The sequence below is a fragment of the Sitodiplosis mosellana genome, unplaced genomic scaffold (genome assembly GCF_009176505.1).
Source record: "Sitodiplosis mosellana isolate CC-2019 unplaced genomic scaffold, AAFC_SMos_1.0 Smas_scaffold_1, whole genome shotgun sequence".
NCBI classification, from domain to species: domain Eukaryota; kingdom Metazoa; phylum Arthropoda; class Insecta; order Diptera; family Cecidomyiidae; genus Sitodiplosis; species Sitodiplosis mosellana.
In genome coordinates, this window is record NW_022595244.1 from 9,125,422 (window position 1) to 9,265,495 (window position 140,074).

The 140,074-nt window shown below is 37.5% G+C and overlaps 17 protein-coding genes across 56 annotated transcripts; 11 read left to right on the plus strand and 6 right to left on the minus strand.

Moving 5' to 3' along the window:
• The first annotated feature begins 1,675 nt into the window (after positions 1-1,675).
• Positions 1,676-28,365, plus strand: LOC129574154 (uncharacterized). 2 transcript variants are annotated; one of them, XM_055455661.1, is made up of 5 exons: positions 5,872-5,906; positions 8,261-8,392; positions 24,829-25,134; positions 25,416-25,605; positions 26,945-28,365. In XM_055455661.1, the coding sequence occupies exons 1-5, from the start codon at positions 5,887-5,889 to the stop codon at positions 27,467-27,469; spliced, it is 1,173 nt and encodes a 390-aa protein (XP_055311636.1). In that variant the 5' UTR covers positions 5,872-5,886; the 3' UTR covers positions 27,470-28,365. The 2 variants fall into 2 exon arrangements, with proteins under 2 accessions (XP_055311645.1, XP_055311636.1); XM_055455670.1 differs by lacking the exons at positions 5,872-5,906; positions 8,261-8,392 and adding an exon at positions 1,676-1,721.
• An 855-nt stretch (positions 28,366-29,220) lies between these two features.
• Positions 29,221-30,936, plus strand: LOC129574164 (dynactin subunit 2-like). Its single transcript, XM_055455683.1, has 3 exons — positions 29,221-29,384; positions 29,502-30,429; positions 30,500-30,936. Exons 1-3 carry the CDS (start codon positions 29,349-29,351, stop codon positions 30,679-30,681), a joined length of 1,146 nt encoding a protein of 381 aa, XP_055311658.1. The 5' UTR covers positions 29,221-29,348; the 3' UTR covers positions 30,682-30,936.
• LOC129574083 (zinc finger protein 436-like) lies at positions 30,776-33,701 on the minus strand. Its single transcript, XM_055455484.1, has 4 exons — positions 33,229-33,701; positions 32,181-33,146; positions 31,581-32,112; positions 30,776-31,477 (listed from the first exon to the last, which is right to left on the minus strand). The coding sequence occupies exons 1-4, from the start codon at positions 33,486-33,488 to the stop codon at positions 31,037-31,039; spliced, it is 2,199 nt and encodes a 732-aa protein (XP_055311459.1). The 5' UTR covers positions 33,489-33,701; the 3' UTR covers positions 30,776-31,036.
• Positions 33,702-34,214: 513 nt separating this feature from the next.
• On the plus strand, positions 34,215-37,990 carry LOC129574090 (zinc finger protein 449). Its single transcript, XM_055455498.1, has 5 exons — positions 34,215-35,413; positions 35,481-36,745; positions 36,826-37,010; positions 37,072-37,151; positions 37,364-37,990. The coding sequence occupies exons 1-5, from the start codon at positions 35,105-35,107 to the stop codon at positions 37,655-37,657; spliced, it is 2,133 nt and encodes a 710-aa protein (XP_055311473.1). The 5' UTR covers positions 34,215-35,104; the 3' UTR covers positions 37,658-37,990.
• On the minus strand, positions 37,733-41,741 carry LOC129574168 (uncharacterized). Of its 2 annotated transcripts, none has more exons than XM_055455698.1 (3): positions 41,098-41,741; positions 39,388-40,184; positions 37,733-39,280 (listed from the first exon to the last, which is right to left on the minus strand). In XM_055455698.1, exons 1-3 carry the CDS (start codon positions 41,134-41,136, stop codon positions 38,977-38,979), a joined length of 1,140 nt encoding a protein of 379 aa, XP_055311673.1. In that variant the 5' UTR covers positions 41,137-41,741; the 3' UTR covers positions 37,733-38,976. The 2 variants fall into 2 exon arrangements, with proteins under 2 accessions (XP_055311673.1, XP_055311684.1); XM_055455709.1 differs by lacking the exon at positions 41,098-41,741 and adding an exon at positions 40,352-40,794.
• A 117-nt stretch (positions 41,742-41,858) lies between these two features.
• Positions 41,859-43,214, plus strand: LOC129574169 (transcription initiation factor TFIID subunit 8-like). The gene is made up of 4 exons (XM_055455726.1): positions 41,859-42,095; positions 42,170-42,182; positions 42,283-42,717; positions 42,815-43,214. Exons 1-4 carry the CDS (start codon positions 41,859-41,861, stop codon positions 43,138-43,140), a joined length of 1,011 nt encoding a protein of 336 aa, XP_055311701.1. The 3' UTR covers positions 43,141-43,214.
• Positions 43,215-43,221: 7 nt separating this feature from the next.
• Positions 43,222-48,059, plus strand: LOC129574188 (structural maintenance of chromosomes protein 5). The gene is made up of 6 exons (XM_055455785.1): positions 43,222-43,613; positions 43,814-45,253; positions 45,337-45,807; positions 46,030-46,544; positions 46,629-47,203; positions 47,285-48,059. The coding sequence occupies exons 1-5, from the start codon at positions 43,440-43,442 to the stop codon at positions 47,200-47,202; spliced, it is 3,174 nt and encodes a 1,057-aa protein (XP_055311760.1). The 5' UTR covers positions 43,222-43,439; the 3' UTR covers position 47,203; positions 47,285-48,059.
• Positions 48,060-48,206: 147 nt separating this feature from the next.
• On the minus strand, positions 48,207-63,179 carry LOC129574196 (homeobox protein unc-42). The gene is made up of 7 exons (XM_055455799.1): positions 63,166-63,179; positions 58,493-59,228; positions 55,067-55,245; positions 54,614-54,721; positions 49,262-49,438; positions 49,066-49,171; positions 48,207-48,771 (listed from the first exon to the last, which is right to left on the minus strand). The coding sequence occupies exons 2-7, from the start codon at positions 58,887-58,889 to the stop codon at positions 48,665-48,667; spliced, it is 1,074 nt and encodes a 357-aa protein (XP_055311774.1). The 5' UTR covers positions 58,890-59,228; positions 63,166-63,179; the 3' UTR covers positions 48,207-48,664.
• A 7,358-nt stretch (positions 63,180-70,537) lies between these two features.
• On the minus strand, positions 70,538-72,082 carry LOC129574201 (uncharacterized). The gene is made up of 3 exons (XM_055455812.1): positions 71,713-72,082; positions 71,461-71,581; positions 70,538-70,929 (listed from the first exon to the last, which is right to left on the minus strand). The coding sequence occupies exons 1-3, from the start codon at positions 72,016-72,018 to the stop codon at positions 70,643-70,645; spliced, it is 714 nt and encodes a 237-aa protein (XP_055311787.1). The 5' UTR covers positions 72,019-72,082; the 3' UTR covers positions 70,538-70,642.
• A 1,347-nt stretch (positions 72,083-73,429) lies between these two features.
• Positions 73,430-77,002, plus strand: LOC129574210 (multiple coagulation factor deficiency protein 2 homolog). 6 transcript variants are annotated; one of them, XM_055455871.1, is made up of 6 exons: positions 73,690-73,757; positions 73,825-73,953; positions 74,032-74,311; positions 75,843-76,126; positions 76,215-76,561; positions 76,642-77,002. In XM_055455871.1, the coding sequence occupies exons 4-6, from the start codon at positions 75,930-75,932 to the stop codon at positions 76,764-76,766; spliced, it is 669 nt and encodes a 222-aa protein (XP_055311846.1). In that variant the 5' UTR covers positions 73,690-73,757; positions 73,825-73,953; positions 74,032-74,311; positions 75,843-75,929; the 3' UTR covers positions 76,767-77,002. The 6 variants fall into 6 exon arrangements, with proteins under 6 accessions (XP_055311815.1, XP_055311837.1, XP_055311826.1 ...); XM_055455862.1 differs by having other exon boundaries at positions 73,670-73,953; positions 74,032-74,138; XM_055455840.1 differs by lacking the exons at positions 73,690-73,757; positions 73,825-73,953; positions 74,032-74,311 and adding an exon at positions 73,430-73,650.
• Positions 77,003-81,178, minus strand: LOC129574207 (myb-binding protein 1A). The gene is made up of 3 exons (XM_055455824.1): positions 80,769-81,178; positions 80,481-80,675; positions 77,003-80,412 (listed from the first exon to the last, which is right to left on the minus strand). The coding sequence occupies exons 1-3, from the start codon at positions 80,955-80,957 to the stop codon at positions 77,101-77,103; spliced, it is 3,696 nt and encodes a 1,231-aa protein (XP_055311799.1). The 5' UTR covers positions 80,958-81,178; the 3' UTR covers positions 77,003-77,100.
• A 90-nt stretch (positions 81,179-81,268) lies between these two features.
• On the plus strand, positions 81,269-86,688 carry LOC129574242 (eukaryotic translation initiation factor 4H-like). 2 transcript variants are annotated; one of them, XM_055455985.1, is made up of 6 exons: positions 81,269-82,439; positions 83,676-83,963; positions 84,066-84,340; positions 84,526-84,637; positions 84,767-84,855; positions 84,939-86,688. In XM_055455985.1, the coding sequence occupies exons 1-6, from the start codon at positions 82,405-82,407 to the stop codon at positions 85,094-85,096; spliced, it is 957 nt and encodes a 318-aa protein (XP_055311960.1). In that variant the 5' UTR covers positions 81,269-82,404; the 3' UTR covers positions 85,097-86,688. The 2 variants fall into 2 exon arrangements, with proteins under 2 accessions (XP_055311960.1, XP_055311971.1); XM_055455996.1 differs by having other exon boundaries at positions 81,506-82,439; positions 84,066-84,223.
• A 1,120-nt stretch (positions 86,689-87,808) lies between these two features.
• On the plus strand, positions 87,809-96,385 carry LOC129574228 (uncharacterized). Of its 6 annotated transcripts, none has more exons than XM_055455943.1 (11): positions 87,809-88,156; positions 88,235-88,383; positions 90,132-91,679; positions 91,777-91,875; positions 91,973-92,623; positions 92,701-92,847; positions 92,949-93,439; positions 93,533-93,716; positions 93,809-94,099; positions 94,222-96,109; positions 96,183-96,385. In XM_055455943.1, exons 2-11 carry the CDS (start codon positions 88,362-88,364, stop codon positions 96,184-96,186), a joined length of 5,325 nt encoding a protein of 1,774 aa, XP_055311918.1. In that variant the 5' UTR covers positions 87,809-88,156; positions 88,235-88,361; the 3' UTR covers positions 96,187-96,385. The 6 variants fall into 6 exon arrangements, with proteins under 6 accessions (XP_055311918.1, XP_055311898.1, XP_055311929.1 ...); XM_055455954.1 differs by having other exon boundaries at positions 87,823-88,156; positions 88,337-88,383; XM_055455923.1 differs by having other exon boundaries at positions 87,820-88,156; positions 94,222-96,385.
• Positions 96,386-96,498: 113 nt separating this feature from the next.
• Positions 96,499-101,553, plus strand: LOC129574241 (zinc finger protein 37-like). Its single transcript, XM_055455970.1, has 5 exons — positions 96,499-97,071; positions 97,367-97,653; positions 97,986-98,117; positions 98,201-98,724; positions 98,846-101,553. Exons 3-5 carry the CDS (start codon positions 97,990-97,992, stop codon positions 101,263-101,265), a joined length of 3,072 nt encoding a protein of 1,023 aa, XP_055311945.1. The 5' UTR covers positions 96,499-97,071; positions 97,367-97,653; positions 97,986-97,989; the 3' UTR covers positions 101,266-101,553.
• Positions 101,554-102,621: 1,068 nt separating this feature from the next.
• On the plus strand, positions 102,622-118,525 carry LOC129574245 (uncharacterized). Of its 25 annotated transcripts, XM_055456068.1 has the most exons (10): positions 106,146-106,382; positions 106,508-106,591; positions 106,709-107,164; positions 107,254-107,443; positions 107,568-110,809; positions 110,924-111,075; positions 111,148-113,797; positions 113,913-115,915; positions 116,609-116,883; positions 116,961-118,525. In XM_055456068.1, exons 4-10 carry the CDS (start codon positions 107,280-107,282, stop codon positions 118,216-118,218), a joined length of 9,744 nt encoding a protein of 3,247 aa, XP_055312043.1. In that variant the 5' UTR covers positions 106,146-106,382; positions 106,508-106,591; positions 106,709-107,164; positions 107,254-107,279; the 3' UTR covers positions 118,219-118,525. The 25 variants fall into 25 exon arrangements, with proteins under 25 accessions (XP_055312034.1, XP_055312193.1, XP_055311997.1 ...); XM_055456059.1 differs by lacking the exons at positions 106,146-106,382; positions 106,508-106,591; positions 106,709-107,164 and adding an exon at positions 102,622-102,804; XM_055456022.1 differs by lacking the exons at positions 106,508-106,591; positions 106,709-107,164 and having other exon boundaries at positions 102,682-106,314.
• Positions 118,526-127,173: 8,648 nt separating this feature from the next.
• LOC129566330 (uncharacterized) lies at positions 127,174-129,066 on the plus strand. The gene is made up of 3 exons (XM_055442171.1): positions 127,174-127,559; positions 128,030-128,153; positions 128,295-129,066. Exons 1-3 carry the CDS (start codon positions 127,448-127,450, stop codon positions 128,440-128,442), a joined length of 384 nt encoding a protein of 127 aa, XP_055298146.1. The 5' UTR covers positions 127,174-127,447; the 3' UTR covers positions 128,443-129,066.
• Positions 129,067-134,923: 5,857 nt separating this feature from the next.
• On the minus strand, positions 134,924-139,733 carry LOC129566321 (probable cytochrome P450 28a5). Of its 3 annotated transcripts, XM_055442148.1 has the most exons (10): positions 139,406-139,480; positions 138,185-138,415; positions 137,514-137,710; positions 136,888-137,044; positions 136,662-136,800; positions 136,467-136,574; positions 136,255-136,359; positions 135,642-136,158; positions 135,284-135,547; positions 134,924-135,214 (listed from the first exon to the last, which is right to left on the minus strand). In XM_055442148.1, exons 3-10 carry the CDS (start codon positions 137,581-137,583, stop codon positions 135,036-135,038), a joined length of 1,539 nt encoding a protein of 512 aa, XP_055298123.1. In that variant the 5' UTR covers positions 137,584-137,710; positions 138,185-138,415; positions 139,406-139,480; the 3' UTR covers positions 134,924-135,035. The 3 variants fall into 3 exon arrangements, with proteins under 3 accessions (XP_055298123.1, XP_055298112.1, XP_055298134.1); XM_055442137.1 differs by lacking the exons at positions 137,514-137,710; positions 138,185-138,415 and having other exon boundaries at positions 139,406-139,733; XM_055442159.1 differs by lacking the exons at positions 137,514-137,710; positions 138,185-138,415 and having other exon boundaries at positions 135,280-135,547; positions 139,406-139,733.
• Positions 139,734-140,074: the final 341 nt, after the last annotated feature.

Here is a 140,074-nt window from a genome sequence, read left to right on the forward strand (position 1 = left end):
CAACGGCATAGAATTTCCGATATTGCCAAATAGTTCCTCGATTGCTATATACATATGCATAACCACAGGCATAAAATCCATTATTCGTCTCATATTACACACATCATTTGCGACACTATCTGGCAGCTTACAGCCACCGGCATTATTTATACAACGCACAATTTACGAGACAGTGTTGGGCCGGTGGCAAATTACACATTGATTGATATCCGCGTAAAATAAAGCGTTATATGAATCGAAATGGGCAATGCCGGAGAGATGCATCACTCAGATGCAATGGGATGGAAATCCAAACTATGTAGCTATTTGTTGGGGATAATGTTAATTAATGACAATGCTAAAAACACTTATCATTCACGTTATGATGAATGGGCGCATGTACACTTTCGTTCAAGGCACGGACGATGCAGCGGCCGACCAGTGAATGTTGTTATCGAAATTTGTAAGCCAAAATAAGCGAAATAACAACAAAAATGTATGAATAATACTGAAGAAAAAAAAAACAATGGGAAAAAGTATGCAAGTTCCGTGCATTGTAAACCACTTTCAGTCCGCAATATTTGTGCTAGCTCAACCATTTCAACCGATAAAAGAATATATCGATTGTTGCAGTCAGTCACACATTTATTTTCTCTTGCTTGCCCATCGGGTGCACTTCACGGACCAACCAACAAATCGCAACCGCACGTGAAACAATGCTTATTAGCTGGTCAGTCGGTGATCGCCAGCGCCAAAACCAATATGTACGCTTCGATGTTCAATATCTCTGTTCTCGGTGAATTCGTGACGGTTTCATTAGTTTGGGCTACAAAGAGTACACAATGTTGTGTATGTTCGCTCTTTTAGTCCGTACACAAACCGAAATTTTTTTCCAGCTGAATTCCAAAATGTGGTATTATGATGATAAAAGGGAGTGAGAGAGAGAGAGAGAGAGAGAGAGAGAAACGGAGAGAACAGAGCATGATTGCTTGCATCAAATGCTGGCTGGCGAGTATATGAGCAAACGAAAGTCCATGGGAGAAAGATACAAAAATGAATAAAAATAAAAAGAAAGAAGAGAGAAGCGAAAAAAATGAAAGAATAATAAAAATAAACACACAACGAACATACAGCAAAGCCATCACAGAATGGTCGACCGCTGCGGTTGAGACGAACACGATGACGGCACGAACGGTGTACTGAGATTACTGTTGTTGTCGCTCTTGGTCGGCTCTTCTGTTACATCGCTGTGCTGGAGCTGCTGCTGCTGCTGTTGCTGCTGATGAATGGCTATAATATAGCAACTCAATCGTGCCACAGCTCAGTTGATTCTTTTACATCGAGGCAAGTAGATGCGCTTCTTGACGCAATTCTTACTCAACAATTTTCTACGTGATCTTCGTTTGGAGTAACGTTTTTTTCTCGACTTACGTTCATTCGAAATCGTTTTTTTTTATTGAGGTTTGAAATTACAAATTTGAGTTTTTTTTCCAACTTGCGGTTTTTGTGCTTCAAAGTCAAAGTGAATTCAGTGGAAATATTAGTGAATTTTTCAAATATTCTTCTTTTTCACTTCGGAATTTTTATAGTTAGAATATTCTTAAGTTTTCGTTTGAAAAAAGAAACAGATAAAATTTACCCCGGGATTGTGGAATCCAATAAAAAAGCGTCCTCTTTTTTTAACTTAAAGCCTTTGTCATCAACTCCAAGATGAGAAAAATAATGGAAATTAAGTTCTTAAGGTAAGTCAATTTTAAGTGTTTTTTTTTTCCCTCACAACAAGTTTTCACTTCCAGACTTGTTTCTTTCAATTTATCATCCATTTTTTTTGTTCTCCTTTCATTCCCCAAAATCAAATTCACTTTTCGCTGTCGACACCTTTATTTAAAATTAATGGTCCGAAAATTGGCTGCAAAAAAAGTTGGTTTATCTAAGGTTGAATGTGCATTAAACGGCATGTATAATGGTTTTTTATGTTCGAACATTGTCTCGGTTCTAGTCACAATTTTCGCGTCATTTATAAATTATTGATTTCCATTTTTATGTGTGTTTTTTGTGTTCAGTGTGAGTGAGAACACGGCGAAATCTCTCACCAGAAAACACCCGTTTCATATTGTTCTGGTCTTCCATTCTTCCGTTTACGTACATTTTATTCACATTGTAATTTTGATATGATTATTATGACGTTATTACGATGGCCGTGCTCGCCATTCACGTCTATTCTCTAGCAGCAAACTTCAGTTTCACATTATTTATCCATAAATACGGGAACACCGCGTGCTTTGTACCCATCGGTTCGGTCTGTGAAAATGAAGCAGAAAAAAAACCACGTAATGTTCTTCTTTTATCTCTTTCTCTCTGCCTAAATCGTGTCCGTCCGTCTATCGAAGTTCATGGTTCGCGTACATTTCAACGTGAACATAACTCACACCAACAACAACCAACCAACCAACCTGGCCAATAAACCGTGTGCCGTATACCGAATGCGAATTTGCAAACATGCACTTGAAAAAAAGTGCTATGAACTTGAATTTATGCGAACCTACATACTCCCGGCTGCACAAGCATCCATGTACAAGAGGGAAAAAAACCACCGTCATTCACTCCATCGATTGACTGACTATACGCGTCCGAAAACGAAAATTTGGCAATCGCGATGTGCACATAGTAAAGCACATACATGCAGAAGAAAAACACTTCATTCTGCGCATCGTTGTGCATTTCTGAGTCCGAATCATACACACTGCACGCCGATATGAAGCGAACATAAAAAAACTGACCCGGAATATGAGCGCAGCGAAAAAATGTGAAGCAGTCGAAACATTTACGATTAAATGGCAGAGCAATGTGCCCCGTTTCATCTGCTTGCCGATACATTTTTTCGGGGCATATTTGTTTGTTTGATAAAATTTCGCATCGGTCGACGATGGTGACTGCTTTTTATCTCTTGCTGAGTGTGTTATTTCAATCATGGTTCTTATTATTGCTGCTGGTGCTGTCGTCATTTTTGTGTCGTTGTGCGTTTTTTGTGGATTTTTTTTCGAAACCCATGCATATGCTGCACGTTAATGTACAACGAATAAGTTTGAATTGTGTTTATGCAAAATACCGACAAAAAATCATCGATCGCCTCTTCGCGTTCATTATTATTTCTCTCTCTCTCTCTCTTCCTCTCTCTCTCTCTCTCTTCCTCTCTCTCTCTCTCTCTCTTTCTCTCGTTCTCTTTTATGAACTAGTTTGAATGAAATTCATACATTCACCAAAGAGTTCAAAAATATTCCAAAATAAACGTGATTTAAGCCAACCAACAACAGCACCAACAAAGAAACATAGCTCAATATAAAGTTTCCATAACAGCCGGCAGATCGAAACATTAAAACGGTATTTTTCTTCCGATGATGAGAATCACACAAAGCCAAAATGAGATAGATAACGAACGAACGCATCGCGCTTCACAGCCCATACATACATGTTTCGCCAAAAAGACGGGAGAAGTTCAATACCAAGGCATTGTATCATTATTTGGTCTGGTGTCGCATATATAACACAATCAAGAAATTAACTAACGAACGGAAGAAAATAAGAGGAGAAAATATTCTCGCTGCTGAACTCGCTCTAGTGAACCGGTCGAATTTACTGTTCTTTTTCTTGGTGTTTTGGTTATTTTTCGGTTGTTTGTGTGTTGCAATAATTGACGACGATTTGGAGAGTTCAACGTGATAAAATTACGATATATTCAAACTGCCATTTGACACTTTCCTTCTATTCATATGCAAATCCAAAGCTAAAATCCCTTTAATTTGCTAACAATTAAAATATTTCGATGTTCGACATACACAAAGCAAAATTACAAATGAGATACCAAGCAAAAACTCGTCCAACGTTTAATCGCTATCATTAATAAAAAAATTCATCGCAAGAGTATTAGGCACGCAACCGACGTGATGTGTACGCTATGGCTGTTGTTCCAGCTAAAACAGATCGACCGTTTAATGGGCAGAAAAAGAAAGAAAAACCTGATAACATATCATTTATACCGTGATTCAGCATGACGAATTGTTAATAATAGAATGCTCACTTGTTCAATACACGCCATTTAATTCAATTCCATGTGGATAGCAAGTACTTGGACCGAAACAAACAAACAAAAAACCACGTACATGGAATACCATTCTTCAATGTTTGATGTGTGCTTTTTCCCCTTCTTCTCTGTAATGACAGCAATGTTTAGCAAAAAAAAAAAATTTACATGAAAACGAGAATGGAGTGTTATAACCAGGCGAAACTAATTATATGGTTTGTGTTTGGCAAACACTGTTTACTGGCCAATCATTCATTAGCCGTGCTTTGTACGCCTAGAGTCTGTAAAAATCACTAGTTTTTTGACCATTTAACATCAAATTATAAGTCGACACCTAACGATTTGGTCTAATAGTGTGTGTTGCTGCGCTCTGGTGCAGTGTGCTTCACGTTCAGTGTGTTCTGTCTTCAGTTCGAGTGGCCGTTGGGCTTTTTCAACAAATCGTTCTAACATCGGCGTTAGATTACGTCGGTAAATCAACACATATTGAAACAGAAAAAAAACCACATGCATTTCCGTTGCGCCAGCAGCAAAGCATACGCCATTGGTTCAACGGGCCTAAAATCGAATTTGATTTCTATTGTTTTTATGTTTTATCGCTGATTTGTGGATATGCTGGATTATGCGCCATTGGCAATTTATTAATTGGCATAAAATCTCCATTAGAATTCATTGTTCACAATCGACATCGATTGGTATGGTCCGTATGGTCCATATGATTCGTACAATTCGATTCTATTTGCTTCAATAAATCCAATAGCAAACAATTGATGCACAAGAAACGCAACACATTTTCATTTCGTTTTGAATGCCATAAAATCACTTTTATAGCGAATAAATTCTAATCATGCACCGAGATGCTCTGCATAACGCAAACAGTAAAAGCGATTGTTGCTAATAGGATCGGAATTATGATGGTGTTTTTTTTGTTGTTGTTCATGCAATGCATTTGATTGGCTATAGTGAGACGCACGCTGGATGATCAATTGTGTATGTAGTATATCGTGTGGGTAATTCAAGGTCGTCGAAATGCTCTTCTCGGATACGCCAGCTAGCCAGCCATCCCGCACAAACAACAATCGCAACGGAGATCTATGTTCATCAAACCAAACAATATTTAATAGCGATCGTAGTCTCGAACGAATCAAATATTATACAATGTGCTAAGAATCGGATTGCATGCAATATATCAGAGGAAGGATTGGATGGATGTTTTCTCTCTCAAACGCTTCGTTCGATGGCGCATTCCTAAATTGATTATTATCCAAGCGCAAAATATGTTGAGCCTAAATCGGTTCGAAAGTCGTTTATTTTATTCGTTTTCGTTAGCGATGACTATCAATAAAAATCGTTTTCACATTTGAATGTGAATCTTCTCTTACATTCGTTGTGCGTCGTTTTTTCTTCCTCTCTTCATAAACATGATACAATAAAACGCATTTTACATTGAAAACTGGCAAATGCTAACGCATAAAAATCGCCCGGACCTCACTAACGAATGCCATGTTACATAATCGCATGGATTAAGTCCGAGTGAAAGAAGTGAGTGAGAGAGAGAGAGAGAGAGAGAGAGAAAAATGCTCGTCGTGTGTAGAATCTGCACATCGAATGTAATTTTTCTCGTGTTCCACTCTCACAAAATCACAGACACACACACAAACTCAATTTTATTTTTATTTTCCCTTCTCAATCGGTGTTTTGGAATGAGCAACAGCAGCAAAGCTTACATAGATCCAATCCAAACGAGGCATCAATTGCATTGAATACGCCGTTGCAACAACACTCATTTGGTTGGTCGAGCATTTTTTTCCTCGATAAATCAGCATATGGAACGAATCGCGTCAAGGTACGAACCACGACATTTCATGTGCACGACGCGTCCAAATCGTGTGTGTGTGTCTATGTCTGTTTGCCAATGTGCCGATTCAATTTAGCGTTCGCCGTATTTTAATCATTATAGAATAAATTTTTTCCTTTTCGGCCGGCGATTCATCGAAATCGAAATGGCTGTTGGCTCAATTTCGAAAATTAATACCTTGGGATTTTGATCAGCGCATCGCTTTTGGTGTTTGTGCAAAGATGAGAGACGTGAATGCGAACAACATAGAAAAAAAAATGCCAACATTTTCCAATTCCAACGACGAGACACATACATACACACTATCGATCGATGAAAATCACGAGATGTGCTGTTTGTTTGTTTGTTTATTGCTTTGAATATATCTCTTTTTTTCCGTTGTTTAAAAGCCAATAAGATTTGATTACATTGTGAAACTATCATAGCTCGCCTATTATCTATGTTGTCTGTTTTGATGTATTCTTCATTTCGTTTTAACAATCCGGCGAAGACGGCATTCAATATCGAACGCTCGTTGGCTCGTAATCAAAAACAACGAAATAATCAATAGAATTGAATAAATCTATGCATCGCATTTTCCTCTTCATTTTTTCTATCATCATTATTTTCCGTAGCTAGGACTATTTGGCGCGCTTTGGTACAGAAGAAGAAGATGAAAAAATTGTGTATGCAATGTTGTTAGTGTCGCCGATATCGTGCGACTTATTTTCTATATGTGCGTCAGTCACACGGCAACAACGATTGCCAACGTCTGATTTCGATGGCCAACCAGCTGCATGTATTGCACAAGTATTCACACGTCAGTCATCATTTCGATAGAATTCAACTCATATTTATTGCCAAGTTTTTCCACTCTTCATCATAAAGCATAATAGTCAATCTAAGTTTTATGTCGCCTTCATCGTGATGCATATAGATCCGCGAGGGGAAGTTGGTTTCCCACTCAACTTGTTACAGTGAATGGGATAGCTCTCAATCAGTAGAACGTTTTTTGATACCTATAAAGATTGCGTGAAACATGGTTATTATTTCCAATTATCGACAACACAACCGTACTACAATCAACACAAGAACGATCGTAAAATAAAGGTGTTTTTAATAGGTTCTTCGTTTAATTTCAAGTCGACTTTAACCTTTCCGCAAAATCATTTTGTGTCCATATGCTTGCCAATGAACACATTTAAAAAAACAATTAATATTGTCACAGTGAAAGAAATGGAACTCTTGACCCACTTAACAACAAAACATACACACTCTTGCATGGCTCTTTGCCGATGCGCAAAGTTCATAAAAAAACAATTTTACGCATTCCAATCTCAAAGCGTTTGAAATACACCAAAGCATAAAACTGAATTCCCATAAATCATGTGCGGTTTTTATTCGCGGATACTTATTTTGTGTGCGAGTGAGTGAGTGTCTGCATAGAATGTGTCCGAGTCAATCGAGTGTAGTTGATGCGAGGAGGCGATGCGATAAAAGAACAAACAAACAAAAGTTCCATGTACACAATGAGAAAGAAATGTAATCGCAAGACCATTGCGTAAACCACAGTCCGTAAAATAGATTTCGGCTTGATGTGAAAACGGATTGGGTGCAATTTGAGCGTGCAACAGAAAAAAATAACCAAAGCCAACAGGCAGGCAGGCAGGCGTTAAACATATAGATAAAATTAGTTGGAAGAACAGCGTTACAGCCGCTTCGGAATAGAAAAAAAAACACGATAAGATACATAATATAAATAATGAAAAGAACACTCAGTCCCTCACACACTCACCCGGCCACTCATTCACTCACACAACGTAAATATCTAATACACGCTTTTAGCTTCTGAACCCGGAAGATGCACGAGTGAGCTGTGTGCCATTTATACGCATCTGAACATTAAACTAGCAGAACCAAAGTGCCATTTAAATTCTTTAAACACGTCTCCAGCTGGCTGGACAACCATTTTTCATCGTGGTAACTTTTCGTGGTTAGGCATATCGAACGCACATGCGCATTTCAATCGTCCGATCGAGATCGACCGAACGATTCATCTTCACATAGTGCACAAACACACACACGAACGCAGCAATGCCCATAATAATGCTGGCTATATCTTGGTTATCTGGAATAATGTCGAATAAAGCTGCGCTTTCGGGCACACACACATAAATATTTATGAATTACATGCTGGGCATTTATTGACTCGACCAATTCATGACTTATGCGAATCTTCTTCCATATTCCTATTTCGGTGTTTGCGCGCATTCAAAACCAACCGATTTACACATCAAATCGATGCAAATACGCGCGTGCGCGTTTCGCGTTCACACAAAGTGTACAATGAAATTTTTACACAGCAAGCATGGCGGCACATCGTTTGAAAAATGGCCACAGTTTTCATATTCGAATTTAGACATTTGTAAAATTGGATTTCAAGCTTCGCACTTAGCATCGTTGAAATACGCACTTGGACGCATCGTATTTTACAGGTAAATGAAATAAATTATGTCAAAATAAATGGAACATGGCAGCACACCATGCCGTCGGAAGCATTAATCAAATATGCAAAAAAGGTGATGATTCTTGCTTGAATACCAGTTTTCACCAAAGTATTCGGTTTTCGCATCAATGTTTTTCAAACTCTGCTGAACACTCGTTTTATTAGGTTTTCTTATGAACTCATGTTCTGGCTTTCGAATGAATTGAGTTAAAATTTCCATAATTAACAGATTAATTGCCAATTTTCCTCGATACAATATGGCCAACCATGTTATACGTGAGAACATAAAAACTATCATGTTTATCGATTTTTAAATGAGTGCTTGTTGTTACCAATCCAATGTAAAAGGTGGTTCAACATGGAAAATCGGCCATTTCATTTGATTAGATAGATTGAGTTGATAGCATTTCGTTGACTATGAACTAGTAAAAAAAACGTTAGCGCCTTACTCGTTTCTACTCAGACCACGTTCAAACATGGAATTTCATTACACATCTTCGACTCGATCGAAACAAGCTTAGAAGTGTCAGTTGGGTCATTCGCTTGCATTAAATCGATAAATATATACATCTTGAGCGATTTTCCATAAAATTGTACATTCGAGCCAATCGAATTAGGATTTAAATTGCAGTGTTATATAAAGTCTTATGCAATAGATGAAGTGTATTCACTTTTTGGTCGAGGTTAATTGAGGTGTACATTTGAAATGGTTTATTTGAAATTAATGTTTCGATTATGGAATAATATAAAAAACGATACAATTGCTCATAAAATTGATGTGAACTTCCAAAGTCATCGCATCGATGCCATAACATTTGAAGGACATCGTAGTTCATTGAATTCGTTGACCATTTTTTTAATCGATTCTCCGAAAAGAAGACCATTTAGAAGATTTGTCTGATAATCCGGTGTTTTTTTTCTCATTTCTGTAAAAGAATTGTCTCGACGTAACGAAATGAGATGAAATAAAATTTTAAAAATTGATGTTTCGCGACTTGCACGCGCTCGTGCGCTAATGTTATTCAATTGCGGCCATTCGACTGCGTCCGCCGTTCACAAAACCAATCCCGTAATTATTGTTTTATAATAATTTATTGAAGCCATTAATGTTCGGCTAACGTGTGGCTGACGTTCGTTCGGCCCAGTGGCACGATAAATTTTCGCGATACACATCTATCCACCGGGCAATGGTGAAGCGTCTGCGCCGATGGTGCATTGCATTTATCGCAATAAATTGCAAATAAAATGAATGATTGGTTTATAAATTATGCTTTAAAAGTGATTCCGTGTTTGAAAGTTGGACAACAAGCCGATCTTTGGCTCTTCTTTTTTCTAGATCGATTCAGAACCGGCAAGTGCAAAAGAGACGAGTTTGTGGTCTCGAAAAAATGGAGAAAAAAAACATAGACAGAGGTGCATATAGCATAAATCGATTAATGTTTGAAGAAGCCTAAGACCTAAAAAATGAGCGAACGGCTCGCGAATGGTGAAGTAAAACGATATTGCTAATTAAATTGCAAACAAAATCACGGCACGCCATTCGAATACTTGTTTTGACAAGAGCACACCGCGCACGGTGCACCGATTGCAAAATTTCACCGATATAGCGCGATTGGTGAGGCGTCGCAGAGCGAATGTCAAATTGGCAATCACAAAGTGGTTGGTTTTCATGGAAATCGTCTATTTTTTTCGTGTGAAAACGGAGAAAGCGGTTTTCAATTTCGTGGAATCTAATTTCCTGTGTGATTGAAATCGTAGAAATTGTAATTTTTCTTCCAATTTGAAATTGCCATTTGTTGAATTGATTTCGAAATGCTTGGAAATCGGACCGAGAGACATGCTCTAGTTCCTCTAGATTGTCGGATGACGTGAAATGCTTGGTGCTCTTTTGCTCATCACCCAAAAGGTGCATAAAATGTAGGATTTAGACTCCTTATGCCTTTCGGTCGATGAAACGGGTATTCGTTGGCTTGAGATGAGCCAGTGATAGTGTTGCGTTCCATCGTTGTTGTTGATTCGGTTTTTTTCCCTCGATTTTCTCATTTTAAATGAATTAATTTGTTTTTATTTGAATAGAATGTGCACGCAGAGTATCACGCGCACCCGCGATACATACACAATTTCGTGTGCACTTTCGTACGTTACGATACCAAACCGTTCTAATTATTCAGCTAACATGAGCCGTCATCAGTGCAGAGCAGAACTTTGTGCACGCATCGCGATTGAATGATGAGTTCTTGATGTGCTTTTGAGCCATTTCTTGCAACCCGTTTCAACGGATTGAATCATTTCGCTAACCGCGCAATAATCGCGAGTACGTCATTTGTTTAATCATGATTTTAATGCCGTGGCTGATGCTGCTGCTGCTGCTTCTTTATCCATCCATAAGATTTTATTTAAATTGCTTACTGGTTTTGCTTAATTGATTACCGACTGCACAAAGGTGCAAAGTAATTAATTTTACATTCAAACATATTAATTACACTTATGCTTCTGGTTCTGATGTGAATTCATCTTGAGGCTGAAAGCCTTTTCTATTATATGCCATTTTTTGCTGCTTTCGTGTTTGTTGATTCAGTGTGTGTGTGTTTTTTTAATCCATCCATTTCATTGAAACAGATCGTGTTCCATGGAATGAAGCGTGCAAAGATGCAGCAACAAAAAAACCATTGAACGCAACAAAAAAACTGTGCACACAATTTGTTTGTTTTTCACGTGTTGTGAACAAGCGAGGAAAATGATTTAATTCATGTCGACTATTTTTTTGCGTCTCTATCGTTCTGCTATTTCTTTTTGTTGCACTTGTTGTATGCAAATCAGGTGAAACGAAGCACAGCGGCCGAATTCTCCGGTAAAATACACTATGTACCCATTCATTATGCGATTTTTTTCTTCTCTTCATTCGCTTAATCTTTTGCATATGATTATGATCGCAAATATTCATAATGCGACGCAGTTAGAAGGCTGTGTGCTGACTTTGAATGCACGTGGCAATCGGTAGTTGGTTCGCGAAAGGAGAAAGTACATTTGATCGGCTCGTGCAAAAGCATTCTTACGCAGTTTTCTTTCAGTTATTATTTCAGAACGTTCATTCGCTCATTCACTCGCATTGCATCGCCATAAATTTCATTTTCAAGGCGGACACACATTGCAAAACTGTAGCATTTTGTTCAAGAAACTCCATGTGAAATGGATACTTAAACAGAAGTTGAGATGAAAAAAAATGACACTGAGTTGATTTTAAAGACAATAACTGCAGTATCAGCAGAAGTGGCAACTGCAACAGTGGCAGTAGCAAAAAAATAAGAAAGCTCATTAGCTCATTAAATCCAAAATTCATGTGCAATGCATTTGTGAGACTTTCATTCCGCTGACCGGTCATTAATTGTTTTTACCTTGTAAACTCTTTTGTGTTGCTGCTGCTACCATCCATTTTTTTTTCTCTTTCCCCCTCTCGCCATTGCAACTCGCGGCATCAAGTTGGAAATTTTGCTTTCTTCCTAGTTACGAGTTTGGTATTTGGTTTGGTGCGTGTACGGTATGTGAAATAAGAATGCCGCAAGCAATCAACATAAATACAATAATCTCATAATAAAATATTTTAATAATTATGTTGTTGCGATATACGTACATTCTTGGCGCTGTGTGTATCAATAGCGCGGATCACCCGTTCCACGATTTAATTATTATGGTTTGGCCAAAGCGTTTTTTTTCTTCTCTACATCATAAACGCATATATATCGAGCAAAAGAAAATAAAGCGGTTTTTTGTTCAAATTGCCTGATATGAAGAGAAAATCTTGGATCGCATCATTGAAATTGTTTTCTAATAAATTGAAGGAATAAACTAATGCTTTTCAAGTCCGAAAAAATTCCCTTTATATGAATGGATGTTTAATGTCTCTATTAATGCATACCAATTTATCGTTTTTGATGTTCACAAATCAAACCGTCAAATGATTGATCGCTGCAAGTGTATTATTAGGTTATGAATGAATGATTGAGTCAGTATGTGGACTCCACATTGTGGAGTCAATCAGAGTCGATATTTATCACCCATGTGAGATTGAATGAATGACTGTATTGGAAAGCAAATCAGTTAATTATCATGGCTTAATCGATTGTGGCCGTTAATTGATATCATTACGAGGCGATAGACAACAGCATCAACCTCTTGTCTTGGCTCTTCGTTCATCTGATAATTGATTTTGAAATGTGAGAGAATTAGCCGTCGCGACAGCACATTCTCTGAATACCCGTTCGTCCCAATTCGAAAGGAAAAGTTCATTCTTTTTCATCGCTTTTGTTTATGATGGAAAACAAAGCAAAAAAATAACTCTCAAACACATAGAAATCGAAATCGTATTGATTTTCGTGGAAACGAAGTTTTTAACAATAAATGAGAAAATTAAGATTAAATAGATTTATTTGTTTTCTTTCTTCCATTCATTCAAAGCGAAAGAACCGTTAATGAAATAGAATTAATGAAAACATTGAATTTATTGACTGATTTTGAAAAATACTCCAATCCGTTAGTTCGGAACAATGCGATTAAGATCACTATGGATTGTTTGTTGAAAGTATTTTTCTTTATTCTGAGAATTCTTTGGATAAGAATCGACCGAGAATCAATTAGAAAAGAATAAATTTGCATGTGAAATGATTGGCAACCGTGCAAATACCATTTTTTCTGATCGGAAACCGTCAAATGAATTGAAAGAAGACACAACACCAAATAAATCGCAACATTCCATTCGGGAACGTGTCCATCAATTGACAGCCGATCGATTCGATTCGATTCGATCAGCAGGTTTTTCTCTGCATACACGATATGTTCTGGATCAGTCGGAAACCAACTCATGGAAATAACGTGCACAAGAAATCAGCCACAAGAAAATAGTTAGCTGTCACCGCAAACACAAACCTTTAACACCTTCTTGCTCTATATACATCTCTCTCTCTCTCCCTCTTCCGCTCCCGCTACGCATTGCACCGGGCCGGGGCCGGTCTGGATGACAGTGGATTTTTATTTTAGAAAGATCAGTTACATGACGGTTGACAACGTTGTTGCGGTGATTGAGAGTGTCAAACGTGCGCACTCAAGCATATTAATGTTTCAATGCGAATGCATTCATCTGTAATGCGACTGAATCTAGCGGAGAGTTCATACACGTATTGGCAATGACATGTGTGTATGTGTATAGCAACATGCATGGGAGAGAGATGAGAATTTCAATATATAGGACAAACGACAATGCACGACACAGCAACTGTAGATTACATTTCCATTATTATTGTTCCGATTGCATTTCTTTCACTTTGCCTCCGTCTCCCTCTCTGCTTCTCTTCTCTCTCTCTCTCTCTCTCTCTCTGGCCTGCACTCCGATGTGCATAAGAAGTGATGGCAATCAAGCACCGGGTAAATGGAAACACGCCTAATGTGAGTTTCTGGTTGAATTAAGATGTGCACGCATCATGGATACTATCGTACGTGAAACGGTTGGGAATGCGACTGCTTTTGTCTATTGTCACGTTCCAGTGGTACCTTATGCCATTTCACCGATATGCGCGCACAACAACAAAACATCTACCTCAATTGTCCCGGGTGATCATAACAACAAGTACGCAACTTAATCCATAGCAAATAAATTCGTTTGTGTGCGCTTTTCGAAATGCTGGCGGAATTGAGACCAAGACATTCAACAGAAATTCTCGAATGGAACAACAATCTACGGAATGTTTGTGATTATGCGTACGCACCCAACGCGGGGCGCACAAATTGAATTGCCTTTAAAGACGATTCGTACCAAACTTTGCATTGTTTTCGATAAATCTGTGTCAGTTGGAGTTTCCCAAATCGTATTTTTTTTCTTCTTCTTCTGTACATTCATTGTGTCTTCATTGGTGTATCGAATTTTTTCTTGTTTTTCAATGTGGAAAAAGCTTTCAAAAATATCTTACCCACTTTAAACAACTCCAACTCTGAATTCCAATCGAACCAAACTGAACAAAAAAAAAACAAACGCGCACAACAACAACATGCTACAAAAATGTAACCGACTTGCGAGTGTGCGCACAGTTTTGATGGCAAATCGTTTGCATTCTTGGTATTTTTTTTCTTCCTTCTCGCATTTCTCTCTCTCTCTCACTCGCTGTCTATTTAATTCTTTCTCTAAAACTATGTGCCCATATTCAATGATGCAGCGCCACACTAATTCATACATCATTCAATGTGTTCTTTTTTTTTCATAGCGTTTCGATTGAATGAGAAACAAATGCCAAAGCATATAGAGAAAACTCCATTAGTGTGTGGTTTACTGTGTTTTTCCTGCAATTTTGTAATAAATAAATCACTTTTCGTCTAAATTTTAATATTTATTTAATTTATTTTTTTTCCTCCGATACAATTGTACTGCACTCAAAATGCATTCTCATTAGAAAATTAGCAACCGCAATTGTTTTCTTCTGCGTTTTTCACGCCGTTCACATAAATATTGTACGAGGTAAAAGCGAACGAGATGGTGCGCGCAACATGGATGTGAAACACAGAGATAAGTGTGTGTGTTTTTTTTTGTAATTTATTTGTTGAATTGACGTCGCACGTAAACTAGATCAAATTTGTTTGGATTGGTACGAACATTCTCGTTGCGTTCGAAGTTCCACAAAATAAAATATTCAGTGTAACGAAAGAAAAAAAATGCAGACATGCATATCAATATGCATACATCTCGTTCGTAAATTTTACCGATGGCAGATAGTGTTCTGGTGTACGATGATGCTAACGCAATATCACGATGAAGATGATGATAAATGGGAGAGAATGAAGGGAGAGAAAGAGAGATGATCAGTGCGAGCGCGCGTGATACTGTGTGATAGCCACAATCAAAACCTGTGCAAGTTGTGTGTGCACAGACATTTCACCAGTATATATAAATTGGAATATATCCAACCGCAGCGCGTCAATGAAAATAATACCCATTGGAAATGGTGGTGTACTCGAGTGATGGAGCCAGAAAGGGACAAGCACACACAATGAATGATTTTGCATGCAAGAATTTGAAATTCAAACGCGTTGTGCAACGCATGAGCTACTCAGCCTCAACAGCATCATCGAACTCAGTCAGTCAGTCAGCCAGCCAGCCAGCTAGCTAGCCACAATCTTGGATTGCATTTGGAAAATCAAAGAAATAAATAATTAGCAATGTGTCATGTTTGGTGAACGTGTGCACTGAACGAGTCCAATAAATTGCACCTAATATGCGATCTTTATCATCCATTTAGAATGTAAACCAAATACACACACACAAAATTGTATCAAGAGAAAGAGTGTGCTTTTCTATGGTCTATGGCAAAAACCACGGATGGACATAAAATCGCACGAAGAAGAAAACAAAATGATTGAATTCAATTGAATTGTGAAAATTCGAATGAATGCAATTCGTCTCGATTTCTTGCGGCTAATCATTTAGAGTATAATATGCAAACGCAATAGCACTACGTGGATTGAGAAAAAGAAACGCGTTGAATGATAGGGAGCGAGAGCGAGCGAGCGAGAGAGAATGGAATGAAGAAAAACGAATTCATATTATTATTTTCACCGCCTTGAGGCGTTAGACATTGACATTGGACACACAGGCACATTGATTCTCTCATTTGTGTTAGCGATTCTGCTTATTATATCGTTTACCCATCCGTTTGATCGATCGAATTAAATGTCGATTCGAACAAAATATTGGAATGATGCATCGGTTTGCGGTTGTGGGCACTTTTTTTTTCTCTCTCATCTTCATTGCGTGCAAACACGCAATATATTTTCCCGTTTTGATTCATGCACTGTGTGTATGTGTGTGTGTGTGTGTGTGTGTCAGTTGGATCGTAGTGCATTCATTTCACATTCACAACATTAAGCTAATTCTAAAGAAATTCTAATTCCACATGAAAATTGGCTATAAAATCGATGCACATGCCAATTAAGCCATTAGGCTGCAAGGTAATAATAAGTGATCTCACTTTTCAAATGTCCGATAAATGTCTGCCCATCCAGTAAATCTATTGATCGAACTGACGTTCAATTTCAATTGGTTCACCGGAGATCAATCAACCCTTGCGTGTGTGCGTTCCATGCAATCAATCGAACATAACAACAACAAAATTCCAAAAACAAAAATAAAAACGTTTCGGCTCAAAAATGCGCAAGTTTAAAAATAGTATAAAATATGTGTGATGCATGTTCCATGATGATCATCATCGGCCACGAAAAAAAAGGTGCAGAAATGAACACACACTCTAAAAATATTCTCCATCGGATGCGATAACTTCCAATTTGAGTCACTAGAATCAATTTTTTAAATAAGACACATTTTCTACTGAACTGCAAACCTGTATATAACAGCGGCTTGCGCGCGGTGCGCATAGAATAAATAAGCATAGTAATGTTGTAAATGTAAACTGTAAACAAGGTAAGCAACTGGACATGATCAACGAAAAAAAAAACAATAGCCAGTCCACCTCTTAATGTCATTATATGGTAATAAAACCATGTACGATAATAACGTAACGTGATGATGATACCTGCTGCCATTTCACATTGTTGGGCTGCTGTCCACATAAAATACTGATTCTGTTTTTCTCTCTCGCGTGGTCATTTTCAGTTTGTACCTGGCCTGTCGTTTTTTTTTTCTTCTTCTTAAATTCTACCTTTTTCTCTTTATTTCTGTTGGTTTTTTTCCCCTCCTTTCGTTTCGATTTATATAATTTTGATTTGTTGGGTCTCATTCTGCGGAAAATGATTCGCACACAATACGACGAATCGGTGTCATGATGTAAGTGTTCATATCCATTTTCGTTGTGATTGCACCGCTTTTAATGTGACTTGGCGATATTTTGAAGTGACAATATTCTTCATTTAACAGATAACGTCACACAGCCACCATTTTCATATGTAGATATAATAGAGTCGTAGAGTCGCGCGCGATGCATCGATCGAAGACGACGACGATGATGATCGATGATACATTCAATGTAGCAGCAGTCGCGTTCTCATCTCGTATGGAGTGCTGAATGTATCAAGTGTGCGTACCATTGTCTTTGCGGATTTGAGCTGTTAATTTTCCTCTTCGGTCAATGATGTGGTTGGGATTTTTTTTTGCTCCCTGCTTTGGCCGTATGACAACCAGCCGTTTTTTGTTCTTATTCAATAAATTGTAATCGCTGCATTTTTGTAACTTCTAATCAAGTAAAAATGCCAACTTTTTTTTGTTACTCACACATACTAGTACACACGGTATGCTGACAAGAATAATGAACGATTCGTAGTGCAGTACGCCTTAAATGGCCTTTGAGCTGAGGTTTTATTATCACATACGCACATTTTGTTACCTAACTTGAATAAACACATTGGCGTTCTGGACACACGGTTTTTTTCCCACCTGGCTGCCATCATTCACACAAATATAGTGCGAGACTGCGACGTTTGCATTTCAATTGTTTCTTGAGTTTGTGGCTGTTTTTTTTCTCTCTTCCTGTCATTCTATGGCACTTTTTACACCGAGTCAGATTGATGGGCAATTTAGTTGCTTGTTCGGATGGATGGCCATGCTATGTCGCACGCATTTTTACACACATATCTACAATTGAGCGCGCGAATTCGTTAGAATTTGACCCATTTCTTCAGCACCTATTGAAAATCTTCTGGAAGTGGTTTATTTGCGCTGGTTTTTATCGATATTCTTATCGATTCGTTTTTATCGCTTTTGTTTCAATTTAATGATAAGAATCGGTTCATTAGAAACAAAAAACTGGATTTAATATAATTCATCACTTGAACGTGACGAAGTGTGCTACTGGTTCAGCACAGGAAAACTCTTTGGTCAGCGCGTGAGTTTTTTTTCCCTTCTTCTTACAGTTCAGCAACAAAGTTGTAAGCAACACGTTCAATTTGATCAAATACCATCGCAAAAATGCCCATATTTCAAATGCTGTCGTAAAAAAAGCTATCACCCAGCATGTTTTCGATGAACCTGTACAAACAACGTCAACAGACGTTACCGTCAAGTGGCTGGGTAATGATCGCGAACCAAGCATTGGAGGAAGAAAAAAATGGAGACTGACTTACGGCTTAATCAAATTACTAAATACGCAATGTCTTGGATGGTTGTCATATTCTAAAATGTTGGTTTCTCCGTTTCAAACGGTTTCTGCTACGACTCGAATATATCATATGATAAAGTGATAGCACACGCGAACATGCGAACGAATCTACGAAGAAATTAACGGTTTATTTTGCACGTTGCCGATGATGAGAGAGAAGCAGAGGTATCGTGGCAATGGCATATGAAGTGAATGGTCGTATCATGACGTGTGTATGCGTGTGCATATTTATGTGTGCGAAAGAGATAAACACGCCAATATCTTTTCATTTTATGCGAAATGCAAAAAACAAACGACACAAACACAGGCAAGTCAATGAATCATTTGGGAAAACAGAAATTTTTTATTATCTGAAATTGGTTGCCAGTTGATGATCTCATGGCCGATGAATTACGATAATGCCGGATATATATTCACCCACAAACTGTGATATCGAATACACTGCGTGCAAGCACAACCGATCCGTTTCAAATATAATATAATACACACAAATCAAAATCCAATAATTTTATCTGCATGACGCCTTTTCCGGTTTACAAACTGCTTTTCAACACAATTGAGGAGGAAAAAGTCGAAGAATGAGCTAATGCACACCGACCGCCGTCGTCGTCGCCGCCGAAACATCTTTTCTTTTTCGAAATGCAGTCCATTCGCAAATAATTGAAATCAATTTTAATGGTGAACGAAGTTGAGTGGATAACGGCGGAACGAAAGGAAATATATATATATCGAGTGATAAAAACGTGTTTTTTGTGACTTTAAACCGGCAATTGCCCGCCATGAGATTTCATTCTAAATGATCCCAAATTGAATGTTCCGTGTTGATTATAACGATGTTCGGCCATCGAACAAAGGAAGATTCTAATGGTGGGAGCGGTATTTGCTGAAAATAAATAACGATCATATAGTTTGGATTTTCCTCGTCCGGCCTGGTTGGGATCATTAAATTTAATATGAAAATTACATTTGCCATCGAAAATGATATTTCGTTCCGATTTCAATCCAGTTCAGCCCAACTGATCTGTTGCTACGTAATAAAACTGCAATTATGCTAATCACTTAAATGGACGATTAAGAGCAACAACAACAAATACTCGGCAACATGTCTTTTTTTTCAATTTCGTATTTTAATAATGAGCCTTTGAATGATGGGCCTTTTTAGAGGCGAAACAAAATTGTTCACAACAAGCGTGAGCGTATGCCAGAGAATAACATGTAATCATCTTCAAATTGATTGCTGCTTTTCGGCTGGGTCTATGTATTTTGGATCCATTGATCTTGAGGGAGCGAACGAAAAAAAAGAACGAAATAAAAATAATTATTAGTGTTTGGACTGTCAATCATTTGACGGTGTTTTAATTTTTATGTATCCACTCGATCGAGTGTGGTGCTGATCTTTGAGAAGATGTGCTTTGCCGTACGCAACAATTAACATCTTGGGAAAAAGTTAAACAATTTCGTATTCATTATGCCGGAGAGAGCATTCTGAGTGATGAAACCGAGAAGACCACCAAAACACAATGTTACCGTGGTTATCGGCGACGTTCATTCACATGCACACACAACAAAGCAACATCGCTTTTGAATTCAGCTGGATCACAACAGCATAATAGAAGTGAAAATTGGTACGAAACCGCTAAAAGTGTTTCAGTTTTGTGTGAGTGTGTGTGTGTGTGTGTGTGTGTTTTGAATCGCACAGGCGATCATTATAGGTGTATTCAATATGAACTTTTCCTTTTGTCAAACGGTAAACGTTGTATTCGCGCTGGTGTGGTTAATTGTTTTATATTTATTTACGCTTCACGTAGAAATGTTTGTGTTTTGCAACTTATTTGGTGGTGAAATGCCGTTATTGCTCTTGTGATTGAGCTGTATAATTTGGGAATATTGAAAATGCACACTCATTTAGAGCATCGTGCTCTCTTCCTCTCTAGCCCTTTTCTCTTCTCTCTCTCTCTCTCTCGCTCTCTTGATGTTTGTTCGACTCCTAGAACAATCTGATGCTTCAAGAGACGGATGAAGATTCGCGCTGCCATAAACAGTTTACCAATATGCAAAAATGAGTGAGACGCGTTGCCAATTAGACGTAACATAAAGACGGTATACGTCAATCTATTGTCAATAGTGAAGCAGGGCGAAAAAGCATTGATGGGTGCGTGGTTCATGTAAATGAAGAAGCTCGTATGTGAAATGCTGTAACGAATTGTTTTGTTGAAAAGAAGCCATGTTCGCATTTTACGTCGTTTTATTCTCATATGTAACGAATTCGAAATGTTATGCTAACAACTATGATCGACCACGCAACAATCCTATCATTTTCATCAATAAAATGGTATATTTTCTTCGTCATTTCATTCAAACACCGTTTACTTCATTGAATTCCGTGGCTGCACACTTCCACAAGACGAGCTCGATGAGAAAAAGAGATGAACTGTTGACGACCATCTCGAAGAACTTTCTTGTGAAATTATACGTGAAAAGCGAAAGAATCCGAGTACAAGTAAACTCTCGATGAAGCGAAAACAATGGCACATTTGATGTGGTAAACGAAATTATGTGAATTTTCTTGTAGAAAATCTCAGAAAATGCTAAAAAAAAACAACGCGAACAACACTGGATCTACTGAAGCGCGCACATTGAACAAGAACTGTGTGTATTTTTGTATATGTGAATACGATTGAGCGTGGCTGATGGGCGAATGGTGAAAGAAGAAGAATCGCTGCCTAAACTCATTAGCATAACAAATTGTATGCGATTGGCGACCTTGTAACTAGCGCGAGCGGATTGTATTCGATACGATACCATTGAATTTAGCCGAGCGAGCGAGTAGCGACATAGAGACAGAGAAGCCGAGTTCTGATGAGATGATGTGCCTATGTGTTACCTAATGTCTGTTCAATATCGCGTACCTCCTGCCATCAATTGTGGCAGTTTAGTTGAGATATTGTTACCGATCATGGCAAATTGATCGTTTCACGTTGTTTTTTGTCTTAATTTTTCCGTTTGGTGTTTTGTATTTTTTTTTATGTTTATTTATGCCGGTTGCGCGGCAGTCTCCACATTGCGCTTCATTGTGTATGCATGCGGCGTGTGCAGTGTGCACAATGCATTCGCTTTCATGTATATTGAATGCGACTGGCGGCAAAATCACTGCGATTGTTTTTATTGCACAAGGCAGTGAGTGGCTGGTTTTGCTATTTCAATTTCATGATCACATCATGGGCTCGTCCGTTTGCTTCATTTGGGCAGGCAGGCAAAGTCTCTTTTCCGTTGCATGCAGTGGCTGGATGCGTTGTCTCATTTCTTTTTAATATTCTTAAATTCAATTCCTTCGTTTTTTCTGCATTGCGTGCTTGCCAACTCCTATTTAAGCAGATTTCATGCTCTTTTATCGTCGTTCATCCATTATGTATGCAATGGAACTAGACACACTCGGCTTTAAATCGGTGAATAGACTCTTCTAAACGTAAACTGGCGCTACGCGATTTGTCAGCTCACCATTTCTTTTGTTGCTCCTCTGGCTCTTCGTTCGCATAAAAAAAATAGATAAACTTAAGCCTCACAATGTTACTGGAAACATGTTATTCAAATAATGCGAAACTGCGCCGAGCGTTTTCAAATGACTTTTAGTGCTAAAGACAGTTTTAGTAATTTTCATTCATTTTCAATTCAATGTCGTGGCATTTGATTTGAATTCCGTTCATTTTAACAACCGTTTTCAATGTATGCTTAATTTCCATATCATTTGCAGTGGGTGGCTCACGCCACGGTACTTTCCAAACAGATGTAGATAAAAATGTCCAAGTTTAGAATTCCATTTACAATTCATTTAGTGTGCAGCTTATCGAAAAAACACCTAATTGGGCTTTCACTTCGTTTTTGGGCCTTCATTTTGAGAGTTGTGATCAAGTAACAAATTCAATTGAAATCGTTAGCTAATCCAATGTAAATCTTCTGTTGCTACAGAACACAAAATCGGATTTCATTTAATGAAAGTGTGATTTTATGGGTTCAAACTCCAAAAACATCGATTTTCTACCATATGAAGATATTACAAAAATATCGGCTGAATTTGCATTTACATGGATCGAAGAAGAAAAAAGAATTGTGTACTAGTAAATCGTGTTGTCAAAAATGTAAATTACATTTGATTATGATTTTATGGTTAAATCCGATTTTATGATGGTATGCTACTCGTCGTCGACATAAGACACGAAATGGAAATGATCAATGATTACCAAATGCGCATCGCCCATAATATATCCATCCTCCTTTTCATTGTAAAACGTCTGAACATTGCATAAATGCGGCTGAATTTATTTCAAGCTTATTAAAACCTCGGCTCACAAGTTTTGCCAGCAAAGTGAGGCATGGTAATAAAAATTCATTTTATACCTTTAAACGGTGCAGATGAGTCGAGTTGAAGCGCGTCGATGGGTTCGTTCTTCCACGAGAATCGCAGCTTTTGAGGATAAGTGTAACTCATAATTCATGTTTTTTTTCAACATAAGAAAATGAAAAAAACACAACAAAAAACTGCGTCACAAAATGTCGTTGCGCTAATGAAGAGACAAGTAAAGCTATGAAAAAAAAATTTGTCCACAGAAATCCAAACACTGGAAGCGAACGCATTAATTAAACATTGTCCGACTACTGCTGCACACTATACGGAATACATGCATTTGTATGTTTGTTTGTCGTGATCGAGAGATCAGAGACAAGGCGCAACAGTGCATACTCATTATAAAGTGCAGAAAAAACGAACCAATCCTCGACAGAAATGGATCACGTTCATATTTCATGTGTTTTGCATAAAACACATCCATACGCGGCGCGCTATCCGGCAAAGTGGCTGTCAGCAGCGGATGACCATTTTCTATCAAGAGCTATGAAAGCAAAACACAACCGACAATACACTTGGTTCATGTCTTAAATCAGAATTATGTAAAATGCTCTAAGAAATGAAGGCAAAAAAAAGAGAGAGAGAAAAACTCCAACTGAAAAAACAACGCACAGAACAAATCGAAATAAAACTTGAGAAATGAGTGCGCGAATACGTGCATAAATCAAATGATGGAAAGAAGAAAAAAAAGGGTCGGCAGAGAGACGAGCGAGAGCGCAAATAAGGCGCGTCGCTACGATATGTAAATATGTTTAAACGTTTTTCGGTGGAAAGACGTATTAATTCATTCGTGAGTCGTACTTTTCATCGTCTTCTTTCAAGTTAAAGTCACATTATATGATTCGATTGTTATTGTTCCTGATGCTCAGCTTCATTTATAACACTGGTAGTTACTCTCGAACTGATCACCATTTAGACGAAATTATGGCTTTTAAATGGAAATCACTCTATAACAAACAACCCATACGTAATGACGTTACTTGAATCGGCCGTGTTAAATGCGTACACAGAAGAAAAATAACATACACAACGAGAGTGATCTAAAGGCAACACAGAATGAGCAGATCAGAACAAATTATCTGTCAGTGAAAATTATATTTCAGGTTGATTGTTGTGTGCGTGTGTGCGTATGTGTGTGTGTGTGTGTGTGTGCCTATATCTCTGTGTATTAATTGCATTTTATGTGCGGATTTATGACAAGAATCAAGCCGACAACAGTCCATCAACACAAGAATGCGTACACACACCAAAAAATATTAATTTCTTTTCATTTATGTTATTTACTGTTTTCGCCATTTTCATTTTTTGTGTCTCCCTCTCTCTCTCTCTCTCGCTCGCTCGCTTGTTCGTTGTTTTTCTCTTTCGGTCAGTCGTCATGAAAATAAATTGAATTTTAAAGACTTTGGAAACAGTTCTCGCTTATTCTTTTGCCTCATTCGACGATGATGCTTACGAACAATAAATTGAAAACGTCTCGTAATTCAAGTGATATGGGAATTTCGTATGGTTTTTTTTTCTTCACATCTCCAGGTGAAATATAAACCAAACCATAAATCCACGAATAACGGCTTTTGTTCAAATTGATGAAATTACCAAAGCGACAATTTTGCTCTGAGCGGAATTTATGCGACCAAACGAGCGCATAATTCTTTTCTGAACGCAGTCCGAAGAGAAGAAAATGTCATTTGTACAAATGATACAGCCATAAATCGATCTGATGACCAAATTTTTTCTTCGCTTTCCACATTTTACCCCAACATTTTTTTTCTTTAACCTTTCCTCTTTCACATCAGTCTTTTTTTTCTTCTCATTTTCGAAACATTGAATTATTTGAACAAATTAAATAAATTAATTTCCATTCATTTTCAATTTCAGTTCAGTCATTTTAATGTGCACGCTAACTATAGCGACCGCACCACCACCCCCCGGCTCATCAACACCTATATCGCGATCATCAGCAACGCCGCGCAAATTCCGTGATTCGAAAATCTCACGAATACAACCATATGTACATAGTGAAACTCTAACGGCACCGGCTGTCGATACCTATAACAATTTCCACAGCGAAAAAGACTCGGCCATCAAGTATTATCATGCAAATAAATTTCTCGAAAAAAATCATGGACATAAAAAGTTTGGAGTCGACAAAAAGAAAGTCTCGTCCAACCACGAACTGTTCAAGTGAGTATTTCTTTCTTTTATTGACGAATTTGGTTCTTGATGGTGTGCATAAATTTGCCAAATTGATAAAATCAATTGACGCAAGAGAATAGAAAAATGCTGGTGTTTTATTTTGCACATTTAATGTCGATCTTTGTGTCTTAACTTTGGTCAGATTCAATATAAATGTGAAACCAAACGAAGTAAATGGTAAAATCACGATTTCTAAAAGTCTTAATCGATTTTCTTCTCTCTTTGTTTCTCTCATTTCTTTCTGCATTCTTTTGGTTATGTTGACGAAGGTCGTTGGGATTAGCAAAAATCAAGACACCGCCAGGTCATCATCGTAAACGTCTTGCCGTCGAATCATCGCGACACCATTCAAGACCGGATGACTCACATATGTTTATCATAAAATTGCCGCCGAATCCATACTACTACAACCAGAATACCGCGCAAAGCCAGAATGGTATCGAAGACAAAAATCAAAAGGTAAGACCATCCGACCGAAATGCAATTTATGGTACAGGTTTTTGAGTGTGTTTACCGAAATTAGTTTTAAAAATACATCCAATGAATCAGATTGCTGATGCGCATTTGGTCGAAAGGAATTTCCGCAATTTAACCGAACGGTTACAAACCATTTCGAACGAGTCCAAAATAAGAAATAAAATTCCGAACTCGAGCTAAAATAAGAATTTCCTTATCGGATCAAAGCACTTTTTGTTTCCATTGCGATGCAATGAGAACACAGAGAGGAGAAAAATTTACAGAGGAACGTTAAAAGACCGCTAAATATTTTTATGAATTTATTATGCATGATACGTTGATATGCGAGATGCTGTGTTGTTATTAAGAATGCATAATTAGCGTCCTTATTGTGGCGTGTGTCTTCTTCTTCTTCTTCTTCATACTCCGTATCTCAATGAGTGTATCAAAATGTACACTTTTTCACTTTCAAACATAATTTTTACTGATACCCATCGTTTGTTCATACATTTTAATGTGTTTAATGCGCTTTCGCATAGCTGCTGAAAGATTCAAGTCTTTATTCATGACTGTTGCTGAGTTCTTAACGTAATTTTCGTGTCATTTGTTGTTCATATACGAATACCTCCTAATGGAAATAAGTGCTCAGCATTATTCTTCGTCGCCGTGTGCGCTCTTTTTTTATTTCAGTCGAAGCTCTTGTATCGGTTTTAATTGCGTCAAGTATTTTAATTGTAAAGGAGAAGAGAAAAAAAAACACAATACATACGAAAGGCACAAAAAAGTGCCACAAACATACAAGTGGTTTTTTGTTGTTGCATTAATTCATTTGAAGGAGCTTTGTAGAAGTCCGCTTCGATTAGATTCCATTATGTGTATGTGTTTGTAATTGTGTGTGTGCACGAGAGAGTGCTCGATTGATCAAACGCTTTATGTTGTTTTCAACAAACGCAATCGATTAGGGAATAATTTAGATAATTTACTAAGCAGATTTCTCATTCTTGTTTTTTTCTCTCTTTTTTTTCCTCTTTTTTTCATTTTCATCTCTTCTACACATCCTGGTTTTTTGCAATGTTTCTGCCTCGTATTTGAAATCCCATCACAAAATCGTCAACAACCTGTCGACTGTTGCTGTCGTGATTTTTTTCCTCTCTTTGGTCGCATCATGGTGCCATCACTGTGTTTTTTCATCTCTCATCTGCCCGTGTGCCGTCGTGTTGTGGATGCAATTTCAAATGTCATGTTTCAAACGACACGCAAAAATGTGTGCTGTTGCGCTTTCGTCCATCGTTTCTTCCCTCTGGATAAAAATGTGTACGGTTCGGTTTTGAAACTCACACAGATCTCTTCGATGGGCTTCAAATCAAACGGCAAGCCGGGTCGCATTTACCATTGGAATTTGCCAGTATTGAAAAAAATGCTCACCAAAGGCGAAAGTACCGGCCGTAAATCATCGAACCTAAGACATTCGGATGATGTGAACGATTTGATTGATATAAAAAATATACCAACATGGTCGAATCCATGGGATGACAACAATGAAACACTTGACAAAGCCTTCTCCGGTAAACAACATCGTGGCGTCAACAATGCCGACATCAACGGGTCGAACACGGTGCACATAAATGGCATCGACGATGACTTGAATTTGAAGCTGTTGAAGAAAAAATCACCAACATACTATGCACCGTCGAAGCAAAAAAAGAAAGCCACCGTGCACAGTGACAGTGTGGCCGTCGCAAAATCATCATCATCAGCAGCATCATCTGCCAGCAGCAAATACTTCCCCGGCAACGGAAAACCCAAAAGTTTTTACGTGATCAAGAAAAACGACCATAAACCATACTATCAGAAATTAATCCCATAAATTTCGAATCGATTTTTCTTTTCTTTTTCAACTCGTTTTCTCACCTTTCTACAAAACGCAATAATTAATAAGACAAATGTATGTTCTTTCTTTTCGATTTTGAAATTCAACAGCAAGTTCTCGAACATTGAACCGAATTTCCCATTCAAATCATATAGGTTTTAACCAAATTGTATACAGAGAATCCGTCTCAGAAAAAGAAAACAAAAATATCTTGATCATTCACTTAATTTATTGCATATCATTGTCTCATTGTTTTTACATGTACTACTCAATGCTCATGATAGAGATGAAATACGTATGGAGTCAATTAATGTTTTTTTTTTCGTCTCTCGCTCTTGAATACTTATTTTGCTCTAGTGAAGCGAAACTACATTTAAAACACAAGCAATTACTGTTAAGTTAAGTTTATTGTCAACAACATCAAGAAGAAGAAAAAAAAAACAAAAATTTTTTGTATAAGAAATTTATTAGATCAATTAGGAACTACAAATTAACAAAAAAAAAACAGTCGGCCTATTATCGGTTAAGTGATGTCATTAATTTTAAGAAATTTTTCGTTTCAATTCAAATAATAACAATTGTGACAAATAATAACAACAACAACAATTAATTTATGCATACGATTTTTTTTTATTGCTATTGCATTTCATTTTCTTTTCCCTCGCTGCGAAACAGACTTTCAGATACAAGGTTGTTATATTTTTTACTATATCATAACGAAAGATGGTAGCACTGGAGAAAAACGGCGAATGTGATGTGAAAATAAAGGGCAACAAAATACAACTTATTTATCGCAATCAAATATATTTGATATTGATGCGAGTAAAAAGCAAATGAACAATTCATTGAAATAAAGCTGTCGAGAAATCTCTTTTTTTGATACGATATTAAAATTGGTGGTTTTTATTTTCGATCTTAATTTTTGATATAGCGAAAAATTGATGATACGTTGCAGAGAGAAAGATCATCAACAAACACTAACCAACAAATTAAAATCTTTATCGCTGCCATGGTAATGTATCTGAGAAAGGAATGAAAAACGGGCAAGTCTATTAACTTATTACTTTCAGAAGATATATGGACGCATAAATGAATTTTAGTAACTGTAAAAATCTGTTTGAAATTGGCCAAAAACACATGTTTGGAGCAACAAAAAAAAGTTGGTGTGCAACACCATGCAACATAATACAGTCCATAAAAAAATTGAAGACTCGTTTGTGAAAATATCCATTAACACACTTTATAGTGTGCATATAAATTTTGTGGTTGCAAACCAACGCCACGGTGAGTCGGTAAGTATCAAAGGTGATTTGGAATGGTATGGTGTGTTATGATTTCGATTTGGAATGAAATAGACATTGAATATTGAATATTGTATCCCTTGGTTTTGGCACGTTTAAACATAGTCAGATAGTACTGTATTAATTTTTGCTGCCAAATTTCGTGTGCATTATTATTTTTAAGAAAATTATTTGGATCAAATTTCAATACAATGGCTTTTTGCAAGTGGTATAGACGCTGTCTTATGGATTAGAGCACCTAGGTTAATATTGAAACAAAATATTTATACCATCAATCGCAACAGAACTTCCAATCCGTTCGAATTTTTCATAGAAAATCAAAAATAGTTTCGCAGCGCAGCAAGAATACTCGCCGTTGTATGAATGTAAAATACACCGTTCGTACTTTGGCTAAAGTATTGCCGCTTACTTAGAGTTGTCTGCGTTAAAAAGTATCTGTCAAGTGCTGAATAGAGGCGAATGAGTAATTGTAATGACATATAGTAGGTTGATTTTGTTTTGTTGGACGGAAAAAGACCACTTTCACAATCTAAAAACTAAAGTTCCCAAGAGATTTTATAGAAAAAATCAACAAAATGGTTGATCCAAAATTCGAAGATCTGCCCGGAATCGTAAGTGTGACCAAATGTCGTTGCCGTGACTTCACATTATTTCCTATCTGAAACAAAATATTTGTTTGGTGACCAACGCCTAGGTAAAATGTCTAACAATTCGCATTCATGTTTCAGGCACACGACGAGCCCGATGTGTATGAAACTCCCGACGTACCTGAAGTAGAGTCGCCGGATTTCTACGAGGAGCCCGAAACCGAACACATTGAACGTTTACACATTTCTCCAAAGGATGCGTACAACAAATTCAAAGGCAAGTATCTAACCGGCTACGTGGACTTTTCGGATCGTATAAGTCGTCGTTTACGCACTGGTTATGATGCACGTTCTGGAATCTATGAATACGGTACGGACGATGAGGAAAAAGAGACACCGGTTCAAAAGTGTCGTCGTCTTCAGCTGGAAATGGACGAACTGATGCAGGAATTGGATGGCTTAAACACGGATAAAACCACATCGAAGGAGGATAAACAATGCTACGAAGCAATTGGCAATGTTGTGAACAATGCCAAAAAAGTTTTGACTGGTTTACGATTAGAGCAAGTGTTAGGATCTGAAGCGACCACAGCCACTGCAGACGCTGAAATGAAGAAGCTATTGACTCAAATTGATGAATACAAGAAAAGCAGCTCATCCGTTCAAGTGCCAGTAAAATCAGCCACCGAATTGGTGGCATCGTCACGAATCGCTGAGCTTGAGAATAAATTGCACGGCATTGAATCGGTGATTGGTGCACAGCCGGAGAAATTGACACGATTGTCATTGGCATTACATTCCAATAATTTACTGGATGCTGTTCAAAAAGTGTCCACCATCGCAGCTCTGCTACAACCGACTCAATTGGATGTGATCGAAACTCGAATTGAGAATTTAGCCAACAAAATGGACGCAATTGTAGCCACATCGAACAGCATCAGCAAAGATGCATCAGTTGATCAAAAAACTATTGAACTGTACGAAATAGCTAAGCGAGCCGAACCAATCGCACAATTGCTACCAAATATGCTGCAACGTATGCAAGCCCTTGAAAATCTTCATAACTATGGTAAGACGCGCAAATTTTTCAGCATTTTCAATGGATTTCGATTAATGAATTGCGTTTCTTCTCTTTTCAGCGACCAATTTCAGCAAAATCATTGCTGAGCTCGAAGCACAGCAGCAAACTCTATTGACTAGTCTAGCGGGCAATAAAAAACTCTTGCAAAACGTACAAGAAGCATTCGCTGTGAATTTGGAGAACGTTAAGAAGGAAGTGGCTAAACTTGAATCACGTTTGAATACGCTCAAATCGAAATAATCTGGAATTTTGTCAGCTAAAATCGGTTTTAAAAACGTATCGATATATTCAAAACTAACACAAATTGAAAGAGAATTAATGAAAGCCTGTAACATTTTTGTACACTTCATTCAAAATATACGCTTTATTTATCCTTTGCTTTTTGAAAATATTCTGAGTTAAAATTTCTTTTTAGTATTAAAATTGTTACGATTCCCTATATATTTAATCCACGCCTGAATAAAAATAAAGCAAATGAATGAGATTAAAAAAGAAGTAGAATTTCGTTACAATTAATGTTGGGAATTAGATAAAATGATTGCTTAGCTTATACCAAACGATATAACTTAAGAATTTAAAAGAAAGAAAAACCGCGCTAATAACCATACATTTCATCATAATTGTCTTCCACATAATCGTTTTCCGTTTTAATGAAATGACTCTGAAACTGTTGTGGATCGTCAGTTTCTAATTGACCGTTGGCGAATGGGTCGTCGGGCATTGGAACGTCTTCTTGTGATTCGCCACTGCTCGGCATCATTTCATCGTCTTTATCCATTGGATCCAGTGCTGGCGGTATAAACATACAATGTCGCGAATGGTACAGTTTCTCTTTGAACGTGTCAAATCGCTCTCCGCACAAAAACTTGCACTTGTACGGCTTGATACCTTGGTGGTGTACCTTGAAGTGGGCGACCATATGATCGGAACGGTTGAACTTTTTGAGACATATTTCACACTCGTAGTTTTGTGAATTCGTATGAATGGCCATGTGCCTTCGTTTGTGCTCTGCTCGGGTGAAACGATTGCCACACACCTGAAAATGTAGAGAATTTGCATTAGACATTGTTTGGGAATTATTATCATGGCAAGTGGAAATTTCTTCCAATAAACTAAACAAAAATCGAAAAGCCACTTACCTCGCAGATATGCGGTTTTTCACCAGTGTGCTGAACGGCGTGTCTTTCAAGGTGCCTGAGACTCGGGAAGGTAGCGTCACAATTGGTACATGAGAATTTTTTAACGAATAAATTGCCATCTTCACGTTTAATTGTGACCGTTGGCAGTGATGGGGCAGGTGGAGTTTTTAGAATTGGCATTGGTTTGCTGGTACTGGAGACAATCGAGAACATTTCTTTGCTAACGCCCTGGATATTGGACAAAAGTAAATTGCCCATAAAATTGAAACATTGCTCGTAGAAATCGCCATTCTCGCGATTCATATTCTCATTCTTCAGCTTAATTGCAAACAGTTTGAATCGATGGAGTAGCTGTTGTCGCAACGTTCCAGTTAAGTCATCGCGTTTGAATGTATGGGAAGACGATGCGGATGGTGTGTTTTGTTCGATTTTCACAGTTTTTTGTGGAGTCGTAGATCGAATATCTCTTTTGTGTGCTTCTTGCAATTGATTCATCTTGTCCGATTGTCTTTTGTGAGTGAATAAATGATGTCTGAAACCAAAAAATGGGAAGAAAATTAGTATGCAACAATACAAAATCAGCTACAACAAGATCCTCACCGTAGATGTTCGCGCCGGGCAAATGAACGAGAGCACCTCAAACATTTGTATGGCTTTTGATTGAGATGAATGACTTTGTGACGAACGAGATGATATTTCTGTGCGAGGGTTTTACCACAAATATTGCATGTGAGTGTTTCAATCTCTTCTTTTGTTAATTTCGGTCGTTCGACTCTCTGGCGAATGCCGCCCATTTTTTTCAGATCCTTATCCGCTTCACTTTGTTTCATGCGTACATATTCAGCGGCATTGACGACGCACTTCGTCTGATCAATTTGAAGGAGACTCTCTTCAGGTTGCGGTTCATCTTGGAACAGATCGATGTTGTCGAGTAAATCGTCTGTGTTGTTGCTGGTATCAATGTCTTCGAAATAATGTTCTGGAATCGATGCCACATTGATAATCGCCAATGGATCCATGTGCTCGGGTTCGGTTTTGATTTGTAAATCATCTTTTACCTCGCCGTTGTCTTCTTCATTCGATGGTGACGATGGTTTGCCGATGCGACACGTTTTTTCATGTTTGGTTCGATTGTCGGCTCGTGTAAAACGTTTCATACAATACTTGCACTGGAACATTTTTACACCTGAGTGCACGGTTTGATGGCGGATGAGATGGTCGAATCGCGAAAATTCCATGTCACACGTGGTGCATTTGAACGTCTTACGCGATATACTGATCGGTTCGTGTTGTGTATGCATTCGCATATGACCGGCTAATGCACTGGCTTTGTCGAATTCCTTCATGCAAATTGTGCATCGAAAGTATTTGTTTTCCAAATGCAACACCATGTGATTCATGCGCTCTTCGTCGGTACGAAAACCCTTGCTACAAATCGAACAGGTAATGTGTGACTGCTTATGTTCTCGGGCAATGTGCTGATTTCTCTGCTCTGAACGTGCAAATGTTTGACCACACCATTGACAATCGTAGGGACGTTCGCCCGTGTGCAGGCGATAATGGCGCCTTAAATGAAAAAACACACACAAAAACATGTTGAAACTATTTGTGAAACCAAAATTCAATACAATTTCCATTGTGTTATTACCTTAAATGAGCCTTCCGTTTGAACTCTTTCTCACACACGTCACATTTATACGACCGTATACCATTTCTTACTATGGTGTCCGGTCCATTTTGACCATTTATTTCGTCAAAATCATCGTTTCCATCGTCGAAATCGTTTCCATCGGATAATGCAATTTCAGGCACAAGCAGCGAACTTAATGGACTAAGCGCTGTATCATCGTCGTCTATTTCACAATCACCATTTAGGCTAACACCATCTGGATCTGTTTCACTTGCCATCGTTTTATTTCTTCTTCTCTATATTTTTACAATGTACAAAATTAATTTTTAATATGCAACGAGTGATTTAACTGAATTGTCGTCCCGTTTTGTGTGGCACATTGGAAAAAAAAAACTTTTCATTCCGGAGTTGTAGCTGCTTATTCCCTAGCTAATTGTTTTATGTAGAAACTATATCTTTTTTCCCTTGTTTGACAACAAAATGTCAAACATCTATTGGTGTTTACGACTTACGGGCGAGACAAACGTCATCAAATGCACTATTTCGCCGCTCCATCAGAATGTTTGTGAGACGTTTTCCTAGTGGATCTTCGCCACAACTCTTTTACAATGCTTGTATCTTGGAGACAGTATGAGTTTTTTTTTATTTAATTGACCAAAAATAAAACGATTGAGAATGTCGATGAAAAAATGCAAGTTTGTTCGAGATTATGTTATTTTCCAATACTACACAATACAAAAACGAATTCAAATGGAGACGCCACATTTGGTTTTTTTTTCGCCTGCTTTTCAAATACATAGAATCTTCTACATTTTTGTAACTCCCCTTAACTGTTATAAGGGTCGAACCAAATTAATCAACTCAGTCGAACTCTGGAGTACATGCTTCAGCTGAAAAATTGACCAGAACTTTCTAATGTCATGACGTCTCATTTGAAAGTAACTCATAAAATGAATAACGCTCTATTTTATTAGGCGTTTCTCTGCATTTCTTTTCCGTTTTTCAAAACATCTGCTTCAAATTTACTTGTTCGACAGACGAACTTCGATTGTTCATAGCCCAAATGTTATCCCTTTTTTCAATATCATAACAGCAGAAGAAATAGAAAGGTATCAATTCATTGATTTTTTATTTAGTTTGATCTTGCTTTCAAATACAGCAAGTATTTTTGGATATATATAAAAAGTCCGTATTCAATTTTCAGTCTCTCTAACATCGAACATCAACTTAATACTTCATACGTTGCAACATATCAAAAATGAAGTCCAAAGATCAAAATGAAAATCCGATAAAATAAATTAGCTAGATCAGAACAGAAACTCATTGAAAATTCTGAAAAAATCATATGCAATGTCACATCGTTTTGAATTCCATTGTTCAAACATATGAGTGCGAGTAAGTGATATTATTGCTGAATAAACAAATGACAGCCGTCGCTGAGTCGGCCAATATTGGCAAGTGGAGAATGTCAACAGTTGTAGAATTGTTGGGCGTTACAATTTGAAGCGCTTGAATATTATGTTTCAATATTTTATTCCAAATAAAACAAACTTAACATCGAAGAAATTGGCATATTTTCACGATTATTGCTGAAACATTCACTGCATTTCAAAACTCAATTCATTTTCTGACCTTCTATTAAGTATGAAAATCCTCTCCACTTTCACACATTCAACCGTTCCACTCACACTGAAACTATTGCAAATGGAGACCCTGAAATGACATTTCGCCTTGTTTTCACATACAAGTTTTTTTTCTCATCAAAGTTCATCAAAAACAACGCATCACGAAATCGCCTTAAAAATCCATAAAACATATTGAAAATCCATTGTTTTCTGTGAAATAAAGTGGAAAAAATTCGTAATTTCATGAAATTCCATCCATTGACGTTAAGATGAAGGGTAACAAGAGACAGCGCGAAAAAGAATTGGACAAAACAAAAACAAAGCCACCGCACTCCATTAGTGCGTCAGTCCCGACGAAGGTGCTAAATGTTGCGAAGAAATCGCAAGTGATTCAAAAAAAACCCGACAAATTAAAAGTGCTGCAAAGCAAATTGGTGTCGGTACGAAATGAGAACGGCGTAAAATCGCTGACCGTTGCAAAAGTGAGTACGCCAGCAAGTGTCAGCAAAACACACGACACACGGTCGGTGAAGAGTATTTCGACGGCGCCAAAGCCCATATCTCAAGTGGAGTTGAAGGTAAGTGTGAAAAGCCCGAATAAATCGTTAAAATTCCACTCATTTGAAATTGCCGAAATTTTCGCAGCAAAATGTTAAGCCACGAATGAATGTGGTCAGCAAACCAGAGGCAAAATCAAAAGAAGCAACGGCAAAGACACCGGAAACGAAAGATATCATTTGCAAACATTGTAATTTACATTTTTCAACGGTGACTTGGCTGAAGAAACACATTGCAAGCAATCATGCGGGCACATCGAGTGTATCAAAACCACAATCAGATCAAAAATCCAAAATTCTGAACTACAAAAAGCAATTGGAAGTCATTCAGCAAACGTTGGATAAAAAGAGTACGACGGAAAAAAGTAAGAAAAGGGTTGCCGCCAAGCAAGCATCACCAACCAAACAAAAGCTACGCGAACAATTGAAGGCTCAGTTAACGGCACAACAAAAACTGTTGCAAGTGCAACAGGAAATTTTCGAAAAGACAAGCAAAGCGCAACAAGATATTTTCGAGTTGATTGCCAAACTGGGCGATGACAGTGATGTAGAAGAGGGTGTTGAACATGGAGCCGAATTCGTGAAGATTGAAGAAAAACATGCTCAAGAGCCCGAAGTATACTATGATAATCCAGAGGGTGAGTTGATTGTGGCCGAAAATGTTGAAGAATATGCTTACATGCCGGAAAACTATGAGATCGATGAGCAGCAGATAGTAACAGATGACGGCGCCTATGTTATGCTAAATGATCAAAATATCGTGTCAGAATCGGCAGAAAATCAAGCGGTTATGGTGATCGTTCAGTCTGGTGACGATGAAGAGGAGTACGAATTGCTGGATGTGGTCGAAGAACAACTGTACGAAACCACAAACCCACTGGAACACATTGATAATGGCATTGATTTTGAAGTTGTTGGCAAAGACAGTAACAGCGTTCACTGTCGCATTGTTGCGAATGAGGAGGCCACAGAAGAGATCGAGTACGTGGATGTACAGGTTGACAAAGTTCCTGTCAAGCTTGAAGTTGGCAAACTCCAGCAAATTGCCCAAAAACGCTTCAACAAACAATTAGACAAAATAAAAATCGAAGAAAGTCCAGAAAATGATCCAGACTCCAAACTGTTGAATACCACTATCAATAAATCGGAAAAGATGACCAACGAATACATTCAAAAAATTGTACAAAATGCAGTTCCAACGGAAGACAACAAGTTTCAATGTCCCCTCTGTCCTGAAATGGTTTCAAATAGATACAGTCTGGGTCCGCACATTCTTCGCTTACACTCGAAGCAAAAGAGCAAAATCTGTCAGTACTGCGATCGCTCGTTCACATGCACAGGCGATTTGACAAGGTATGATTTACATTTCGCTTGAATCATTTTCATTTTTCAAAGGCAACACTGACTTTTTCACTTTTTTTCTATTCAAACAGACATGTTCGAATCCACACCGGCGAAAAACCGTTTAAATGCTCATATCCTAACTGCACTTACGCATTCCGAGCATCAGGAGATCTGCACAAACATATGAGACGACACAATTCAGCCACAGTTAATATTCGACAACACGTTTGCACGGAGTGTGATCGAGCGTTCGAAAGAAACTACGATCTGAAGAGTAAGTAGTCGTTGTGAATCTCTAGGATGGGCCCATGAATAATGCCGTTTTTTATTTGTAGGACACGAACTGACTCATAAAAAGCACGAAGCCGGTGTTGGTTTCGATTGTGAATTCTGTACAAAGCGTTTTGTTCGCAAGGTAAACTTTTATTTTTTTAACCGTTCTTGGATTTTGTTCCATTTTTTCATCAAATAATTTTTTTTGAAATTCATTCAAAAAATAATAATAATAAAATAATAATAATAAAATGGAAATTCTGAAAATTGTCATCAAAACCATTCAGAAAAGTTTAATTTTTCTCATCAAACCTCTTCCATTTAATTGTCATAATCTTTCATTTCTTTCCACAGGACCAGCACAAGGCTCACGTATATCGTCACTTAGGTATCAAGCAGTACAAATGTCCGGATTGCGACCGTCACTTTGGCGATTTCTCCAATTGCCGCAAACATATTGCACAATGTCAGGCGGGTGATGTGAAGCCATTCGGTGTGGACGATAATGAGCCGCAGTACATTTGTGAGATTTGCAACAAGCGTTTCCGTAGCAAAGTGGGAATGAAGCAGCACGTCATCAAGTGTGCCAAAATCACGGAATTGCAAAAAAAGTTGCAAGAGACATTCAAGCAAATGGAAGAAGAATAACAAGAGATCGAACTAATAATCAAAGTGAAATGAGTCCAAGCTAAAAATAGGAACACCTCAAAAACAACACACATATTTAGATGAATTTTTACTTAAAATTTTCTTTATTGAAAGTTTCACGAAAGGAAAATGCGATGAAAACAAGATCCGGAACACGCAAATTACAATTGTTTTTTTCTATCTCTTGTTTTACACACAAATTCGTTAACACAAATTTAGCGCAAACAAAAAAATTCAGATATAACTGAAACACGTAACATTTGTTGATTTTATTCTCATTGATAATAATGATAATAATAATAATAATGCAATCCTAGTAATCGATTTTGCAAATGGATTTTGTTTTTTATTTTTTATATAGTTTTTCGCATGTTAGACCTAAGCTTACAGAGTACGTCTTTCAAAATTGATTTGCTATTTACATCATTTCCATAAAATTGGTTCGTACAATTTCAGTCAAAAAAATTCCATGCAACAGACTTCGCTCGGGTTTCTGTCGATGTCAAGAAAATTAAAAAAAAAACAATCACCTTTCTAACTAAATACATCGCATAGCATGTATCGAGGTTTTTTTTCTTCATTCATCTATTTCATTCTCTTTCTCTTTCTCTTCTTCTCATCAGATTTCCTACTACATCATGCATTTAAATCTAGATTCTGTTCCCATCGCTGCTGCACTCAATCGTGTTACAAACAGTGTGTGTGCGAGCGTGTGTTTGAAAAACGATGTTTGCCCTAACAATTAAATCTATTTCGGCTAAATTAGCTGCACAGCAATTTATTCTACCATATTTTCGATCTAATGCTCATGATTCTATGCTCTAGGAATACAAATTCAAATGAAAGAAGAAGAAAAAAAATCCTAATTGTGTTTTCGGAACAAATGGGTCCGAGATAAAAGGAAAGTAATTGAAAAAAATAATGTACACACCCTTCAGGAGAAAACGCTACGCGGATAAGGATATGGATCGATGAAATGTGATATTCATTTCAGTGTGTTTTTGTTTGTTCTTTTTTTTTCTACTCATGATTTTATGATGATACATTAGAGTATGGTTATGGTTATAAAATATAGTGTAGCCAATTTTAAACTGAATCGAAACTGTTGTTCAGTTTTCCCTGTTTGACGAATTTCGCAAATGGTAAAGGATAGATTTGAAAAAAGTCTTTATAAAAAAAACTGAATCCTAATTAGCATCTGTCACCTCAAAACAATTTCTCCGTGTCTTGTTTTTTTCTGAAGGTGGCCTATCACTTGATTATATATATCCAATGTTATGCATATAAATATATGTATTCTGTCAAAAGTATGAGAGAGTTTATTGTTCCATTAGAATATCGGTAGTTTGTTCGACGTTGTTAACAAAATTATCGGCTCCGGTGCAAATGAACGGATTGTGCGGCAACAGTGTTGGCATCATTACATCCGATTGGTAGTAATAGCAATCATCGTATGATTTCTTTCGCTTCAGTAATGCACTACGTAGTTCACGTGAACAACTATTGCCGGCGGACTGTGAACGCTGAACCTGCAATATTGGCTCATACTCGTAGAGTTGTGTGGTGAAAAACTTATCTAATTCTATATTTGGATGCAATCGTTTTATCAATTGATAAGCGGTCCTGTGAACAAAAACAACGATAAATGAAAAAAAAATAAGTTTGTTGAACCGATAAAAAAAGAGTCGAGTATACTATAAACACAGTCATGTGATACGCAATAAACTTACATGAAATTTTTGTTGTATTTGTACATGAGAAAACCAATGACAATTGTAATGCATTTTTGATTTTCGCCAATGCAGTCGATGACAAGTACGGCACCATTATTCTTCAGTGCATTCTCAATGAATACGACGGCCTTGTAGCAATTCGGTAGAATGTTGGCAGTGAAATATGCGGATTCGCCAAAGTTTAATTCCAATGTCTCGAAATCACTGTGACCGAAGAGGTTTTCGTTGCTGGCGTACAGTTTCATCGGCGATTCATCGTCAACGGGCATTTCGTGGTGCTGATGATGGCTGTACGACATAGACGTGGAACAAGTCGTTGCAGTTGATTTTGATGAGCGGACCGAAGATGATCGATCCATCATTGAACTACTACGGTTATGGCTGCAGCCGGCCTCACTGCCATTGCTGCTACTTCTGCTACTCGGAACACATGATACTGGGCTCGATGATTGTTGGCTCGTCTGCCGTATGGTTATTGATGCAATCACCGATGTTTCCGCACATTTTATCACATTTTCGTGGTGGTCATTTTTACCAGCATTGTTTGCATTGTGTTGTGCACTCGTTACGCTATTTTGCATGATATGCTTGTCGATATAAATGACGTGTGTGAAACCGTAAATTTTCAAATCGTCCGCTGAACACAAATCTTTCACCGATGTCAAATAAATGCCCGGGAAAATTTTCTCATAATCCATGGTGCAATTGACATTGGTGGTGCTACTGTTTTTGCTAACTGGATCGAAGTTCGGTTTTATCGGGGTCGATGAATTGTACACGGTTTTCGGCATTGTCTATCGAAGAAGAAAGAGAAATGAGTTATGCACACGAAGTGAGGCAAAAAATATGAATGAGCAAAGCAAAATAGTCAAAACAAAAAAAAAAACAAATCAGCTGAGTGGATTGAATGAGGTGTTAAAAAGTGTGAATTTCAAATCGTTGCCAAAAAGAACATACGCACTTCTTTTATTTTTCGCTGCGTATGTAAAACAAGTATTGGACAAAAAATACGACCAATAAAAATTCACAGTGACGAAACCGCTGTGTCTAACGATAAAAATTAATTATTATTTTTCTTGGGTTCACATTTTTTTCTTCTTGTTCTCGCTTTATGACCGTTCACGACACTTTTTAAGCTTCGATGTTGTATTTATTTCTTCGTCATTTCTGTTTCTGTTTGGAGTGTTTACTATATTTGTTTTTTTCCTCTTTGTTTTGCGTTGATTTAGTACAATAAGACAACTTTCTAAAATACAGCGCGTATACATGCACACAGAGACACATGCGATCGTCGTTTCACATATGTAGATATTCGCTCCGTTGCGATTGATTATTACTAGCGAAACAGTCGCAAGAAGAAGAATATACGGATGAGTGAAAAATAAATAGAATACACACAACAAACGGTACGAGATGCATGCTTGGGCACGCAATAACAACAGCCGAGAACCAGAAGAAAGATGCAAGAAGAAGAAGAAGTAGAGAAAAAAACGCTCACAAATTGGCGCAAAGAACATACATAACCTCATAAGGTTGTTTGTGACAACGAACAGACGCGAAGCATCCATAGAATAACAACAACAATAACACTCATGTGCAACGAGAGTGAAAAAAAAACGCTGTAAAATTTGTCAGATTTGTTTTTTTTTCTGTTTTGCACTCCTCTTGGCAACACGCGAATATTTTTCTGTCTCTTTTAATACTTACAGAGCCGAAATATTTGGATTTGTGGTGATCGGTTAACATTATTTATTATGGGCGAAAAGCATAAAAATACAGTAGACAGGGGACTGAATAATTTAGCGCGGACACTACAACTTCAGCTTTGTGCATTTGTGCAAGAAAAAATCACTATGTTCCACTTCTTGAATTATCGCACGATTATTCGAATCGTTTTGCACACAAATTCAACACTATTCACACGGAATTTCGACTGGTTCTTATGGTGGTCGCGTATGAAAAATTTTCTCATCACAATATGATTACCGTTCGAAACTACTACTTGAATTACTTGATAATTATTATTTACTTGATGCTACAAAAAAAAAAAATTTGCAGCAACACACATTAGCACACGGTTTTTCTTTCTCTGGCCGTTGTGTGTGACTTGTTATCGTCGCGAGGTGCGATGCGTGTGTGTTTGTGTCCTCACGCAGCAACGCTGTATGGGTTTACCATTTGTTCTATTCCGTCTCTCTTTCTCGTCTATTGGCTTCGGAGCTGTGGCTTGGCAAAACGAATAAGAACGATAGAGGATGTTCGAATGGTTTTGATGGTGTGCGCTTATACGTTGTTTGTAGCGAAATAAATGCGCTGACGCAGTTTGCAATGAAGAGGGAAAAAATGCCTCCTGGCTACGTGATGAATTACGCAACGGCAAAGTGAATGCGTAGCATTGCAGTAGCCGTGAAAACGCATCGACCGTCATAGATGGCGTTCGGTGCGTTAGCTTATTGACATTTACTTTCATGTCACTTTGTCTTTCGTGTGTTTTTGTGTTTATTCCGGACGATTTGGTTTTTTTTTTGTTCATCACAAGGTTTTATTTAAAAATTGGCACGACGGATTCCTTAGGCAAAATGGAAAAACAGGAGCAGTTGCTGCCGGATCCGAGGCGAAGTATTCTTCAGATGGCTGTTGCCGGAATTTTAGATGAACTTGGTTTCGGAAAAGCCGACAAAGAATGTGTTGAAACATTGACAGAGGTATAAATTCATACACTATTCACACCTAAATTTTAGATTTTTTTGTAATTTTTTCTGCTTTTTCCTTCTCTTAGATGCTCCAAAGCTGTAAGTTGTCTTGAAAAAAATGTGCAAACTGATGAAAAAATTGAAAAATTATTGAAAAAAGCCTTAAGTCATTGCATTTACATTCCTTATTTCCAAACAGTAATCATAGAAATAGCGCACACATCAAAGAATTATGCCGAGCTATCAGGACGAACGCAGCCTTTTCTCGGAGATATTGTTGTGGCGTTAACCAATCTCGGTATTCCACTGCACGGAGTCACCGATTTTGTAAAGCGAAAAATTCACAAAATTCCATCACCCCAAACAATTACCATGCAAAAGCAATTGAGTCTGTTGCAAGCTGGAAAGTCTGTTCCACTTCCATCGCACATTCCCAACCATTTCCCACCGTTGCCAGATCCTCATGCGTATGTTAGAACGCCAACACACAAACAACCGGTGACTGAATACGAGGCCATTCGTGAAAAGGCCGCTTCGCAAAAGCGTGACATTGAAAAGGCACTCACACGATTTCTGGCCAAGACCAGCGATACAGATTGCTTGTTTGCCTCGGAGGACAATCAAATGTTTCCACGTGAGTTAAATTGGTTGGAAAAAAAAGAGAAAGTTTCGACTTCAGCATTTTAGAATGACAAGATTTTGAATATGAATCGTTCTTTTCTCCATTGCAGTGATTGCATGTAAACCATCATTTCCACCGTACTTGGCCGCGCTAAATCCAACCGATCAGGTGTTTGACTTTGAAGAATTGGAATATCACTATTTGGTGGCGAATCGAACGGAGGACATGATCGCCAAAGATGATGACGACGACGACGAAGACGGTGAAGGAAAGGAAAAAGACGAGAAAAACATTTCGATTGATGAACATCAGAGTTCGCCCATTGATTCGATTAGCACATCACCGCAGCTCAAAAGCCCGATCATAGACAATCCGTACCTGAAAGCGGCCAAACCACCGAAAAAATCCGACGTTAGCATTAGCCTTAATTTTTAATTTATAAACATAAATAATAACAATCCACACTTACTCGATACACAAAATACATAACGCACATGCATTGAAAACATTGGAAACGCTGCGTTTTATTTGATTTCGCCTGTTGAATTGCAAATAGTTCTAGGTTCGGCCAACAGATGTGGCTTTCGCGCTCAAATCAATGTCAAAGTCTAAATTGTGTTTGTTAGTTTACATACGAAACGCTCCAGATGAAAACGTTTGATTGAGCATTGTGGTGTAATTGGTTGTATTTGCTTAAAATAAATTCGAATAAAGTGAAACAAACGTCTTGAAACATGGAGATCGATTCGTCAGATGATGAGCGGTCGGTAAAAGATCAACCGATGGATTCGGACGATGAATTGACACAAACAAAGAATTTGATTGCCGGTAAAATCGTCAAAATTCATTTGAAGAATTTTCTCACACACACTGAAGCTACCGTCCATCCCAGCGAACAACTGAATCTGGTGAGTCTTTTTTTCTGTGTAAACAAATAATTTGCTATCGCTGCAATCTGAATAGATTCAATGCGTCGATATCTGATGAAAAGTTGCCAGCGATGACAGTTTTTGTTGTTTACTTTGTTTGCTTTGTTTTTTTTTCATTCTGCGCTAAATGTTTGACACAATGATGTATTCAATTAATTCTAAATTAATTGCTGAATCAGGTGATTGGTCCAAATGGAACGGGAAAATCATCGATTGTCGCATCCATTATCATCGGAATGGGTGGCAGTACAAAAATTCTGTCAGAACGCAATAAACTTGCCGACTATGTCAAAAATGGCAAAGACCAAGCAAAAATTACCGTTACCGTGTACAAAGATGAACGACGCAATTTGCGGCACTTTACACGTGAATTCAATCGAAAGAACAAGAGCACCTACTACATTGATCAGCTCAAAGTCACCGAAAAGCAGTACAACGAGGAGATAAGTGCACTGAATGTGCAAGTGGGTAATTTGTGTCAATTTTTGCCCCAAGAGCGTGTTCAAGATTTTGCCAAGCAAAATCCACAAGAACTGTTTGCCAGCACACAAAAGTCCGTGTGCGATGAGGACATGATTAGCACATTCGATCAGTTGAAAGAGTTGCGATTCAATCAACTCAATGGCAACAAACAAAATCAGAAAACAGCCGATCTGTTGAAAGAGAATGAGCGTCGTGTTGAATTGCTGCAACCAACGGTGGACAATATACGGCGACAAGATGAGCTGGTGCGCCGGAAAAGCGTAATCGAAAAGAAGCTGGCTTGGATGGATTTCCAGGAATCGTACGTAAAATGCAAAGAGGTCAACAAAGATTTGGATTTGGCGCAGAAAAATTTGGATGAAGAATTGAAGAAGCGGAATGACCTGCAGAAACATGCGGAGGGAAAGATTAAGGAGCGGCAAAAGTATGAAAAGTCACTAGCCAGTGAAGCTGCTAAGAGACGGAAACATGTAGATGAACTGAACCGCATTGCTGGCGAACAAGAAAAATTGGAAAATGAATTGCGTAACGCAAAATGTGACCTTGATGCCTGCATTCAGAATGCCGCAGAGCGAGAGTACAAAATCAATGAAAGTGAAGTTGTCCTCAACACATACAAACAAGAATGCGACAATTATTTGCAAACGATTGGCTCAGTCGAACATGTCAAGGAACAAATAACTGAAATTGATAAAAAAATACAGCTGACACGTGACCGAATCCGCACTCTGACCGAATCCCGTGTAAAAATGAACTTCCAAATCGAAAATGTGGTCAAACCAAACATGATTTTGGTTGACAAGAGAATCAATGCTCTGAATTCGGTGGCCGATGCCAAACTAAACTACTTGCAAAACAATTTTGCAGATGCATACTCTGCTGTTATATGGTTGCGCGAGAATCAGAGCATGTTCCGGGGAAAAATCTACGAACCGATGATTATGGAGATTAATGTACGGAGTAATGAATACTGCAAGTACATAGAAAATTGTGTAAGAGTCCAAGACCTCATCGCTTTCACCTGCGAGGAAACGGAAGACATGAATAAATTCCTGAAAATATGCCGTGTCGATAATAAGCTGCATGTCAATGCTGTTCATTCGCCGCCAGGGGATACATTGAGATTCAAGCCACGGGTGAGTTGTGAATTTTTCTTTGGTCTTAAATGTCAGTTCTAATTTTTTGAAAAACTACACACATTTTCCTCTTCTCCAAAAAGGTGCCAATCACCGACTTGCGCAAGATTGGCGGTGAAATCTACCTGATCGATTGTTTCGATGCCCCGGTGCCGATTCAAAACTTTTTGTGCCAATCATATAACTTCCAAAATGTTCTGATTGGTAACGACAATCTTGAACGAAAGGCTGATTTGTTGCCGCCAACAATAATGCTATTCTTTACATCGACACATCGAATCGCGACCAAAATATCAAAGTACACATCACAACGATCGCTCATGTCGACCGTATTGACATCGAAAAATATGTTGAATGTGCGCGTAAGTCAGAGCGAGCTGCTAGATTTGCAGAATCAGAAGGCCAAATTGACGCGGGAGCGTGACGCGTTGTTCAACAAACGCAACGAAATCGAAGCAAACATAAATATGTTGGAAGAGCAGTGCAAAACGGGTTTCCAAGAGAAAGGTGAACAACAAAAGCGCATCTTTGAACTACAGCAACTGGAAAAGAAGGTATGACAAATAATGATTTATCCGAGGCGACATTGCGTTGAGTGTGTATTTTATGTGCTTTATTGATGTGCTTTCGTTAATGGTTTGGTTACAATTGTTACTTGTTAACGACTGTGAGTGTGATCGACTGCTATCGAGTTGATCGCGCTCACTGAATCAGCATTTATTAGTACATAAGCATTCATACATGAATAGCTAATACATACTGCTTACTCCACATAGGTGAAAATGCAGGAAAATAAACTGCGACGCCTGGCCAATGAACCGATCGATGTGGATGGTCAGAAGGAGCATTTCAGCAAACGGTCTAAAGAAATTGTGAAAAAAATGCTGAAATTCGATGAAAATTCCATCACTGTCTACGAACAAATGATAAATATCGAACTGAATGAAGTGAAAGCACGCGCCCGTTTGGTCATTTTCAAAAATGGTACCGCCAATTTCGATGCACAACTCATGGAGTGTAACGACATAGTTGACCGCATCCAAAGGTCGTGCGATCGAATCGGTACCATTCTCGATAAGTTGAAGCAAGAGACAAAGGACAAACAAGTGATTGCACTGCAAATGACGGAAAATCGAAGGCCATCGGATGGTGATCGATTCCCATACAAAAAGGATTTCGATGAATTGTCCGAAGATCGAAAAGAATTGGCCGACGAAATGGAAGATCTTGAACAACAAATCAACTGCCGCTCGACCAACGACCAAGCCGTTCTTGACGATTATAATGAACGGTAATTTTAACTTTAGAATTCAATTCCGCGTCATTTTTCTTAGGTTTTTTCTATTTCAATTTAATTTCCGAACTTTCATTGCAGAATCAAGACCATCGAAGCGCTGAAAAAGGATCTGAAAAAGAACAACAAGTCATCGAATGATTTGGAGCGTGACATCAACACGTTGCACAATAAATGGTTCGGAAAAATATCGGGCATTGTGAAATCCATCAACACCAATTTCAGCGAGTTCATGCATTCCATGAACTGTGCGGGCGAAGTTGAATTGATTTTCCCCAGCGAACGAGACTACGAACAGTATGGTATTGAAATTCGGGTAAAATATCGGAACAATGAGAAATTGCGAGCATTGGATCGGTTTGTACAATCGGGTGGCGAACGAGCCGTTGCAATCGCTGTGTACAGTTTGTCATTGCAACATTTGTCACAAGTGCCTTTCCGCTGTGTGGACGAAATCAATCAAGGTATGGACCCTAATAACGAGCGTCGTGTCTTCGAAATGCTGGTCAATCATGTGGCTCAGCCAGGACAATCGCAATTTTTCTACGTTACACCAAAACTTCAAACCACGTTGCCATACAATGAATACGTTACCTGCATCACTGTTTACAACGGCCCATACACCAATCACAACGACTTTTTCGAAAATAATTAAGGTACGCTTGCCGTTTTGATTGTCATTTTCGAAATTGATTCTCTTACGATTCAATAATGCCGCTAACCAATTCTTTTTACAGATGCAGCCATATCCAATCCAATCCAGATCCAGCCCATTCTTTAGTTGAGCAATTACCTAGTGCGAATGGACATCAGTGAAGTTAATAGTTTACGTGTCATTTTTTTCTGTTTATTTAGTTTTTATTGATTCGTTTTCATAATTCTCAATTAGATTTTCATTGTTTTTCCATTTGTCATCAAGTATTTACAAAACACACAAAAAATATTTGATTATTGGTTTGCTAAATTAGTGTGATTCAATGCGATTTGAGTAGACTGATGATTTAAATCAAACAAACATGTTTTTTGTTAATGTAAAACACATCGTTCATCCATTAATATTGTTTGTCACAATCCAAACTGATGAATACGTCACAATTCAGCGCATTGCAGTCGAAGCTGTTGAAATATTTCCCAAATCATCATGAATCATCAGATTATTTAAAACATTCTAACGGAATCGATTTCCTATATACTTATAAGTAATTATTCGATTATTTCATACATTTATTGCTATCCTTAATATTTTATTTATCAGTAAAAGTAGGTTATAAAGTTTTGTTTACTTTTTCTCTCTTGTTACAAAATGGGCCAAAGTTGAACAAATAAAGAAAAAAAACACGGAATCAACCGAAAAAAATACTCGTAGAAATGATGCGAGAGAAAATAAAATTCTTCTGCTTCTATAGCATTGTGATCAGGTTTATAAAGAACGAATACAATAGATAGAAACATTTTGTGTCCAAATCGAATATTTAAGTAATAAAAATCTATTTTTGTTACACGAAACCAAAAGCATCTTGTCCTTTTTTTTTCAAATGAAAAATATACTTTGTCTTCTTTTTGCAGCATTCTAACTTTTGTTACTAGTTCCATTTGTTAAGATTGGCAAAAAAAAAACAATACAAATCCATACGCTTATTATATTTTGTTCAAATCCATTCTCTTAAGTAATATTTACACTAAAACTAACAAATCATTTGGAATGGTTTTGTAAATACTGTGACACAACGATCTCTCTTTTATTTATTTCTCTTTCTTTCTGGTGATATTCCGTTTAAAATTCAAAATTAACTCGAAAATCTTATTTATGGGTTAAATGGTTGTTTGGTGATAAAATTGCTAAATTCAATTTCGTCGTTCTTTTGACCATTTTTTTTCCTTTTTATCAATAATTTACTTCAGTTGCAGAATCAAAGATTCGCCGTCTTTTACTTATCTCTGTCTCTGTCTATCTCTGTTTTCTTCGTTTCCACTTTAGATGAATGAATCTAATCGGATGGATGTTTCTGGTCAAATGTTGCATATTCGGTGTTTTAATGCCGGTGTTGAGTATCTCGATGTTAGTATAGCAAAGTATCGTTTTCGTCGATACTTTTACTATCATCATTCGCTATTAATTATGTTTGGTATTGAAGCATCGGCGCAGATAAATTTGGATGATGCGATGAGTTCATTCGCAATGCCGACAAACTCTTGTTGTACCACTCGTCTTCGGCTGACATTCCTACGTTGGATAGTAAAGTAAAAATAAAAGGCGTTAAAGAATGATTTTCTAATCAAGCAATTGCTTAAACGTCTTTGCACCATCTCGCACATGTGTCCGAAACATTTCAAGAAATTACATAGCTAAATCAACGCCTTAACGGAAATTCAAAATTAAAACAATTTTCAATGCTATATCTTTAAACTTTAAATTATGAGACGCGTCCAAGGAATACAATTTAATATATCCAATTGGCTTGATTTTGGATTGAAACCATCTTAAAATATAATTGCACAAGCTAAGAATTGAACTTACCCATGGAGTCTTGTCGAACACCGACCGAACTCATATTTGACGTGTGACCCATTGAAAATGGCTGTGTCATGCCCGGATACGATGTTGCACCCATTTGAAATAGGTCCTGCAATGAACGTTAAATTGTTTTTTTAAGAAATTGTTCTGTATCTTCTGGTGGAAATCTAAGATTGTGTTTGTATCGTATGGCACTCACTTGTGGATATCGATTAATTGAGTTCGGGTGTGGATATGGCTGATAGCCTCTCGAAACGCTGTATCCTTGTATGTTTCGCATCATTCCATTGCATGACGGTATGACGGACGGTGCCAACGCTTTCTGCAATTGCTTTTCCTGCTTTCGATATTTGGCACGGCGATTTTGAAACCAAACCTTGAATTTAAACAAAAACAACAAGGAGAGAGAGAGGGAGAGAGAGAGAGAGAGAGAGAGAAAGCAACCGATTAAAAGAGCGCAAGTGAAAATGCATTAAACGATTATCAAGTAAAATTAAATTTCAGCGTCAATGTTTCTTTTTTTTTGTTTCATTCAAAAGTTCATTCGAATGAAATGAGTGCTCAGTTCCGGTGTGAATGTGTTTTCATCTCGCCTTTTTATTTTGTTCGCTTCACATTCGTCGCGTATTCACATTTTTAAAGATAAATGCGTACGAAAATAATATTATGCTGTCGCTGTTTCAATTAGATTATAAGAATAACTTCTTGCAATGACATGGGAAGAGAAAAAAAAACAGCCAAAGCAGAGGAAACACATGCACATTCAAAGTGAATAGCATTCAAATGACGCGCTCTCTGCGTTCAAACATTTGCACGTTTTAAAAGATCAGATGAACAAAAAAGTAAATGAAAGATACGCGCGCGATACATGAGATATTTGAGAAATGGTGCGAAACGTTGTAGATGGAATATACAGTGAGAAGGGGGAGGGATTGGCAATGCCGATGTTATTATTTCATTGACGTTGCACTCGCTAAACATGCTCGATTCTTGTGTGTATGCGCGTTTCTCTCTCTCTCTCTTCTCCCTTCAAAGAGATGAACAAGATGTGTACACCATGCTTGAAATAAAAAAAAAGAGAACTTATTGGCACAAGCGTCTATATGGTTGTCCTTTGAAACATGTTACGAGGGTAAATTTCGAATCGAAAAACCAAATATGGCGAATGGCAAGACAAGAAAGATGTGTGCAGAGTTAAAGAAGGAAATTATTTTGGGTAAAATGTGACGACGATGACGATGATGGTGGTGGTTGTGTAGTGGTGGTGGTGGTGGCAGCGCGTGGTGGCATCATCGTTGTTGTTTTTCATGCGCTTGAGTTCGCTCTCTCATTCGATCTCCAGTTCGCTGATGGCAAATGTGGAACACATCATAAAGTAAGTCTCGGAGACTAACGTCTACCATGCTATCAAATGGATACGTAATTTGATTACTCCACCCTCGTGCACAGAAAATTCATCATCCATATATGTGTGTGTGTGAGAGTGACTTTGTATGTGTATGAGAGTGTCTGTGTGCGAGCGAGCGAGTATTAAGGCGAATCTATCTATGTGTGTGCATTTCTGTTGTATCGCAGTTGCTTAGGGTTTTTCTGCTCGTTCTTTTTTTCCTTTACTCTCGACACACAAATTCTCATTTCGAGTTGAATCGTTTCGCTTCTTTTTTATATTTCTCTCTCATCTCGATGCCCTCACAACTTTTCACGAAATATCATGGTGAAATGAGCATTTTCGATGTTGCCATTGCTTTGCTTTTTGTTTGTGTGTCGTATTTTTTTTCGGCTTCGTCGTTGTCAGGCTTTTTCATCGTTCCCGCTTTCACTTCGCTTGCTCACTCATCCGCCGAGCATCATTTGAAAAATGTCTTCTTTTTCTCAAGATTTTCCCTTCGCCAAAACGTAACTTTATTTTGTCTTTGTTGTTAGCATTTCTTTTTCTTCTTCCTCTCTATCTCTGTCGCTCCATTGCTGAAAAATACTCACTCATCCTCCCTCTTCTTCCGTTGGAGTGTACGTTTTTGTTTTTCCTCTATTATTATTTTGTTTTAGACTCGACTTCATTCGACAATACTCAAGCGCTGAAATATTAGCACAAGAACCAACGAGTAGAGAATATTTTCGGAACGAAGATGCTCGTGCAAGTACGAAGACGCTTTTGAAAGTCATGTGCGTGTTTTCCTGCTTGAAAATTATTTTCTTCTTCGTCGATATTTTTTCTCTGTTCTTTGCCAGCATACAAGGGATTCGAATGCTTTAGAAATGGAATCGAATGTGATGTCGCTGATGGCGATGGTAATAAAAAGACAGAGAAAGGGCGAGAACAACACTTCAACGCCCAAGCGTTAGATAGAATCATTGTTCACATTCCACCAAGCATAGATAAATTAAGCAAATAAATCCAAGCAGAAAGAAAATGCGCGCACGCAACAAAAAAATGACGCGTATGAAACGAACAAAGTGGTTAAAATGTTGACATCATATTGGTATTAACTCAGTCGGGGCAAAAACATTATGGAGTTTATGCCATTAATGGATATGGCAATGGAGGGTGGAAAGAAAAAATGATCGAAAAAATGATCCATCTTCTTGGGAAATTACCGTTAATAGCACATGCACACATTCATTCACTCACTCACTCTCACACACAAACACCAGCGTCATGGTGGAAAAAAAGATGAAAAAGAATATCAACGCGTTCGAAACACTTTCTTCACTTTCTTTCCACTCGCTCAACGTTTTTATATCAATTTTTTGCTGTTACTTCAGCTGCTGCTTCTTCTTTTTTTCCATTTCACTTCGTGTTGCCGTATGATCTTTTCTGAAGCGAGCGAAGATACACAAGTAATTTCACTTGGTGTCTTTTCTTCTGCTTTTTGAACTCGAAATTTGTGTTGTGTATGTTTTTTTCGTTGATTCTCCGTCAATTTAATCCATTTGCAGAGAGAGACGATTTTCACGACAAAGTGGAAAAGTCTAAAGTATGTTGCTGTTCGAAATTCGTCCATTTATTTTCTCTCTCTCTCCCTCGCTCAAAAAACAGCGAGTTCTTGGTATGTTAAAAAGACAATATTGCGTTGATAATAACTCAGCAAAAATATAGAGAAAATAACATCCATTTGCTGAATATATACGAATCATGCATGGGCTTTGGGTGTGAGGCATATAAAGAGAGCCATCGCCCCAAATTCGCCGGGGAACGAATAAATAGTCAGCATTTGAAATTGACGCCATTGCGATTTATTTCGACAGCAACCCATAAAAATCAAGCAAACTAAAAATCCCATCCGAACTTTGCATTTTTCTTCATATCGCTGTTGTGTTTCGACATCATTAATCCCACATCGAGGCACGAGTAAAATGGCAAGCAAATGAAACGGGACAACAAAACTGGTTCAATCAACAACGAAAAGAACAAAAAAGTATTCATTTTGACAAGAAAATGGGGAACAACCGTCTTTTCATATTAACGATGAGTCTCATAAAATCGATGGTATGCCAAATATGCGCTTCGTTTGATTGAATATCAAAACCATCACAGAAGCGTCGACAGAAACGGTTTTGTTTCTCGGGAAAAAGAAACCACACACACAATCATTTATTCTCTCTTGGCGAACGCTGAACCCTCGTTCTCAAACAAAACTTTCTTTCCATATTTTTTCTCTCGCTCCTTTCTTCTTGCCATTGAATAAGACGATTTCGAATGGGATTTTAAAAGAGGGGCTTTCTGCATAAATGCCGGCATATCACATTTGTTGTATGTACATCAGAATGAAAATGGAACGAAAACGAGGAGAGAGTGAGTGAGAGCGGGAGAGAAAAAACAATGCGATGACGCTGATGATAATCGGGATAGCATTAACAAATATGATGAGCGAAAATAAATGGAATACGTACGAGATGAGAACGACGGAGGGTGGAACTTTGTGAGTTGCTACCCAACTTTTTCGGGATAAGTCGACTTTTGCGAACTTCTCACTGCCGTGTCGACACACAAGGGATAGAAAATTGGCACGAGCTCACTTTGTTTTAAGTATCATATTTGATGCGAGAAAAATGGGAAAAATATTCTTCAGGAACGAATCTGATCCAAAATTGCGAACCCGAAAAATTGCCTTGCAATTTTTCACCAAATATAGTTCATGCTGTCTTAATTGTGGCTTTGATTTATTCTCACATCTCTTTCTTGTCTCCGTTTTTGTATCGTCTAAACGAGATTCAAAGCAATAAAATGCATTTCAGCCCAGTAATTCAATCACTAATTCAATTTCGGCGAAACAAAATTCAATTATCAATATTTTCGAAGTGCACAAACACATCCCAACCCCGCTCGCACAGAAAAAAAGAACTGGATGAAGCACAAACAGACACACCAAACATACGTATACGTTGAATGAAGCATTGGCCGGAAAATTCAATAAAATATTCACGAAGACCAATAAGAAGCAAGACATACACGCACAAAAAATCGGTTTTGGAACAGGACAAAATCGATAATCACAACAGCACATCGAAAGATTGACGGCAGCAAAAAGAGAAAAAAAAACCGTCCAATAAATTGATATGAAGCAAAGATAACATTTTATGAAATGGAATTATTTCGTCTGCGTTTGGTAAAGTCACAACGAGAAATGGAAAGACACATTGGGTGAGAGTGAATTTTTTGGCCGATTTACGCTGGAAATGAGCTTTGGACGCGTTAGACCACGCTGACGCGTTATTAACGCCAATGATTTTGCTCATTGCAAAACACAAATTGTATGAGATCCATGGGGAAATCACCATTTTTTCTCTCATCATATGTAATAATGTAATCAATCTGGTCAAGGTGAACCATTTCCTTGGAAACCTTCATTTCTAGCTCACTCAATCAAATCACATTCAATCATATGAACCGAATGTATTAAAACAGCTACAACCATTTTTATGTTCCATGAAATAACGATTTTCGAAATTGTTTGCTATTTTGATCGGCCATTCACTCCTTTGATTTATGTTTCGAAAATATTTGCGTCCTAAAGCGCAAACAGCAGGATTCGTCGAAATGTGCATTTTTTGTGATGCGCCCCGCTGTCAATTCCAATAAATGTGGACAACTGTCGAATTTGTCGATACGTTCAACTTCAGTGTTAACAGTTGAATGAGTTTCAATTAGAAAACGACATGAATATTTTGAGCAGGTTCCTGTTGAAAACGTCACTGAATCGTAGATGCGAAACTGACTGATTTAGCGACAAAAAAAAACTCATAAAAAAACCTGCATCGAAATGGAAACGATCACATGTTGTTTTTACCGATTAAATCTCGTATATTTCTCTCTCTGCAAATCTATTTGTACTCGAGAGAGTCCGTGTTGTAATTATCCTTTCAGTAATTTTAATAAATAATTCATTTAGTGGCTTTGCAAATTAGACCTATTGACATAAATTTACGATGCTTGTCATTCATTGAAAAACACGGCACCGACACACTTGTGCGACAACCCAGGGCTTTTGATCACCCATGTGAAAAGCGAGCTAGATTGAACAAAAAAACCGTGTTGATGAAGTATACTCACTTGTATTCGAGCCTCGTTCAGTTTGGTGGTTCGGGCCAGCTCTTCCCTGCAGTAGATATCTGGATAATGCGATTTGGCAAAAGCGGATTCCAGTTCAGCCAATTGCTCCTATTTTCGATGATTCCAAAAATTAAATTGGTGCGTTATTGAGGTGAATGGAAGCAAGATAGGGAGAAAATAGTTTAAATTTATTTTTAAATGTGAAAAAAAGAACAAGTTTGTGCTAAAAACTTTCGGATAATCTGAATAATTGAATTAATCACGATAAAATCCTAGCATATAAATGATTTTAATGTCAAAAATATACTTTTTTCATATTCTAAACATCAACTCTTCAAAATATCAACTGAATAGTTATCTAATTTTCATATGAATGGACAATTACGGTAGATTTGCATAAGCGTAGGCCAAAATGTTAAATGGGAAATTGAATAAAATGGTCAAATGTTGTACCTGAGTGAATGTAGTACGATGTCTTCGTCTGGCTGGCGTTGGACAAGATGCTGTGGTCGGCGTGTGTCCAGCATGTTGAGGTAACGATGAGATTCCACTTCCTGGCGACGAAACACCGCCAGACAACGATGACAAACCGGAATTGGGCTCAGGTTTTAATTTCTTGAATGCACCTTCAGCTGCAAACAAATTTTCAACATGAATTTCATCATTTTTAGCAACACACACTATGCTTACTACGCGAAACACAAACACATGAAGCGACAAACATTATATTAGAATTGATTAACGAACTATTGATAACAAACTTAATTTCCCGTTTGTCATTATGGCCTGTGGCCATTGGTGGAATTCGTTTGCTGGTGAAAATTTGATTCAATTAACGTTTTAATGGAATTTGTCATGTTTTGAAAAGTGCAAATAATTTTTACCGAAAATGTAAATTGAATTGCACCGAGAGAGGTGGAGGTAAAGAGAGAGAGAGAGAGAGAGAGAGAGAGAGAGAGAGAGAGAGAGAGAGCGAGCGAGAAAAAAAACTCATTGTCACAACCAAAATTATTAATATTTGTGCGGTGGTGGATGTTGTGACCTATACTGGGAAGCGGTTTTACAAAGCCACCATTTACTTTGTTTTATGTTTTAATTTCATGCGATGACGATTTTTCGTGTGCATACTATCTGCAAAGTTAGCTTGCTGGCAGCAAGTTTCTGCAGCCGCTCATTATTTTACTCAATTGCAGAGTTTTATTTCGACTTTAATATATTTTTTTTCGTAAATTGAATCTGATCAAAGAAATTTCATTTATAACAAATTGAATTTGATCCTAAAAGCCTTTATCCTTCTCAGTTTGAATCCAACTTCTATAGCATATGTTCAGAGAGCTAAAATGAATTGATAACTGATCAAAAGGCAAATGATTTTTTTTTGTCTCGTGTGATTCACTATTTTCCTCCCGTATGCAATTCACAAAAAAAGCAATGACGCATACTTAAATTGAATTTCTTTGATGATGCTGATAACAACAACATGCCGCAGACTTTACCTAAATTTTTATGTATATAATTCAATTTGACTGAGCCCGAAAACTCATTTGAGCCATGCGTTTAAAAACATTAAAAAAGTTTTTCATAAATTTTGAAACTATAATTGATATGGCGCTGAATGAAGAATGAAAAATGAAGCATGTTCGATGGGCTCGATGGTTTCCCTTTTTTCCGTAAATTCAATCATATTTTGTGTATACCCATCCCATATGTACAGTGTTTCGGTACACATAAGCGTCGCACAAAAAGTGCAGAAAATATTTTGTGTTGTATATTCAATAAACGTAGCCCATCAAAGGGTTTTTAAGTGAGGCAAGCAGCACACATACACAAATGCGGGGGAAAAAAACTGCGACAAAATGTGCACACAGAATGGAGAATGACGTCAATTTGTGGTTTGGATGCGAAAACTATTTTTTTTTATTCGCTCTCTCTCTCTCTCTCTCTCTCTCTCTCCGAAATACTTCAATTTGATAGTGGTTTTGTCATTCTGCTGTTGTGTTCGTAACAAGCACGTATGCATTTATATCAAAGTATTCACAAAATGAAAAGCGCTCTTTGTGAATCAACAAAGAGAAAAAAAGCGGAGACGAACGACCAGAAAAAAAAATTTGCCAACAAAAATTGTCTTTGTACTTGGAGCAAAACCGCGTGCTTCAAAAGTGTATCTAGAATGAAGATGCATCGTTTTACGGTTTTGTGGTTTCGTCAATATTCATACACATTGTCGTCAAAAAATGATAGTCGTTCAGTAATTAGATAACAGATTAATTCATTTAGAGAAACGGTGAAAGGTTAATAGAAATGGATACCAAATGCATAATTCATTTTGGCTTAATGATCGTTTTGCATTTTACCAAGCGTCGACCTGTTTAATTTTTCAATTTTTGCTTTCTAATTGTTGGAAAACAGCGTCGTTTTTTACTAAGTCGCACAAAAGGCATTTTGAATCAAATGAAATTTTCCGTAGCCAGTTGTATTGGCACCGAATATTGTTCGTGTCTGACAGTTTATGTGGCAGTCGCGCGTTGTCTCGTTGATCTTAGGTGTTGACACACGTCAACTTATCCATTTGGTCGCTTATCGTGGATTTTGCATCACATTTTAATATTTAAAATTCGGTGTCCACAGCGAATACCAACCCCAAAATTATGCACATGAAATAGACGCTCATTGGGCGTCAGGGTTTACCTGGCGCATTTGCGACGACATCATTTGCATTCACAAGCATTGTAATGTGGTCGATGTCAGAGGGTTTCCAAAATATATGTTTAATTTATGCAAAATAAAATCTGCAGAGGCCACGGAAAATCAGACGTCATGCTCATGATATATATTGTGTTGAACTCCTTGCACTTCAAGTCACTGGAACCAGTACCTCATTTTGATGCCAGTAATTTCGGTTTAATTATTTATGCAAATCACGTTCAAATGACCACCAAAATTATTATATTAATTATGAGGGTGGCGAATGAAAAGTAAGGCCATGATCGCTGTATCAAAACATCAAATGCCGTCGGTGAAAAATTTAACGGCTTTTTACGATTTGGAGGACACACGAACTTCACTTTGTGAAGGCATTTTCAGTTGGAAAATGCAATTATGTCCGATGAATGGCATGGATTATAGAGCAAATGACCATTTGGGCCAATTCTAATGCTGAAATTGTCAACGATAAAAAGGATTTTCTCTGGACATCTGGTACATTCAAGCCTTTTACTCTAATTTTGGAGATTTAAAACATTTTATTTTTTTGAGCAAATGCAATTGGCCGGACGCTGTGCGATTTATTAACTAATTTCGTCGTTCAATTGACCATCGACAAGCAATTACTTGAGCTTGATTTTTATTGACTGTCAAAAGATCAAAACAATGTCCTTAATCGGTAGATAATCTGTAGCGCGTGCACACGCTCGATCATCGCAATGAGTTATATGTACAAGCCACAACCACTCCCAAATAATAAACGAGATAATCCCATTGTTGGTTGTCTACTTTAATGCTTCCATTCTGCTGTTGGCACCATCAATGATGAATCGACAATGAGAAGTGTCAAAAAAAGAGAACTGTTTCCATTGATTGAAAGGGCTTTATGCACAATTGAAAACTCGAGTGGAAATAATACAAAGAATGGTGATAAACATCTGCCGACGGTGTGGTTCTATGTTGAAACATATGTGTGCGCACTGCTGTTAACATTCAATGGTGTCTTGTTACAATGACTTCATGCTGCTCGAATTTCACTGATTTGTCGAATGTATTTTAACAACTTGTTCAATTTTTGTTTTCTGACTTTAGCGATAATAATCGACATCAATTGAGATTTGCATTCAGGATAGCAGAAAAAAATATGGGATATTTGAGTGTATGTTTATGACTTACCTGTGATGGAGTGATCGTGTCGTGACGGTGGTGTATGGGCCGGTGTATGATGATGTGATGATGCATCGCCCAGACCCGATGCCGATAGGCCACCGTATAAAGCACTGAAATCTTCCGGAGTGCTGTTGCACTTTCGGCTCTGATGCGTGCCAACCGAATTTTTACTATTGTCTAAATTATTAATTGAAGCGGCCGACCGAAGATCGTGCGATAATCCTAAAAGGCGATTTTCATGCGATGTGATGCCCATTAGACGATTATCTTGTAATGATGACATAAATTTCGAATCTTGATGTCCACTATGCTGTAAATTACCGTGTGCCAGTGCATGGTCTTCGAGTAGACCCTGTTGCAGCCCTAATAGGCCACCCACCAAATTTGGCCGTAGCTCATCCATGAGTTTTGTTTGCGATGCACTTGCTGCGCTGAAATTCAATTGACGACTAAAAATGGCCGGAAAAATGTTAAACTGTTGCTGTTGCTGCTGCTGCTGTGATGTGCCGTCGGTTAATGGGCTCAACGAATTGTTGCAGTTAATATTTTGGCCAGAGGTTGATGTTGGATTGGTATTCGAGCCAGTTCCACAACTACCACCGGCCACGCAATTTGTTTTAAAATCCAATTTGCCGTTGCAAGCAAACGATTGTGCTTGATTGTCCGCTAAACCTAATGGCCTGTCAAGCGACGCAAAAAAATCCGCTGGCAAGTACAGTTTGAAGCTTTATGCGAGTAGACGCTGGAAAATTTGACGATTATCAGATGATACAAGTGTTCCACACTTTACAACGAATTAATCAGTTATGGATTTTAACTTTAGTCTGGCTGTCGAATTAATAATGATTTTGTTGTGAACGCGAGAGAGAAGGAACGAAAAGGACAAACGAGGTTAAAGTCGAGAAAAAAAAGTATGACTTATACTTTAACTAAGTTCCGTTATATTTATATCAACACTTTTTTGCACAAAGGTCAATTTACGCATCAATTCAATTTATTAAAATATCACGTTTTTCCACCAGAAAATGTCTGCGTGACGATAGATAAGTGTTTTACGAACGATGCACGAGTTATTGTGTACACACAGTCACAATGCAAGATCTATCGAGTGTTGAACTGGGTTCGTTTGGTAATTTATTCAAATTTATTAAATTAAATCACATCACATTCAATAAAAGTGGAAAATTCGTTTTGTACCACTCTTTCCCTCCCGTTTGCTCTACATTCGCACAATTTCGGCTGCTTACATTCGACAGCGTCGGCACTTTTCTTATAAATATTTTCTTTTACTTGGTTCGGAATTGTTTTGCTATTTTAACTTTTTATCTTCTTTTCTTTCGAATCCGGTTTATTGGGTCACACTGTTATTTGGTTGGCTTCGGTTTAGCTTATTAATCTCAAACACTTTTTCACTATTTCTTGTCCCGGTATCGATTCACACAGTCTTGCACACAGTCTGACTGCCTCCTAATTGGATAATAATCAGTTTATTTAGTTTGGGTAGCGTAATCGGAGTATCCACACAATTTGCATAATTCACAATTTAAACGAAGCAACCGACCGACGCGTCATCATCTGACTCATCGTTGTCATCAACATGCAAAATTTTCGGTGAAAATTTCATAAACGTGAGAATATTCAATTAAAACTATCCATGTGCTGATGGAAAAAAAAAGTACGATTTTGTCAAACTTTTCGATCACAATCGATCGACTAGCGATGAAATGGAAATTGAATTGTCAAAAATTATTAACAATACGCCGGAGACAGTAATGCACACTAGTCACCGTATCAACCGTTCGAATATGAATATTCGATTCGTTGCGAATTTTAAATCAAGTCAAACACACAAAGTACACACTTTTGTTGTAGAAAATGGGAAAGATACGTTTTTTTATTGTTGTCGTCGTCGTCGTTGTCGTCGCCACCAAAAGAGTCCTTTTTATCTGAATTTGTCACTGGGTGTCTAGATTTCAGTTCTCGTCGTCAAAGTGTGTGCTGTTCATTCAACTGAGTTGACTCTATTAAAATGCTCTGAATTTCAAACGAGTTGCATCCTTATGTTTGCGTTTGGGTCGCACCGACGCTTTCATTCGCTGATTTACCAACAGATTGCACACCGATCCTGATGCTAAAACGATATCAACTGTTGTACTGCTCTAACCCTCGTTCAATTCATATCTCGCATTTTTCTATTCATTCCATCCAATTGGCGGAATATATTCGGTCGGAATTGCTTTCGATCAAAATGTGATACACATCCATTTCTAGTGTTGTCATGCGCATTGTGTCTGCACAAACGCCACCGCTCAAATGTATTTGTTTGATTCCCTTTCTTTGCTTTCGTCCCCTTTTCGCGTGTGTATGTGTACGTATGAACACACCACCGAAATACGGATACGAAGCCAAGCCCACTTTTTCACTCGTACAATCATTCTCGATGATTGTACATTGTTTATGTTTCTATAGCAACCAATCATAGTCGGATTAAAGCTATCTTTTTGAACTTCTTCATTTTTCGCAGAACAGAGATCCCTGAGTGCAAAAGATAGACGAACGATGGAACAAACAAATGCATCGAATTCGATCGACCGAAGTTAAGATAAAATAGGGGATTTTTTTCGTCATCATCGTTGTTGCTGCTGCTTTGCTCAGTGACAACGGAATGATGGTTCAATGTCGATGACTGTACGGTGTACAAATGATTGATGACCATTTCTGCAGCGAACCAATCACATTGAACGCTGATAAAATGTCCGCACGAGTCTCCATCTAACAGCCTTGTTGCTTCAATTAAGTGAACGGGTCTGTATTTTTTTGCAATCGACTTTTTAATTTGGTGCATTTAGCTGCATGGATCTAATACGGCTTCTCAATTTCACATTTGTGTTGTTGGCTGCATTTTTTTTGGCTCATGTTGAAATTGGCAAATCTATGCGTCGATGAGAGCACGGAGCACAGGGAAAGCACTACAAACATGTTTGATGATTAGTTTTACCTTCAGTTTCAAACTTGAATGCTTATTTCCATGTCTTTTGCCGAAAATAGCAGGGAAAAAGAGTCTCGCTATTTTTTTTCAAGCCAAACTAACTTCTTTGCAAAAAAAAAAGTAGACGGCGAAAAAAAGTTGAATCGTTTGTTACAGAATGAAAAACAACTTTTTTTCCAGTGTGGATTTTCAAATGAACCACAACCTTCACTGTCCGTGTTATCCTTCATATGGTTGCCCGTTTTTCGCGACTAGCTCCATTTTTTATGCCGACTGGCTCGGAAGAGCCACGCATCATCCATGGGCAGCACAGTTGTGAATGGTGAACGAATATGTGTATGCATAAATTATTCAAAATAAATGCAGCCACCCAACCAGCCCTCAACATATTGATGAATTACACTCAAGAGAGAAAAGACAATGACGACGGTTCACAACAAAAAAAAACGGTTCGAGCGCCAATTCGTGAATGCAAAATAGTTTCGTTTTTGTGTTGGTCATTTAATCATGTTCATACAAATCGGAAAACAATTCATCATACCATGCCATTTCTCGTTTTTCTGTTCTGGACATTGTGGCAGGCGTTTTTCAAATGCCGAGAACGTGTGTGTCAAACAGGATCGGACGTGTCTGAAAAATAATTCTTCCTGGAAAGTGATCAAACTTTATTGACAGCCGTTTTTTTTCTCTCTCTCCCTCTCCATTTCCCGCTCTCTCAATCTTGGTCCAGGCAATGAAATATATTTTTAATCGAAATTCCGTTTGAAACGTTCAATATTTACATGTTCCGGGCTCTGATGGAAATATATTCACATTTGTTTGTAATCGAATTGTCTTACATCCGACACAAATGCAAATGATATTCATCATATTTTTTTGTCGGTCAAACTATTTAGGTTGCATTTTTAAAAAAATCGCACACAAAAGTACTTCCAATTGCAATTTCCTTACTGCACATGTGACCGTGCATTGTAAAAAACATTGCTTGTAAACGCCACTTTCTGTCGCATTCTCTCCTATGCAAGTAATGAATATTTTCACCATTTTCTCGATGGAACAAAACCAAAACAAAAACCCATGTAATTTCTTTGCCAACACAATTTTAATATCAAACTAGTTTGATAATTGTGATTTCCGCTTGGTTTTCTGTTGCGGATGCTGTGAAAAACTGGCGCTTCATTCTCACGTTATTTCCTTCATTATTGTGCTTTTCCGTTTGCAATTAGTTGCAGCCTCAATTGTGCGAATATTATAGTCGATAAAAAGTGAACGTGCCCTATTTAACACTCAAAAACGGTCACAGGCTGTGTGTTGCCAGCCTTTTTTTTCCTCGCTTCTGTGTAACATTTTTTTTCTCTCTTTCTTTCCATCGGCAGCCCTGTCTATCTCGCTAATTGTGGTTGAAACGTTCTACCAAATAATAAATATGTCAAAATACCAATCAAACTGAATCACACCCATTGCCGCATATCCCAATGCATTTCAATTGAATCAAAACGGTTAATTTTTGTGACTGTTATTATTTTCGATTGTCGAGGAAAAAAAATTGTTAATTTTTACTTTGATTCGTAGTCTCTTTTTGATATAAATGTATAAATAGTAACGTTAAACCACTTCGTTGGCACGTGATGATTCTGAATGGAAATTCAGAAAGGATATAATTATATGTCCATTTAAAGTTGGCACTTACCTCTCGAATTTTTTTCTTTCTTCTTTGCTGTCAACCTAAAAAAAGCACTCAATAAGTTTCAAAACGCCTACTTTTTTATCGTTTTCCGTTCGGGTTTCGAATGCCCACATGCAAAATGAAGTGTTTGTGTGACAAACAATGGCACGGCATGAATCAATATTTTGACAATCGAAATTAGATGGCTTGTTGTTTGATTTTTCTCTCTCTGGTTCGCTCAACTCAAGTGTAAACCCAGGCACACACACACGCGCACACAGAAAAGGAATCGTGATTTGTGTTGTTATTGCTCTGTTTAGTTGTGAATTGAGTCACACAATTGGGAGCACGTGTCCTGACGACCTTCTTCAATTAATATGCTGCAAAGTCAGCAAATCACTGGAAAACCACCGCCTCTACTCTAATGTACTACTACTGACAAGGGGTTACATTTGCAACGGAAATATTCATTTCACAATTGAAATTACAACAGGCAAATGCATTACATCAAAACCCATACGATGCGACAGCTCATCAGATCTGTGTGAATTGAATTCAAATAAATAAATTTAAAAATTGCATTTTCTTCAACGTGCATGAGATTCTGCACTGTCTCTCATCAGCACACTGATTTCCATTTCGCATTCAACATCGGTCAATCGGGATAGAATCAATATAACAATTTAATGCAACAATCTATCATCAGTAGCAAGTCCATTGAATCTGAAGTCATCAGAAAAAATAACATATTTCTCTATCGAACAACAACAAAACATGCATTCAATTTAAAAGCGAAGTAGAAAAAAACTGCTTTTGCCAAAGCATGCATCCATAAAACTGATTGCGCTTTCGATGTGAATCAACAAGATAAAACGAATTCTATTTATACCTTTAATATTTCGAAAAATTAATTATTCATTTGATATTTAATAATTTTTCATTCATTTCATGCAATCTAACCCAATTCAAACATTACTTTTTTTTCCAGTGTTGTACATATCCTTTTTCGTTTGCGCTCTCTGGTCTCTTGGGTAGGGCAGAACTAGAACACAATCATCAGCATGATCATCGTTTTTTTGATGGCATGAGTTTTGTGAATAAAACATGAAAAAAAAACTTGTCGGCAACTGAGTTAGACACAGCGACTGAGATAGAGAAACGAGAAAGAAGTCAACAGATTACATCTACCCCAATGCTGTACCGTGTTGTGGTGAGGTAAAGTGCACATATCTAATATTAATCTGAATTTCAATTCGAATTTTGAAATATGTATGGCATTTTATAGAGCACTTTATTTGCTGATTCAGAGATATCTTTGTTTGTTGTCTATCTGTTGTCGGTGCAATACGAAACTCGTGTGTGTGTGTGCGTTGACATTTTTTTCTCTCTATGCTCTGTTCGACATCCACAACCCGACATTCGATTAGAGCATCAAAGATATATGTGCAATTTGTGATGAGTTGATTCATTTTCCATACTCTTCAAATCAACTCAACTATTCTGTATCTCTCGCTCTCCTTCAAAACATATTTCGTTTTCATTATGCAATATGGAGCATTCAACTGCATACGAAATGCTCTTTCAAATTAGAAACAGTGTATTTGATGATACTTGCGAGGTTTGAATGTTGCATGAAACATTTTCATTAGAAAGTCGTTTTTTTTTTCGACGAAAAACTCGAAATTCAAATAAATTCCGACTGTTTGTCTATCTCAATTAAAACAAATCCGAGCGTTTGAGATTGGCTAACAGCTTCACATCGATTCATTTTCGTAAATGTATGTGTATGTGTGGCAAAACTTTGGGGTTTGTTATTGAGGAGAGCGAGAAAGACAGAGAGAGAGAGAGAGAGAAAATAATCACAAAACAAACTTGAATCTAAGTGTAGAAAAGTGCTTGGGGACTCAATTATAGTTTGACGTTGTTGTTGAAATGGATAATAAAAGTTTTTAGATTTTAATCTAAAAAACTGGCAACATATCGAAGTTTCAATAGAGACTGGTTGAACAGGGAATAGAGAGAGTGGTTGTGAGCGAGCATGAATGACGGGAATGAGATGTAGAGACGGGCAACAAGCTGTCTAATGTTGCAATAAGCATTGAAAATTGATGTCACTGTTGTAACGTGTATTTGTTGTTGTTGCTGTTTTTTTTTTCGTGCAAAAAGTGAATCCCGTTCTCGCTTCCATTCTTCGTACAATGACATTCAGGCAATTATGCGAAAATAATTACAATTTTTACATGTATGTTAACTTCCGATGGAAGATGCAATAATAGAACCGGACGAGGCGCTAGGTCTCTCTCTTTTTCTCTCTCTCTCTCTCTCTCTCTCTCTCTCTCTCTCTCTCTGTGTTTCTCTTTATGCTGCTAAATCGAGGCAATCTTTTGTCAAATAAAATCCAATAAACCGGATGAGATAAATAATTGTCAACTAAAATTGAATGAAAATTGTTTTTTCCCTCTTCTCGTTTCTGTGCCACCTTTATCGCAGCGAAAATCAGAGGATATTATATCGCATTGCTCGGAGTGGCTTAAACGATTTGGCGAATTTGAGTGTACGAGTGGGTGCGAATGAAACCATTGCCATGGCAAAACCGAACGGATGAAAACGAGATAGACGACAACGACATTGGGTGGCAAACGAAAAATGAAGTTGAGAAAAAAAAATCTTCATCTTAATAAGCGCCTGATAGAAAGTTATCAAATCGATGCTTGGCACTCTTCATATATGAAAGCGCCACTGCACAAAGTTATTCATTCAGAAAAAGTCATTTACGCTTTTTGATGGAAAAATTGAACGTCAAACTTGAACACACCGACACACAAACATCAACACTCCGTCTCGTTGTCTCTCACTCGCTTATCTCAGCGATAGAATATTACACGAGAATGGTTTTTCGGCGAACGAGAAGATTATGAAAAAAAACATGGCAACTTTGTACATGAGAAATGAAGTTCAAATAAAATATATTATAGCAATACATATACAAGTAATGTGGCATCCCCATGCGTTCGCGATTCGACTTAATAGAAAATACCTCGGGTAACATATTCGAATTTATCGATAGAAATGTTCGGTTTTGATTGCTATTCGCCGTTGTTCGATGTCTTGTGTTTTGTGCGGAAGGGTCTATCGTAGCACAATGTCTATTTCGAAAATTGTGTGCCAAAGAGAGCGAGCAAGGGGGAGAGAGAGTGAGCAAGTTGGCTCGGAGACATGTGCAAAGTGGCGAACAATCGCTTGGCGTCAGGGATTGGAAATAAAGAACGAACGAATGGCGTGTTCCTATCTATATCTTATAAAAATGCTTTCTAATGGCATGCGGCATAGCATAGCTAACGTTGAAAGATTCGAGCCAAAGCGAACAGCCATTTGTGATTGTGTCACTTTGGTAGAAGGGCACCCATCTTTCATCTTGCACGAATAAGAAACACCAAGGAATATTTGACGTCTTTTCTATTAAAAACTCATTACCCATGGAATTATTATTTTCTCAGTTGTATTCGATGCGAACGTAATACACAGATACGGTAAAAGACGCCATGCTCCACCATATATATAATAATAAATAAAATGATGGAACGTTAATATCGTGTGGCAACAATTTTCCATGTGTTGTTCGCTGAAATTGGCGCGCATTTTTTTCTCTTCTACACATTTTACGTTGAGCCTGTTCCAATGGAACAGTGTTCCATCACTTTGCCCAACGCGTCAATGCTATGTGTTCATTTTTTTCTCTTTCCGTTGAAAAATGTTTTTTTCCCTTTCGTGTTTAATAGAAATACTATCTCCGGGCGATTTCTAACGTGCAATATTACCGTTTTGATAAACAGAACCGAAATAGTGTGGCAGCCCGTTTTTAGCACGAAACCGACACGAGAGGAACGATTTCACTCAAATAACCAACAGAATCTATGCACCGAAAATATTGGCAGCTCCATAAAAACGAACCAGCATTAGCCAAGCGAAAGCAATTTCATTGGGAACAAATAAAATTGGTTCGAAAATTATATTCGCATCGACGTTTGCATCCAGCACACCATTTTTTGGCTGAAGTGTTCGTGCGTTTTCATTTCATCGAAAACTACACACGAAAATAAACTCTTGCCAAAAATTTATTTATTACGTGCAACGTGTAGTTGTTATGGTGGTGAACAAAACGCTAGACGCACCTCTAAATTTCGATTAAATTCACAACTTTGTGAACAGAGTTCTGTTAATTTTCCGTAAAATGCAAATTAGAATGGCATTCGACTCTGTTTGCATTGTTTCATTAAATTTGTAACTCCTATGTCTCTCCCACTCATTCACTCAGTCTCTATGTCTGTTTCGGTATCGTTCTATCGCTTTCTCTCATTTTCCATGGCTTTGTTTGCCGCGCTTCGCCGAAGCCAAAATGCGAACAAAAAAGAGAATTTTCCTGCGCATGCATCGAATATCGAGCGCAGGAAAATCGTCGGTAACATAACGATATGAAATTCAGCAAAATTTAACAGTATAATTCATGCAATGCCAATGGCAAACGAAACAATGAGACATGTATCCTATGCATACATTTTCCATTCGGTTCGTATCAATATGCAAATAGGCTTCACTTTCTCTCACTCGGTTTGGTGTTTTTTTTTCATTCTGCGTTTGCTTTTGCGAAGCTCATCGGCCGAGAGACACAGAGAGAGAGAGAGAGAGAGAACATTTGGTAGAAAATGGTGCACACGGTTTTGAATGTTATATGAATTTTGCGAATTCGCACGCGACCAGTTCAAATGCGTGAATACCAATGAATACATGTCGCCATGGAAGAACATCACATTGGAGCCATTAATTGATTTCGCCATGAATTGTGCAAATTTTATGTTCGTTTCTATTCGTCGGTCGTCTTTAGCTCTGGTTCATTCATTCACCCACTCAGTCCGGTTACCTCTCTTGTGGCTGAAATTATTATCATTTTTATGCTAATCGCGAGCGCCCGTTGTGGCATGTGATGCGAGCGTCACGGTAATATACGGGAAAAAAGCGAATTGAAATGCTTACGGCGATGAAAACTAATTTTCACTATTCCACATAATCAGTGAATAATGATTGGTCCAGCAGCGCTAATTTCAGCGACGAATTTAATTTTTCCACTTTTCTCCATCGGAAAAATGCGTTTGAAAAGGCGAAAATCAATGTAACACATCCATAGCATAGTAAATCGAAACATATGCGTATTCGCTGCATCTAATTGAATTTACGATTAAGGCTGTAATTATTGATTTTCAACACACACATAATCAAGTGAAACTCGTGGTTCAACACAATTGATCGCACAGTGCGATTTCAATTTTCCAGCAAACGAACGGCTCATTTGTAAATATAGCATATACATAAAACCGTATATTAGGTTCTCATATCCTCGATAAAGATCATTATGATGTTAAATAATTGCATTTGTAACATTATATGATGATTATATCGTCTGTTAACAAGTATGATTTTTGAATTGATGCGTTTGAATACGAAAAAAAATGAATATATACATCGCTCGACACTTCAAATAAAGTTACACATCTTCATTTTAAATTTTGAGAGAGCATTGAAAAAACACACACACGCGTATTTTGTTGTTGTTCAGCAACTGAACGAAAGTGTTCAGCGACTGTATCTAAGCAATATGAAATGGGTAGAAGTACTGGGTGACATATGCGCGCCTGAAGGCATCAACTTGATCAACACTCGAATTTCTCTAGCGAATACGCGCGCATAAAAATGACAAAAGTTGTTTTTGAATAAGCCCGTAGACATTCGCTCATATTCAAAATAAGTTTTTTCTTCTCGTCTTCATTGTCAAAAACTTTTTGAAGTGATGGGTTTGAAGCAGGTCCTCGCTGTGTTTTCCATTTCTCTTTAGAATTTGAAATCGAAAAGGGGGTATGTATGCGTCTGGGTGGTGTGTTAAATTTTACACCAGCATTTCTCTTCGTTTTTCCACTTCTTTTTTTTCACTCTGTATATGGACAATGCCAAAACGAGAAGAAGAAGAAGAAGAAGTAAATGTGCAAACGTTATTTTTCATTGATTCACATTAAGGTGTCGTGTGTTGAAACACGACGCAAATTAATTAAAATGTATTTTTATCGGAAAGTGGCTAATTGTCAAAGGGAGATGATGTTGCTTTGAAAGAAAGCGAAATGAGGGAAAAAAAGTCAAGCGTATGAAAGTGAGTTTAGTGAATTTAGCGGCAATTTTCTGGTAGTTGATCGCTTTAAACGGAAGAAAATTAAACATTTCTTTTTGTGCTGAGGTTTTGTTCCCTCCATGTTCTCGGAACGTTTTGTGTTTATGGCAGAGCCATTTTCATTTTTGGTAAGATGAAATATTCACTTTGTCATATATTCCGATGAATTGGAGGGCTTTGCTTTTTAATAAGTGGCAAACACTTTTTTTTCGCTGAAAAAAGAATTATGATCGAAATCATGCGCTCAGGCTTTAGATTCAGCAAAATGGGTATACGAAAAATTCTCAAAAGCACACACACACCAACTTTTTTTCTTTCTCTGCGCTCCCTCACCCATTTCGAAATGGAACATTCCTTCCTAATGGCGAAAACCAGAAAAGGACACGAAAATACCATGACAGCAAAAAACTCTTAAAATTTATCCAAATACACCATACTTAATAGAGGCTCGGCCTGAAGAACAATCCATTAGCACTAACACACACCCAGCTCGATCCAATGGCTATGCGGCACAGTGGCAATGGCAATGGCAACAGCAACGGCAAACATGAAAATAATAATACGTAAGCAAGTGCAAAAGGATCAAAGTGAAAGCCCATTATCTGAGCGAAACTTAACAACAAGCCAAACATTTTAATCGGGGCATGCATGTGAAAGGACCGACCGAAAATGACATTAAATTTAACGGCAGATTGAAAAATGTTTGGTCGTATCAGTATACATCAGTCTATCCGGTGTGGATAGACGACCAATGTAAATATTCAACCTGCAAACCGGCCATTATCCGGTAGTCGATGCTACATTTCATTATGCAAACCAACAGCATATGAAATGGTTTTAATGTGTATCAAAACGCAAAGCATTATTTTCTTCTTCGAGCAAATATTTTTCGCCCACTCGTTTTTCCAACATGACACTCACGAGAAAAAAAAGTTCGAAGATAAAAATTGCAAATGGCTTTCGATGGATTGTGTTTGTGTGTTTTTTTCTCTTCAATCCAAGGACAAAGAACGGTCACGTTAGTAATACGATAATGAAAATACCACTGCTTAATGGATCTTACATATGGCTAAGCTTCGGCTTAAAATGACAAGCTAAAAACTCAATTCAGCATTAAAAAATGGCAAGAAAAACAACTGAAACATTTGTTTTAAACTATGAGCATTTTATTTATTCAATCGAACAATTTGTAGTGCCTAAAACGAAATGCGTTGACTATTTTAGCAAACGGAACAAAATTGAAATATTTCATAAGTGCATTGAGGCCTTGAAACGAGAGACTGTGAGTTACAGGTGACAGTGGTAAATTGTTTCACACGCCTCACCGTCAATGCCTCGTCGAATCGAATGCTCCATTTGGTTCAATGTGTACGCGTAATTTCGTGACGAATTGAAGAAATTATGATCAAACATTTCAGTGCCCTTTATAACGGCCATAGCCGCCTTGAGATACTCTTTTGCTGTGTCGGGTGCTTTGCAAGCGGCCTGATTCAAGCATCCATCTTGACCCGATCCCTCCAGTGCCAAGTAGCCGATAAACAACGGTGCCTCATCCATCCCAATCGGAAACGGAGCTGAAACGAAAACGTAAAATTAATTCCAAACTATTGTTTCCATCGATTACAACACATTGCTTTTAAAAACACCGAAACTATTGTGCAATTGCTGTTCTTTTGTTCATCACTTTGCGTGATTGAAGTCATCAAGATAATCGATTTGGATGTGTGTTTACATTTCATTTAATAAAAAAAAACTACAATGTGGGAGTGAAATAGGTGATTCAACTCATAGTTTCCGCAACGATTCGCTCGGCTAAGTACATGAACACGTGTATTTTCATTCCAACGAACACGGTGACAATTCGGATTTTTTTCCGTCTCCGTCACCTTTTTTTCTCTATATCTCACTTGTTATTTTCACACTTTTAAATTGAATGAAATGAATTAATGGCACATGAAGCATGTGGAAATGTAATTTAAAGTTTTAAAAACACTTTCACTGCACGGAACAATCTTTTTTTCCGTTATTGTAAATTGAATGATTTCGTGGAACTGTTGTGGGATGACTTTTCACGGCTAGGAAATGAAAACACATTCAGAACTTACAGTCAAAGCTACGAGCACGTCCATATTGACCCCAGTTACCGGCACCAATGAGCCCCGCAGCGAATATCAACGATTTGAGCAAAACCAAAATCAGCAAATTTGTCAAGTTCAAACTTAAAATCTGCATTAGGAAATAGATCGATGTGAGATAGGGAAAAATGTCAATTGATTTTCAGACTGGTTTGTTTGAATTTCCTTTAAATTCAAAAGAAAAAGAAAAATGAAAATAAAAATAGAAGAAACGAAAAATACCTGACTATTTCCTGTTGAACGGCTAATCATTTCCTTGGCCATGGTAACAACAATTTGGCCAGCTGGTCCACTAAACGCATTCCGGGCAGTATCTAACCAAGACTCGGTGGGTGGCTGAGAAGCATACACACCATTATCCAATGGGCCATTTCTTTGACCAGGAACGTTGTCAATTTTGCCGTAATTCATTTGATCGTCGCCATAATTCGAATCCATAATTTCATTCTGAGCGGTCATATCATCGCAACGCGCCGCTTTCAGGGCAAATGCCATCACCACTACACAAATCAAATATTTTATAAACATTATGTTGAATATTTTAAACTGCAAACTTAAGGTAACCAGGAAGAAAAAAATAGTTTACTGAGTGACGCGCACAGTTTAAGGAACCGAGTTAAACTAAGCTGAATGAAGTTTTTAGCACTTGATTTATAAGTCGATGTGCAACTACCTGCAATGTAATTCTTCGTCAACGAACGAAAAAAATGGAAATGGAAATGGAAGGTATTTTTACACGAAAATGACAAACTCTTTCGTTTTTTTTTCTTCAGAGAATCGGGAACAATGAAAAACTATGTAAATAACGAAAATCGTTGAGCATGTTATCGGCAAACAATAGCGAACGACGAAGAGAGAGAGAAGGATAAAGAATGAGACGAACACCGACAAACGACAAAACTATTATCGCATCCATTATTATGACAAACAATTTCATGGTACACAGAATTGCTCGTATTTTTATTTTGTCAAATGTTGCAAAGATACGTAGAAATCTTTATCACAAGTGAATCTGCATAAAGTGAGCATAAACCCACTTTACAATGTTTGCTTTTATTTCAATGCTTAACGTCTACCTGTGTGTGCCAGTGCATTTACTTTAATCTTTATCCATCGCTGGAGAAGTGAAACAAGTAAAATCCGAAATGCATGTGCAATATTAGATCTTGGCGACATTTTCTAAATTTGATGCACTTCCCTCTAGTTTGGGAGCTATTTCAAGCATTATTTACTTTCGGTGATAATATTGTGCGCATATAGAATCATTTCAGCCGTCTGACTAACAGAAAGGGAAATAGACGCTCAATTTGAGTGAAAACAAAAGAAACTGAAAACGGCCGTGTGATCGCAAGAGGAAAAAGAAACACTTTTTCTGTGAGTGTGCGGTAAATGCAAATTTTTACTTAATTTGATTGCCATTTTCTATGGAATCGTTAACAATGAAAATTTATTTTCGACTGCAACGCAACTAGAGCTGGTTATGTGTCTTTTGTGGTTTTTTTTTTATAGCAGCGAAAACGAAAAATTCGCTAGTGTAATGCATCAATTGAATTATATCCACGCACAGAAAATGCAGTTGATGATTTTCTCAATGGATGCACTCAGCACAGTTCATTCATGCTATCTAGGCAATGAAAATAATTTGGTTTATAAGTAAATTGGCCACACAAGATCAACAGCCCAATATTTTCGTTTGACATTGTTTTCTTTTAATTATTGAAAATTTGGTGCAAAGCATTCAAATTCAGCGAATGCAGTAACCATTTAGGCATTTCGAATGGAAACGGAATGAAGCTCAGCTTGATTTGCTGGATGCTTGAGCGATGCGCATGTCTGCGAAAATGGATTTCGCCGCTTTTGACACATCCATCGCTTTCTGCGAATGTTTGGAGCACTATTGATTTTTCTCGTAGCACAGCTTCAGGAAGACAACAAAACAATTCGCTAAACAACGATTGACATAACATTCGAACAAGTCGAAGACGTTGTGACAAAATTATTCAGGTGTAATTTAAAAATTTCGTACAAATAGATCCGTAGCTATTAGGTTTAAGATTGCATCCTGTTAAATATTGTTATTCAAGAGTGTTGTTATACAATAATAGTCAAATAAACGCTGTTGTTCACCTGCCGATTCCATAAATATATTGCAGTAAAACGGTAATTATAATCTTACTTAAAAGGAAAAGACGTAACATTTTCAGTGAATGAACGCAAACAAAGGCAATTTCTTGAAAATATTTCACGTGTAGACCATTGAATAACGGGTATGACTATTAAAATCGCGATTTTTGTGTTTGACCCACAAATTATCTGCTTTTTATTCAACTCCAGTGAAGTGGATGCATTTCGCATTTTGTCGTATTTAAATATTATGTACGTGTATACCAAGGGATTTGTTATTGTGACCACCGCCACGGTTGATGCCACTCGCTAATGACAAGCTGAAAAGCTGGCATTCTAGTAATTTGATACCGTTTTCATTTTATTCATAACATGTAATAATAATAATACTTAAATCTATTTAAAAACGATTTATAGTAACACATTGAAGAGGGTTGTTAAACTTTTGCTGCTGTCGTCGTCGTCGTCGTTGCCCGATCAACGCACACAGCATTCATCAAACAGCATTATTATGGGCTATAAATGTATGTACGGTAAATAGGCGCACAAATCACTTAGTCTGCTATTCCCTAGCGCATTATACATCACGACCAGTGTTGAGTGTTTTGTTGTCGGCGCCTCTTTTGTCATCCAGCAACAGCAACAGCGGCAGTAATAGCAGCAGCAGCATGCATTTTTGCCTACATGCACGTAGAAGGTGTTTGCATTAATCGGCCTTGTTGTAAATCATACCCTCCACATAAACTTCCCATATGTCACATAGTGGTTAATTCTTCTGCATCTCTATTCATGTTCTGCTTACATATGTTTTGCCTTGTGCGTCTGCACATAGTTGGAATAGTGGTGGGTCGTAGTGGAACTTGAAACAGTCAGCACCCAATGTTAAATTGAATATTTGTCACATTGTTCATTGTTATTTGATGATGACAATGATGAGGTTCGATGTTTCAATTGAACGGACTTTTAAGACTACTCAGGTTGCACTTTTATGATAGATTTCGTTGCCATAGGGTGTTTCAAGCAAACATTCTTCAATTTCCAAAGACAAAAATGCTTTTAACCGGTTTCGATCGTTGTTGTTTTTTTCGACGTTCGTTTTTTTCTCGGCCGATTTAAAGAATTCTCCTTTTTTTTCCTTCGGTATCAAACCCGATAAAAGGGAAAATGATTTTTAAGCAATTTGTCAGCATGTACATCGAAATGTGCGCTAATCCCCTCAAATTATTACCATTCGATGGGTATGCACAAAGGCCATTTGGAATGAATGCAGCATCAAAGGATAGAATACACACCACCATATCACCGCAAGCGAATGCTGTTTTTTCTTCCTCTTTGTTAAACCCCCTGAGGTGTTTCCACTCATTCGGAATGAATCGTCAATGTAGGCGATTTCAATTATTTTCATTGTTTCGTTCATCGGTGTGCGCGCAACAGTGAATGGTACCGAATCATATCGCGAACTCAAACACATCAAACTATTTCCGATTTGGTTGTCGTCAGATTTTGGTTATTGTGTGCGAAAGTCGAACACTAATCGCATTTTAACATCGACATAAACACAAATAAAGCGCCACAGCCAATGATTTCAATCAATGCACGACGACAAGTTCATTCGCATAGCGCAAAAGCGAAGGAAGAAAAAAATGTAAACATACGTACGTTTTATCTGCTCAATGCATCGCCTCAACAAGTACGCAGATATGCGTGAATATATCAGATGCAAAGAGGGTTTTCCAACCGATCTCGTCGTCGGAAAAATGCCACGCTTGATTATTATAGGCATTATATGGGTATATACACCGTAGTACATTAAACTGTAATTTTATATCAAACCACTTTCGAAATATGTCACATGCGATTTTTTTCTCTGTAGTTTGGGTCGCGTCGACAAAGAACACAGCCGAATCGATGTGTGCAGTGGCAACAAAATCGTATACAAGTTTGCAATTTCAGCATCAATGCCTCTAATTTTATGATAATGCGATGTACTCTTGTGCATATGAACAAGTGAAACTGCAAAAGCATTGAAACGTCTACATCCCAAATTGGAATTTAATGAGAGCAAAGCATACACATCAATTCAATCCCTTGGTTATGTACAATTTTGTGCGATGACATTTTTTTTCTCCCTCTTGCTCAGCCTGTGTATGTGTGTACGGGTCACATTACTCCCATACAACGCATCGAAATCATAACATTTGTTTTACATGTAATTATTTGATTCGCAGGAGCAACAGCTTCGTTTGATATTCACATTTGTCAGCGTTGACATCATTTGTTACTAAATATTTTTCGAAAAGAAATTACACTGGAAAATGCAACAATTGACGCTATTGAACCACATTGCGAGACGATATCGGGTACATATTTCGCGGCGCATGATTGGAATTTTTATATTGTATTCACTGTTGATCGACGCCTGCAACGCCCGCGGACCACATCATCCGAAGAGCGAAAAACGACGAGCTGAACAGCAACAACACATCAACGAACACTTGGCATTTGAAGCACAGTATGGCTCTTTTTGCCCATTAATTTCACTTGTCCAATGGTTTTGATGTTTGAATTTTCGGTTGTTTTGGACATATTTCATTTTCTAGGCACATTCAAGAGGATATAGATGCGCAGCAATTGCCAACGGAGAAGAAAGTTGAAGAAATGTCAGAAGAAGAGAGAAATTATATGTTCTTCAAAGTCCACGATTTAGATGGCAATGATAAATTGGATGGATTGGAAATTTTCTATTCAGCGACACATCATGCGGCATCAGAGCACGATCACAACCATGTACACAGTGATAATGAAGCAGACGAGGGAAATGACAATGAAAATAGTCAACCGTCTAATGACAGTAGTTTAGACTTGAGCTCGGATGCATCAAGTCTCAAATTGTTAGAATTAGATGAAAATGGACAAATAGTTAACACAAATTTTAACCATATTATCGGTTCGTATTTTTCTCTCTCTTTCAAGAATTTAAAGGGTTATTTCGATTGAAATGTGTTGTAATTATTTTCCATCTTTTAGATGTGCTAGACAATTTCCTTAGTTTGGCCGACCTCAACAACGATGGCTATTTGAACTATGCTGAGTATGCAGCTGCCGTGAAACTAGGAAATGCAATGACTGAAGAACAAAATCCAGAATTGTAAAAAAAAATTGAACAGAATACTGAAGCTCGTGATTCGACATTGACAAATATTATTTTAGTGAAGAAATAATCGGTTCCTCGAACGGCTTTTTGATACATTGGCTTTGAACTTACATTTTTTTTTTTTCGTCTATTAAAATTTTAGGCCAATTTTTTCTGTGTGAGATCTTTGTATAATGTCGGTAGAAAAGAACGTTAGAACAATATAAATGAATAAACAACCAGTTGAACACTCGATTTGTTTCTTTAATAAAATAAAGTTTTATTGAATATTTGAATTTACTTCAAAACAACGCTCATATTTGACTTTATGCTTGAAAAGTTGAAAAAAATTGCTAATCGGAATCCATATCATTACCATTATCTTGATTATTTTTGGTTGGTGTAAATGAAAATGAAACACTATCTAAACCAGCCGATGATATTTTGAGTCGGTTCTGCTTTCGAAGTTTCTTCTCAAGTTTGGCTTTTCGTTTCTTGCTCAACCCGTTTGAGTCACCTTCGGCCTTTCGTTTCTTTGCTACTCCATTTGTTTTTACTGGTTTTGTTTCACTTTCATCCTCCTCGTCCTCCTCCTCCTCCTTCTCCTTCTCCTCCTCCTCCTCTTCTTCTTCGTCGTCGTCGCTATCCTCCCCATTTTCACTCTCCTGTTTGCCATTCACTGATTTCGATTGGCCATTTTTCAATTTCGATGAATCAACTTCACTGTTTTTGATATCCTTTATGTCCATCCGTTTACAGAATGCAAAATAAACTTGATATGATTCCAATTCGACTTTCTGGCGAATCGACTGTACGTTGTCGCAAACTTTCGTCCATTTGAGGGCGCATTTGTATTTGGCTATTGTTTGTGAGCATTTGTGCACCTCTTGAAGTAATAGCAACAGTGAGGAGAATTCTTTCGACGAAACTTGATTGTGTGAAACGGCCCATTGAACATACTCCTGGATGGCGGCCTCAATTTTGGGATTGTATTCATTAAACTCCTGTGTGTCGTGTGCGATGAAACCATGATTTTTGTACATGATGCTAAGCAAATCGATGCCTTGTGATCGTCGGAATGGTCGACGTTTATCTGCTCGCAACAAACTTGTTCGGGCAATAATTTGTGCCAAGCGCCATACGCCAACCCAACGCGTTTTCAAGATATCGCCAAACACTGTGTATTGAACTTTTGGATTTCTCGATTTCAAGAAATTTTCTAAGCATCCGGCAATGGCCTCCAACAAAATGGGATCAGGGGACTTCAACAATTGACTGACGGCAATCAAAAAGGCACACAAATTCGAACGAAGTTTATTTTGTTCATTGATAGCGGCTGGATTTGCTTTGACATTGATAATACTTTGGAATAATTCGTACAGTTTGATCTCGGTGACATCATCAATGCTGGAAAATTCACGAAGATTCAGCAACATTCGCAAAACACGTTGCAAACGATTGACCAACGGTTGATGGTCTTTGTTTCCAACGCACTGCTCATACATTGGAATTAAATCGGCCAAAATATTCAGGGTGATTGCTAGCGATGGGCTGGTTTTCAAGTAGATTTCAATCAAGTCCAGCACACGAATTCGAAAATGCATGACAGTTGTGTTGGTTGTTCGTTCAAGCTTGGTTTTCTTCTTACTTTCGCCAGTTTTCTTACGAATTGCTCTGAAGGCATCGGATAAAGCAGCATCCAAACGTTCAGCTTCTTCGTCATCCATGTCATTTAAATCAACGGACTCGGTATCAGTTTCCGGAATTGCTTTACCAAGTGCTTGTGTAACGGCCGATCGCAATTGGTCCGTCGCTGTACCCTCTTCATCTGCGTCGGTCAACTCTTCATTGTCGCTACTCTCATCTCCATCCTCACCCTCACTTTCGCCGCTATTCTCTTCATCCGACTCATTCTCTTCGTCCGACTCATTTTCATCGTCATCACTCTCTTCGGCTGCGTTATTCGGTGTCAACGGGTTTTTCTCGCTCATATCCAACATCAATAAAATCTGATCAACGGCTGCCGGTGTCAAAGCTGGGCAAAGTTCTGGGAACACATTGTCAACAACCGTTCGCATGAAACTCTTGCTTTGTGACAGCAATTGCAGGAACAAATCGACTACAACCTCAATCCATTCGGCTTCGTTGGTCTCATTCGATTTGGATTTTGCCTTCAGTTTGCTCTGTGATCGTTCCAAACACTTTTCCAAATCGTCAATGGAGAAAATGGCCATCTGAGCATCCACAAACAATTGCAATCCCATGTGCATCAACAAAATATCGAAAACGTTATACAGAATTTTCTTTGTCTTCTTCTTGGCCGTGACATTCGTGTACATTTTGTTCCACGCTTGAAGCGCCTCATCGGACAGTGGGTGACGAAGTGTTTTGTTGCTTGACTTTCCGGTTATTTGTTTGTTGCAAAATTCGATGATCGCAAGCAAAGTGGCTTTTTCAGCTTCGATATTTTGTGATTTTGCTTGCAAACTCGAAAAGAATGCCTGCTTCAATTTATGGGCCAAGTCATTTGGAAGCACATCGGAGTCACGGTCTTTTACAATGGCATCGGTTTGTCTATTGACATAAAATAAACCGTATTTCAAGAGAAATTTTAGCTGTTCGGCACGCCATTCATTTTCGCTGTGAATAGATTTCTGGACCAAAAGTGTTTGTAGCATCTGAACGCAGTGTTCTCTTTCCATGTGTAACCATCCTTCTTTTGATGTTGGATTCTTGGTCTTTCGTTCGAGCAAAATATTTTTATAGAATTCAAATAATTCTTTGATACCTTCTGATTTCAATTGTACGATAAATTTGTGGATGACACGGCTGGGTGTGTATTTTTCAATTACTAACATTCCCGGGAAATCGATGAATTTCTGAATAATTGCCACTTTGTCACTTTCGCCATTCGATACAAGCTTTATGTACTTTTCGACGGCATCGAAGAATTCATTGTACAAATTCGGCGTGGAATCATTGTTTTTCTGCTGCTTTCCACTGCGAAGTGCTTTTGTGATCAATGCGATGAATGGATTTGACAGCAGTGCCAATGCTGTTTTCGCCTTGATTTTTCCATCGTCAAAAATGATGGTGAGTAGACGAAGTGTGACAATTTCTTTGAATTTAGACGGTGCAAGAAGAATTTCATTGATTTCCTTCTGCCAAAAGTCAAGCAGCTTCTTCTCCGGCACAGCGGATGTCAAAAAGTGACCGAATGCTTCGAAGGATGGGTGGGTAACGGCAATTTTAACCGTAGCGGGTGTCCAAAACAATCGGGCCAAATGCTTGTAAGCCAATGGTGTGAGAATCTGATTGGTTTGCAGTGAAGACGATAGAAACTCTTCGTCAACTGACGCTGGATACTTTGACTGGCATTTGATGAGAAAATGAACCGTGTTGATATTCTGTTTTTCCCATGGTCGTTTCATTTCTTTTTGCATCAATGGCCACATTAAACGTTCGAACTGTGACTCACTAAGCTTCTCCAGAAGCTCCAATAGAAATGTGTACGCCAACGATGAGTGATACAATTTGTGGTGCGATGCATTTATCAATGTCACGATGCACCTTTTAATCTCACTGTCGCTAGCTGATTGCAATTTGTTTGCATGCAAAATCGATCCACACACCAAGATTTGGCCGATCAATGCATCCGTATCTTCCTAAAATTTATAAAATATTTTCAATTTTTTGGTAATTTTTAAAGCGGAAAGGGATTTTTGTTACTCACTTTATCGAGGCTGGTACTTTCGGCACCAACACTCAATGATGCATCCATCAACTCAAACAGATTTGTAATCGTCGGATAATCATCGTGTACTGTTTGAAGAAGTGCAACTAATGCCGCAAAGAAACCGCTTCTCGAGTCAGATGTTGATGCTCCCAATCCACGCACCAATCGACGGACATTTCGCACTCTTTTCACCTAAAATCAATTCACAAGATTAATTATCCCAACCTTAAAAAAAAAAAAATTGCACGTCCAGCCATTCATTCATGCATACGTGATAACACATACCTGATTTTCATCGTTTTTTATCTCTTTCAATTGCTGCAACAAACTCACTGCACCATTGATCCGGTCCAATTTCTCATTGTTGGTTAATTTTTTAAACGATTGCGATATCTTTTTACTCTTAATTATTGACTTTTTATTCGTTTTTGTGCTTTGTTTCAAAGCATCCACGTGCTGTTCTTTAGCCTTCATGTTCGCTTATATGTACACACACCGTGTGTGAGAGAGCATGGAACATTCGGTTATTTTGGCAGACGAACGTGGTTTTCAGCGTTTCGCAACTGTCAAACGAAAGAAGACGACCGCATAGACGGAGGCATGTCTGTCTGTTTCACATTAACATGTGCACAGTGCCGCATGGAATACAGGAATACAAGGCAAACAAACGAAATCGAAAAGAGACAAACGACCACATTTTTCTGAATTCGCCGCATCAACCATTTGTACGCACACAATCGCAGAATATTGCCGAATGCGATGGCATGAGTTGGTGTGCGATGAACAAACCGCAATAAACACATTCAAATCGAATGAAACAATTAAATTTTAATGTATTTTCAATAAAATGTGAGAAAATAATTTAAGTAAATCATAATCCATTGCAAACATGTGCTGAAATGCCAAACCATTTGAGCAATGTACATTTGAGCGACTCCGTTTGCATGCGTTGAATGAACGCATCAAGCGACGGCAACGGAACGAAATAGAGCCATTTTCTTTTCTAAAGTCGTCTTTATCATTTGGACGGCTGAACATGTGTCAAATGGGTACAACCATTCCTCAAATGTGTGTGCATTTTTTCAAATGTTGAATAAGTTTTCTGAAAATTTTGTGCGAAAATTCGTCAATTGAGCCCATCAAAACGTTTCGTTTGCATAGCCAAGTGTCACATTTACACATTACTATCGTCGATAATCGAAGAATTACTGAGCATTGTTTGATTTTATTTGTGATAGTGCATAAATACACTCGCTTAAGACAATTAGCTCCGTAAAAGGCGAGCACTGCAAATATTTGTGTGAGAGAACCGAAAAAGGAAAAGAAAAAAAAGAAATCGGACTTTTAGCGGAATTCAACAATATTTGTCGAGTGTCCAACTGAAAATTACGATTTTGTGTGTTAAAATAATCAGTGATTTGTTTGCTGTGCGATAAGAATTTAAGTTTAACAACTTGAGGAACTTTGAACGACGACGAAAAGACTTTTGGTTAAAAAGCATAGCAAAGAAAAAAAAATTGCCATTAAAAGCAGCTGTATTTGGAAGTTTACCGCGGTGTTTGTATACAATTGTGTGTAATTTCAGTAAAAAAATTTTTAATTGATTCGCATCGGTACAGACAATTGCCATTAATTGAAAAGAAAAGCAATAGAAAAAAACAGCGCAAAATTGCAAAGAAGATTCACCCGAGAAGAGTGTAAGGAAAAGTGTAGACAACGCGCACGCACGTTGTTGTTTGGGTTTCGAAAAAGAAACAAGAGTCGCTATTTTAAATAATCAAAATAAATCAGCCGCGTCGATCAGTCATCTAGTTTGGTGTCGTTTTTCATTCGTGAACTTTGCAATTTTCAACCAACTACCGATAGCACTCATTACCGTCGATACTGTGTGGTAATAACATCGAAAATTTTCGCATCCGACATGGCTGGTAGAGGCGCCTACGATAACAACTCCAGGTATGTTTTGAATTGTAATCGATGCCATTGCAATCTTTTTGCACCCTTTGGTGCTGTATGCCTCTCTGTGGCGATTCGTTCGTTGTGTTTGTATCATTTTTGGTGTGTTGTTGTTGTGCCGATTTGTTTCAATTTATAGCGTCACTGTCATAAGGTGTGCAATGCAATCGGCACTACGCTTGCCGCATATAACAGCAAATTAGGAAGTAGACACAGACGGAAAATATGTGAGGTAGCTATAATGCTATCAAACCCAAAGACAAAACAATTCTATGTATATATACACATCCATCGTGTAAATGGGCTTAGCAGCACTGTTTCTATTCCACACTCTGAGTTACTGCAGTGTACAACGTTTGGTCTATGCCAAAAATGTGTTCATTTTTTTTATTTCACAGGCACTCAAGATTCAGTAGTGCTCTCTCTCTCTTTCTCTCTTATGGCTAAAATGTATCGCATGCGTGTACAGATATGTGGTTTGTGCGGCGAATGCTGCGCCAAGAATCTCTCAATTTCGAAAGTATTTTAGAATGAACGAGAAAACTGTCGAAAACATAAATAAATAAAAGCAAAACGTATCATTCTATCTCCTTTTTTCCGCAACAAAATCTTGACTTTGATTCGCACCTAGCGTCATTTTAACCTAAAATATTCATTTTCACTTTCATCTGAATTATTAAAAATATAACCTGGTTTTCTAAATTTAGAGTCACTTTTGCTTTTCCGCTTTCGATCCGAAAGACGAGAAAAAAAAGCGACCGATTCGTTTCGTTCTGTGTTGTTCTTTCAATGCCGCTTCATCTTCTTCGCACATTCTGAGCACGAGCGCATTAGCACTTTTGAATACATACACGCGCGTCACGCGTCAATATAACATAGAAACCATGCCGCTGTCCGGCTATCTGTTGTCACTTTTTCGTTTTGTGATCGGTGTTCACTATATTTGTTGTACGCTGTTGCTACTTCAAAGCATATATATATACAACATCGAGAACAACAACAAACCGAAGACAAATGTTACATAAATTGGTTTACGACAACGTTACCGGCTAAACTGGTGAAATCAAAAGTCACTTCATTTTGACAAGATAATCTTTTTTTTCGTGTGTCTCTTTCTTCCTTTGGTTATATGCCATTTTTTCCGCTGTTTCATACTGCACTCATCTTTAATCTCCCTTTATCTAATTATCGAATGGAAGATTTAAATGCGATTAATTTGTAATTTTCTTTTTACAGAGGTTACGGCAAGAAGCCATTGCCAACTGAGTCACCGTATTTGGCATTCGTTGGAAATTTACCACAAGGAATCGTTCAAGGCGATGTTAAGAAAATCTTTCCAAACTTGTATGTGAAACATGTGCGTTTGGTCAACGACAAAGACACAGATTTGTTCAAGGGCTTTTGTTACGTGGAATTCGAATCGTTGTCTGATTTGAAAGAGGCACTCGAATTGGATGGCCGAATCTCTTTGGACGACGCCGATGCACCGTTGCGTATCGATGTTGCTGAACAGAAAAAGGACAGGTAATCCGATCGCATAAAATTTTCTGCAAATTTCCATTCTAAATCGCCCATTTACTAATGGTTGACTTATTTGTTCGTAACAAATGAAAATAAAAAAAACAGAGGCGGTTTCAACAAACGCGGACCGCAACAAGGACAAGGGCAACAACAGCCGCCGCAAGGGCAACAGCAGCAACAACAACAACGTAATCATGGCGGCAACATGAACAACTATAATCGCGGTGGAAGACCTCAAAATATGAATAACGATTACCAAAGAGGTAACGATCGTTATAACAACGATGGCTACAATCAAAATCATCAAGGAAGAGATGGAAGAGATTTTGGCAGAGATGGTCGTGGTAACGGCAGCCGGCCTGCTGGAAATAATTTCCATGGTACACATTCCATGCATCCATAGCAACCAACCTTCCCACCGAAATTCCAAATATTTTTTGTGTTTATTTTTAGTTCGCCAAAATTATATTTATTTTTTTTTTTTACCCGAACCAAATCCATTGCATGTGTGTTATTACCGTATGTATTGTAAAATAATTGTTTTTCATTTCATCACCACAAACAGATCGACCAGCTAATCGAGGCCGCTATGGAAACTTTAGTGACGATGGTCCACGTGGAGGCGGTGGATATGAGAGAAACCAACGTGAAGGAAGCTTCAATAATCGTGATGACAGGTAAATTACCCATTTTTATGCACCATTATACTTCCACCTAACGAGGTGCTTCAATTTAATTTGAGACAAATCTAAACGATTCGATATTGATCGTGTATGAAAAAACCTATTTCCATCAATTCCACATAGGTACGGTAATTATAATCGACGAGGAACTGATCGACCATTCAATAATCAACATGATAACAGACCACCACCCTCTGTTGCCCCTGTTCATGGTAAGTAACATATGCCATACATCCAGAATTGCAAACCGATTTTTGACAATTGTCCGATTCTAACGTCCATTTTGAATTTGCAGATGAAGCCGAGCGGCCACGACTTGTATTAAAACCGCGTACTGTTGCGGATCCAATCAATGCTTTGGCTGAAACTAAGCAGGCAGCTACCATTTTCGGTGCGGCCAAGCCACGCGAGGAAAACTTGTCCAAGGTTAAGTCAAACGAACCATCTGAGTAAACAGAACATTTTTTAAATGCAAACAAGAAAACTGAATGAAAAACAAAAGAAAAAGAAATCAACAACAACACAACACACACACATTCATCCCAAAAGTTATTTTACGAAAAAATAAAGAATAATATTAACAAAAACAAAAGGATGTAGAGACAAAAGCTCCCCTCACATAAATGCAGCGTCAGTTAAAATTTACACGTATAATCGCTATTTTATATGTATGAAAAATGAAAACAACAACAAAAATTGAATAAACAAAAAATTGCAACAACAAAAAAAGAACAAGTGAAGAAGAGAATTGGTCAAGATTTCCAATGTAAACAAGGAAAAAAAAATAACAACATGAAACAACACAAATGGAGAAACATTGCAAGAAAAATAGCCTTAAGGAGAGAAATGGAAGCGTTTAAATTTAAAATTACACGTTCACTCATTCACTCATTCAAAGAAACAAACAACAACAAAACAAGTTCACTCTCTCACCTACACTTATTTACAGCAAACAATAATAATTATAATTATCGTAATGTAATAATACATAGTGATTTAATGTAACATCAATTTAAATTTTTAGATTTAAAATGCATGTAACTTTTTTCTATTTGAAAGCAACAAATCAACAACAAAATTAAAATCCAATCAGTTTTGTTTTTCTTCTTTTTTTTTGTCAAATTCTGTCTCTCACTCAAAACTACATTTTGTGTCTTCATAAATGGAAGCACCATCGTCAAATTAACCAAAAAGAAACCAACGGAAAATAAACGCATCTAAAAATTTCAATTGAACTAAATAAATGGCAAATGTTTAAAGGGAAACTAAATCGATGGCGATTAAGGAAGCAAAACAAAACATACATTAAAATTGATGATTATTCAACGGCCAACCAAATCAATACAAATAACACAATTGAAATGAAATTTACGTTGATTTATTATTATTCGATAAGTCTAAATGAAGCAAGCAAAATAAATGCAATTAAGTAATAAACAGAAATCATAGCGATCGATTAATAAACTATATCTATTAAGTAATAACGCAGATTCATGTGTTTTTTTGTCCCATATAAACAAATTACTTATTATTAAATTATATTCTATGATTATGTTTTTTTTTTGTTTAATTTTTTTTGAATTAGAGAAAAAACGCAAAGAAAGAACAAAAACATACAAATTTAACTACAAAATACAATGTGAATCGAATTTCCTTACAACATTTGTAATAACCGAGTAAATTTTCTCGTCCCATTTTTTTGTGTTGATCTTGATTTTGGTATTGCTTGCGAAAAGAAAAATACGATAAAATTACTTAAAATATTTCGTTTTTTCCTTCTGATTACGATATACTTTCAAATTTATATGTGAACTGGTAATTATTTATATACCTAGAGACGAAAACGTAAAAAAATGAGCAAAAAAAAGAAAACAAAATAAAGAAGAAAATGCAGAAAAAAGTGAGCAAAAAGTTAAATTAAATGATATGTAAATTAGAATGGAAACTGACGAATTATTTGAATGATTCATTAACATGGACAAAAAAAAAGAGTAAACACAAAAGTTCTAACAAAAAATATTATACACACAAAAGCAACAATTACACTGTCATTGTTTTATTTCGCTCAAGAAGATTTTGCCTTATTTTTTGTTTTCTGCAGACACAAAAGGGACCAAAGGAGAGTCGATCGAGAACTATTGTTAGTGTATGGCATGGGGTCTATGGATAATAGACAAACTACGATAAGAGATCTACATTGTGAGTGGATTCGATCGTAAACTACATTCTATCATCTCCAGAGCATTTCGTTTTTTTGCTGTTCTTTGCTATTCCTAATTCACTATTCTTGTTTTGCTTTGGCTATAGCCAGCGCAGAGATGACTTTAGCGCACTCAAGTGCGCTACAGCGCACCCGAGTATTTTTGTTGTTTTTTTGTTCTACTTTAGCAATTTTGGCTAGGATTTTTGTAAAATAATATTTTGTGTAACATAACGAAGAAGAGCTTTCATTTTCTGCCCCCGGTATTCGCATTGTGTGGTCATATTCACCTAGTAATTACGTGCATTGGCTCAATTTCTCAATATTACGCAATTTCTACTTTTGGGGATTTTTTCTTCATATTTTACTAATATAAATGTGGTTTTTCAAAAATTGTTCTTTGTTATGTTACACAAAATATTGATACAAAGTTTTTTTTTACCAAAATGGTAAAGTATAACGAAGAAAAAAACAAAAAAAAACAACACAAATACTCGGGTACGCTGTAACGCACTTGAGTGCGCTAAAGTCATCTCTGAGCCAGCGTTTGCTACCTGCAAATTAAAAAACAGGTAAGTTTTTCTTCGCTTTTCCTACTCCTCATTACTTCAATGCATAGAGCATGACGGCACTCAATCGAATTCAGAAAGCAAAACCACTTAAACAACAGGGAAATGCAAATAAATACATCAACTGCCGTACAACATTCGAAATGTTAATAGCAGGCTGTTAATAACAGCGGAACACAGTATTGATTGTTCATCGCGAGACTCAAATACAAATATTCATTTGCAATGTGATTGTGTGAAAGATAAAATATGGCTTAAAGTAAAGCGAACGCGATGTATGCTTGTATTGTGAGGCTATCCGTAAAGAGAACGCGCTCTACCGTCGCTCAGCACCGCGCCACCAAACGAACGTATCTTGGACATACAAAAAAACCAACGCAGCGACACAATATTTTCGTACGGCAGCTGTTGTTGTTTTTTGCCACATTCCACATAGCACCATTCGTCGAGTTTGTGTAAGCGAGTATTCATTATACACTGAAAAGTATACGGTAGTAAACGTATTGTACGTTTAGCTGAAGCTACATTTTTATTTGTGTTTTTTTCTCCGTGATCATCGAGCGAATATTTGATAAGCGTAGATAAGTGAACCGTTTAGACAGACATTAAGTAGTAAAAAAAATGTGATATGAAGTGACATTTGAAGAGCCACATAATAAAAAAAAAAGTGACGGAACGTTGCATTGACTTATCGACTGCCCCGCACAGAGCGAATATTATTAGATTGAAGGTGACTTTGAAACTGTAGGTATTTTGCTGCGCAATTTTGCTCTCAAAAAATAAGAAAAAAATATTTGAAAAAAAGATTATCTATAATTGTAGCAAGCGTAATGTGGCTGAAAATTCAGCACATTCTTGTGCATTGACAAATACCCTTCATGTTTCAATTTGATCACTGTGATCTTATTTGTTTCTGTGGCGCAGTACAGCGAAAACATTCAAGATTTCTATGCATAAACCAGTGTTGAATCGTAAGTAAATATTACGATTAGTTGTTGTTGTTGGGGCCCTATCAGTTAGAGACGATATTTTCGTTTCTGATTGTGGCCAAGTATTTCCGAAATCAGAAATCGACAACAACGAAAAACAATCCTTTCACTATTGACAAGACCGTTTCATTTGGCACGACAGCACGGTGAATGTTGTCCGTGTTCATTGCATAAGTTGGTCGTAAAAGCGACGTAACTCGCTAGCCACAAAACACAAATCGATTAAAATTCCAAGAAAAAACTCGAACAGAAGTAAACCAAAAACTGAAATCGCCTCCCTTTGTCTATGCAACATCACTGGCAGAAGAAACCACACAACCGTTTTATCACCATTCGATTCTCGTTTCGTTTACTTTTCGCTCTCTTTTATTTTTCGTTCTGCTTTTTTGTTTCATTTACTTTTCGTGCTACGCAATATTGTAAGCTATTAAAATCTGTGTTGCGGAACGAAAACCATCTCTGTGTGAAACGCTATATGTTTTTATTGGTATAATGCTTCGTTATTTATCAACTTTATTTTCATATTTATTCTGGATGATTTTGTTGCCATACATTGCATTTACTTTCAAAATATGAGACATAGCAAAAAAGCAATAAATCTTGCACTAATTATAGCTTTGCCTAGATGTATGCTTTGATGAGAAGCCTTTGTGTGATTACTTTTTTCATGGCTTATCGTTTTGAGCTACACGAGTCGACTGTTATAAGACACGAACTCAATTGACACAAAAGTGCTCGCTTGTTTATGATTCCGAATGCGATTAAACACAGTTGCTTGGACTGGGACAATATGTTTTTTTTTGCGAACTCAGCGAAATTTTGGTTCAATGCTGTGAGACGTGTTGTTCGAATGCTTTTGTGCACCCAAGGATTTTATTGTAAGTGGCATTCAAGCGATAGCGTAGGTAAATGGAGTTTGTGGAATGAAAAATAAAATTTATTCGTTAATCGGTGATAAATTTAAAAATAAAGACCTATCACATTGCTTTTAATTTCATTTCTATTCGAAGTCGGTTTGTCTCAAATATTATCCAAGTGAAAAGTATTTAATTTCAATACAGACAGAGTTTCGTGATTTGCGTCTTTTTTCATGGACGAGAAAGTAGGTGCACATGAAATTAAGCCACCCAATGGGAAATTTTTTTCTTATATTTTCGAAATTGTCTCCCCTGAACAGAACATTCACTCGCATTAACATAATTTCACATTGGTGTTGGTTTTTTCCCGTTGGTGAAAGGCAGATTAACTGAGACATTTATAATTTTAAAAAAATTCCATCGTAAAACAAAACTGTCCTTTCTCAAAGCGAGTGTTGTTTATACCATTCTACGTACAGACTATTTTGTTGACTGTTTTAACGACAAATACAGTAGGGTATCAGAGTACTAAGGGAGAGAAAGAGAAAAAAACAATCTGTCACTCATACCTAATAAAGGCTCAACACATATACAGCATTCTATAAAACTAACTGTTGACTGCAAACGAACGATGCATACGAAACAGAAGAGAAAAGTGTAAGCAAAGAGAAACTGGGAAGGCGATTCAGTTTGGTGAAGGCAACACAAGAATGAACAAGTTCTACTTAGTAAACGTTGTTGCCGAATATTTTTGTTGATTTTTTTTTTCACTTAAATTTTACATACAACAATATTACATATTTGAACGTGATTTTTTTCTCAAAACATACGTTTTTTCGGTTTGTTTTTTTCTTCTTTCAAATTTCGATATAGTGGATATCAAAATGATTCCAAGCAAGTTTAACATTAAATATGATGTGGATGGTTTTTTTCGGCGAACGCCAGCAGCCACTCCTGAGCCTAGGTCCCAGCCCGTAACGATCGTTAGTGAAATTATTGAACTTAGCAGTGACGAAGAGCCGGATGATCCCAATCGAACTCCTGATTTCAACGACCTACCCATAGCCGAACTTGAGGTGAAAAAAGAGCAATTGGAGCGAGCTCTAAATGAAAACGGTGATGAAATCGACGATGATAATGAAGTTGGCGAAAACAACGATTTCGACCTGAACCGCGCTAACGCCATTTCAGAACCGATGTGCCAAAATGAAGAAAATGTACAAGCAACTCCAATGGTTGTACATGGTTACCGAACACCGGAATCATTGGGCCACTCATCCGTTTTATCCAATGGCATCGGATCCATCGTCAACAATTATTCTGGAGGTGATTTATCCGATGTATCCGAAGATGATTTTAACCTAGACTTGCCTTCACTCAATCGTACCGTACAAATGCCCTCAACACAAAAAGTACAATTCCAAGTGCGAAAATCGCATCAAAATCCGGTCAAACCGGAGAAATCGCAAAATTTGCCCAGGAATTTGATCCAAAATGATGATACAACACAAATGGTACCCGAAGCAGCGCATCAACGTTATAGCCCACTGTACTCAGACCAAAGAGATGAGCAATTTTCTACGGAAAACTCATATGGTGCTCAATTTGCAACCAATTCAGATATGATGGATCTGGACTTTGCGCTACCAACAACGCCCACACTCTTCGCACAGCATAGCCAGAAGCCGCATATAACACCACCGGCCAATTACAACGACAACATTATTCTCAATCAGAGCTATACGAACAACAACACGGATGGTAATCGGTACAAGTATTATAGTCCAGCGAACAATGTGTTTTTCGAAAGTCCTGGCGCCACACCAGTTTACGCGACACGCGAACGACCAGTTGAAGATATGATCGATGAAAAAATTGCCAAAATCAAAGAAGAAAATGAACAAGCGCGCAAAGAAGAGATTGATAATATGATGAAAGTGGTTAAGGAAAATTTGCTCAAAGAGTTGAGAGAAGAAGTCGTGATGGTGCCAAAGAATGAATACGAATTATTGATTAATCAGAGAAATGCTGATAATTCACACCACACCACCAAAAATGGCGAACGAAAAAGAAGTTCTTTGTCTCCAAAATGTCATCCCAATGAGCACAGTCTAGAGAGATCCGCGGATAAACGGCACAAATCAAACCATTACGGTGACCGTGAACGTCATCGATCTTCTAGTTCATCGAAAGATAATCGTTTCCACGATCATCATCGATCAACCTCTAGTTCATCGAAAACTGACAAATCCGCACACAAAACCAGCACGGTCACATCGGGTAGCTATCAGCCGTTCCATAGCGATTCAAATTCAAGCCGTATGGATTATGAAAACGACACATCTTCCAGTTCAAGTATTGATACAGTATTTAAACGGCCTTCGGTCGAAAAAGAAACAAAAACTCGTACACCAAATGAAGGTAAAACAAATCTTTAGCTCGTTATTTTTTGTGAATAAACTTAAATTTTGAACCAAATAAAATGACAATTCTAAATTGTTATTCTCTTTACAAGTAGATGCTCAGTACACAATCAAATCAACCTTTGAAAGAAGCAAACTATATGCATCGCCATCCACCAAAGCATGGCAAAATGAATCTTATCGTTTCACACAGAGTAAGTTAAATCATTTTAAATGGTTCACATTTGAAAAAAGAACAAACTCATCATTTTTTCTAAATTCATTCGAATCGAATCTTTCTTCAATGCTTAGAAATGCATCAAGCTTTTAACAATGGCGATGAACCAATGACGCCAGGAACAGTGGCCAAAAACACCGATAAATTGCTGTATTTGAAAAGTGATAAAGCAAAAGTGTGTCCGATCTGTGTTAAACCTTACATGCGAATGGTGTTTCATATGAAATCTCATCACGTTAACTATGAAGTGTACGTATCCAGAGTTTCAGCGAAGATGGTGGCAAAAATAAGGGCGAATGATGGAAAAATGCCGGTCACCAAGTATATGCGACCAAATAGTGCGCAATATCTCAAGGCATTGTGTTTGTTTTGCGAGGAAGAAAAAGATTTCATGCCTCAATATTGGAACGATCATATTCGCAGCCACACAGGTGAATATGGACGTGAATGTGACTTGTGTCTCAATCGGGTTTGTTTTCACACGCACTGCGGCAATCCAACAAGAGTTGTCGATAAATTCAATCCATACGAGGAAAATCTGTGCGTCTACGTTTGTCGAAAGTGTAATTACACACAAATCGACAAGAAGAAAATTCAAACGCATCTACGGGCGGAACACGAGATGAACGATGAATCCGAATTCAAAAAATATTATCGAAAAGTTACCCTTTTGCCAGCTATGAAAAGTCTTCCATTTACAAATCCAAACGGAACACTTTCCTACGGTAAATTTTGAAAAATAATTTAAATTTGTACATAAATTCACAACTAAAAGCAATTTTGATTTATTCAATTAAAATAGGACCATTCCCATCGAAAACCCAGCGTTACGTTGAAAAGTCAGTACGACCGCAGCCAGCGAAACAGAAGACCACATCTCAGCCATCGACTAGTCGAATAACGGTTTTGGAGAATCGTGTCATTCGATCAGCAGTTGATACCACATCAGGTAGTAGAACATAAATTCAATGAATCTTTCTTCTAAAGTTGTCTTTAGATTTATTTTGAAACCACGTGAATCCATTGCACTAATTATTTTCTCTGAAACAGCTACCGAATCTGAGGCAGAAAACATGGACACTAACTGTGGTGAAGGCGAAATGCAAAATGATGACAATCACGCAACTGCGACTAATGATACCACAAACCCGATGAATGCATACAAAATCGATCCGGAAACAGAAAAGGCTTTGCTCAACGCCTACACCAATGTCGATGAAAAAGAATACAAATATCAGGTTCGCCCGTGGATTGATGAATATACGAAAAAGCCAGCAATTGATTTGATGACACAATTTGCACTGTATAAGTGTATGCATCCGATGTGCCTTTATGCCACAAATGATGATCAAAATTGGGAATCGCATATGGATAAACATCTCGACATGTTTGATGTATTGACTAAGCGTAATGCTGTGATTGGCAAAGCAACCAGAGACCAACATATCAAATTCCGTGATTGTCCATATTGTCCGCACCAAGCAAAAGCTAACTATCAAGTTTTGGATCATATGGCGGAGCATCGTCGAAATGCATTCCAGGTTTGTTGCGATTCAATTAAATGAATCTTTTGTCAGTAAGCACAATTCAAATTCATTCCAAAAATGTTTCATTCATTACAAACTCAATTCCAGTGTGCACATTGTTTTTATCGATGCCTTGAAATGGATAATATCGTGATGCACTATGAAAAGTATCACATCGGTAAATCTTGTGACGTTTTATTATGCAGCGAATATGTTGAACATTTTGAAGATAGAGATGAGGATCAAATCAAATTCGATTTGGCCAATGTCATGAAAATCAAATGCGGCCAAAGTAAGTGTAGTTCAACACGTTTGTTTGTTTGTCATTAATATAACATAGGTTTTTAATTAAGATAAAATAATAAATGTCGATCTCATTTTTAGATGCTTGCAGCAAAGAATTCGCTTGTTTCAACAGTCTATGTGAGCATCTGAAAGAATGCCATCCGAATAAAGATGATCTTTACAGTTGTCCGTATTGTGTGAGAAGCGTCAAGCGAACTGTATCCGCCATTCGGACGCATTTACTAGACGAACACTTTGAAACCGATCAACTCGGGGAATTCCAATGCATTTACTGCAAAAATGTCGGCTTCAGCCAAATCGAAGACATCAGAACTCATATGTTCGAAAATCACGGATCAAATTTCTTGTTCATCGCAGTCCGTCTATCAGGTAGAACATCCTAACATCTTTCATATTGAAATTCAATGAATTTCTCTTTCAAAGTTGTATTTGGAAATGTTGTGAAAATTCGTGAAATCATTGCAATTTCAATAATTTTCTTTTAATTTCAGCAAAACCTGAAAATGACGAGGGAGAAGCCCAACTTGTTTACATTGGTGATTCGCGAGATGGTTTTCCGTTGTATAAATGTGCCAATCCCGAGGCACTTGATTATATGGATGCAGCTCAACTTGATATACTAACACAGCTTGAAGTGTTGAAACTGAAGCAAAGTGTGGCCAAAAAAGAAGCATTCACCGGAGTGTTGCCAAGCATTAAAGTCAATGCCAACTTTTCGTACATTACACTTGACGATTACGCACAACTCCGACATCGCACCTCGCAAAGTGTGCAATCTGCTTCACATCCAGCGGTCCAGGCAACCGAAGCACAGCGCCAACCATCGCCGGCAAAGCAAATGCCTGAACAAGAACCACAGAATGTTACACCAAAAGTGAAAACACTTTCGCATCAGTCGGTCAAATCGGAATTTCACAAATTAAAATGTGATCCACAACAGTTGGCAAATGCAGAAGCAACACCATCCAGCACAAGTGTCCAGCCAACAATGACATACAAATGTATCAGCGTCGAAATGGCCAAGGATTTGGAAAGCTTATCAAACAGTTCGTATTCGTCTCTGTTGTGCAAGTCTTGCTCACAATTCATTAGGATGGATAGAACGACCGGCATAACTCCATTGATCACTCACATAATGGAAGATCCTGTGTGCGCAAAAAAGACGAAGTGTAATGAAACCAGCCACATTGAAAAGACTATGATGCAGCATCGGATAAAAGCACATTCTGACAAAAATGATGAAATTGTGTACTTGCAAGAGGAAAAAACGCCCAACACATTGGTGTACAAATTGGTGCGATGCAAATTTGAGTGTCTTCAGTGTAACGAGCGATTCAACAATGTACCCACGTTGAAGAAGCACCATCAAAACAATCATTTGGATCGTTATTTGAGAAGTGCTGTTATACATCAGATAAAAGTAATCCAATCAAATGACACCCAACAACTGGTAACGTCAGACCATAGCGAGATACAACATTATGTGTTGAATAATTTGTTTTCGTGTAAGCGTCATAGTATGACACTTGTTACAAGATCAAATGCACTGGAACACCACAATGATTCCCACATAAAGCATAATTTCGAGCTCAACATCAATACATTGTTGATGGAAGATCAATCGACGCACAACGATGACCATAAATTACATGTGCTCGAGTGTGAACATTGCTCAAAGTTATTTGGCTCAACTGAGAGTATGCATGCTCATATCGAAGCGATTCAACCGAATAATCCAGAAACCGCGCTCTACACCATCAAACGTCTACTTGTCTGTCCAGAACCAAAATGCAAAATAATCAGTACATTCAGCGGACTAGATGCCCATTATTCAGCGAAGCATCCCGGAAAAGTGTGCACTCCCATGCACCCAATAAACAATCAGTTGTGCGGTTTATGTCGTTCACAAGTTGCTGAAAAAGATAGGGTGCAGCATTACAAAAAGTTTCATCAAAGAGGTGAAGTGGTGGGCAATGTGTTGCTAAGGTTATTGAAATTGGAGGATTTCGATCTGAACAAATGCCATTTTACACCGGGTTGCTGTGACGAAAATAGATTCGAACGAATTGCACAATGCATCAACTATGTATCCACCTGTAAGCATCGGTTGTGCTGTAATGATTGCCCCGAATCACCGCGATTTCAACAAGTGCAAGAATTGGCCAAGCATCGAAAGGAGGTGCACTTAGAAAATCCAGATGAAGTCATCCATCATATTCATAACATCAAACACTTTATGCGTCTGCTGGGTGGTATGAAAATCTTCTTCCCAACAGGTTTCGTTGTGACGAAAAATGCCATCGATGATACGAAACTGGGCGGAAAATTTCGCGATGAAATCGTAACATGCATCGAAGAGTTCTTCGCACGTGAAAAGATGTGGGTCAATACGTTTCTCTTATTAGATGCATAAGTTTGACTTTTGTTTCTCGTATTTTTTTCTTATTTTTAGATAGAGAAGGTATAATACGACGTAATTTAACCACGACGATAAATGCAGATCATTTCACAGTTCAATCAAAGAATTTCTTTCCTGCATTAAAGATGCATTTTGACAAAAAAAAATACAAAAAACAATCAAAATCCAAAATTGCTGAACTTTGCGAAATGAACGAATTTAACTGGAAAAAAAAGACCGGGAATGTCAAATAAAAAGAACATTAAAAACTTTATACCTCTGATGGGTAATAAGAAGATTTTCTTCCCAAATAGTTTCGTTGTTGGAAATACGAAACTTGGCAAAAATTTGTTCGAAGAAATAGGAAAACCCATCATAGGTGTCTATTAACGAGAATAGTTGTGAATCAATAAGTTGATTTTTTTTCTCGCCAAAAACATGAATATTGAATATTAAACGAATAGCATAAGTACTTATGAACATCTGAATTGTTCCAAAAACACTTAATATATGAACCATTTGAAACCATTGAAATATGTCAATTTGAAAACATGAACGACCAAAATATTATTGTTGTACCAAAAAAATATTTGTTTTTTTTTCTCTAATTAATTCAAGAAGGAGTTGAGATTTGTCGAAGCATCAATATCGTTCACTGTTGCATTAAATTATGTGAGTATTTATCCTTTTCTGTGTGGCACACAGTACGTGAAAGAGTTAAATACTAATGCAATAGCATTTACATTGTACATCATCGTGTAACTGTGTGTGATATCACATTTTCGGCGACGTTGTTTACAATACTGTAGCTTCATTCGGCTTTGCTAATTCTTGCTCGTCACTGTTTAAATTTAGTCACACCATTAACGCATTCGATGCGTCAGTGCTTAGCTTATTATGAGATTTGATTCTCAGCCTCAGCCAAACAGCGAATAGGAAATGTGTAAGTAATTTCGAAATATTTAATTTAAGAAGATAGAATCCATTTTAATGGATAAGAAATCGATTAATCGGAGTTAAGCATCAATTTTCATTTGAATTTAAAAATGTGAGGTTACAAAAAGCACGTTGGTTGCAATTAAATGAGATTTGCATGATAGTTAACATTCATATTTCGGTAGTGTCAAGTATGATTCGCATTCGATTATTGATACTTTTTTGCCAATCCAAAAAAAATGATTTCGCTTTTCTAGAAAGTATTTTTTCTGAAGAAAAAAACTTCTTTCTCATTTGTTCAGAACGTTGAGACATTTTGCGGACCAGAAACATAGGCAAAGTTGACGTATACCCTTCGCTATATGTGATATGCAAAGCCAATGATCGTGTAACTGTGTGCGAAATTATACTTTTTTCGGTTGTTGCCAATGCGTCAATACTGTAGCGGTATCCGAATTCATTTGTTTAGTCTTCACTTAGTTTTCTCGTCGCCATTGAAAAAACGCACGATTTAGTTGGTGTCAGCATTGTTCAATGCAAATTTTCGGATATAGTTCTCGCTCTCAGTCAACTGGCAAACAAAAAATCGGTAAGTAAATAGAGAATTGATCAATTTGACCAAAATTGTTCGATGGATTAGTTTATATTTTATAATAACTGGGCGAAAAAAAAAGATGCCATCGTTGGAGAGTAAAAATGTGAAAAGAAAAGCATGTGCATCAAATCAGACAAGATTACAGCTAATCTTTGTTGCGGGCACTTGTTCTGATTATTTTGCTACAGCAAAACATTAGTTGTGCACAAAACCAACTCCACCTGTTGTCATTTGTTAGACATTGAGAATATTCCCTCTCTGAACCTAACCATTTGCTGGTATTGAACATTTTCTATTCTATTCTATGCAATTCATCGTATTTCCAGCAAAATGGATATCGAGTTGCGAAAGTTATTGAAGGAGTTATCGTCGCAATTGCTGGAAACATTGGGGAAAGACGAAAATGTGCCGAATGACAAACAATGCAGCTGCAGCGACATATTCAAGGGCATTTCCGTGTAAATATTTATTTCTCTCGTTGTTGTTATTTTGTGTTTGAAATGGAGCGATTTTTGAATTCATGGTTCTTTTTCGTTCACAGAAAATTGCGAGAGTTTGACGAAGCGTTAGAAACGTCATTGGAACCACAAACAAAGGAACCCATTGATGAGCAAAATGATACAACATCTGGTCCAAGTCAATCCACAGTCGAGACTGATCAATTGTCCACACCAAAGCAAACTGTCAAAGCCAGAGCATCGAAGTCGAGCAGCTCAAGTGGGCCAAAGTCGAGCAGCCCAAGTGAGCCAAAGTCGAGCAGCTCAAGTGAGCCAAAGTCGAGCAGCTCAAGTGAGCCAAAGTCGAGCAGCCCAAGTGAGCCAAAGTCGAGCAGCTCAAGTGAGCCAAAGTCGAGCAGCTCAAGTGAGCCAAAGGGTAAACAAGAGATAAGCCCACGAGAACAACGGCTAATGGCAAGAAAAGAAATAGCCGAGTCGAACGATGTCAGCCATCCAGTGAGAGGTCAGTTAAAAAGAAAGTTTGATCCAAAATATGACGTGCGTGTAAGACTAGATCGAATAGACCGACCTAAGCGTCGACGACGAGACAGCGATGACTTTCGTCCAGGTTTGTAACAATTCATTTTATGATTGTTCGAAGGTTCTTTGAAAGAAGCTTCATTTATAATATTTATTGCTGTTGCTAATAACTATTATACTTTAATGTTGCGTTCGATCCAAATTAACAGCAAGTATGGATCCACTGGTGGATGAAATACCAAAGTCGTCAACTCAGAATGGAACCCATTCACGTTACGCAATGGCCATGGAAAAGCGAAAATCAGTATTGCGCAATACAATTGCACTTGATCGGCCCATCGCTGAAGACACGGATGATGATGACGACGACAATGAGAGAAATATGGTAAAAAATACCAATCGAAACATGTACTATGCAAACAACCTGTACAAATTGTGTGTTTTGTGTAACAAGAAAGATGCCCGTTTGGTTTTGCACTACTTGAAGCATCATTCGGATCATGAAGTGCTTATTGCTCGTCCATCACCAGCTATGGCCAATGTAATACGTACAAAGAGCCAAAACTTCGAACTGCACAAAGGCAAACTATCAGGTGTTTGTTACTTCTGTGAGGAGATGAAGGCAATGCAGATCAGAACCTGGAAGTCACACCTGCTGACACATACAGGTGAATCAATGTATTTATGCACCGGTTGCGACACTGCATTTAAACAGAAAACCAGTCATTCAAACTGCGGCACCGAACATTTCACGAGCATCTATGATTTGAGCAAATCCAACGAATCAAATGGCGCATTGGAAGGATACATATGCGCAGAGTGCAACTATTTGCAGATTGGCGAAGAGCAACTGATGAATCATTTGACTAGTCAACACGGCTACGGTATGCGTGGAATTGATAAACATTACGAAAAAGTCACACTGATTCCAGATATTTCCCACGTGAGAACGAGCATCAGATATGATTTCATCGAACCAGACACGCTATTCAAGTGCACCATTTGTAATGCTCAGACCGCTGATTATGAAGAATTAGAAGAGCACATTTCCGAAGAACATGCACAAATCGAAGAGTACGTTTGTTGCTGTAACCAGAAATTACCGTCACATAATTTGACCGCTTTGGCCCATTTGTTCAACCATTATCCCGATTTATACCGCTGCATGAGCTGCAACGATAAAGATGCAACCGGATACTACCGAGCACAAGGTATATTGAAGCACATTTCAAACGAGCACACGAAAGATGTGTGGACGTTCCAGCATATTCAACGTCAAACTGACGAGCAAACAATTGTGTCTGAATTTCGATTGAATAAATACGTTTGCAATGTTTGCGGTGAAGAATTTGCAAAAGCGATGTTGGCTTTGAATCATTTTAAAGCAGAACATCCGCGCCAAATCACCGACATCAAGACACTCGTTTCGAAAAAGCAATCACAATTGGGCGACAAATCGGGCGATACAATAACGAATTTCGTGGCCAGCCAAAGTGGCTACGTACTGCGCCAAAGTTTCCTTTGCACGAAATGTAACTACCAAAGTACGAGCAAAGAAGATTTATTGGCGCATCACAATGACTTCCATCCGGAGACCATGTTTGAAATGAATCCCGGCTCAACGATGCTGATACACTTGGAACCAAATGCGCCCGAAGATGAAAAGGTGAACGGGAAATTCGATCGATTCATGGTGTATTCGTGTTATCAGTGCTATGAAAACAACGATTCAACATCCATAAACAGTCGTTTCATCGATGGAACAGCCAAGAGGGTGTACGATCATTGGTTCAACGAGCACCGTAACGCAGGCCATCCATTCCGATTTTACATTGAAACGTTGGTGCAGTGCCATTACTGTGACATGATCAGCACATACAAAGGCATGCTCGATCATATCGGACAGATTCATTCAAAATTACAAATCTGTTTCAGCGATGTGAATGCAAACGACAAATGTCCAATGTGTGACCATACATGCAGTCCATCCGATCTGCCGGAACACTTTCAAAACGAACACAGTATGATATTGGAGGTGAACATGCTCAATCCGAATCGATTGACCGAAGAGCAATTTCAACGGTTGCTGAACATTGATGTTTACACGAAACCGATGTGCGATCATTGCGGTGAAATGTTCAATTTGGACGATGAATACAATGCGCATCATGAGCTCAAACATGCAGCAGAAACGAAACGTGCAAGAAATGTGATTGATAAATCACACAAAGGATTGATTGCTGTCTGTTGTAACAAATACTTAGCGCCACAAGATTTTTTCACCCATTTGAGTATGCACACCTTTCAATTTTCGTGCCAACAATGCAATGAAACAAAGCCGAACTTACCTACAATAGAAGAGGCAGCACAACACGACATGATCAAACACAATACAGAAAACTCGTTGGGAAAACGCTGCCGTTCACTCAATCGTACATTGCGAAAAATGTTCATCCGCACAAAAGTATTCTACGGGAATGGTGTAGTTCTCTACAAGGCCAATTTGTTCGGAACCCGTCAAGATGATATGGAAGTTTTTGAGAGTTACCTTAGCACCAAAAACCAAGATCACGCCAACAGATTCAACACTTTGCTGGAAACTAGCAGCAACTCAACTAAAAATGACTAATACTTACAGTTTTGTTTACATTTATTGATCTATTTTGGTTTCTCCATTTTTTTCCAATTTTTTTTCTGGACAAGTCGACATCCTCTTTGAAGAATACCTATCATTCCACAAACAAACCATTCACAGCTGCAACGGTGAAAATTTATTGTAATCATTTGATAACGCTCATGAAGAGCGGATTTTTTTTTCTATGTATCCAACATGTATTGTAGACAATACGCCTAAGAAAGCGATTACATTTTTTCAAGTATCAACTCACGAATAAAACCATCGAAATATTCACGTCAATGATTTTTGTTAACATTATTAGTTCATTTGGAGCGTAAATTCATCATTTGAAATGGTAAGTGTTGCTCAAGTGGCAAAGGCGACACGAGTCTTTATTGCTGCATTCACGAGAAAGGTGATGAAGAAAACCCCGAAACAAAGTGTGTGATGAAAAGAAACAGCTCAACTTTCTTCTTGCTCAAGTGTTGTCTAAAGAAACAAATATCGCACATAGTAACGGTTTGTTCTTGGGAAAAAAACGACAATTTACTGCCAATATTTTGAGTGGTTATTGATGGCATTTGACCTGGAGATAATTACTATGTGTGAAATGCACTACAACGAAGTATGACATTTATGGCATATCATATTCTTAAGCGACAGCCATATGTGATGAAATGAGGGTTTGTTTCTCACTTACTCTGTTAACATTGGCAAAATCCATAACATATTCGGATGTATGTGTGTATTACATTGATACGAGGGAAAAACCAGACAAATTCAATGCAGATATGACATTGTTTGTAAGAAAAAAGTACGCTTGAGTTTGAAGTAACAAGACTGTCTGGTTACCACATGTCAAACTGCATTTACATAGAATAAGATACATTCTAACCATTCATTCCGCAATGCAACACAAGAAATTTACGCAATGAAGCTATGGCCACATGTGATTCAAAAGTAAAAAAGTATACTTTCTCTTGTTTTAGTTGAAGAAAGAAGTTTTTTCGGAAAGGGTTCAATGGAACGTTTGGTATTTTCTTTGAGTCAAAAACTAATGGAATTTATGAGATTTATCAAAGAGCAATTGAAAAGTTAAAGCCGATTCCACGAAACTTGAAGCATTTTTTTTATTTTCTTTCAAATAATAAAAAATAGAATCAATTGAGCCGATGTTTCCAATAAGAGCCGAAACATTGAGTTTGATTATGAAATACTATTCTTGAATAGATGACCGTAGAATCAAGTAGCAAGCGCCATCTATTGAAAAGGCGTGTAAAATTGGCTTACGTTCGTGCATTGTGGCTTCTTGTTTGTGACCGTGTCACTGACACATTGAAATCAAATGGATCATCTACAAAGTAATATAGTATTCGACAGTGTGTATGGGCGAAGCGCAGAACCCGTGAAACAGAAGAGATCAGTTATAGCAAGACCATTCTGCGAAGCGCACGAATTTTTTTATCACGATCGAAATTTAATGGAAAATTAACTTTTTAATTTTCCATTTATTTTTGATTTCTTTGGTTCTTATTATTCTAAAAATATAATGTAAGTAAATCCCAAGCAGGTTTTTTGTTTTCTACAAGAAAAAAAAGAACAATTCAATGAGGGAAGGATAAACCAACAGTGCGAATATAGAATAAGCTAACCAGTTTAGGATTGGTTTGAATTTTTTTTTTTCTTGCGACGCCATTTTATTTCTGTCTGTATATTTCTTTGTTCATCCAATTTTTTGGTAATTGAAAGAATTGAACACTTTTTTTGGGTGAAATAATTGGAATTAAGTCGCAAAAAATCAAAATCGAAGCGTTTCATTTTGATGAAATTTGAAAGTTTCATTGGCTGAAAAAAAAATGTGTGTATAATTTTTGGTCGGGTGGATGATTCATCGAATCATTGAGACATATTGTGAAATGAAAAAAAGTGAGCAAGGTTTGTGTGATGACGTCAACAATGTGTTGCCAGAGCGGAGAGATGTGACTTCGGGCGTGGCGCGACAATACTAATACGACCTTGCAGAAAGAGTTATTCATGCATCAACTGAAAGTTCGCAATCGTTTAATGATGAAGCGACTGGAACGAACAAAGTTTGCAATATGATATTGGTGTTATTAGGCCAATGCATTGTATGTACGCTTTAAACGGCCATCGCAAATAAAAATTAGGGCAATACAGATCTTAGATGAATTCAACATGTGTGGAATCGAATAAACATCTATACACCTAGACGCAATGGGAGAATGAATGTGTTATCTGAAAATTATAAAACGTGTCCGAAAATTCCACTGCAAATGGTGATAAGATGATAAACCAATTGACTTTTCGAATTAATAAATGTGATTGATAACACTTGCTGAATCGAGATGATAAATATAAAAGGAACAAATTGGAGTAGCAGATAGTGTCGCCACTGCTATGGAAATGCAACCAACGAAAGACTGTTCATGCAACATCAGAACTTCAGAGATAATGCCGGGGAAATGTGGGAACCGCTGCACCAACAACATGAATCGTAAATGGAAGATATTCAGCAAATGATGCTCTAGCGGCATCTATACGGTAGAGTTTGGAAATTTGATTAAATGATTTCGTCACAAGGTTTACCCAAATATTAGAAATGGTATTTGTCAAAAATGGCATTTCAAACGTCATTCATGATTCATGTTAGTGAACTTCCGATAGGGACAAACAAAACTCTGAAAGGTTTTGGATCTGCTGAATATAATAACATTGTGCTTCACAGCGTTGCGCTGCACATTCGATACGATTGCAACCAACTTCAACATGTATACTTGAATATGCCCAAACTAGCCATCCAATGCCTGAGAAAAAGAGAAAATGAATTCTTCTGTGCATCAATTGAGACCAGAGACCATGATCCAGAGACTCTTCCTAGCATCGGTAATCAAGCATGTACGAACGAAGCAGCTGGATTGAAGCAGCATGCCCACCGAAGTCTAGTGTCGAAATCATTTTTATTCGAATTAGTTAGGTTGAGGAACTAAAGAGTTAGGTTAGAATCAGGTGACAGAAGAAAAAAAAGAATGGAATACAAGTGCACCGCTATCATTTTTATGGAAAATCTTTGAATCGATTACACTTCAAACTTCCATAAAGAACTAACAGCGATGTATCTCCTAATGAATAGTTGCTATATGCTGCCTTTCCTTAGTAGAGACATCTGCCGATTTCGTTCAGGCTTGGGAAATTCGTAGAAACAAGATTAGTAAGGATATATCCAATGGGTAACAGCATTCTGTCAATCGTATGGAAATACGACAACAATTTGTCTGCATCCAACATAGTTAGTTTTGTGATTCTAGTGGCGCTGCAATGCTCAAGTATGTTACTGTATTCGAAGAAGATCCACACAAAAGGGAATGAAAAATTTTCGTTATGATTTTTTTCTATTGAATTTTTTTGAATGTATTTTATATTACAAAAACGACTACTGCGGCGCTGCGAACGTTTTGACAGGTATAAAAGTCAATTGTTAGCAGGCATTGGATATATCATCTGGACGCCCAAAATGATGACCACTTGCAAGACATGGTAGTTAGTGTGGGAGATAATATTTTACAAATTTTTTCGGTTTCATGAATATTGATGATTTCAAGAGCATATGCAAAGAAAATCGTAGTTTCTCATATTTGATAGAGTTTGGGAAGCTGGCTTATAGCCCAAAATCTTCAAGTCACATTTCAAAGGCCATAATCAATTGAGTTAGTAAGTAAGTAGTTTTTTTTTCCTGAAAAAATGGTCAAAATTTGCATTGCAAAAGCATTTGATTCACGCAAAAGCACTCATAGAACATCACAAACTATTGATTTTCAATGGGATGTCACAAAGACATATGCATATTTCTTGCGATGACACATTTAATTAAAAAAGTGCATATTTAAATTCATTGTTGAAATTTCGCATACATAATTTGCCACGGTCGAATAGCTTGATTCTGCCTTAAGCGCGTTTTACACATATTTAACCGTTCCATGAAGAAATTTCCGTCTATAAACGTTTGCGACCAATTCAGTACAATAAAAATGATTTTGCTGTGCATTTGAAACACAAAACCGTATACAAATAGAGAGATAAAAGCCACGTTGAAATTGATAATGAACAAGGACCAGTAAAAAAATGTAAATATATCACCGACTCTCGCATCGTATCTCGGTACAAAAAATCGGAGTGTTGACGGTACGTAAGAGAAGAAAAACGCGATCGGGGAAAAAAAGTATTCGACTTTCATTCAAGTTAGTGCCCATGTAAATAACAAATATGCAAGAGAAAGATAGAAAGAGAAAAAGAAATGAGGAAAGGAATAAAACAAAAGTCACCAAAGCTACATTTTGGCTCGCGTACAAAATTAGAAAATAAAGAAGTAAGCATAAAGTAGAATGGAAGAGTTATTAAAAAGAATAAGAATTGAATGCGACGCAAAACTTCGAGCACGACGTAATACCAAGCAAGAGGTTAAAGTCAGACTGAATACTTTTGACGGAATGAACGCGTGCTTAGGCACGATGATAGACTATGTGAAGCAGGCGATACGGCCATCTGGTGAAAAACGAGTGGAAACTTCACATTCAGATGCGACTGAGAACGGGAGTGAGAGTGAGATGGATACGAACAACAAACAAAAGCAAGACTATCTATCACGCGGCAAGCGATCAAGTGTGTGCATACACATTCACACACAACGGTCGTGTGAATTGACAACAAATGTATACATTGAAGAGCGGCCCGGTATATTATATATTGAATCTCGCCTCATTCGTTCGTACGTATGTTGGTGTGCATCATAGAGTCAGTAGCATAGCGTGCAAACGACGAGTGACAGATGAGCGCTGAACGAAAGAACATACAATTCAATGTAACAGCAATATGAATTTGTGATTTTAGCAAAGACCAAATCGATTTTTTCTCACTTTTCAAACAAAAATTCCAGTTTGTTTGACAATATTCTCGATTTGGAATATCATTGAAATTGTATAAAAACGAAAAGTTCTGTGATTTGGTTGTTGAATAAGTGAAAATTCTTAATGAAACGAATTATCGGTGGGAAATCGAGTGAAAAATATTAAGTGAATAAATACCAACCATCCTTTCACATAATGGCAACCATTGTATGAAATTTTTGGTTCATTACATTGCGTTTGTTTTATGTGCTGTTGTTTTTCTTTCTTCTCGTACACACACACAACAAATGAATGGTTGAATTTTTATTTAAGCACAATATTTTTGGTTGTAGACAAAATAAAAGATGTGATATCAGTTTCTATGATTTTGTATGAGTTTTCTTTGGCTTAATTCGATTTGGCTGACAAATGAAAAAGTACTTTTGTATGATTATTGTAGATGTTATGGTTTCGATACATGAATGGGTGACACAGTGTGAATTGGAGAACATTGAGAATCGCGTGCATAAACATTTAGTTTATACTATTTACAGGCATATTCTTTCTGGAATATTTATTCGTTGGAATGAGAATTCTCTTAAAATTCAAAGTGAAAACGACAGAACACAATAAAACACGTTCCATAAACGCATACGAACAGTTTTTTCTTTCAGTTTCCATGCAAATACCTCAGTTTATTGGAAACAAGGTTACAGTTTCAGTGAATTTTGACTTTAATGTATGTGTGCTAGTGACGGGTGTTGTGGCTGAAAATGTTTCAATGCATTCATATAGCACACACACACATCATTCATGTGAAATTCCTTAACAAAGTAGCTCAAAAACAAATAAGTCAAGTGCACTGATGTATTCTGCACATGCAACATCTCTTTCATAGACGTGCATAGTGCCCATCATGCAAAAAATATTGTTTTTAAAAACTCATTGTTCGTACTTTCTTTAATTGAATCATCACCCATGTGCTTGTGCACTCAGTATTTTGTTTTAATGTTAGTACGTAGTGTTAGCAGCAGAAATACAATGAAAATTCAATTTATCAATCGATTGTTTTTCTCTTCAATGCATTTTCAACCAACAGACGTGTATGACACATAAATAGCCGGGATGGAAGAGGCGGTGCATAAGTTCGAAGCACTACAAAGATATATTCCATTTTTGGAGCGATTTTTGTTGTCGATCAAGGCAAAGGCCGATACAAAAGAGGATTTGGCCAAAAAATATGACAAAGCTGATCAATTGCTCACTATTCTGAAACTCGGTTTCAAAAGGTAAACACGAACAGAATTGAAGTTGCAATTTTATTGAAAAAAAATTTTCTCACATAAATTAGAACCCTTTTCATTGCCTATTTATAGAAAATAATTTGCAACGCCGTTTTTTTTCCTCTTTCAGCAAATACAAGGTGCCGTTCTTGGAAAATATTGAAAAAGTTCTGGAAGGATTGTGCACTGTATACACACGAAAAATCATCTCCAATGTGAAATTGGAGAAAGTCGAGCCAGTTGACTCGATCAAAATGGAAAACGATTTTCAATCGCCTGAAAGTCCACCCTCTATGTATCAAGACTTCAAAAGCGAGAGAGAACCGATTACGATTCCAACCGAGCGCCGAGATAGCAACAACTATTTTTATGATACTAAGCCAAGTACCTCAAGGATCGTCGACAGACATGATGATTATAAACGGCACAATGAACGCAGGCATCGTGAAAAAAGCCTAAGCCGCAGCCGGAGTCCCAGTTATGAAAGACCGAGTTATGAACGATCTAGTTATGATAGACCTAGTTATGATAGAAGAGTTTTGGATAGGAAAAGATATCGATACAGTCGAAGCCGTAGCAGAAGCCGAAGTCCAAGCAGAAACCGTGATAGGAGGCGTTCGAGGAGTCGAGAGAGACGAAGAGAACGTACACGCAGCCCATCTTATCGTCGAAGAAGTCCAGAACACCAAAGAAGATCAAAAAGTCCACATTATCGACATCGCCGAGATGAGCGAAAATTTGACAGGGACCGTGATTATCAATCATCGGAATACGGTCGAAACAACAGTGATTCCAAGAAATACGTTAAGATGGAAAATGATTTCGACTTCAAAAGAGAATCAAAATGGCATGGCGGTTCGAGCATCAAACAAGAAAGTCATAATCGAAGAGACAATCGGGATGAACCAACCGTAGCATCGAGCCGATACCCCAATCCGTTAAGTCGTTTTGCATCATCAACATCAACCTCTGATCGGTACGTCACTTCGGATAGTATAAAGCACGAAAGCGACAAAGATTCAGACAAAAATCTAAATCGATCAAAACCACACCCAACGATAAGCCGATTTGGTGGCCGTGGAATGAGCTCGGTTGAGGAATCCGATATATTCCGAGACACAATTCGGGACGAAAATATCGACCAACTGGAACGAATAACATATGGCATGTTTGGGCGAACAGAAGACGCCGAGAAAATCGCAAAACATATGCAAGATTTGGATGTAATTGCTGACTTGCGTAAAAAGGCCATTGATTTGACTGATCAGACACTTGAGAAGGATATAATTGGTCAACTCGATTTCGGCGATGAATTTGATGAAGCAGAAGAAACGGTACCGATTCCTAGTAGCACCGAACCCGAACCTCCAATTCAATTGAAAAGTCCAAATGAACACCGTAATGAAACACAAAATGCATTTTGGAATGAAAATCGACACGAACCACCTCGCAATGAACCACCACGTAATGAACCACCTCGCAATGAACAATTTCGTAATGAAACAACGCGGAATGAAACTCGCAATGCTGGGTGGAATGAATTGCGAAGCGAGTTTCGAAGTGGCAAAGACAGCCACATTGAAAACCGACCAGATAGTCGAATCAATATTCGTGATTTCCGAACGGTTAATCGAATCGAAAATTCTGATGACAACCAAAGACCACCAGTTCCGATTTCATCAACAATACCAGCTCCAGTCGCAGGAATACCGCATCCAATTCCAGGTCCACCGCAACCAATTCCAAATACGGCTGAAGAACGAATCGCATTATCAGACAAATATCAACGACGAAAGCGAAACAGTAATTCCGGTGCAAATACGGGTGACATCAATCAATCGCCACAGCCAAATGATCAAAATGCATCGCAACAACCGCAACAAGATCCACGGCTGCGTAATCGTCCAAATGCATGCACGATCACTTCTGGTGCAAGTTTAACAGAGCAATTTATTTCATATGGAAATCTACCGCCACCTCCACATCCTCCATCGTTTGGTTCGAATTTCAACCGGAATCACCCGCAAACACCCGATGTTTGCCCACCTCAACAACAGCGGCCGTTCTTCGGTGAACCATTCCCCAGCCCTCATCGGCCACCGCATCCGCATCATCTAAACATGGCGCCATCGCGGCCTGGGCAGCACATGCATTCACCGTCTAACAGTTTTAGTCCAAACATTGGCTTTGGTGCGAATGCCATGCAACCGAATCCACGCAATAACCCATTCCATCCAAACTCAAATACACACCAACAGCAGCAGCACAATTATCATCATCAAGATAATCGGCCACGTGAAACTTATGGCGAACACAAGCGCCGAATGCGTGAATTAGAAGAACAAAGGAAAAGGTCTGCCACATTTGTGTCGAGCACGACTGCTCGAAACACTGCCAATGAACAAAGTAAAGAGCCACCGAATCACGAATCACCCACACAGAGTCCAAACCAAATGGATAACACGCAAGCTAAAGACGTTGAAAAAGAGAAGACTTCACCAAGTACTGCCAATAAGCCACATAACAAAGTCGATAACGCATTTCGCAGTAATAATTGGGAGGCTTTGCCACAGTCAAAATCTGGTAATTCATTTAAGATTCCAAAATTGAACAGATCCAATTCAAATACGAGCACAACACGTACGTCGACCGGTGATTCTAAAGGCGATTCACCCGAAAATAATGTTTCAACGTCAACCAAAACATCAAAAGTGTCCAAGCCGTCAAATGATTCGAGTAGTAAAGATCCGCGCGTGGTTCCAAAGAAAACGCCGGAATCATCCAAAAATCGCAAAACTTTGTCAGACTCCAAAAAATCAAATAACAAGAAGAGGGATACAAAATTACCCGAAAACGATGCTCAAATTCATGCTGACACAACGATTCTGACGGAAACGGAGCAAACGCCAGAAGAACCAGCAAACGTATCGGAATCACAGCCAGAGCTGATCAAACAAATACCTGAAGATTTACTAAAGGTGCTACAAAATATAGCTGGTCCTAGATTTGATGCAATAAAGAATATTCTCGGACAAGATGCTGTGCCAAACGATGATGCGGTGACTAGTTCAACGCAACCAGCACAAACCAATGCGAAAACCGATACATCGGATAAATCAAAGGCCAATCAGCCGAGGGCGGAAAACGCCAAAGTGCCGAAAAAACCAAAGAAACATCATTCGAATGAATTGGAACGGCTGAATGCCGACATTCGCGAGAATATTCCAGATGTGTTGCATGCAACTGGACGACGAACATGCACATTAGGCCTCCAAAAAAGCAATGACAATTCACCGACAAAAACACCGAAAAGTGTGGAAAAGCCAAAAGCATCTGGACACAAAAGCGATGATGAAACTCAAAGTGATATCGGTGAGTTGGTTTCTGGTTTTGTTTCCATCGTTGTTATTACAATTTGATTTAAATTTCAAGTTTTGTGATTTTTTTACTTCATTTAAATGATCTTTTTTTAATTCATTTTTCCAGAAAAACCAAAACGCATTGCTCGCAGACGTAACACCACAATCGATGCACGGCCGATTGTATTTGATTATGATGGCGATGAGACTCCTTCAGAGAATACCGAAGCTCAACCGTTGACAAATCGTATCACACGTCGTCGGAATACGGTTCGCGAGGTAAATAAAATGTTAAATGATTTCATGATCATTTAGAAATAATATAAATAAAACCCTGTGTTTATTTTACAGTCAAGCCCATGTGTGATTGAGTCAGAAGAAGAAAATGAAGAAGAACCAGTTAAAAGTAAGCCCAACAAACCGGGTCCAAAAAGTACTAAGAAAGATGCAACGCAAACGGAACCATCAACGGAAGATCAAGCGCTAGCGGCTAGCCTACCGAAGTGCACGGTAGTTTTGGAAACGGTGAATGTATCAAAGGAGATGAAGCGTATAACTCGATCGAGCAAACGCAAAGCTGAACAGTTGAATTTGAGCAGCGAAGGAAGTGAGTCTACTGTGGAAAAGGAACAACCGGATGTTGATGATAGCTCGACTGAACCAAAACGACAGCGAATCGATATTCAAAACACCGACAAAACGATGACCACCAAATCAAAACGATGTCATTTTTGCGATAAAAATTTCCAATTCCTTTCCAGTCATTATGCCAACATGCACGAAGACCATGAGGTGTACAGTGCCCGAATGTCAGCTAAAAACTCTGAGAAAGTACGACGATTTCCGCCCAAAAATGCCGCATATCGAAATGCCAAATTCACAACGCATTGCTACTATTGTGAGAAGGATGTAACCTATGAGCGTTCCAGATTGATTGCTCATTTCATTCGGCACACCGGCGAATTCACGAGAAACTGTACAAAATGTGGAATTAAATTGACGGCAAACACCGATATGAAAAACGATGGGTGTGTCCATGCGGAAAAACTGTCGCCAATGGTTGATTTCGATGACACACTTTATGTGTACATGTGCAATTTTTGCAATTACACACAGTATCAGGAGGAGAATATGAAGAATCACATTCGCAATATGCATCAAATTAATCTGAATGTTACAGGCCAATATACCAAAATCGTTCTTATTCCAAACTTGACTGGATCAGGAAGAGGCCGAACTGGTCGACGGCTTCCATCCACGAGCGAATCAGAATCGGTGGCCCACTCCGAAGAATTGGTTAATCAAGATGTGTTCAAGCCATCAAATCAAGATGATGACGTTCTTTCCGATGCCTACAAACTCATTCAAGAGAATTCATTCAATACTTTGGACACAGTTAAACCAGCAACAAGTGGCACTTCAATTGCTGATCGATTGCGTGAACGCTTCAAAAAGCAACAAGAAAATCCGAGTGCACCGGTTGTCAAAGAGGAGGCAGTCGATGCGCACGAGATTGTCTATCGTTCTCCCGATGAGATATCCAAGAGTGTTGAACAAACGGAAAAGGAAACGGCTCGACCCAATCCACTTGTTGATGGTGACGTTATTGAGAATGGATGCAAAATCGAAGTGAATAAAACGGAAGCCAATGCGTCTGGCATTCAGCCGATTGATGTGGATGATGCTGACGATTGGGAGAGTTGCTCCGACGAAGATGGAGATGAAGAAGAGGATGTTTCACCACACAAATCACTCAACAATAGCTTGAGCCGCTTAATAATGATCAAACAAAAGACCAACAAAGGGCGAATGCGATCTAAGAAACGAGGCGATAAATCAATATTTTCCACATTGAAAAAGGAAAAATCGGATGAAGTCATCGATTTGGAGAAAGAAATCAAAGACGAAAAGTCACCAGAGAAATCAATCTCTGATATCTCAATTCGGCCCGTTCAGGCGGATCAAAAACGTGTTGATAACATTGCTTATTCAGAGTATTTGGGACAACAAAAATTCCACTGTTTCATTGGCAATTGTGATTATATGTCGATAAATAATACGAAATCCCTATCGAATCATCTGCGACAGAAGCACGGAACGGAACGTTGGAATGGCAATTGTTATGCTTGTGAAAAGCAAATTATGAATCTTGGAAACTATTCGTTGATGAAGGAATTCGATCATTTGATGGATATTCATGTTCCAAATAATAATCCTGCACCGAAGCCAATTGTACATGTTCCAGAACCGCCGAAACAACCGGTTGAAGCTGAAAAACCAGTCGAACCCCCACGTACACCGATGATCAGAATCCGTCGACTGTCTGGTGATATACTGTCCGGTGGAATTGAACAAATAACACCAAACCCTGGTTTGATACAGCCCCAGTCACAGCCACCGCTGCAGCCAACAATGCCCACCATTTCGAGTGTTAGTTCGATACCAACGACTCAATTTGCCACATCGGATGACGCGGTAACAAATAGTGATAATCATTTGAAACCCTGGACGAATGGTGAGAACACAAAAAGTGCACGGGCCGAGCTGAAACTGAAGCGAGAATGTTCATTGGTTGCACTGTTCAAGTGCATGGCAAAGGATTGTATATTCACAACATCAGACAAAGAAAAAATGTTGGAACATTTGTCCAATCATGAAGACTTTATCATGCAGCAAGCGTCTTATGGTAAAAATCATAGCATTCAAGACCACAGCAGTTGGCTCGAGTGCTGCTACTGTGAAGAGATCGAGGGTTCATGCAGTATACTGGTGGATCATATCATTAACGAACATGCAACTAGCATATTCCAGTGTCCATATTGCTTCTATCGTTCAGTTGACCGGGGCAATGTTAGCTCGCATTTGAAGCAATACCACAGCCACGAAGATGAAAAATATATTCTGGTCTGTGGAACGGAAACAAAGGGACTAACCAATGAAATTACGGATATCGTGCGTGTACAGCATGAGAGAGTCCAGATGGTTCGATGCCCTGAAGCCGGTAAGTCAATATGAAATGATATGATTTTTGACTCGTCGTTGACTCTTCAAATTTAGTTCGTCGAAGCTTCAAAAATGAAATGTTTAAATTAATAAATCAACTTGATTATTTTCAGAGTGCAATGCTACATTCGTACATTTGTTGGATTTGAATCAACACTTTCGAAAACAACACAGCGATAAAAGCTTCTACAACTGCAACATATGCTCGAAAACTTTGAAGAAATCTCCAAACGGCGGTGATGTTGATACAAAGCATTTACATGAGCATGGATTTAGTTTGTGTCACTGCGCTTATTGTTCATACTATTGCACTGATACCTCATCGATGCACACTCATTTACGTGACGAACATCCGACAAAATTGCCTTATTCATTCGTTCGCATACGAAATGGTTCGCCAAACACCCAACGACAACCATCAATCGCATACTTTGGCTACAATGATAATCATAAAGACGGTTTAGTCTGTTTACCATTGACTGAAACACAGTTGAATTTTATGAACCCATCACTGTCTGAATCCATATTCAATTCCGGCGATCCACCTGGCGATGATGATAGTGAGCCGTCAATAGTCGCTGTTGATAAAGCCCAATTTAATAGTGCACGAAAATTGGATGAATTTGAAACGGCACAAGCTAGACAACAATATTACATCAAGCCAATCGATGCAATAACAACGGTTAATCGAGTACCGGTCAATGATGAATCAACGTTTGCTATTCCAAGTACGTCCAATGAAAATTTGGTCACAACTGAATACGATGCCATGATGCAACGTGAAATTGATTTATCGGCGAATACACTGCTGAATGAGACGGGCGTTGAAAAAAATGATCTGTATCGCTGTGCACACGAAAACTGTACCTGGGTGAGATCGGACGAACGTGAATTTTTGATGCACTTGTCTCAACATCAACGCGAAGGTGCTAACGTATTCACGTGTTTCCATTGTCACAATTCGTATCCACTGCCAGTGGATTTGAAGAATCACATCAATGAACACTTGAAACATCGTTTCTTCTGTTTCTACTGCGATGTAACAACAGGAACGCAACAAGTAATGGACGATCACTTTGCAACGAGTCATCGTAACCAAGACACACATTACTTGCCGCTGAATCCACTCAAGTACGAGTTGACAACTGATACTTTTGTCGCTTGTCCGAGCGATACGCAAGCGATCAACGATTTCATTACACGTCTTGTGAATCGTTTCATGGAACAACGAGCAGCTAAGAAAGCATACATGCCAGAAGAGAGTGAGTCGTTGCCACACCGTTCTGTTTTTCCCCATGAACTTCAGTGCGGCCGGTGCGGTTACTCGAACAAAGTGCGAGTCAATCTCGTGCGACACTTTAGAAACGGGTGCAATGAGCAACAGGCGCCAGTCAATCCAGTGCCATGCTTGAGCTCGAACGAACGACATTTTGATAAAATGAAAAATTTGGCGGCGAGCTCCAATTCATCAAGCATTGAATCAGGCATCGGCAAGTATGTACCCGAGGAAAAACGATTCGTTTGTGGGGCGAAATCGTGTCGATATCAATCAATGTCAGCGGAAATGCTGCAAAAACACATTGTAACACTACACGAATCGGATACATGCTTTGGCTGCCCACATTGTGGTGAAGACTTAAGCCATAGCACAACGGCTACCGAAATACTGAACCATTTGCGATACCATGATTCAAAGATTTTCAAGTGTCCACACTGTCCATTCATTCACTATCTTAAGCCCCAAGTGGAACGGCATATCAGCGAAAATCATCCGACTTCAAAAGATCGTGCCATCACATTGGAACGGCCAGCAAAGAAGGTTGAACCGGTGAAACCGGCCGCTAAATCAATAACATACAAATGGTCCTGTAATATTTGTTCGAAAATTTTCAATACACGTGCTCTGGTGAAGGCCCATCTTGGTGATGCTCACCGTTTATCATGCCAGTTCAAATGTTCCATTTGCTCATTCTCGCACGACACAAAAGCCGCCATTAAGGAACATTTAGCCGCGGAGCATCGTGAAAACGATGCCACCAAAATCAAAAGCCATTTCGATCGAGTCGAGAGTGAAGCTGACAATACACCCATTTGGCGACGTGACGATCCGACTCGGGTAAGTTTTGGATCATGAATTAATCTCATCTATTTTCATTCACCTACAAATTGCTTCTTTTTAATATTGAAACACGAACAAAAAAAAATCATTTAAAACAAATTCCACTTTATTGCACCTAATCATTATTTTAATTTTGCCATCACTCATCATTCTCATTCAACCTATCTGCACGTTATTATTTTTTTTTGTTTTTCTCTCGTATTTCTATTATTTTCGTTATCGTATTTTATTTTATTTGTAGATAGAGAAGATGTAATATGGCGCAATCAAAATATATCTAACCACGACGATAAAAATGCAAATCATTTCGCAATTCAATCAAACAATTGTTAATCTGATTCCTTTCTGGCATCAAAGATGAATTTTTTACTATTTGACTATAAAAAAAACAACGAAGAAAAGAAAAAAAAACCAAATCCAAAAAAATGCTGTACTTTGCAATACGAACGAATTTATTTCTGGAAGAAAAACTGATTGTGAAATAAAAAGAATTTGTTGATTACTTGAAAATAAAAAGCAAACACAATTGTCATCAATTTGTATGCACTTTGCACTCACACACTTTATCCACTACCATAAATAATAGCCACAAATGCACAACGTCGCAAGCCCACTCTCTCTCTCTCTCTCGCTCGCTCTCTAGTACTCTTCTATGTCTCAATCAAACAACAAACCATTAATATATTTCAGGTTAAGCACATACGAGGCATTCTATTTGATGATGCTGAAAAATCGGCGGGATCTAAGACAAAAGCCCAATCGAAAAGTAAGAATCAATCGATTCATTTGGAAATAAAACCCATTCAATTTTTAAAGCCAACCACCACGGTTGCAACCAATAAGAAAGCGAAATTGACACAGGATGACTCCGCAGTTACATACAAAATATCAACAATAGAGCCTTTGTCGAATAACAAAATTGTTCAGCAAAAGTTTAGTGTTGTTGCCCGCTCCACCAGCAATGAGTAAGTTGATTCGAAAAAATAAAGGATTTCGTTTATTTTGGGTACTTTTTTTTTCTAATTGTTTCACTAATTTTCAGAAGTGATCGTTTCATGATTCTACCACCGAAGGAGAGTGTCGAAGAGGAGGTTCGACCAAGGCCGGCTAGTCTTCGACAACAACCGAAACGTCGTTTTTCCATGTACATTCCGTCACCATTTGAGACGCAGCCATCGACATCAACAGCACAACCTCCGATTTCATTACGTTTGAAACGTGTCAGCGACCCAGTGTCGGACGAACAAAAAATGCCACCGCCAAAAGCAATTAAACTGATGCCGATGAAAAAAGTGGAAAAAGTCGATTTGTCGGCATTGAATTTGATTTACGTGTGTAACTACTGCCAATTTCGAATCGATTCGTTTGAGAAAATCCACGCGCACTGGTTGTCAAATCATAAGAAAGGTGACAACAACGATCCAATTGCTAAGCGTTTCTGTTACCGTGTCACACAAACGGTGAAGTGCCTTTTGTGTCCGGCAAACGTGACATTCCAAACGATTCGTACGCACATGGAAAAGACTCATCCACATTGTCAATATGCATTCGGCAAATACGATCGAGGGGTCAACGATAAAATACAATGTGGTATATGTTCTACAAACGCACCGGATGTGACTGCCTTACAAAACCATTTCCGAATGAATCATCCACAAAGCCAACGGTCTGACATGAAAATCGAACCGTTGCCCATACTCAATGATGCCATTTTGGAGGCGCTGTTGCAGCAAGGTGATAGTGGTACATTTAAATGCAGTTATTGTTGCAAACACTTCCCATGCCGTTATGACTATGAACAACATCACAATGAAGAGCACGGCTCGAATCGGCCAAAGTACGAAACCAACGGAAAAGATGTCATCAAATACGGTTGCCACTATTGTCGCGATATTTATACGGATGAAAACATGGCGATCGTTCATTTGCGCAGCCACATTCAACAGTGGTTCCAATGTACGCATTGCCCCAAGAAAGTGCAATATATCAAATTAATTCAGACTCACTATCAATTGATGCACGAAGGCAAAGAGTTTGGCTATCGACTTGTCAACGCACGCGACAATCTAAATCTATTCTATCAAATGACGCTGACGTTTTCGAATGGCCTGGCTCTGATATGGGGCGATGTGTTAAATACTAAGTATGGTGGAGTTGATCGTTTGGTCAAATATATCAATGAACTCAATGAGGAACAACGTCGCAAACAAGAGAGCGCACTGGGCACATCCACATCAACGGCATCGCCGGCATTGCAAAATGTTGGAAAAATTTGTCGACGTCGTCAAACCCTTTTGTAAATAGTATTACTACACCACATCAAATTCATGTACCAAAATCCCACAGAACAAAAAAAAAACAAACAAACAAAATAGATTTGTCTCAATGTATTAATATATGAGATTTTAATTCATGTCACAATCTCTAAACTATAGTTCGATAGGCTATGGAATAAGTTCCCCTATTAAGCATATATTTTCAACGAAATAGCATTTTGTATAAAGAATGTAGCAAAGAAATGAACTAAGTTTGAATTTTTGTTTGAAACACACATTTATACACAAAATATGCACAAAAAGCGAATAAACAAAATTTCTAATCTCAAAACAGAAACAATTACGGAAAGAATACAGCCGAAAAATGAATTCATTTCTATTTCGTTTAATTAAAGTACAAATTCGATATATTGTAAAAAAAAATGCCCACAAAATATGACAGTTTGTGGCTTATTATTATTGAATTTTTGTGTGTTTGGCAAAACAAATCTTAAGACGAGACAAACAGAGAGAGAAAAAAACATTGGCGGATCATTGGAATTTGCTCAAATGATTGGTATTTGGTAAGCATTCCAAAATCCGCTCCATCATTTGGCATGGACCTACATCGACGTTTTTCTTCATCACCAAATTCAACGGAATCGTATAATTCTGGCCCAAATACATAAGCAAAGATAGAAAAAAAATCTCGTTTTTGTCAATTATCCGTCAATAAAAATTCAAATAAAATGTTATTCTAATGACATGCAAAAAAATGTGTTGGTGTTTTGAATATTTTGTTTTCCTTCTTCTTCTCGATCGTTTTTTTTTTTCATCATTGTTTATAGCAATGCATAGCGAAGAGGTCAAAACTTTAAGACCATATTTTATGTGATTGCGTTTACCAGTAGCACAACCGATGGGATTTGTATAAGTATTTTTTACGAGCCTGCTTCAAGGTTGGACATTCCGACACTCTTTTCTCTAGCCAAACAAAGCACCGACAAAGAGAAACATCGCAAGAATTAATATTTGATGAAGAAGAAAAATTGAACATAAAAATTGAAAGTCGAATTGCCGCGAATTCCATTCGCAAAAATGTGTAAATGATCATCAACGTACTAAAATGAGCTCAAAGAACCAGAGAATGAAGTAGAAAAGAGTCGTTGTATTGATTTGGTTACATTGGCCCATGATTGGTGGTTTAATTAAAACATTTCAATTCCATTTTGGACGACCTGTTTGCCACTTCAAAATCAGACATCATAATTTGCAATCGAAAAAAAGTAAGAATGAGAAAAAGAGTCAGGAGAGAAAAAAATTGAAATTTATTGTTCATTCGTCAAAATATGACAGTTTCTAGAAGGCTCAAGAATCCACCATGTGCTCATTCCCACAATTATCGCTTTGAGAGATGTCAATAAACATCTTAAGCTTTGATTGAAGTTTCTTTTAAACTTTGGAATGACTCACATCCGAGCTATATAATGCAAATCGACTAATAAAATAATATTTTTCAAGTTTTAGATCGTAGATAGGCGTCTTCTCAAAATAGAATCAAGAATAAATCATAGTTTCTTACCTTATTCAGTGATACGCAGTTTATTTGTGTTTATTATTAGTCTCCATTTAGCAGAGTGGTCATTGGTCGTGTTTTAAATAGTATTCAAGTTGAGAAAAAAACAAGTCAATTGTATTTAAAAAAAAAACAAAACAAATAAAATACGTTTCCATTCCGCGGTGTTCCATTTGAAAATTCATGGGAACGACGTGTTTACCGGCAAGAGGAGAGAGAAAAAAAGTACGTTTCGAGAAACAAAGAATTGAATTTCAATCAAATAGGCTGATCGTTGATAACGTATTGCGTCACAGTGTCGACATGGTTTACCTAAGCTATTTAGTTTTGAATATATTTGAACAATCAAAATTGAAAAGCAGTTTAACCAGGCTAAAATAAATCCAAAGAAAAATTTTCTATCCTTGTATGCTTTTCACATGTGCACAGTAGAACAATAGTCAAATGAGTAATATATATGGAAAAAGAATTGAAAAAAAAAATTGTATGAAAAAAGATATCCTTTGTTGTCAACAAATTTTAATAGGGATTAAAAGTTACCACTGTCCAGTTAAACTCGTTGCCTACCGCAACGTTGACTACGTAAAACTATATTCAAAAATAGCTTTTGTTGTTATGGCAAAAGAATGGACCAGCACGATTGTATAGAAATGAATGCGCGGTATTTGAGCTTTGAACGAAATGCGGTTGGTCTTTTATCTGTCCAAATACGTCAAGAATCGCTAAAAATATGTGACAAATGATGTTTTATTTGTTCTCTCCTATTACCATATTGTTCACTTTACGATTTTATATTCCAAGCCATTAATCTCTTTATATCTATATCAAATGTATTGACAAATGAAGAATTATGATTCTTCATTTTGTGTTGATGTGACGCGTGCTCACGCCTTATAGTGCAAAATAGCGACTTATTGCCAGCGATCATAATTTCGGACGAAATTTTTGCGTTTTTCGCGTCGGACGTGAAATTTGAATAAATTCACGGCACACGGCATTTTGATTTCGACGAATGAATTAACATTAAAATACACACATGTATACATGTATCAATTTAGCAGGCAATGAAATAATATCGTATGAAGTTTATCTCAATTTTCATAATTCGCCCCAAGTTTTTAGCAAGAGCAAAAGGTTACAACACGATCGCAGCCGACGCCAATCAGTGAAAGACAACGTATCAAATTGATTAGACCACTTGTCCGAAACAGGCATGGTAGTGTGCGGTATGCGAGTGCTGAAATGCTTGTTCGCAAAATTAAAACCTCAATCAAGTAACACCAAATCAATTTGAGGTGCAAAACAAGAGAACAAAAAGCCGAACACCAAATTAATATGCAACTTATCGGAATGCGATTAATCCGCCAAATTTGTTGAATAAACATTTATTATTCCTAACAGTCAATTACATTATTAATTATGCGTCAGAATTTTGGTGGTAAATGGCGGCATTCTTCAAAAGCATAATGTTTTTGGCATTTCATATGAACATCCAAATTGGTATTATGACGCTGGACCGATGTGCTCATCTCCTCACTTCTTATTTTGTTGGTGGTGGTGTTGTTGTTGGTCGGTCGACCGATCGATTTCACTTTACCGAACGATCACCTTATTTTGTCGCGTTATTTTTCTTTCGCTGTCTTTGCTTTCATCGGTATTTCGTTCGTTAATAGATCACCAATTTATGTAACAAAGATCCGACACAGCTCCTCTCTTTTATTTATTGTTTTATTGCAAACTTTCAATTTGCACGTTTTTTTTTCTTCAGCACGGCAAATATACGGTTTTCTCATTTTAGTAATTTCATTTAATACCGGCCTAACTGGATTTTTGGCGGATGTGAATGTGTCGAAGACGGAGAAAAACAAGAGACGTCACAATTAATTGAGCTCCTATAATGCCGGCATTTTAATCGCATAACCCGAATAAAAATTGATTTGTCGAAGCTTCTGTTTGGGAGATTGTTGATTCCTTTCCCAATGAATATGCATATGCCATAGTAATCCACGAGAATAATTCATACTTATATATAAGGAGCTATCTAGTCAAAACAACTGCAATCAAAACGGATCAAACGGCTTAAGTCATTAACCACGTGTTTGCTTAAATTGAAAATGATCGACACACAAATATGCGAACAGATCGACAAAAGAACAAATGAACGATTTCTCCGTCTGAAATGTGCAGATGGTGACCCATGCAAACCGAGAAAGACCCGCTGCTTTATTGACGATCTAATTCATGTAGCCCATTGCCAAAAGTCGTATTAAAAGAGACATTTGCCCGGTTCAAAATCCCGAAAAATTCACAACACATTGTTCTTCGCAATTCATTGTCCTCGCAACATTGCATTTACGTCACAACGAATGAATACGTTTCGGATATCATCGTTTGATCAATCGTCGAACATTATCACCTTTGAAAACACACCTGGTTGCCCCGGAATGCAAACACTTTTTTTTGTCTCAATAAACAAAATATGTAAATTGATGGTGCCTTAGGCCAACCATAATAAACTTTATACGATTCGCGTGCACGCGCCGACAACGACGACATTTATGTGCATCGAAATAAAAATTCAAACTGACACTTCATACGATTGTGTAGATCGATGCGTCATCTCAATGGGGCGGTCATTAATAATGTTGTTGATGATTTTTTGGCTCTTTTGACAGCGGCGCGACAGTATGATTCTTTTAATTGCCAAGCAAATAATCTGTAATAAACACGAAACTTTGTGGCGAAAAAACAAAAACAACTCATTTATTCACTGTATTTGTAGCAAAATCTAAACTGAAGAGGATGAAGCACATGTTTGAACGGGTGAGGACGCTAATGGAACAAGATATTGGAAACTTTTGATTATTTAATTGAATTGGATACTCTTGATTTTCGTTATATATATTTTATCTCTTTGCTATTGATTATTCGTAGTGTTTTTATATGGCTCAAAGGATTGGATTCGATTATGGAGCAAAGTACAGGTTTTGCCAAAATTTCGAATTGGAATTGGACATCCGTCGAAGTCAAAATTTGTAATGTGATTGAAAATCAAATCGGTATAGTGTTGTTATTGTTGCACGTTGTATGCCAAATGAGATATCGATTTTGCGAAAGTCCGATCGAAAATGTCAGCTCACGCAAACTCCGTTAAGTTTCTTTCTCTCTGTCTTTCTTAAAATCGGTGTGGATTATCTTTGCTACGTTATTTACATCATCAACTTCTGTTCCAGTTCGATTTTGTGCTTATTTTCTTGTGCTCTGACGTTCTTACTCTAGAGTTGTGGGGTTTTTTCATTTTTTGGCATGTGAGGAATTTACATCCGTTCTTGGAGCCGGAAAAAACCGAAGAGTGAAGATTGAAGTCGAGGCACCGACGCCAATTCGCTCAACACATACAGATGGATGGCTGATAATGAATGCTATTGAACATTTCTACGTGTTCTTCGGATATATGGCCATATATATTTAGGTTGTTGTACCGGATTGTTTTGATTTTTACTCTTGATAATCTGATTGGATTTCACTGGCATTTATAGGCGGGTATGTAGAAGAACCATTTGCATAAAGACATTGACGCAGTGAATGGAATGTTGTTTTGATTTTTTTTTGGTATGAATAGACCAATCTAAATATAAGTATTTCGCCGGAGCATGTCATCGATGCATGCATAAGAACTAGAAAAATTCAAACTCATCTGCAACTTTCGTGGGCAGTGCGAAATGAACGATGTCTATCCATCGTTTTCAATAATATCATTGAGATTCGCCTCTTACCAATCAAGTTCCGCTTGACCTCCTTCTTAAGAGAACCTGATAGAATTTATTAATTTTTAGTTTTTCAATTTGTATTTTTGATGAATTTTAGTGACACATAGAGAGAATAAACGATATGCCTGTTTGGCAAACAGTGTTTGCATTTTGCACACACATTGGCGTACGCTTGAATATGACATCTGCAAAATGTTATCAAAATGATTAATCTTCAAATTTCGCTTTCGAAAAATTGTTAAATAATAATATTGTTTGAAAATATCGAATCTTCGCGAATGGGGAAAAAAAACGAAAACCAAATAAAAATGTGATCGAGTATAATGAGTGGTAAGGATTATACTTTGTGGAGTTTAAATGAAACACAACGTTTTTCACATCAAAAGCTGAACACTTGTTTATTTGAATAAATTCAATTCCAAACTGAACACTGATCGGAAGAAGTGAAGGCGTATTTATAACAATTCCAAACAGTGTTCTTACATTGTTTTTAGTACAAATAGATATTATTTATTGTTCTCACAGAGAAAGAGCAATTCACGTATTCTACTACAGCCACTTTCAGCTTTTGTCAGTGGCTGGAAAAATGCTTTCTTTTCTATGGAAACATTGTTTTGACAAGTGCAATGATTTTTACATTAAATCGATTCTCGATCGCACTTGCCCAATCTACTATAGTTTATATGGAGGCTCACACACTCATCGACGCATTCCTATCTCTGCTGTATTATTTTTGTTTGCACATGTGCATGCAAGTGGATTCCACTATGCTTACAATGTTATTTCCGCACGCACATGTGCGAGTAGATTTTACATAGTGTTCTGCACATTTCTATATCGTCTGAGTGAGCGGCGAGTCACCATAGCAATAGCACTAAAAATAGGGGTGATATAAACGAAGAACGCATTGGTACAAGCCGATTCGTTTATACAAGTAGAAATTGGTGAACCGGTTAGGGGGAAGTGTGCAAGAATGTCCAATACTCCAATACTATGACCTTTTTTTTCTGCGACAATCTGACGCTGAACTAATTAATTGTAAACATATGAAATGAATAAAAAGTGATAGACAGTGTTGACCATTTGATGGCAATTCTATGCAAATCACCAATATTTAATCGATGAGTATGCGAAAATCGATGGATGAAATGATTACGAATATAATTCGGCGAAATGATCAAAACATAATAACATTTTTTTTTGCTTCGCATTTCTTTCGTTCAATTCATTGGCGTCATTGAATATCCTATCATATTTCAAATCTTCGACACGTGTTTGAATTTATGATGTTTATGCAATAATTTATATCTTAACCCTTTGACGACCAGAACTGAACGGCTTGGAATTTTGCAATTCTGATTGCAGATTCGTGCTCAGCGACCCCAAAAACCTTAGTAAAAGTGTTATCAAAAATTTATTTTTTTAACTGAAAATATGAAAAAAATTATGGGACATATGTGTACAGTCAAACCAGTAGTAATTAGTTACCTTTACCGACCAATGAGACACATATGTCCCATCGCGCCAAAAGCAATGAAAATTTAAAAAAATATTTTTTTGGAGAAAAGTCGATTATTTTTAGAAAGTAACGGACATTCCGCACAACATTTCAAATCTTCAGCTTTAAAAGTTGCACCGATCAAATTATATAGGGTTTGGCGCAACTTGAAAAAAAAGTTAAGATTTTTTGACTTTGAAGTGTTCTATTTGAGCACAGTGATGATAAATTCCAATATTATGGTACTTTCTGGTAGCTACATTCATTCTCTTTCAAAAGAAACCAATTTTATCGCAATCGCTTTAGAAATGTGGAAATTATTGACGAAAAACAAAATGGGACATATGTGTCCCAAAGGTCGTCAAAGGGTTAAATAGGTATCCTGTGGTAGCATCGAAATATTTCGCAACATTAATTGGTTATTAAATCAACCAAAGCTGCTACATTCCTATGGCTTTATTTGATCGATTGACCCGTTTTGAGAACAACACAAACATACGCACGCACATTTAGATAAGAAATAGCTCTTAGAATGACAAAAAAACGCATTATGTGTGAAATGGTTGTATCCAATGGGAGCAAGAGGCAAGGTCGTCGTAGAAAACAAGGTCGTTAAAACTCAAACATCATTAAAAATTCACTCAAATCGTTGAACATCAATCAAATTCCGCGAAGTGTGTTTGAGTTATGCGAAGCATCATACGTCAAACGCAAAGCCGAATAGACATTAAAAAAAGTCTGGAGCCACATTTAGAATGGAATTCAAATGAGACCGGCGGATCTACGGAACGAAGAAAAAAAACAGTATCTGTGCCGTACGCCATGAGCCAATCTTTTTTTGTGATGACAGAAACATTCAATCATAGGACGCCATTCGCTTGCATGGATAAGCTAATTAGAGTGTATTTTCATCTCGGTTGTCTTGCTTTTGTGCCACAGACATTGTTTCTTTTTTTTTGTTTAAGTTCCGTGTTCTTTTTGCTCGTTTTACAGATTTACATTTTCGATATGTTATTAATATGTTATTGCCCGACATATTTATTATTATGTTATGTTGGGTTTTTTTTTATCTTTATAACGTTATTAAGATTTGACATAATAATAACATATTATCTTAATAACGACCAAAAAAATCGCAAAAAAAAGTTTCATGTAAAAAACATGTCAATTTTGCCAGACACATTTTTTTTCAACATTTTTTCGTCTGAAAAAAATTGACATGTTTTTTACATGAACCTTTTTTTGCGACTTTTTTGGTCGTTATTAAGATAATATGCCGATATATTATAGCATATCGGCCGTTATTATTATGTTATGTTGGACCAAATATACCGCCGTTATTATTATGTTATTAAGTATAGTTAATAATATGTTATTGCCCGTAAATCTGTAGCTCACGTCAAAGCCATGTATATGTATGTATCGAAACGACATGGATGGCGTCTGTGTTATACGCGTGCGATCGCGTATATTCAACTTATGGCCGAACAGTGTGCATACCTAAAAAGGCGACCAAATGGAATGTGGCATCGATTTATCACGAGATTTTGAAAAGAGACATAGAGAAACGAAATTCACACGCAATTTTTTATCTCACTGACAGGACATATGCTATGTGGCTTGAGGTAGGTATTTTTTTCTTTCATTTCTTTCTTTCTTCCATTTTGCTTGCGTAGTATTTTAAGTCTGGCGTCAGGATATTTGAGAGAGAGAGAGAGAGCACTAATTTTATTATTATCCGATTATCACATGAAGTGATCGTCGACTGAATAACAGCCATGGTCCTGTTCATATCAACGTCATCGCAAACTAGCAGCGAACAAATTTATGGCCAAATCGTGTTCAAATAATTTCATATGTTGATCCGTTTTACGAAGACAAGACATTAAAATAATAATGAGAATGAGAACAAAGAACATAACACAAGAAGAAAAAAATAGAAGAGATTCCGCATAACTCGATCCGCGTTCGCGTACCTTCCATTTGGAATGGACAAACGAACGAACGAACGAACGAATGAAAGACGAACATCAAGAATGAAAACAAAACAACATTCGAGAGAAAAAAATATATCTATAAACGTAAACAAACCAACGTGAATGTTCGCACATCGATCGTGTCGCAAAATTTCGTATATAAATCGCAAGCAGTTAGCAGATTTTTATTCATTCGCCGCTCAACCAGCCAACTGAATTGATCGTTTTGAGTTTATTTCAAGTGCGCTCTTATTTCAACTAAATACGAAACAGAATCGGTTTTGATATTCAACAAAATTCAACAAGCAACTAAAGTCAAACTGGAAGTTTTGCCGTGAAATCCAGTGAAATTCACCAAAAGCAAAAAAGAAAGAAAGAAATTTTTTGTTTCGAACAAAAAAAAGAAGTTTATTTTTGAAGAAAAAAAAGTTAAAAAAAAATAATTTCATACAAAATGTTCGGAAAATCAAGTGAAAAGTACTTATTGATTGCTGGTGTTTTCGCCATCGTTTTGATTGATACCTGCTATTCGTCAACATTCATCACACCGCCAATCCAGCATCCGGGTAAGTTATTGTCCCAATTTCTTTCTCTATTAGCCGTTCTGTTTTCCAATCAATGTGTGGACTATTTAGCGTTTATGAGTCACGTCGACGTGATCGTCTCAATCAAAAAATATTTCCATAGTAACAGTGTTTGTTTTTTTTACCAGTGATACATGGTATTTCCCCAATTTGCATTAGAAAGAAAGCTAAATTTGTTGAAACCATTGATTAAAAATAGTTCTCTGTTTGAGTTAGAGGTGACACATCAAAAAAAAATTCGTGCGATTCGAAGAAAAATACATAAAAAAAAATTTTAACCATTCAACGGATATCGAATTATGTAAATTGGTTTGATGTTTGTTTGTCTATAAATCGAATCGATACCATTTTTTTGTGTGTATCGTCAACTCTCTCTCATCAACATTCCGACCTCGTATGAATCATTTCGAATAGTGATGTTAAATCTACTTTTAATTTATTTTCTTCAACAGAATACCCAGGCAAATGCTTTGAACCAGTCACAATGCGCCTCCTCAACCCCGGCCAAGATGTCTTTTTGCCAATTGGCTGCATGAAATTGACATGCCTAAACCACTTTGGTTTTGCTGGTGCTGGGTAAGCATAAATTTTAATAACTTCTCAATTTGTTTGCGAACAAAAAAAAAAGTTGGATAAAACCAACTAATTAGTAAGCCAAGATGACAAAACACAGTGACTAATAAAAAAAAAATTCTATCAATTTTCGTTCATTAATAGATGTGCATCAACTGAAGAAGCCATTGGTAAAAATTGCCGTGAAGTTGAAGGAGATCGTACGAAAAATTATCCAAATTGTTGTCCACGCATCGTATGTGACGAAGATCAAGACAGCGATCTCTTTGAGTATGGCACCAACTCACTGTAAACAACAATGGATAAAGCACTCATATCGTTCCCATCACATCTCTCATAACCATTTGAACGAGCAAAGCGGGCGTGATTAATTTTTAATGTGATTTTTTTTCCTCTCTTCATGACTTATTGTTCTGAAACCACGCAAATGGATTGCATTGGATTCCTTCTGTTGTGGTTGCGCATGAGCAATAAATATTTCAAATGCATATTTATTTAATGACATTTCAAAGACAATCAAATCCAGAGAACAAAACGAAGAACGAACATCGTCTATGATATTCGTACAAAATTCATATCATTGTGCTGCTTAGCAAAGGTGCAAAGGTGCATTTTGCTACGTAGCTCAAATTTATAAAGCAAAAAAAAATTGTTTATTGTGATGTTTTATCGTAGAAATCGTATCATTTAATTTATATACACACATGCACACATATGCATCAAATCGTTTGCATTAATTTAATCATCAAATCTATTTAAAAACCGAAACGCAAAAAAAATCTTTCACAAAAGAGAATTAGTAATTTAAGCAAAAAAACAAAATAGATTAAGAAATGAATGTATATGTTGCGAAAAGCAACAAAAATAGTAAATGCTAAAACGCATAAAATAAACCTTTTAAAATGAACAAAACAAATATAATGGTCACTTTTTTCCGCATTCATTTCAAGTCAGCATTCATTAGATGAGACACACAGTGACGTAAATTGCTATCAAATCCACAGGCAGAATCGTGTGCACGGTGTACGACACAATCTGAATCAAATCGTGATAAGCATCGATCTAGCAAGTTCGATTTTCTTCTTCTTCATTTTATAATTCGATTAGACAAACGAAGTGACCACAAAATCCAACACAAACAACATCTAGCTTGCCACAGTGAAACAGAGGTGATTAGAGAACCAGACACACACACACACAGAGAGAGAGAGAGAGAAATGAAAGAAGAGAACTACACTGATTGCAACAACAACATTTTATTGGAATGTAAATTTTGATAGCTCACATAATATATATACATATATATTGAAATCAACACGGCCCCAGGGGCTTGTTTCTCCGAAAAAAAAAACCGGTGAATCGTGAATGTGTTTTTTTAATTGATTGAAAGGCTTGTGAAAGGCTTAAAAGTGTGGCCTACTTTCAACTGAAACTCAATCCCAGACCTTAAATGAAGTGTTTTGGTGTCTCTTCCGAAATGTCGTAATTCATCGAGAAAAAACAACTTACGACCTACGCAATTTTTATGGCGCCAATTTCAAGGGACAAGCAAACTCTAAGCCCGAACTACATTTGAATTAATTGAACGTTTTGAAATTCGGTTGATTTAGACTGATTCACATTATAAATAGGGTAAAGCTCGCGATCGAACCGGTGGTAAATACAAACAGGAACGATGATCACTGAAATGCGAACACATTTTAACGCACGCACGCATTTCTTCGCAAAATAAGAAACGCTTGTTTATCGCTTTATTATACGTACGCGTTATAGTTCGAAAGCGATTTATATTCACTGATTCCAGGCCGTTGATAAGCCTCATGCGGAACGGTATTCTATGACGTCTATTGAACCACACTTTCGAAAAGTTCAACTTTTTTGTCCATCATTTAGAATTCCCGGTGATTATTAAATTGCTTGTTGATGCCATAAAATGTGATTCGGCAACAAGAAATCTACACCTTAATTGGGCATGAGATCACCTTTTGATATTGCGAGAAAAACACCAAAAAAGGATATCATCGTCATTATTGCTATGACGAACATGATCGATCTTCATTTTAACATCTCTCTCTCTCTCTCTCTCTCTCTCTCTCTTTTCACCTTTGTTTGCATTCCTTCATTGGCATGTATGGCAAAATTGCATGCGTATTTAAATGATTTACTCATTTTTTTCTTAAATGTGATGAGATCAGTAACAAAAATTTCGTGTGCTAATGAATGAATAAGCGAAGAACCCAAATGAATTGGCGTTTAGCAATGATGCAATGACCATATCAAATGCACGATTTGCATTTCAATAGTTCCCCTAAACACAAGCCCCACACGCGAATTAAAATCACATCAATCATTATTCAGAAAACACAGCTGGAGCAATCAGACCATCTCTCACCACTTTTATAGCCGGTAATTTATTATCAAGAATTTTGACACAATTTACTCGCTCGACTTGTGTCATTGCTGCATTGTTGTCCTACACGCTGACATCGGCACCATCGGAATGATATCATGGCTATATATTCGCGTCGGTAATAATTATTGAACCCCGTCACACCAAATGATAGGCCATTTTATTTGCATTAATAAAATCGGCAAACGTCAATCAGGATACCTGTTTTTTAAGGATGTGCTGACATCCATTGAATACAAAACGCCCGGTTTATGGTTTGGCATGTGCGGATGACAAAAGAAGAAGAAAACGTAACCGGAGATGCCAAAAAATTGCACAAATTAATGCTCATAAAATGGTTTGATAGACATTTCGCAAGACCGTTGGTGATAAGATCAATAAATTATCTCGGTCGGAGACCGATACACATTGCAAATATCATGTGATATGAATATCTTAGCATTACAGCTTGCAAGTCACAGATTTGTTGGCGAAGCGAAACTTAGTTGCAAAATAGTTCCGAAACGTGATTGCTAGAATATTTGCCGTTGTGTTCAACTCATAATATCCATGGCGACCGATTTTCCAACCGTTACACTATGAAAATCCCTTGCAACCTATCCGAATACCCTCTCAAAATTTCAACTCGGCTGAGGTCAACAAAGTATTTTGAATCATTTTCGATACTGTTGAACGAAACACCATATTTCGCATAAGAGCAGGCGTTTCTGTGAGCTAGGCACATTCTTAATGGTTTTTGAATGTGCTAAAATCGACTTTTGTTCTGGTTCTGACTATCAAAAACAATTTAGAAACGTGTTTGATGTCAAAAAGTATTTAATTTAGAGTGGCATCGCTTGCTCCACTTGTTGCCGATTGCAAAAGCTTCGTCCACTTCGTACCGAACATACGCACACACGCGCCCAAAAAGTAAAAGCTAAGAGTACACGATTTTGTTGCAGAGGTTCGTGTTGGCTTTCGAACTGGATACACCGACCGGTACATACATTATGGAAATTTGTGAACTCGGAAGTTGGTGGAAAAATTATTTCACACTGTTTTCCGGGACAGAAAACTTTAACCGACCGCAATACGCTTTGAAGCGAGCAAAATACACTCATTTGAATGGATTCGACCGGTTTCATTAGAACCGCGTAAAAATTCATATTGGATGAGATTCGTTAAAAGTGTTTCGCACAGCAAGAAGTCTTTTCCTCATTCTCATTCTCTCTCTCTCTCTGTCTCTCTCTCCATCTTGATTGCGTGCTTGCTTGCTTGTTATTGGCATATCCAGTGTTTAGCCGCTGTTTCGCTGAACTTCATTAAACAGCATAATGCTTTTCTGCGGTCGAACGATGACGAAGATGACGGATCCGAAGGGATGAGGGGTAACAAATCAATTTAAAATTCTCCTTCCTATCGACGCAACTCACACTTCTCTTGATCGCTGCAGAAACGGAGAATAAATTTCAAAAATAAATACTTAATATCATTATTCATAAATAAATTGAACGAGACTGTTTTCCATTCCATCGTCTCTCGTTCGAACAATGATGCAATCGTGTCGTCGTGTAGACAGGATTCTTCTTTTTTCTTCTCTCCCTCTCTCTCTCTCTTTCTCATTCTCACTTCTCTCGAAATGATTTATTCAATAATAAAATGCGACGTTGAGCGGCTCTCCACTGAGAAGAATGTACATTGTACACGATAATGTTTCGGTATTACTTGGTGTATTTGCCTAAGTCCATGTGGATTCTACATGAAAAGAAAAAAAAAACTAGCCACAAATAAAAACATGATACATTCCGCAGACGGTGTGTATCGAAGCCCCAACCAAGACAAAACGAATGTACTTTTAGGGCATCGCATTGGAACTGAATAAATTTCAATATTGGATTCACTTTATTTCGCACATAAATGGGATTTTTCACCCATTTATTATCTCTCTCCTTCTCTCACACATACACTCAAACGGAGTGACTCAATGCGCTAACTTTCCACCGTCGAGAGAGTGTGAGTGTGAAAGAGAGAGAAAAAAAGTGTCCAAACTTCTTCAGAACCCCGCATTGAAGTGCGAGATTTATGGAATGGAATATTATTTTCAGTTCAAACTTGAATATGCGATAGCAATATTTAGATTTTCAATGAGTTTACGGTATTCTTTTTTTTCCTCATCTCCTTTCATCTGGTTTAAATAAATGGATGTTTTTGTTATTTGTTGTTGACGTACGGATGGTTGGTAATAATTCATTGATATTTATCTGATTACTCGGCAGTGTGTAGCTTATTTCACTGCGTGTACCGTAATTGTATTGCTTATGCAATACACAGCGGATAATCAGTCGAGCGTTCGCTTTCTCCCGGACGAAATTGAGAGCGCACCAACAAAAAATTCAAATTAATAAAATGAAATTGCCATAAAAAGACGATTTTGATTTCAAATTAACGTATCCCGTTATCATAATCACCGATACAACAACAACAACAACAAGCGTTTTATCACCGATACGATTTAAGAAAAAGTGTGAATGAAATGAGAAAACGGATTTATATGAATGTCCGAGAATGAATATGATAAAAAGATGCACTCTCGGTGCCACTGTCAGATATACTCGAAGTTGCATTTATAGAATAAGTTAAGCAATTTTTGGTCGGCCAACGACGACGACGACCATTGTAAAGCATCCACATTAATAATATTTATTGTACGTATGTCTTACTCACATACAAGCTATACACATTACACATACGTTAATACCGAAAACAAATATATATCAACATGAGTGCGATGCCAAAGCTGATTTTTCAAATACACTTAATTCCTTTATCTCTGGTGTGTATGGAACGTGCTTCGGTGCTCAATTGGTTATTTTGATGGTCATAAATTTGAATTGTCATCCATTGGCCGTATATATTTTCAATTTGAAAACTCAAAAGAATTGGTCATTTCGAATGTACAAAAATAAATCCGGACCCCTTAGCATAATGGAATAATAATGGAAAATCTCTGTATACAACCGACCTTTCTGAGGCAGTTTTTGGTTTGTTGTCGGTCCTTTTACTGATAACAGTTTTATTTTTAGTTTGTAATCTCTGCAAGCGAGCGAAGAGAGAGAAAGATAGAGCGAAAGAGAGCAAAAAAAACATGTGCCGACTCAAATTGAAAGTTAAATGGAAATTGGGAACTTGCCGTCGAGACGCATAAATAACAACTTTTTGAAAATAACTTTTGTTGTCATTCGGGTCGGCATCAAATTTTAATCGCAATATTGGACAACTAAAGGCCAGCCATTCGGCGGCATAACGCTTGTTCTGAAGTGAGAATGAAAAGAAAAAGTTTGGGCCTGAGTCGGTTTATTTCCATATTTTACTGAAGATCTCAAGCGTTGAGTTGTGGAGTTATTCGTTTGTTAACGCAACCAAACTTTGGCAATTTTAACCGACGAATATTATTAATTCAAACGAGTGGAACAAATTCATGGCAACCTGCTTACTTGTTTACATTCGAAATTTGCCACCATTGTTGATTGCGAAATTCGAAGAAATTTGCGACTGAATGAACTTGACACACAAAGTTCAATGAGTAATTTCTGTTTTTGAGACGCGAATGGAAATCATTCACAGAAATATGATGTCTCAAGAGAATATTAATTGATATTCCCGCGTGGTATGGAACTAATGCAAATTAAAACAAATTCATTTGAATCATTTCCGCTCTTTGTGGCATCATTTGATGCTCAATGCTGTGTCAATGGGAATTCGTGGAATATGGACACGAAATCAATTATCGCGAACACAATTGAATTCCTCGACTTGTTTTTAAAAAACTTCCTATTCATTGATGGAATAATGTGAATTTCAATTTTCACATTTACCGGCCAATTATTTGAGTTACGGCAATTGAACAGAGGTGTCTGAACATCTGGTACTATGAAGTATTTCGTTACCAGGGTTTTCGTTAGAATAAACAACAGTTGAATGATTCATCAAAAAACCGACATTGTCAACACTGTATCGAACACAAGAAATTCGGAAACTTTCTTAATCACTTTTCAAATACTTTTCGACAGCGAATTTTGAAACTCCTTCGATGAGCATATCAGATTCCATCCACTCTCCGAATTGCAGTTTTACTCAATTAAATACTTTTTCGACTACATTTGGTAGATATGGCTGGATTACATTTTGATAGCTTTAATATGATATTTACTATAAGCTCATGGCTTAAGCCATTGTGGTTTAACGACTTTCAGCTCAAACAATTTGAAACAAAGATTTATATCAAGTTCATTATTTAAACCTTTGTTTTCACTCTCATCACCATTAAGTACAGCGCATTTGCTGAATCAATCGCAAAATCGGCATTGCCACAGCTCCTGTATTCTGTGAGAATAACGTATGTTTTATTCAATGAATTTATGACACCATTTCAAACACTGTTTCGACCTGATATATTATATATTAATTTCCGAGAATATTAGAATTTCCAAAAACATTCAATCATTTTTCTCGTCGATGCTTTCAAAATCCAGATAAATTTCGCTGATTGGGGTAAGCAGTGAATCAAGTGGTGATGCAATGATTGGTTCGGTCGTTTTGGAATTCACCGTAATCGAATAGCGTCGAACTATCTCCACCAGAGCTAATTTTATTTGGAACCCGGCAAATTTTTGCCCTGTAAATGGATTGAGAGAATTTCGTTTCGTCGGAACGTGAAACAGTGCAATTCATTCGATTTACCTACCAATACAAATTCGCTGTCCGTCACCAAACGCTAGGAATTGGCCTCTCCTCTTCAACTCGTTCGGTGATTGTAACTCAAAACGTTCAGGCTGAAAGGAATTCGGTTTTTCATAGAAGCGCTCGTCATGATGCAAAGCAAAAACGGGTAATTGAATCGAAGTGCCCGCCTCAACTAGCAATTTCGTTCCGTCATAATCATGCAGTTCAATGGGTTCGGTACAACATTTGGCGAGCAAAAACGCTGATGGCCCAATACGGATGGTTTCTGCAAAACCAGAAAATTGACACATTTTAACATGATTCCTAATGAACATTAACACAAAATTTTCTCCGGCACAATTATAAACTATCGAACCGACCGTTAACAATGTTATCCAAATACTGCATTTCGTTGATTGCATCGGCTGTTGGACGTTCATCGTTTGGAAAATGGTTGAAAATTTCGGCACGCAATCGCATCTGACATTCTTCATTCTTGGCAATATGGTAGAGAGCCTGTGCTAAAATCATACTGCTTGTTTCGAAGCCATCAAACAGAAATATCGCAGCGAACTCGGCAATATCTTCGTTTGAGTAATTTTTAACATGTTTACGCTCCAAAAGAAAATTCAGAAAATCATTTCGGTTCGACTGGTTTTGATGCCGATACTTTGTTGCATCGCACATCACATCGTAAAACCATTGAGTTAGCTGGGTTGGGAAAAACGATGGCTTATATACACAAGTGAGAATGGGAAACGTGGACAATAAAACATTCACAATGTTCGTTGTTAGCGATGGACTGAACCATTCAACAAGGCTTCTATGCACTGAATCATTTGCCTCCAAGCCATAGATGCAATTCATGACGGTATCAGACGTGAAACGTGATGTCAACTGCAAATTCAAAACATTGTGAAAATGTTAATTTTACCCTGTCCGCCGGCAGCATACATAACAGTCCATATTGAATTGTTTCTATGTTTTGCTTACGTCTTTTGTGTCGATAGTCCGTTGCCTCCCGTTGCCGATCTGCATATCAATGTGCCCAATCATCTTTTGACCACTGCTCCAAATCATGGAGAATATTTGTCGCAGCTGAATTTCAATTGAACATTTTTGCCAAACACGACGGGTTCGCACGGCACAAACGAAATAGATATTAAAGCCCAAGTCGAGTGAAAACAATTTTCATGCATACTTACTTTGCTTTGAGTGAATGCCGGAGATAGTTCGGTTCTCGTATTGCGCCAGTCATCATGTTGCGACGCAAATAAATTCCGAGTAAAAATCGGATCAAGATGTTTGTCAAACTGAAATGCATCTTAAACTTTGAGAAAAAAAACTCCCAGGGGAGGTGTTTTCTCCCTTCAAATGCTTTCAAAATCAGTTTCACTTACTGAATTCGATGAGTCATTGATTTGGAAATGCTTGAAATACTTTACATAAATGTCACTAACAAGTTTCGAATCCAAAATCAATAGTTTCGGTGTTCTTCGCTCGAAAATTCCAATGAAACGATGCTTCTCTTTGTACTTCCTTATTTTCGTGATTGAATCAAGACAATTTTTGAACATTAAATTTGGAATAGTTCATAATTTTTAATTCAACTTTGAATTCACTCACTCGTACAACTCTTGCTGTTCGTACATAACATTTTGTAGGAGAACAGCTGATTTGGGATAATTGCCAAAAAATGGTAACGGTTTTGGTCCAAATATCTTTCGTTTGCGCCAATAGTCAAAATTCCATGATAAATATATATAGGTGATGGCCAATAAAACTGCGAATAAAACAAGTGCGAACATTTTGCCCGTTAACAATGTAATACCATTCGATTCAATTGAAACAAAGTCGTAAAGTACTATTGATTTTCAATGCATTATCTATAGAAACAAAAATACGCAGCACAATTCGTGCAAACTAAATTATCAGTTCAAGTGGTGATAGTGACATTAAAGATTCCGTCGAGCGTTTAGTTTACCCGTGTGTAAAATAACATGCGTATACATAATTTTTGTAGTTTCATCACATTCACTTTTATTCACACTCAGTTGAAAGTTGCAAACATATTTGTAACAGACGCTTTTAGTAGAAACTTTTTTTCATTTGGGAAGATTAATTTAGAAAAATTCTTTTATCATCAATGGCAATAAACTGGTTAAAACATTAATTATTCACGTGAAGTTCTTATCAAGTTGTAAGTATTTAATTATATTTTGATAAAAACATGGAATAATACAATATCAAACCTATTTTAATATATGTTGTTTCAATGAAACACGCGTTAATGTGTCCGACGTTTAATTCTAAACCCAGCATGGTTATGGCTTATGGGTAAAAGAAAGCTTCCCGTTCGGTAAAGTCGATGTCTCTACAGAGTGATGTAGTGAATGTTCAACCAAAGTATAAAGGACGGCTTTTATTTGAGCTATTTCAACTTGAAGTCCTAAAAAACGAGTAAAGAATTGAAAGACAAAGAAATGCTTTCGGAAATCGCCTATGTTGCTTTTGCCCAAAACGTCAATGTCATTAGCAGCATTGGCGCTCTACTGACTTAAAAGCATTTAAATGTATGTCGCTGAGCATAAAAATGGGAATACAGATCTGTTACAGCAACAACCGAACATAAAATATTGTTCCCTAAAAACGTTACATGAATTTCTATCCAACGCGAGTGTAACATGAGCTAATACTGTTTCTAATGCAACTTATGTTACACTCGCGTTAGATGAAAATTCATGTAACGTTTTTAGGGAACAATATTTTATGTTCGGTTGTTGCTGTAACAGATCTGTATTCCCATTTTTATGCTCAGCGACACATGTCAATTGCTTTGACGTTCTAGGCACAAATTTCCGAGAGCCTTTGCTTCACAAACTTAATTTGTGTATTATCAAGTATATTTCAATAAATCAATTACCGACGCATTGTCGCGCTCCATTATCAAATAGTAAGAAAACGCCAGCATTGGTACGCCTTTTAAATATTTGTATTGAAAATATTAAATAAATGGTGGACCGAATGTGGTCATACGGCGTTGAGTAGAACATTTGCGGTAATTTCTCGAGAAATTTGGATTTTCTGTTGAAAGCATTTGCATCCGACCGAAAATCAGAATGCAAGACACATCGGCTATGACACGTGTGCATATCTACAATATTGAATAAATTGAAATTCTTCGTCAAGTAATATCATAACACTTTAGAGCAATCCCATTGAAGTTAGTCAAATGAAGCGAGATATCTCTTAATTTGATATTGGTTGCAGTTAACTCATTCAATTTGGATCGAATTTCATAAATTACGAAAACGACTTGACCGATATGATATATTGGTTCCATCACCAAATAAATACATCTTTGGATGCTACAACCGTTTTCCTTGACTCAATTTTACAGTTGATATATTGTTGACGGCATGCCTTTTCTATGACTTTACTATGATAGCCCAGCTCAAAGTTATAGGATTGTTCCTTTGTGGCATAGGTCACCCAAATAATTGATTCCTTCGTTTGAATTTACTAGAACTGTTATAAATTCAAATCGACAAAGGCATACCCAATGCATGAAATGCATTTAAAATGAGAAGCGATTCTATTTCTATTACTATATGTATGATAATCAAGCCATGTTTATTGATTGCTAGGGGAATTTATCATTCAATGCAGTTTGTATGATTGAAGTCTTTTTCCAAATTCAAACAATATTCTTATGTTTACACACAGATTCAAAAGATTCATTCAGATTCAACACATTACTGTGAACGAATCGTCATGAATATGATGAATCTGATGAATCTCGTGAATCCAAATTGAAAGAGGCGACAGAACTTGTCAGTCGTCATATTGGATTTCAGTAAACAAAAGATTCATAAGATTCGTAAGATTCACACCATTTGGAAAGTGAGTGATTCCCCTAGATTGATTGTTATTCTCGCGATACTCATAACAAGTTGTTAAAATTTGTTTGTACTAACAAATGGAGTTATGGAATAATACAATGACATACACAACTATTCATGGAATAAAACTTTTATATTATTCAAGTTTTGCAAACGGATGGACAGAAATAGATATGATTTTTCCTAGTACGGCAGACGCTCTATTTTGAGCTGAGCTGTATTGTCCGAAAAGAAAAGCATACCAGTCGGTGAGCTGGGTGCATTTTTGTTGGGTTGTAAAGAAATGTCGAATTTCCCAACCAGAGTGTAAAGAGCGGCTTTAATTTGAGTTACGGCAAAACGCATTCCTAGAAGAAAAAAAAGAGAGAACGTTCGAATATTATAAATAACAGCCTAAGAACAAAATAACAACTTTTGAACTCTTTGCCATGGGCGTGACATGCAGCCACATGGGTACAGCGCCCGTGTACTTCGTAGTGGAAAAAAAGTGAAGCTTGCTTGTCACCAATATTGATGTTCACGAACATCAAATTGTTTATGCGTTATTTCGCCCACTTTATGCACTGGAAATAAAAAGTTCTTCAATTTCTAGCAAATTTCACATATGAATTCATAAACACATCGAGAAAACACAACTATTTTTTCACATAAAAAGCATAAGCAAGATGATTTTTTCGTTGATGGTTGTTCGATCCTGGATCGTTTGTGATTCATCAACGATTTGCAACACATCCATTTTTGATTTCGATATTCCAACTGAATACGATGTTTTGTATTCATTAAACAATTCCATTTTGATCAGAAAATAATTTTTTATTGAAATGGCTGTGACGAAAAACCACGCGAACGATTGCAAACGATAGCACAAACATTAATGTCTAGGAACATCAAATTCGAATTGACATTATTGT

Excerpts from the sequence above, each read along its gene's own strand:
- LOC129574154 (XM_055455661.1), top strand. The coding sequence starts at position 5,887 with ATGGAACGAATCGCGTCAAG. Across the intron at positions 5,907-8,260 it reads ATGGAACGAATCGCGTCAAG|CAAGCATGGCGGCACATCGT; the intron begins GTACGAACCACG and ends ATTTTTACACAG. Across the intron at positions 25,135-25,415 it reads TCCAACCACGAACTGTTCAA|GTCGTTGGGATTAGCAAAAA; the intron begins GTGAGTATTTCT and ends ATGTTGACGAAG.
- LOC129574164 (XM_055455683.1), top strand. The coding sequence starts at position 29,349 with ATGGTTGATCCAAAATTCGAAGATCTGCCCGGAATC. Across the intron at positions 29,385-29,501 it reads TCGAAGATCTGCCCGGAATC|GCACACGACGAGCCCGATGT; the intron begins GTAAGTGTGACC and ends TTCATGTTTCAG. Across the intron at positions 30,430-30,499 it reads TGAAAATCTTCATAACTATG|CGACCAATTTCAGCAAAATC; the intron begins GTAAGACGCGCA and ends TTCTCTTTTCAG.
- LOC129574083 (XM_055455484.1), bottom strand. The coding sequence starts at position 33,488 with ATGGCAAGTGAAACAGATCCAGATGGTGTTAGCCTAAATGGTGATTGT. Across the intron at positions 33,147-33,228 it reads AAACGGAAGGCTCATTTAAG|GCGCCATTATCGCCTGCACA; the intron begins GTAATAACACAA and ends TTTTCATTTAAG. Across the intron at positions 32,113-32,180 it reads GCCCGGCGCGAACATCTACG|ACATCATTTATTCACTCACA; the intron begins GTGAGGATCTTG and ends TTTTGGTTTCAG.
- LOC129574090 (XM_055455498.1), top strand. The coding sequence starts at position 35,105 with ATGAAGGGTAACAAGAGACAGCGCGAAAAAGAATTGGACAAAACAAAA. Across the intron at positions 35,414-35,480 it reads TATCTCAAGTGGAGTTGAAG|CAAAATGTTAAGCCACGAAT; the intron begins GTAAGTGTGAAA and ends AAATTTTCGCAG. Across the intron at positions 37,152-37,363 it reads CAAAGCGTTTTGTTCGCAAG|GACCAGCACAAGGCTCACGT; the intron begins GTAAACTTTTAT and ends TTCTTTCCACAG.
- LOC129574168 (XM_055455698.1), bottom strand. The coding sequence starts at position 41,136 with ATGTTAACCGATCACCACAAATCCAAATATTTCGGCTCT. Across the intron at positions 40,185-41,097 it reads AATCCAAATATTTCGGCTCT|ACAATGCCGAAAACCGTGTA; the intron begins GTAAGTATTAAA and ends CTTCTTCGATAG. Across the intron at positions 39,281-39,387 it reads AAATACAACAAAAATTTCAT|GACCGCTTATCAATTGATAA; the intron begins GTAAGTTTATTG and ends TTTTGTTCACAG.
- LOC129574169 (XM_055455726.1), top strand. The coding sequence starts at position 41,859 with ATGTCACTTTGTCTTTCGTGTGTTTTTGTGTTTATTCCGGACGATTTG. Across the intron at positions 42,718-42,814 it reads GGACAATCAAATGTTTCCAC|TGATTGCATGTAAACCATCA; the intron begins GTGAGTTAAATT and ends TCTCCATTGCAG.
- LOC129574188 (XM_055455785.1), top strand. The coding sequence starts at position 43,440 with ATGGAGATCGATTCGTCAGATGATGAGCGGTCGGTAAAAGATCAACCG. Across the intron at positions 43,614-43,813 it reads CCAGCGAACAACTGAATCTG|GTGATTGGTCCAAATGGAAC; the intron begins GTGAGTCTTTTT and ends TTGCTGAATCAG. Across the intron at positions 45,808-46,029 it reads TACAGCAACTGGAAAAGAAG|GTGAAAATGCAGGAAAATAA; the intron begins GTATGACAAATA and ends TACTCCACATAG.
- LOC129574196 (XM_055455799.1), bottom strand. The coding sequence starts at position 58,889 with ATGGATGAGCTACGGCCAAATTTGGTGGGTGGCCTATTAGGGCTGCAA. Across the intron at positions 54,722-55,066 it reads ATCGTACTACATTCACTCAG|GAGCAATTGGCTGAACTGGA; the intron begins GTACAACATTTG and ends CATCGAAAATAG. Across the intron at positions 49,172-49,261 it reads CAATTAATCGATATCCACAA|GACCTATTTCAAATGGGTGC; the intron begins GTGAGTGCCATA and ends CGTTCATTGCAG.
- LOC129574201 (XM_055455812.1), bottom strand. The coding sequence starts at position 72,018 with ATGTTTATAAAATATTTGATTTGTGTAGTGGTGATGGCATTTGCCCTG. Across the intron at positions 71,582-71,712 it reads GTTCAACAGGAAATAGTCAG|ATTTTAAGTTTGAACTTGAC; the intron begins GTATTTTTCGTT and ends TTCCTAATGCAG. Across the intron at positions 70,930-71,460 it reads ACGTGCTCGTAGCTTTGACT|CTCCGTTTCCGATTGGGATG; the intron begins GTAAGTTCTGAA and ends TTTTCGTTTCAG.
- LOC129574210 (XM_055455840.1), top strand. The coding sequence starts at position 75,930 with ATGCAACAATTGACGCTATTGAACCACATTGCGAGACGATATCGGGTA. Across the intron at positions 76,127-76,214 it reads CACTTGGCATTTGAAGCACA|GCACATTCAAGAGGATATAG; the intron begins GTATGGCTCTTT and ends TTCATTTTCTAG. Across the intron at positions 76,562-76,641 it reads AAATTTTAACCATATTATCG|ATGTGCTAGACAATTTCCTT; the intron begins GTTCGTATTTTT and ends TCCATCTTTTAG.
- LOC129574207 (XM_055455824.1), bottom strand. The coding sequence starts at position 80,957 with ATGAAGGCTAAAGAACAGCACGTGGATGCTTTGAAACAAAGCACAAAA. Across the intron at positions 80,676-80,768 it reads TAAAAAACGATGAAAATCAG|GTGAAAAGAGTGCGAAATGT; the intron begins GTATGTGTTATC and ends AATTGATTTTAG. Across the intron at positions 80,413-80,480 it reads AAAGTACCAGCCTCGATAAA|GAAGATACGGATGCATTGAT; the intron begins GTGAGTAACAAA and ends TATAAATTTTAG.
- LOC129574242 (XM_055455985.1), top strand. The coding sequence starts at position 82,405 with ATGGCTGGTAGAGGCGCCTACGATAACAACTCCAG. Across the intron at positions 82,440-83,675 it reads GCCTACGATAACAACTCCAG|AGGTTACGGCAAGAAGCCAT; the intron begins GTATGTTTTGAA and ends TTCTTTTTACAG. Across the intron at positions 83,964-84,065 it reads GCTGAACAGAAAAAGGACAG|AGGCGGTTTCAACAAACGCG; the intron begins GTAATCCGATCG and ends TAAAAAAAACAG.
- LOC129574228 (XM_055455902.1), top strand. The coding sequence starts at position 89,147 with ATGATTCCGAATGCGATTAAACACAGTTGCTTGGACTGGGACAATATG. Across the intron at positions 89,280-90,131 it reads GTGCACCCAAGGATTTTATT|TGGATATCAAAATGATTCCA; the intron begins GTAAGTGGCATT and ends ATTTCGATATAG. Across the intron at positions 91,680-91,776 it reads AACTCGTACACCAAATGAAG|ATGCTCAGTACACAATCAAA; the intron begins GTAAAACAAATC and ends CTTTACAAGTAG.
- LOC129574241 (XM_055455970.1), top strand. The coding sequence starts at position 97,990 with ATGGATATCGAGTTGCGAAAGTTATTGAAGGAGTTATCGTCGCAATTG. Across the intron at positions 98,118-98,200 it reads ATATTCAAGGGCATTTCCGT|AAAATTGCGAGAGTTTGACG; the intron begins GTAAATATTTAT and ends TTTCGTTCACAG. Across the intron at positions 98,725-98,845 it reads CAGCGATGACTTTCGTCCAG|CAAGTATGGATCCACTGGTG; the intron begins GTTTGTAACAAT and ends CCAAATTAACAG.
- LOC129574245 (XM_055456059.1), top strand. The coding sequence starts at position 107,280 with ATGGAAGAGGCGGTGCATAAGTTCGAAGCACTACAAAGATATATTCCA. Across the intron at positions 110,810-110,923 it reads TGAAACTCAAAGTGATATCG|AAAAACCAAAACGCATTGCT; the intron begins GTGAGTTGGTTT and ends TCATTTTTCCAG. Across the intron at positions 115,916-116,608 it reads GACGTGACGATCCGACTCGG|GTTAAGCACATACGAGGCAT; the intron begins GTAAGTTTTGGA and ends AATATATTTCAG.
- LOC129566330 (XM_055442171.1), top strand. The coding sequence starts at position 127,448 with ATGTTCGGAAAATCAAGTGAAAAGTACTTATTGATTGCTGGTGTTTTC. Across the intron at positions 127,560-128,029 it reads ACCGCCAATCCAGCATCCGG|AATACCCAGGCAAATGCTTT; the intron begins GTAAGTTATTGT and ends TTTCTTCAACAG. Across the intron at positions 128,154-128,294 it reads TTTGGTTTTGCTGGTGCTGG|ATGTGCATCAACTGAAGAAG; the intron begins GTAAGCATAAAT and ends GTTCATTAATAG.
- LOC129566321 (XM_055442137.1), bottom strand. The coding sequence starts at position 139,508 with ATGCGTTTTGCCGTAACTCAAATTAAAGCCGCTCTTTACACTCTGGTT. Across the intron at positions 137,045-139,405 it reads TGCACCCAGCTCACCGACTG|TTTTATTGGCCATCACCTAT; the intron begins GTATGCTTTTCT and ends TTTTATTCGCAG. Across the intron at positions 136,801-136,887 it reads GAACAGCAAGAGTTGTACGA|GAAGTACAAAGAGAAGCATC; the intron begins GTGAGTGAATTC and ends CACGAAAATAAG.